Source organism: Arachis stenosperma, chromosome 8 (genome assembly GCF_014773155.1).
Source record: "Arachis stenosperma cultivar V10309 chromosome 8, arast.V10309.gnm1.PFL2, whole genome shotgun sequence".
Classification (NCBI taxonomy): Eukaryota; Viridiplantae; Streptophyta; class Magnoliopsida; order Fabales; family Fabaceae; genus Arachis; species Arachis stenosperma.
In genome coordinates, this window is record NC_080384.1 from 34316296 (window position 1) to 34422691 (window position 106396).

The 106396-nt window shown below is 36.2% G+C and overlaps 8 protein-coding genes, 1 long non-coding RNA gene, 1 other non-coding gene and 1 pseudogene across 15 annotated transcripts; 5 read left to right on the plus strand and 6 right to left on the minus strand.

The window, feature by feature from the left end:
- Nucleotides 1-8069: 8069 nt before the first annotated feature.
- LOC130944849 (uncharacterized) lies at nt 8070-11747 on the plus strand. The gene is made up of 3 exons (XM_057873411.1): nt 8070-8321; nt 9525-9812; nt 10216-11747. Exons 1-3 carry the CDS (start codon nt 8196-8198, stop codon nt 11386-11388), a joined length of 1587 nt encoding a protein of 528 aa, XP_057729394.1. The 5' UTR covers nt 8070-8195; the 3' UTR covers nt 11389-11747.
- An 857-nt stretch (nt 11748-12604) lies between these two features.
- On the plus strand, nt 12605-19019 carry LOC130945856 (callose synthase 12-like). The gene is made up of 3 exons (XM_057874552.1): nt 12605-13152; nt 13229-17948; nt 18694-19019. The coding sequence occupies exons 1-2, from the start codon at nt 12605-12607 to the stop codon at nt 17934-17936; spliced, it is 5256 nt and encodes a 1751-aa protein (XP_057730535.1). The 3' UTR covers nt 17937-17948; nt 18694-19019.
- On the plus strand, nt 15586-15660 carry LOC130947148 (small nucleolar RNA J33). Its single transcript, XR_009072557.1, has one exon. It is a non-coding gene; the product is annotated as a small nucleolar RNA J33 (small nucleolar RNA).
- A 1985-nt stretch (nt 19020-21004) lies between the features above and the next one.
- Nucleotides 21005-32629, plus strand: LOC130944269 (two pore calcium channel protein 1). Of its 2 annotated transcripts, none has more exons than XM_057872523.1 (24): nt 21005-21358; nt 22237-22380; nt 22496-22603; nt 22879-22974; nt 23629-23759; nt 24082-24142; nt 24336-24502; nt 24599-24704; nt 24868-24945; nt 25062-25123; nt 25947-26019; nt 26152-26217; nt 26327-26467; nt 27052-27109; nt 27870-27977; nt 28217-28280; nt 28894-29062; nt 29227-29291; nt 29567-29657; nt 30623-30709; nt 31033-31110; nt 31415-31452; nt 31819-31935; nt 32242-32629. In XM_057872523.1, the coding sequence occupies exons 1-23, from the start codon at nt 21233-21235 to the stop codon at nt 31910-31912; spliced, it is 2211 nt and encodes a 736-aa protein (XP_057728506.1). In that variant the 5' UTR covers nt 21005-21232; the 3' UTR covers nt 31913-31935; nt 32242-32629. The 2 variants fall into 2 exon arrangements, with proteins under 2 accessions (XP_057728506.1, XP_057728507.1); XM_057872524.1 differs by lacking the exon at nt 21005-21358 and adding an exon at nt 21426-21916.
- LOC130945857 (uncharacterized) lies at nt 32379-36643 on the plus strand. Its single transcript, XM_057874553.1, has 4 exons — nt 32379-32429; nt 33303-33668; nt 34639-34716; nt 36468-36643. The coding sequence occupies exons 1-4, from the start codon at nt 32379-32381 to the stop codon at nt 36600-36602; spliced, it is 630 nt and encodes a 209-aa protein (XP_057730536.1). The 3' UTR covers nt 36603-36643.
- An 8376-nt stretch (nt 36644-45019) lies between these two features.
- LOC130943896 (uncharacterized) lies at nt 45020-49989 on the minus strand (annotated as a pseudogene).
- A 2584-nt stretch (nt 49990-52573) lies between these two features.
- Nucleotides 52574-54522, minus strand: LOC130946650 (2-methylene-furan-3-one reductase-like). Its single transcript, XM_057875477.1, has 4 exons — nt 54385-54522; nt 53701-54024; nt 53021-53180; nt 52574-52937 (listed from the first exon to the last, which is right to left on the minus strand). Exons 1-4 carry the CDS (start codon nt 54487-54489, stop codon nt 52672-52674), a joined length of 855 nt encoding a protein of 284 aa, XP_057731460.1. The 5' UTR covers nt 54490-54522; the 3' UTR covers nt 52574-52671.
- Nucleotides 54523-56012: 1490 nt separating this feature from the next.
- Nucleotides 56013-56853, minus strand: LOC130945858 (histidine kinase 4-like). The gene is made up of 3 exons (XM_057874554.1): nt 56801-56853; nt 56395-56619; nt 56013-56305 (listed from the first exon to the last, which is right to left on the minus strand). Exons 1-3 carry the CDS (start codon nt 56851-56853, stop codon nt 56053-56055), a joined length of 531 nt encoding a protein of 176 aa, XP_057730537.1. The 3' UTR covers nt 56013-56052.
- A 67-nt stretch (nt 56854-56920) lies between these two features.
- Nucleotides 56921-64035, minus strand: LOC130944653 (uncharacterized). Of its 4 annotated transcripts, none has more exons than XR_009072105.1 (3): nt 63365-64035; nt 63068-63246; nt 56921-59858 (listed from the first exon to the last, which is right to left on the minus strand). It is a non-coding gene; the product is annotated as an uncharacterized LOC130944653 (long non-coding RNA). The 4 variants fall into 4 exon arrangements; XR_009072106.1 differs by having other exon boundaries at nt 56921-59869; XR_009072104.1 differs by having other exon boundaries at nt 56921-59908.
- Nucleotides 64036-67032: 2997 nt separating this feature from the next.
- Nucleotides 67033-71517, minus strand: LOC130946936 (CASP-like protein N24). Its single transcript, XM_057875840.1, has 3 exons — nt 71018-71517; nt 69148-69283; nt 67033-67502 (listed from the first exon to the last, which is right to left on the minus strand). The coding sequence occupies exons 1-3, from the start codon at nt 71485-71487 to the stop codon at nt 67284-67286; spliced, it is 825 nt and encodes a 274-aa protein (XP_057731823.1). The 5' UTR covers nt 71488-71517; the 3' UTR covers nt 67033-67283.
- A 23248-nt stretch (nt 71518-94765) lies between these two features.
- Nucleotides 94766-99662, minus strand: LOC130946522 (protein farnesyltransferase subunit beta-like). Of its 2 annotated transcripts, XM_057875287.1 has the most exons (14): nt 99404-99662; nt 99221-99307; nt 99051-99156; nt 98369-98404; nt 97762-97844; nt 97609-97662; nt 97390-97441; nt 97124-97188; nt 96679-96735; nt 96523-96595; nt 96328-96414; nt 96112-96256; nt 95897-96021; nt 94766-95183 (listed from the first exon to the last, which is right to left on the minus strand). In XM_057875287.1, exons 1-14 carry the CDS (start codon nt 99523-99525, stop codon nt 94944-94946), a joined length of 1332 nt encoding a protein of 443 aa, XP_057731270.1. In that variant the 5' UTR covers nt 99526-99662; the 3' UTR covers nt 94766-94943. The 2 variants fall into 2 exon arrangements, with proteins under 2 accessions (XP_057731270.1, XP_057731271.1); XM_057875288.1 differs by lacking the exon at nt 97762-97844 and having other exon boundaries at nt 99249-99307.
- Between the last annotated feature and the right edge of the window lie 6734 nt (nt 99663-106396).

Consider the following 106396-nt stretch of genomic DNA (forward strand, 5'->3'; position numbering starts at 1 on the left):
AATTCTAATACCATTGAATTCTAATTTTGATAGTACTTATGCTGCCATGGTTTACTTTATTTGTTATTATGCAAAAATATTATCTAGTAGCAAATGGCCTCCACACCTCGCCAATGGACTGAACAAGAAACTGAACAATTCGTGGTGTTCATGGAGGAATTGGTTGTTGAGGGCAAGAGGGCAGATGCCGGTCAATTTAAGCCAGGGGCATTTCAAAAACTGGCGGACAAGATGAATGAGAAGTTTCCTGGATGTGGTCTCACTGTGAAGCACATCAGAAACAAACACAAGCTCCTGAAAAAAAAATATATGTTTGTGGCTGAGATGTTAGGTTGTAGTGGTTTTGGGTGGAATTCTGAAAAGATGTGTGTTGAAGTGGATAGTAAACAAGTATTGGAAGCGTGGGGAAAGATGTGATACTAATTTTACGCATTTAATCATGCTTCTTACAAGTACTTTTTAATTCTCATGTAATTGTACACTTTGTTTTATGTTGTACAGGGTCGCAATGTTACACTCTACACTCCAGGCAAGCCATTTCCTTTGTTTGAACATCTTGGGAGTATTTTTGGCAAGGATAGAGCTACTGGTCTTGATGCATGTAGTGGAAAAGATGCTGAAGAAGATGTCACACCGGGCTCTACATTTGCTGCGGCCACAGCTGGTGGGTTGGGTTTAGGCGGAGACAATGTTGACATGGAGGACTTAGCAGCTGGCGAGAGCGAACTACCCAATACTTTTTCAACCTCATTTGCTTCGTCAAGTGAGAAGATTCAGCGACGTCACACTGCAACTAGAAAAAGCAATGATGCTGCAGTCCTATCAAACTTAGCTGAAACTTTCAAAGCTGCGGTTGAGGATCAAGGAAAGCATGTGCAGGTACTAGTCAATGCAATGTCTGGTGTTAATGAGCAAGTGAATCTTGGCCGAACGCTGAAGAGTCTTGGTTTTAACACAATGGAGATCGTACAAATTGCAAAGAAATTTGTGCAGAATCCAGAATTGAAGGCAACCTTTTGGAGTTTAGACGAAGAAAAGGCAGCATTCGCACGAGATATCATGGAAAATTTTTAGCTATTGTTGGGTGTAAATGGTGGTCTTAGTAGTTAACTTATTATGGTCTCTTTTGCTAAAACTTATCAGACTTTTCTGCATTATGTTTTTTCTTATGCTAATCAAGTGAAGTACACTAACTAGTTTGCAACTCCTTTCGTGAATAGAATTTTATTCATATTGTCCAATATTCTGTGTTGATTTTTTGCTATTATGCAACTATGTTATCCATCAGGCAAATGTTAATCGTATTGTGCAATTTGCACTTAAAATTGTGCAGTCCTACTAAAGGATATTAAATTCTGCATTATGTATATTAGGTGGCTACACTTAACTTATTTATTAGGTGAGTTTGTGCAAATGTGCACTTAAATTTCTGCAAAACTACAAAGTTCTATTGAATTTTGCAGATTTGGAATCAAGTATTGTTTAGAACTTGTGTTTTCTTAATCCTGTGTTGATGTTTATAACCTGAATTCTTAACTTCTGCACTTATATATTTGTGCAAATCATACAAGATATAACTTCAATTACTATTAGCAAAATAAAGAAACAGAACAAACCAAGGTAAACATCAAAGAAACAACTTTTCATTGAATTTTCAATTCATATAATTTCATTACAAAAGAAGGACCCAGCAATCAATTATGTATTTGCTAAAGCTAAACCAAGTTTACTCTTATGTTGTTGTTTGTCATGATTTATTGTACAGATACAAAGCCAAATATCACAAAGAAAAAATACAACTTTCAAAGTCTATTAACATTCCCAACAGCCATCATTCTAGACTAGCACTTTGTCTTCTCCTCTTGTAGCTTTATTCCTTGAGATTTTCCTTCTTTGTTTGCTCCTTATGCACTCTTGATGTCATGCTTATCTGAAATGGGATAGATGTAATACAATAAATTGAACAGTTCACAACTAAAGAATCCAATAACAAAAGAAAAAGATAAAATTCACTCCTCTTTAGTACTTTATAAAGATAAAGCAATTTCTTTACTAATAGTATGATGAATTCATTTAAGCCTTTACTCAATATTTTCAACTTGGATTACGAAATGAATTAAAATACGATTCAACAATGTCCAAACTGTGATGATGATCTCTTCTTTAACATGAGGCAGAAATTGAGATCACAGCATTAAAATCAGCAAGGCACTCAATTGGAAGGGCAAAGAAGGAATTCATGAGAAAATCATCAATTGAATCAACTTTTGCCACACCAACGGACCGACAATTTCCCTCTTCATCCAATCTCTTTCCTCTTCTACTTTTCATGTCATCCTTTGATTTTTCATATCTCAAGGATGTCATCACCATTAGTGGTGGAGCCTTGTAGATACTCCCAACAGAAAACAAGAACTTGGCCTTAAATTCAAAATCAACCTAGCTTGTTACAAACATGATTGTAAGAATTTAAACTCAATTCCCTCTATTGATGTAAGAATCACTATGCCATACATATAAAAATCTAGAGTTCAAAGATTGTAATCTCCTATGAAATTAAATTGGTTTCCTTACCAGATTCTCGGTTAATGGTTCCTTCAAATGCTTCTGGGACTATATCAATCTTCAAGAATGGGGTAATGGCAACAATCACACTCACGTATATATAAAATAAGAGTTATATGCTTAAACAAGTCCTATGCGTAGTGAGGTTAATTAATTTTAAACATTTTTTGTAATGAACTTCAGCTAATTGTAGAAATTTTTTTTTTATGTTTTGTGGTCTCCACTCTAAATGAGTCATACAAGATGCAATAGCATTTCAAATTTTCAACCCTTATCAGGATAATTTTATATCCATTACAGTTTTAGAAGCAATGAGATATTATTAATTTTGTCACTAATTCACTTTCACGACACCAAAAACGCATCAGATACTCTGTAGAAAATAAGAAAGAAACATTGATAGGAATACAGAGAAAGAGAGTGGAACCTCTGGAGTATTTCAACGGTAATGAATAAAATCCGATATCAGCACACGCGCTCTCCATCGATGAGCAATACCCTGTGAACAACACTGGCTAAATGGACCTGCAAATAATGACCCAACAATTAGGAAGAAGAAGAAGAAGAATCACACAGAGATTCGCCTCGAGGAAGAAGAACCATACAAAGATGCGCCCAGAAAATATCCACCAAACAGCAAAGACGAGGAGGCTAAAAGAGAGATATTTGGGGGCAGGGGTGAGGGGGAAGAAACCCTCGAAGCAATTTGCAAGTTTCTGTAAGTAGGTTTTTTTTAATTATTGAATTCTTATTTTAAATTATAGGGAGAAAATGGTCTTTTACTAATTATGTAGTGTCTTGTTCTTTAAAACAAACACAATATTAGACACTCTTTTAATGTCATGTCTATTATATCCAAACACCATACACAAATACAAATATTTTATGTCTATGTCTCAAGTGTCTATGTCTTAATACATACACAAACCAAACGCAGCCTAAAGTACCTATAGTTGTTATTCACTATTTATAGTTATTAGAAAATTAACCTTACTAAAATGTAACTCAATATGGTAAATAAATTAACTATGGTTATGAGGTAATTAGTATTGGGAGCTTTGACCTCTAACCAAAATAAACTTTCCTATCATTCTAGCTAAAGTTACAAAAATGAATACTATCAAAAAATTATTCAACCATAATTAGTTACAGCTTGTTTTTGTGAGCCATTAGATGCCAGCTTAATATCATCTCCAATATCCTCCATCAAGTTGAAATTGATTAAATTAGTTGCAAGTTCAGCAATATTACTATCATTCTCCCTTAAATCAAGACTTGTTAAAACCTCTAACCTCTTACCATCCACATAATATCCTCTCTCAAGTGAAGTGTGTAAGTCAAGCATGCCCAACTTGATAAATAAAGATTCAAACACACCTGGTGATAATGCTTTAGTAAGTAAATCAGTCATTTGATGAGCTGATTTAATAGGTGACAATTTCAGCACCCCTGTTTGAGATTTTCTTTTGAATAATCTGACAATCTACTTTAATGTGCTTGGTTATTTTTTGAAAATTTAAATTAGCTGCAACGTACACCGTGGATAGATTGTCACAGTAGAGATTGATCGACTGAGGATGAGATACATGACAGTCATTAAGTAGATAAAGAAGCAATTGACCTTCTCGAGTTGCTTGTACCATGACATGATATTTAGCTTCTAAGTAAGAAAATGCCACAGTTATTAATCGACGAGTATCGGAACAAGTTGCCCAATCCAAGTCAACATAACCGGTCAATTTGAAATCATTATTTGAAGAGAAGATAAAACCCTTAGAAGGAAATTTCTTGATGTATCGAAAAACATGTAGTACTGCCTTGTAATGGTTATTAGTTGCACAATCCAAAAATTGGTTGAGCTTTCCAACTGTAAAAGCAATATCCGGATGAGTATTGGTGAGATATAAGAGTCGTCTGGGTAGTCTTCTTTTATTGTAATGGATCCGGTAATCTTATTCCACTCTCTTTAGAAAATTTTTCATCATACAACATAGGAACCAAAGCAAGTTTAGCTTCCAACATACCATATTCCTCAAACAAATCAAGAGTGCACTTACGTTGATACAAAGCAATCCCTTCGGAACTACAAGCAACTTCTATTCCAAGATAAAAGTTTAATCAGCCTAAGTCCTTAATACTAAATTCAGCATCAAGAGCCCTTTTAATAGCTTCAATTTCAAATAGATTATCTCCAGATAAAACAAGATCATGAACATAAACAATAATAATAGCCAAACCAAGATTAGTGTGCTTGGTGAACAAAGAGTGATCATGAGGAGACTTGATAAAACCATGTTGCTGAAAAAAATCACTTAATCTTAAATTTCATTGATGGCTTGCCTGTTTCAAGTCATATAAAGAATGATTCAACTTACAAACAGTACCATTTAAAACATCGAGACCTTGGAAGTTTCATATAAACCGATTCTTGCAACTCACCATGCAAGAATGCTGTACTAATGTCTAGTTAGTGAAGTTTTCAGCCACGGATAGCAGCAAGAGTAAAAATAAGTCGTAAAGTGGTGATTTTCACAATCGAATTGAATGTATCGAAATAATCATAGCCAATTTATTGACGAAAATCTTGAGCCACAAGATGTGCTTTGTGGCATTCAATACTAACCTTTGAATGAAATTTCACCTTAAAAACTCACTTGCATCCAATGAGGCGCTTTCAAAGAGACAAAGAAGTGATAGACCAAGTCTTATTCTTCTCAAGAGCGAGCAATTTTGCACTAGTTGTATTTATCCAGCATTCGTGCCGCACAACTTGTTCATAAGTCTTCGGTTCAATTGTTGTGATTATTACTAGGAAAAAAGTTCTATGGATAGGGGACAATTTCCTATAATCCACCATATGAGATAGACCGTACCGCTTAGGACATGATTGGTTTAATAGAGCTTCCTGTTCTAAGTAACATACAATGATAATTTTAAAGATAAGAATGTGATTTATGTGTATGAGTTGATCTTCTAAGATCTTAATGATGCATGTCATCATTTGAATGAAAATTTGATGATGTACTATTTGGTGGGCTAGTAAAAACTACATGTGAATTAGTAGTGAGATAGGATCTTTAGGCTCATGGAAAGAATCAGTATTTACATAAGACGGATGAAATGAATTTAAATAATCATAAGTAAAAGGATCAAACCCATTAAAATTAGAACAAGCAATAAATGGTATACATCACACTTGAACTCTTTTTTCTTTTTTTTTTCCCCTTTTTTCGGTATACATCACACTTGAACTCTAGTTTACTGCAATTCATTGGTATGCTTTTTGGGCCATACTACAGATTACTACTGTAAATAGAAGGGCAGGTACTGACAATAAAGTGGGCCAAGGAGTTCTTATGTGACGATACCATGTTATGCTTTGCTCTATTTGGGCCTAGATGTAGGCCTACTTCGTTTATTTCGAAATCCTTTTCTCTAAAAAGAAAGATTGAATAAAAAAACCTAGGAGGATCTAAGACACTCTCCGAAGGTTCTGGGCCTTTGCTTCAATTGGCTTTCATGAGTCCTTTTCAATACCAAAAACAAATGAGTCATTTTCATTTCTTATTTTTCGGTATCTCATTTTCATTTCTTATGGATAATAAATATTCTAGAGATATTTTTTAAAAGTTGAAAAAAGACATTTGTGAATATTACTTATGATAATTTTTTTGTCTTTTTTATTTTATTTTTTATGACTTATATGTTTTGAAAACTTAGAATTTTAAATCTTTTAACATTCTTTTTACATTTAACATTTTAACAAATAACCTATTAGATAACCCCAAAAAAAAAAAATCCTTAGAACAACAAAGTATGTGGTGTACACAATGGTTGCACTTTTTTCTCAATTCATTTGATCATTCACACTTACATAATAACATAAGGCCAATTTCTAAATTTTTAAGCATTGAATGCGTGTAGCCGGTAATTAAGTGCTAATAATTGCACATCACATTCACACTCAACAAAATGAATTTGTTAGTAGGGTACTGTATGGACAGAAACAAACACATGAAACAGGTGGTGATCAATAGTATCAGAGGATGCAAACGCAATCAATTTCTCTTGACTATTAGTGCCTCTTGGTTTTTGCCTGTTTTGTAAAGAAGAAATGAAGCAAGAACCATCACACACGTAGCACATGTATGTGGGATCACATTACATATAAAAGTATAGAACTAAAAAACTAACCATATCTTCTCGTGGCTAATTTTTTTTTATATTAATTAAATATGAGTGTAATACGTTGTTGTTGAAAGTTTGGATATTTTTATTTGATATAAAGTTATTTTTTTTAATTGATAATAAAATCAGACGGTCCAGGTGGTCCGATTTGTTTTGAAAAAAAAAATAAGGGTACAAATTGAATTGAAATTTTTTTATTTTTAAAAATAAAAATCAAAGAGTCTAATTTTAATATTAATTTTTAAAAACATAAATCGTATAATTTGATTTGTGATTCTTTAAAAAAAAAAAAGAAGTTAAACAACATAAATTAATAAATCTGATTTTTAGATATCACTGTACAACTAAACAAAAAATTAGAGACATCAATTTTTTTAATCCCATATACAATTAAAAAATACATTTTTAGCTCATCTTTTTGTTCACGCTACCATACCACTCGTGTCTTATAGAAATAGTGAAATACCAATTACATAAACAATGTTTTCTATTCTCCTCTCACATTCTCTTTCATATCATTGAACTATATTTTATACAAGTTAGACTTGTAGTTGTAGCTCAAATACAATTATTATTATTGTTATATCACAATTTTTTATTGACGCATTAATAGTTGAAATGAAGTGTATGGCAGCAGCTCTTTCGTTAATTCAAGCTTTTTGTAGAAATTATTAATTAATTAAGGAGTATATTTTTTTAATTAATTAAAACATGGTCGGTTGATCTCATTCTTATCTTCCACTCCAAATCTAACACAAAACAAAATTTTTGGGGAACAATGGTTTATTTTCCTCTTTTAAGTGTACCTATTTTTAGAGTATATACTATTTTTTTAATTTAATGATTATATTTGGATTCTATTATAAAATATTAGATTAATTTAATTTATTTTGACTGAAATTTTATAAAGAGATTAATTATATAGATGCAATTATTTTAAAGTGAATATTTACATAAAAATTATTGAATATTTTAAAATATGTAATTATACTATTTAATATAATATGTTAATGTATCTTAATTATTATCATTAAATAAACAAATATCTATCATCATCGACAAAGACATTTGATGTGAGTAGAGAAAGCCACTTTGTTTTAATTTGGTAAAAATTAATGCGTATTCAATTGTATGAAAAGTTGATAATTTATAGTTATTAAATATAAAATTAGTTAAATTATTTAAATTATTTAATAATTTTTAATTATTAATTTTATGTAAAATTAATTATACTTATTTAATTTTTGGTAAAAATTTAAGTGTCGTCAATTTTATTCTCGTAACCTTAATTTTTACTTTGGCAAAATAAAAACGAAACTTCGTTTTTGCACAGAAGCCAAGTAACATCGCTTATTTCCATTTCACTCCACAGCTTCTTGTATCTTCCACTCAAACTCTTTTTTTCTCTCTGCAAATTCTTCCTCCACCTCAAGCTTCCAATCATGGCGTCTGCATCATCCGGTCGCGGCTCCAAGGGCTTCGATTTCGCTTCCGACGACATCCTCTGCTCCTACGAAGACTTTCCTAACCAGGACTCTTCTAACGGCACTCACGATGACCCCGCCAAGGTACCCATTACTTCTTCGCAGTTGACTTCTTGTTTTTCACACTCTTTGGGAAATTTCCTCAAATGGGTCTCGTCTTCCGAATTAAAATTTTCTTAGGGTTTTAGAAAAATATCATTTTTAGCCACGTGGATTATTCTGATCACGGGTGAACAAACTGTATGTTTCCTAAAATTCATGTGGTAGGCTTGAACGATTATTAGACTTAAGCACTTATATTCTTATTTGGGTGTTTAAGTGTTACAGCATTACATGAAAGCTTTCTTTTTTTCCCCAATAATAAATAATTTTCTTAATTTTGGGTTTTTACTTTTTAGAATGGATTAACTCTGACAGGTGCAAGGAAATTATGGTTAAGTTCTATTTTGTAGTGTGTTAATGATCGAAAGGTGTTATTTTTGTTAAATAGCTTTCATAGTCAATTAGCTTGCTGGGTGGGTTGCATGAGCTGGTTACACTGCAAATAAAAGAAATATATCTATTTGTTGGGATGAGAATAAAGATAAGAATTTGTACTATTGCATTTGGAGTGCGAGTTTGGAGGTGCTGGAATTTCCTTGATGAAGTTTAGGGTTTAGGAAGATCTACGCATAATCAGTCTCGCTGTAGATATGATATACGATAGGGCTCAATAACGTAACGTTGTTTGATCCATGTAGCCGATCTCATTTAGTGGGATGAGGCTTTGTTGTTTTTGTATACATATGATGAAGTTTCTCTCTAACTTTATATGTGCATTGATGCAAGAGTAATGAGGCAAGTTTGGTGATAGTTAGAAGGATGGAAGAGGAAATGTGTCCAAATGTGAATAGGGAAGCTTGGTTCTGTAGAGTTGGTTAGTTACCAATTGATATATGGGCCTAGGGAAGGGTTGCATTTGTGGGACGAAAACATGGTGGATCAATAGTGAATGTGTTTTCACATTATTTATGTTGCTTTTGTGTTATATCAGTAATCAACATTCTTTTGTGGTTGAACCTATGGGCTATTGCTCAGCCGGAAACCAACCTTACACACCATGTTTAAGTGGTTATTAAGGTTTCTAACTTTCCAGATATGTCAAACTGTTGTATTTGCTTTATTCTCTCTGCTCAAGCTTAATCTTTTTGGGGCATGGTTATATTCTACCAATTTGTTGATCAGGTGTACTTTATAATCCTATCAAGTTGTTCTGACCCTCGCATTGATGAAATATACTTTCTGCAGGATTTTCACAAATCAAGGATGGCAAGGACATCAATATTTCCTGATACTGCTTATAATTCGCCTGAAGATTCTATAAGCCAAGATGTGATTGCAGCTGTTGAGAAGAGCATGAAAAAAAATGCTGACAACCTTATGCGGTTTCTTGAAGGAATTAGTTCAAGGCTATCACAGTTGGAATTATATTGTTATAATATTGACAAATCAATTGGAGAAATGCGATCTGATTTAAACACTGACCACGGGGAGGCAGAGTTAAAGCTCAATTCTCTTGAGAAACACATTCAGGAAGTAAGTTTCACCTTTGATGGATAGGACCTGTTGGTTAAAATTCAAGCTACTTTTCATTTTCCTGCTTTGGCTTTAAACACAAATTCTTTCTGATTGACAAATGGCTGGTAGATATCCACTTTAATCTGTTGACCTAATCATCATCTTGATTTGCAAATTTTTCCAAGATGCATACTTCAGTTGCAAACAAAAATTGGATTCATTTTTGTTGCCAAATTAATTATGATTATTGCAAGAATAATATTATTCCTTGCTACTCTTCCAACCAATGTAATTTAGCAGTGTGTCCTTTATTTACTTGCTGCATGCAGTTTTTTCTATTTGCCTTTAGGGTGGTCAAATATAGTTTGACGAGGAGACATCAATTTGGCTTGTGCTAATTTATCTTATGTTGCTTGTGCAGGTACACAGATCTGTACAGATTTTGAGAGACAAGCAAGAGCTAGCTGATACTCAGAAGGAGTTAGCCAAGCTTCAGTTAGTTCAGAAAGAATCATCCTCCACAAGCCATTCACATTCCAACGAGGAGAGGTCTTCGCCTTCTGCCCCTGATCCAAAAAGAACTGATAAGGCATCTGACGCACATAACCAGCAGTTAGCTCTTGCCCTGCCTCATCAAGTTGCCCCACAGCAACAGCCTGTGGCACCTCCCCCAGCCCCTGCCCCAGCTCCAGCTCCAGCTCCGGCCCCAAATGTAGCACCAGCCACTCAACAACCATCTTATTACATGCCACCGACTCCTTTGCCCAATCCGCCATCTGTGGCCCAAGTTCCCCAGAATCAATATTTGCCCTCTGATCAGCAGTATAGAACTCCACAACCAACATCATCACAAGCAACGCAATCTCTGTCTATGCAACAATATTCTCAGTATCAGCAACCACAACTGCCACAGCCGCAGCAGCAGTGGCCTCAGCAGGTGCAACCTCCGCAACCACCTCCAATGCAGTCACAGATGAGACCCCCTTCAACCAATGTTTACGCTCCTTACCTGCCAAACCATGCTACAAATCCCTCTCCCTCGGAAACACTACCAAACAGCATGCCAATGCAAATGCCATATTCCAGAATTCCACCTGCAGCTTCCGGCGGTAGCGATGCCATGCCGTATGGATACAGCGGAGCTGGTAGAACAGGTCCGCAGCAACCACTTCCGCCGCAAATCAAGAGCTCTTTTCCTGGACAACCAGGTGATCCATATGGAACAAGTGCTACTCATGCCGTGCCCCCTCCTACTAGTGCATACATGATCTATGATAGTGAGGGAGGAAGAACACATCCTCCCCCACAACCACCTCATTTTGCTCAAGCTGGATACCCTCCATCGAGTGCTTCGCTTCAGAACCCTGCACCACATAACCTCATGGTCCGGAATCCTAGCCAGACACAATATATTCGTGGCCATCCCTACAGCGACTTGATCGAGAAGTTGGTGAACATGGGATTTAGAGGTGATCATGTGGCAGGGGTGATCCAGAGGATGGAGGAAAGTGGGCAGCCTGTAGATTTTAACTCGGTACTTGACCGGTTGAATGTGCATAGTTCTGTTGGTCCCCAGAGGGCATGGTCAGGGTAAAGAACTTTCTATACCATGTCTTGTTTCACCAATGCAACGATGATGTCAAAGTTGACCCTTACCTCCTTCAAACTTGGCATGCCCTATACAATCATGTCGTGTTTTATTATGCATGAATAAACCTTAATGTACTACTATGCACGGTGTTATTGCATATATTTTGTTCAGATATGAGAAATTTGTTGTGTTAAGATAAAATTTCAATTTAGTGAAGGGAAGTACATGTTGACATCTATGCAAAATAGTTTTAGACACGAGAAAATAGAGCGATGGATAGACAAATCCTAAATTCTAATGTACTTGTGTATATCATTGTTTAACTTCTTCCACTTTTATAATACTAGACAGTGTAACGCTAATCGTGTCAACTGTTGACTGTCTTGGATAATCATAAGAACTTGGTTATAATTTGGTAAATAGAAATGTTTTTTTATGTTGTCATGTTGTTTATACCTTTTTCTCATCAGTAGTAAATTGTTGAATTAATTTGAATTGAATTACATGAACATAAAAAATTAGCCTTTAATGAATTACATATTTAGTGGTGAAGAAAAATTTTGATTATATTATTATAAAAATGTTTGATTATTTTACTGTTACAAATTCGAATGTTATTTTATAAAAAATAAATTAATTATTCTATTTGTTAATTATTTTGTTAAAAAAATATAAGAAATAACATGTATAAATATATATAAATATGAAGCGGTTAATTTTTTATATTTATAAAACAATTTTAAATTACATTCATGTGATTATACACTATTTTTTATATGGGAAGTATGTGTGAATAATGGATGAAACAAAAATGACTATAAATACTATATATCTTAATGTTAAATTTTTTTAAAACTTATTCTACATTTCTTATTTTATTATCATATAACAGAGTGTAGATTCTACTTAAAAAACACAAAGGGTAACCAAACCAAAAGAACGGATAAGAAAACATAATCCGAAAAAAAAAAAACGAACTAACGAACTCGCGCCCTTTCTTCTTATTTCCTTGTCTTAACTAACAGTTCCTGTGTGACCGTTATACATCCGTAACAACACCACAAACAGAAAACAACGTAACAAGACCAAAGCATGCAAGATCTAAGATGCAAAAACTGTAACTAACCACAAAATCAACGTAGCTCTCTCTCTATCTATCTGAATTCAGATCCCATTCTTGATTCTCAATAATGCTTAATTAGCATGCTGTCATAGTAACATGACTCAAAGCTACGAAACCTACAACATCATCCCCATCCCCAACAGCAACAACAGCCACCCCGACCAACACCCTTCCCTCCGCTACCCGGAGGTCATCGCCGCCAGCTCAGCCCTGCGCTCCATTGGCGACCTCCGCCTCCCTCCCCGATGGCACCCCGACATGGACCTCCTCGACTGGCTCTCCCTCTTCTTCGGCTTCCAAAACGACAACGTCCGCAACCAGCGCGAGCACCTCCTCCTCCAACTCGCCAACGCTCAGATGCGCTTCTCCCCTGCCCCCGACACAGTCCACCACCTCCACCCCTCCGTCCTCCGCTCCTTCCGCAAAAAGCTCCTCAAAAACTACAAAACCTGGTGCTCCTTCCACGGCAAAAAACACCATCTCAAGCTCATCAACAACCACAAAAAGAAAACCGATAACGACCTCCGCCTCGAGCTCCTCTATGTCTCCCTCTACCTCCTCATTTGGGGCGAAGCCGCCAATCTCCGCTTCATCCCTGAATGCATCTGCTTCATTTTCCACCACATGGTCAAGGACCTCAACAGGTTCATTCCAATCAAATCAATCTTTGTTTGTTTGTTACTAAAGTTAGTTAGTTACTTATATCTCTCTTCATGACAGGATTCTGGAGGATCACGATGGTAAATTGCCTGAAGTTTCAGGGGAGAATGCGTTCTTGAGGCTTGTAGTGAAGCCGATTTACGATATAGTGAAGCTGGAAGCGGAGTCTAGCAGGAATGGAACTGCGCCTCATTGTGATTGGATGAACTATGATGATGTGAACGAGATCTTCTGGAACAAGAGCTGTTTCCAGAAGCTCAAGTGGCCTATTGATGTTGGAACAAGCCGGTTCTTCTTGTACCGCACTGGCAAGACAGGTTTCGTGGAGAGAAGATCGTTTTGGAACCTTTTCAGAAGCTTTGATAGGCTTTGGGTGATGCTGATTCTGTTCCTGCAAGCTTCTATCATCGTTTCTTGGCCAGGGTACAAATATCCTTGGAAAGCTTTGAAGCGTCGCAGGGTGCAGGTTCGGATCTTGACCGTGTTCATCACCTGGAGTGGTTTGAGGCTTCTGCAGGCCCTGCTTGATTTTATGATGCAGGGGAAGGTTATTTCCAAGGACACCAAGAGACTTGGACTGAGGATGTTCCTGAAATTCTTCGTGGCCGCGGCATGGATCCTCGTGTTTTTCAGGTTTTACAATTTGATTTGGGATGAGTGGGACAAAGAAGAAAGGAAGTGGTCTAAAAAGACAAATAAGGTGGTGATGGATTTCTACATGGTTGCTTTTGTTTTCTTGCTCCCTGAGATTTTGGGTTTCTTATTCCTCCTTTTTCCTTGGGTTTCAAACTTCTTTGAGAAGCGTGATTGGAGCATTCTTCGCTTACTCTCGTGGTGGTTTCACCGCACTATTTATGTCGGCCGCGGTTTGAGAGAAGGACTAATTGATAACATTAGGTATACATTGTTCTGGATCTTGGTTCTGACCACCAAATTTACATTCAGTTACTTCCTGCAGATTAAGCCCATGATTCCTCTCACAAAGAAGATATTGAAACTTCATGTGGACATTGAGTGGCATGATTTTTTTGATCATGGGAAAACGGACGACAAATTTGCTCTTGGTCTTCTATGGCTTCCTGTTATTTTGATTTATCTAATGGATATTCAGATATGGTATTCGATATATTCGTCTTTTGTTGGTGCTGCTGTGGGTTTGTTTGCGCATTTGGGTGAGATTAGAAGCATGCAGCAGGTGAAGTTAAGGTTTCAATTCTTTGCTAGCGCTGCTCTTTTTAATCTCATGCCAGAAGAGCAGTCCCTGAATGAAAGGGGAACTTTTATGAGCAAAATTAAGGATGCTATGAGAAGGATGAAGCTCAGGTATGGGTTTGGGCAACCATATAGGAAGCTTGAGTCTAACCATACTGAGGCCAACAAGTTTGCTTTGATATGGAACGAGATAATCTTATCCTTTAGGGAGGAGGATATCATCTCAGACCGAGAGGTCGAGCTTCTGGAGCTGCCAAAGAACTTATGGAATGTCAGAGTGATTCGCTGGCCGTGTGTTCTACTCAGCAACGAGTTACTATTGGCATTAAGTCAGGCCAAAGAACTGGCTAATTCTTCTGATAAGAGGCTTTGGAGGAAGATATGCAAGGATGAGTTTAGAAGATGTGCTGTCGTTGAGTCTTATGATTGCATAAAGCACTTGCTTCTTGAGATTGTTATCAAGCCTGGTACTGAGGAGCATTCCATTTTAGAGTCTTTGTTTCAGCACATAGAAAAGTCCATTGAAATTGGGAAATTCACCAAATCATTCAAGACTACAGCACTTCCCCAGCTTCACAGCAAGTTGATCAAACTTATTGAGGTATTGAGCAAGAGGACAGTGAAAGATTCTACTCAAATCGTGAATATCCTCCAGGCCCTCTATGAGATCACGATTCGAGAGTTTTTAAAGGAGAAAAGGACTGCTGAGAAGCTAATCAGTGATGGTTTGGCTCCAAAGCATCAATCTTCTGCTAATCTTCTTTTTGAGAATGCTGTTCGGCTGCCTGAAACTACTAATGAGAACTTTTATCGGCAGCTTCGACGCTTGCACACCATTCTTACCTCCAGGGATTCAATGCAAAAAGTCCCAGTTAACATAATGGCTAAAACAAGGTTGGCTTTCTTTACTAACTCACTTTTTATGAACATGCCCCATGCTCCCCAAGTTGAGAAAATGAAGGCTTTCAGTGTTCTAACACCTTACTATAGTGAAGAAGTATTGTACAGCAAAGAGCAACTCAGAATTGAGAATGAAGATGGGATTTCAATCTTGTACTATTTGCAGACCATTTTTGATGATGAGTGGAAGAATTTCATAGAAAGGATGCGACGCGAGGGTATGGAGAATGATGATGATATATGGACAGAGAAGCTTATGGAATTGAGGTTATGGGCTTCATACAGAGGCCAGACACTGTCCCGAACAGTTAGAGGAATGATGTACTACTATAAGGCCCTCAAGCTTTTGGCTTTTCTTGATTCTGCACCAGATATAAATGTTTGGGATGGATCACTCAACCTTTCTTCAATGGTGAAAGAAAATAAAGATGGTTCAGACCGAGTAAGGTCACCTTTTTCTCATTGTTTAAGTAATGCATACACTTCAGAAGATTTGCCATTCAAAGGCCATGACTATGGAACTGCTTCGATGAAATTCACATATGTGGTTGCTTGCCAGATATATGGAGCACAGAAGGCAAAAAAGGACCCTCGTGCTGATGAAATATTAGCCTTAATGAAGAACAATGAAGCGCTTCGAGTCGCTTATGTTGATGAGGTTTCGACTAGCAGAGATGAGAAGGATTATTATTCTGTTCTTGTCAAGTATGATCAGGAATGGGAGAGGGAGGTGGAAATTTACCGTGTGAAGTTGCCAGGTCCATTGAAACTAGGAGAAGGAAAGCCTGAGAATCAAAACCATGCAGTGATCTTCACCCGAGGTGATGCTGTTCAGACTATTGATATGAACCAGGACAACTACTTTGAGGAGGCACTTAAAATGAGGAATCTCTTGGAAGAGTTCAATAGTTACTATGGTATTCGGAAACCGAACATTTTGGGAGTGAGGGAACACATTTTCACTGGTTCTGTTTCCTCTCTTGCTTGGTTCATGTCGGCTCAGGAAACGAGTTTCGTCACCTTGGGACAGAGAGTCTTGGCAAATCCTTTGAAAATCAGAATGCATTATGGCCATCCTGATGTGTTTGACAGGTTTTGGTTCTTGACTCGAGGCGGCTTGAGCAAAGCTTCTAGAGTGATCAACATAAGCGAGGACATTTTCGCAGGCTTCAATTGCACTCTTCGTGGAGGTAATGTCACACACCATGAGTACATTCAAGTGGGGAAGGGAAGGGATGTTGGATTGAATCAAATATCATTGTTTGAAGCAAAGGTTGCAAGTGGAAATGGTGAGCAAGTTCTGAGCAGAGATGTGTATAGATTGGGACATAGGCTTGATTTTTTCAGGATGCTTTCTTTCTACTACACTACAGTTGGATTCTTTTTCAACACAATGATGGTTGTTCTTACTGTTTATGCATTTTTATGGGGTAGGCTATTTCTTGCTCTTAGTGGCTTTGAAGCTGCTATGCAGAAAAAATCTACCAACAACAAAGCATTTGGTGCCATATTAAATCAGCAGTTCATTATTCAACTTGGACTCTTCACTGCACTTCCAATGATTGTGGAGAATTCCCTTGAGCATGGTTTCCTTCAATCTATGTGGGATTTCCTCACAATGCAGCTCCAGCTTTCATCAGTTTTCTTCACATTCTCCATGGGAACGCGCTGCCATTTCTTTGGCCGGACTATACTGCATGGCGGGGCAAAATACCGAGCTACCGGCCGTGGTTTCGTTGTGGAGCACAAGAGCTTTGCAGAAAACTATAGACTCTATGCTCGCAGCCATTTTGTGAAAGCAATTGAGTTGGGTTTAATACTCATAATTTACGCGCAACATAGTCCTGTCGCGCGTAACACAGTAGTTTATGTTATTATGACCATATCAAGTTGGTTCTTAGTTTCATCATGGATTATTGCACCATTCTTGTTCAATCCTTCTGGATTTGATTGGTTAAAAACTGTCAATGATTTTGATGACTTCATGGATTGGATTTGGTACAGGGGAAGGGTGTTTGCCAAAGCAGAAGAGAGCTGGGAAATATGGTGGTATGAAGAACAGGATCATCTAAAGGTAACAGGCTTTTGGGGCAAGGTTTTTGAGATAGTCTTAGACCTTAGGTTCTTCACCTTCCAATATGGAACTGTCTATAAGCTACGTATAACAGATGGAAGCACCAGCATTTCAGTTTACTTGCTTTCTTGGATTTGTGTTGCTGTCATATTTGGAATTTATGTGGTGTTATCATTTGCCAGGAACAAATATGAAGCAAAAAACCATATATACTTTCGGTTTGTCCAATCTGTTATTATAACTCTTACCATAATTGTCATAGTGGGTTTGCTAAACTTCACTAAGTTTAGATTTGGAGACATTTTTACAAGCCTACTGGCCTTCATTCCTACAGGCTGGGGCATTATCTTGATCGCCCAAGTATTCCGGCCGCAATTGCGCCGGACTAGAATTTGGAAGGGTATTGTTTCCTTGGCTCGCTTATATGATATCTTATTTGGAGTCATTGTAATGGCTCCTGTGGCATTATTCTCATGGTTGCCTGGCTGTCAGTCTATGCAAACCAGAATTCTCTTCAATGAAGCATTCAGTCGCGGCCTCCAGATATTCCAGATTGTTACAGGGAAAAGAACTCAGACTTGATTGTCATTCAAGGTAATTTTCATGCAGTTCTAGAGGGCTTTTTTGTGTGTACTTGTTCTTGATTGTAAATGTTAATCTTTTACTTATAAACAAGTTTACCAAGAGAGGCATAAATAGTTTTTTTTCTGGTGTGGCTGGACAATTACTTCTACAATTCACATTTTCACAAGCTCAATGTTCTTGTTTATTTATTTTTTGTTACTTTAATGGATTCATAGGTAATAAATATTATCATGCTGAAAATACTTATGTAAAACAAAGACATGGTCAACTTTTTTTTATAACTCTATTGATTATTAAAGATGAAATAAATAAGAAAAAAAGAGATAAAAATCTGATGTTGTCTAACGAAAAAACAAAGAGAAAAGAAAGATAAAAATTTATAAAATGAGAACCAATAAAGATGCATGAATGGTGCTGCAACCAAAAGACAACTTGAATGGAACAACTTAAACTATGCACAGTTCAGCTATTAAGTATAAGATTTTTTTAATTATTGTTTTCTGCAAGGTTCTGGCATAAACTTATTTTGCTCCTAGTTTGATTGATGAAACTGCCTTGGACTGAGGAATATTAGGACAACATAATTACTTTAATAATGAAATGTGTTGACATAAAAGATACCCTGTAATTGTTAGGCCATTCTCTTTCTTTGAAAAGATATTAACCTCATGTTAGAATGTATGGTCCTGCATTGTGACGTTGACCATATGAACTTGTTCTTAAAAATGTGACATGGTTGGATCTGAAATTTCAGGTGTGGAGATGCTTGAATTGTTGTCATCATCATGAGCAGCTCAGGGAATCAAGAAATGAAACTTGGCAATCTATGTTGTCTACCCATGTTCATTATTCCTGATTATAGTTCAATTTTAAGGACGTCTAACATGAACAACTGTTCAGTTGACTAATCTAGAAAAAACAGTTAAACAAGCAGAAAATATTGTGCTGGATGAAGGGTTTGACTCATGCATGTCCGAATTTGATTGCTGCCACTACTACACTGTTATCAATACTCTGGTCCTCAAAAGGTTGCTTCTTGATTATTGTCAAAACCAAAGAGTTCAACATTCTAGTGTATTGAGCGTGAATTTGTTGATGTAGTGATGGTATAGTTTAATCTGATATAAATATGGACCATTGCAGTTTCCTTTAATTTGAAAAAGTATAAGTTACCATTTGGTGCTAAAATTAGGTACATAATAAAAAGATAAACCTAAGATGATACGAAGGTGAACTAATGTGAGAACCAGAAACAATTAGATGTTTTGCCTAAAATTTATCTAAATTGAAATATCATCGTGTTAATAATATCAATATAAATATAAAATACAATAAATTTAAAAGATCCCATTAATACTTTCCGCGTTGGATAGCCAACCACTTCGAAGATGCCACTCCCCATAATATAATAGATTAGGTTAGATCAATAACAAACATTAGAGACACATAAAACACATGTCATTCTCCTTTTTTATATTTTTTAAATAAATTTTATTTAAATATCATAAACAGCAACTAAAGCCGAAAAAATTAACGTGAGAGAGATGCATTGGTTTGTTGGGCTTAGTAACAGTGCATGCTTATCCTAAAGAAAATGAGAATGAACAATGAAGGATAAGATTTAAGAAACAGTGGTAGTTGACAGATGCTACTTCTTGACTTTTCTCTGTACTGCTTCAATGTTCATGCGGGCACGTGGTACGCGAGGGTCCCTATTGTAATGATCATGACGGTACGAAAATTGAATCCACGAAATGACGCATTGAAAAAAAAAATTAAAAGATAGAAACAAGAGAAAAGTTAGAAATTCGGATACATTTCATTTTATACGAAATTGATATTAAAATTTGTTAAATAATTTAATAAATTTAGTTACATTATTATTTAATAATTTTTAATTATCAACCTTATATTAAATTAAGTTAACCGTACTTGAATTTTTAGTACGAAAAAAAAAGGTACAATTCGAATCATGAGGTCCAAGCTGAAGTGCTGAACAATAATGAACACTTGAACAAAGCCACGGGGCAGGGATCAGATTAGGGATGTCAATGGGGCGGAGGCGGGGGCGGGGGATGCTTCCCTACTCTCTGTCCCCGCCCCCAGAATTAATTCTCGTCTCTGCCCCATTTTCCGTTATGGGAAGATAATTGTCCCCATTTCCGTTTTCTGTATTTCCTGTGTTTTCTGCGGGCCCCATTCTCTATCTCCCTATGTTTAACATTTATATGAAAATTATAGTAAAAAATATCAAAAAAACAAAAAAACAAACTAAAAAATATTATTACAAACACACAAACATATCTTATCTAAGATTATAAGTCTAGAAATACAACATAGCAAATCATAGTCCATAAAATAAAATCTTAAAATGCAACTTCCATTATAAAGAAAGCAATAAAATAAAGTCTTTAACATCAAATATTCTTTCATTGTCGGCATAAAACTTCCAACAAACATCTCCATGTTCTCTGTTAAAACAATAGAGACAAATATGTTAACATACAGTGATGAGAATGGAAGCAAACACGCAGACGCAGAAGTGGAGAGGAGAAGGACGCCGTCTTTGAGGAGAGAGAACGACGCGGTGAAGCTGTTAGGATGACGGCGCAAGAGTGGCCGGTGGCTAGCTATGAGGGTTTTGAAGTTTGAACAAAGTGGAGAGTGAGTGAGTGACTGGAGTCTGGAGAGTTGGAGTTTGGATGGGAACAGAGAGTTAGAGAGGGCGCAACATCAAAGGTGAGAAGGGAATATAGGGTTAAGGTTTTTTAATGGGTGAAATTACTAAAATACCCCCTATGTTAGAAATAAAGTAAGAGTATTTAAGTAAGTTTAACAATTCGGGAAATTATCGGGGATGGGACGGGAATCTCCGCTTGGGTCCCGCGCCTGTCTCGGAGGAATTTTGCTCCCCATCTCCATCCCCACGGAAAAAATTCTCCACCATCGGGACCCCATTTGGGGCGGTCCCCACGAGGATCCCCGCCTGCTGGAGATTTTTGACACCCTTAGATCAGATCCAAATATCCAATCCATAATCGAAGGAGAAAGACTATAATATCCCTCGGTTACGAATCACGGGAGTGTACACGTCATCACCCTGACGGAACACCTCGAAAAACGAAGAACTAACGCAACCGTCTTCTTCAAGTGTCGTTAATTCGTTGGGCCATCGTTGCCACTTAAGTTACGCGCCATTGTGATTCAGTACCACTATAACACTAGAGCTCTGACACTTATTACTACTCTCTCTCTCTCTCTCTCTCTTGACGGTTGGTTACTCGATCTGTGAGATGGAGCCGCTGCTGAGAGGCGAAGGGAGTGGTGGCCGGAGGGAGCACGCGCGGGGGATATTCCGCCGCTCCGACGCCATCACCTACGGCTCCAACTATGAGAAAGCTGCTGCACTCGTCGATCTGGTTCGTTCCTTCATTTTCTTTTGGTTCTGCTTCACTGTTTTATGCTTTAATTCGCATTAGACATTGTAAGTTTGGATTATTGTTTGAGTTTAATGATAGGTAGATCTTAGCATCGATGGTTTTTGGTACTGTGCTTTACTATTCAAATAAACACATTATCAGATGTGTATTGAGCTACGGATTATTAATCAACGATGAAATCCACTGTGCTTTATTTATTGTTCTTCGTTGATGTTCGACTGCCACCGAATAAAAAGGCCAAAGTTATCTTAAGTGGTCCTGTACTTCTGTACGACGAAGTCAGCATCGTTGTTGTTATATTGTTCGCTTGTAAAGCAAGAGATGCAAAATGTGGATGCTTTCTTTAGGTTTATAAAAGAATAATCTTGTTAAGATGAATAGAAGAATAAAGAGGACAAGAGTTCCTCCATACAAGAACAAAAAACAACCTAAAGAGTTACACTGTGAAGCATAGCATTAATTTTCTTTTTGTAAATAAAGGAAGAAAAAAACTATTTTCTTGTTTATATGAGCTGATCTTCTTGCTCCTTCATTTAGGCAAGTACTGACGACGTTCAAAAAGGAACCTCTCTTACCATTAAACTTGCTATTATATGTAATTTTAATTCCATTATTATTCTTATTGGATAATTCTGCACATTTTGGTAGCCCTAATGAGGTAGATAAAGCATTTTTGTTTTTCATAAAGGAAAACCAATTATTCTCGGGGTAAGAATGTTTTCTGTTGGAAATGGTTTATTAGATTATTTCACATATCATTTTATATTCCTCCCCCTTATATGCTTATGTATGTATGCATGTATTTCTTTCTTTCTGATCTGTTAATCTGTCTTTTTGGTTGGAAATCCATAATGCAGGCTGAAGATGGTGTTGGACTCCCTGAGCAAATTCTTGATTCTTCAAGCTTTCAAAGTTCTTCAAGATATTATTTCATTTTCATTAAATGCAATATCATGTGGTCTCTTGCTTATTTTGCTTTGATAGTCCTAAATTTCTTGGAGGTAAGTAGAAGCTTGTTGAACTTTAGGTCCTTTGAATTGTGTGTGAGGCTTTTAGCCCAAAGACAAAGGCAAATGAAACTAAAAGAAGTTCGTGTCTTGGTTTACTTGTTTACAGAGACCTCTGTGGTGTGAAAATTATACCAAACCATCTTGCAGCGATAGAGAGTATTTCTTTCTGGGACAGTTGCCATATCTAACTAATGCAGAATGTCTTATTTATGAGGTAAGTGCCGGTAATTCAGAGTCAGACACTATATTTATTGGGAAATTACTGAAGATCCCTTTTAGTTGTTTTAATGTTGAAAACAAACGGTAACTATTTGATTATATAATTGTCATGTTCACTTTGTAGTTTGTACGCTAGTTTTATCTTCACATGTATTGGAACTTACATGAAATAGCTTACATTTCCAGTCTATGTTAAATCTCATTTACTACTACCTAGCATTCATCTCTCAACTGTCTCTGGTATTTTCTTAACCTTTTTGTATAATACAGGGATTAACTGTTGTGGTGCTAATCATACATACTTTCTTCCCAATATCATATGAAGGGTCCCGTATATATTGGAGAAACGCAATTAATCTGTTGAAGGTATGCTTGTCAAGATTAGTGAGTATAATTTATGACTTCACTTGTTTCTGGAAAGGCTATAAATGCAGCAGATTATAGTCAAGTGTTTATGTCATTGAGTGACGGGGTAATGTTAGAAATTGAAAAAAGAAGAAAGCACATCTCTCTGACTCATTTTTAGAGGTGGAAGTAGAAAGAAGAGATGAAGAAAACTGAAAATAGAGAGAAAAATGACAGTTGGGAATTTGAAGTGAGCTGGACTGTGGACAGGTGCTCAGTAATAGTGGTCTTCGGAGAAGACACTGGTTTCTAATGCTAATTCTGCTATGATTAGAAGTATAAAGTATAAACCCTTCAAAACTCGTGAAGACCTTGTTGAGCTAGATCCTTACTTTTAATAGAGTTTAAATTTGATGCATTGTCAATGTGAAACTCATTTACATCAAAATCTGATGTTATATTGAAATTTCATTTAATGAATTAACATCTGCATGGGGTGCATGTGCTGGATAGATGGGATTGCTTGACATATAGGAGGACAGAATCATATCAATTTCGTTTTTCCTTGCTTTCTAAAGTCCATTATTACATGTTTTTTGTTCTTTTTTATTTTTTCGGGATATAATTACATATGTACTTTTGTCTGCTAATAAGTTGATTTACTGGTATTTCCAGGTCTTCTGTCTGTTAGTTCTCATTGCTGATATGCTGGTTTATGCTATTTACTTGTCTCCAGCAGCTTTTGATTTTCTACCTTTCAGAGTTGCTCCTTATATCAGGGTTATTCTTTTCATTCTGAATATTAGGTATTTATTGATCAATTTCTATTTTCAATTTTACCAGAGTACTGTACCTTTTTGTAGCTCTTAAACCAATGGTTGAATATTTTATGAACATTTTTTACTGAAATTATTAAAAGAGATTTAAGCATAAATGGGCCGAGCACATGTAGCTGGTCCCACTACCATCCAGTGGGATAAGATTTTGTTGTTTTAGTTTTCTTACTTAACACTATCTAACTAATAATTTATTTGTTGATGTTATTTTTCATAGTTCAGGGAATGACTTTCAACAGCTACTTTATCCTGATTTTCTGATAGCCTAACACTGCATATTTATATATTCCAGGGAGTTACGTGAAACCATCACTATCTTGAGTGGCATGGTTGGCACATACTTGAATGTCTTGGTTGGTTCACTTACATACTGTTGCTCCCTGCAACTTGTTGCTTCTGTTTTCAACTTTTAAAGTGTAGATATTTTTATATTCAACACTATTGGGTCCGATTTGAATGACAGATTTGGATTATTTCAATTCACTCCACATTTATCGACAACGTTTTACCTGATATTGTGTCTTGTCTAATTCTCGTGAATTTCAGGCTCTGGGGCTTCTGTTTCTTCTTTTTGCAAGTTGGGTGGCTTATGTGATGTTTGAGGATACGATACAAGGAAAAACAGTATTCACTTCTTATGGTGCTACATTGTATCAGATATTTGTTTTATTTACTACATCGAATAATCCAGATGTTTGGGTGCCTGCATACAAGTACGAGCTTTATAGTTGGAATCTCCCTGGGTAGATGATTTTATTCTTTCAATTTATATGATCATCAATCATCAGCAATATTTGTTGGTTTTGAAGGGCTTCGCGTTGGTATTGCCTGTATTTCATTATATTTGTTCTTTTGGGGGTTTACTTCGTTACAAACTTGGTCCTTGCCGTTGTTTATGATAGTTTCAAGAGTGAGGTAAATTTTTCCATGCCATTTCCCCTCAATTTTTTTCACTCTTTAACCTATATAATCGTGAATAAATAAAATTTTTTTAACTCTAGAATAGATATTAAAACAAATAATAATTTGATAACAGTGCCTGAACATATGTATTTTTTGTTTTTGTTTTTATTTATAGCTTGTGAAACAAGTTTTCGAGATGGATCGTATGAGAAGAGCAATGTTGGAGAAAGCTTTTAATCTCTTAGATACTCATGTAAGTGTGATTTTCTACGTTTTAGTTTATTGATCCACTGTCAAACATGTAAAAATACTTCTAAAGTAAATACAAAAAGCATTAATTCTAAATCTGTTTGAGTTTCCATTTCCCAGAGTACTGGATATCTTAACAAAGATCAATGCATTAGGCTCTTTGAGGAGTTGAACAAATACAGGTAGAACCTTATTCTCTTTTGTTCATTGTAGTTTCAAAATTATCGTATAGTTATTTGTTGCGTCATAATGATTTTAGAAAGGTGAAATGCTTTGGCATTTGTGAAATTTCATATAATTTTACACAAGAACAATGAATTATTTTATGCAAATCTTTTCCAGTTTTTCATGGTTTGCCTTTTTATAGTATCTGATCATTTCCTTCATAAACTTTGAAGGGTGAGTTTTCTATAATGACATGCTTTTACTTGAAATATGTTTGTTTAGAAATTAAAACATATAAGTTGCTTATCCAAGCTATCCATGATGGGGAGACAAATCTTCAACGCTTCAATAAAGTGGAGTTAGGAACGTGGAATAGTTATGCTGGGTTCTATTCAGGTTAATCGAATAACAATTAGTACTAGTGGGCTATCTTTCCATTACATGCAAAAGGCTCCTAACTATCATGGGTTAATTCTTTTATGAAAGTCTTCCCCCATTTGAGGCTAGATGAGTTCTTTAGTTTAGGGAAAGAGGTTCCTATGCCTAAACGATGACATACTGTAACTAGCTGGAGCTTCAAATTATGGTGTCCCTGTAAACCAGATGTTTGTCTTGCACTTTTGCTATCAGTGCTGCTGATAGTTCACCATTGCAACTTCTGTTTTAGTGAAATGGGATATCTTTCTTTATTTGTGACTGGTAAATTGCTATTGCATATCTTATGAAACTAGCAATATGAGTTGATCTTTCACTTTAGTCTCCTGACATCCTATCTTTGTATAATATTCTTTCCTACCACATTATGTGAATGATTGAGCTCCAATTTTGTGTATTATTCAGGACTTTACCCAAGATCACCAAGGAAGAATTTGAGTTAATATTTGATGAGCTTGATGATAGTCGTGACGTAAAGGTAATATTTGTTTATATGTATTGTGATTATCTTACATGTGCATGCTGATGTTGCTCGTAATGTGTGTATATACAGATTTTTTGTGCCTTTAATTATTAATCCTTCATGTAACCTTTTTTTTTTCTTGTTCAGCTCAATAAGGATGAATTTGCTGATATTTGCCATGCCATTGCTTTAAAATTCCAGAAGGAGGATTCTGTAAGTTCAATTACTCCAAATTTGAAACGTTGGGAAGTTTGTTTGAATTGAACTGAAATAAATCAGGTAAAGATTTGCAGCATCTCTAATTCTGTTTAATCTGTTGCAGATCTCTTACTTTGAGTATTTTCCATTCTACAATTCACCCACCTCAAAGCAATTGAAAGAATTTGTGAAGAGACCCATCTTTGGATACATAGTCTCTTTTCTTCTCGTACTCAATCTAGTTGCAGTTATTATTGAGACAACGGTATGGCGTTTCGAATATATAGTTTCAAATATTCTTTTCATACTAAAATATATATATATTTTAATTCTTTTTAACTTCATCACTATTTGATGGGACCATAAGTGGGATATCCTTGCATTTTTCAATATTTTGTGGTCTAAAGTGCCATTTATTATAAAAATAATTAGGATATTGCTTAATAAATTCATTATGTATTGCTTCGTTAAATCTACACCCAGTTCAAAGAGGTTAATTATTTTACACGTCCATGTACATCCTGATTTCAGTCCTACTTTTTCCAGCTTTGCTGTTTGACATATTTACTGGCAGCTATTGTAGACTTGGGCAAAAGGCAAATAAAGAATCTCATTATTTTTGCTCCATATTATGTACTTAGCGGGTTAAACAACGTTAGAAAATATTGTCTGTGTATTTATCAAAATAGTGACACTCTTAATTGATATTAAAAATGGACAGTTACTAGATTCTTTTTATCAAGGCCTCGTATGATTAGATTTGGCATTTATGGTGTTGCTGTTTTTTTGTGTGGGTTAAAAGTTGTAACCATGTGTTGATATTTTCTTGTAATTAATTCACAATTGCAGCTTGATATACAAAATAATTCTGGTCAAAAGGTGTGGCAAGTGGTTGAGTTCATTTTTGGTATGGACATCGAAACTGTATATAGTCTGTGAAGTTTCTTTGTTTTAGTACTATAAAATTTGTTGTTTTATTTGGAGTCTGTAAGCTACTTTGCGGATAGCAGAAATAAGCAACTAAATTCTCTGGATGGTTCCTCCGCTTTATTATTCTTATAGCTCTGTGTGTGCACTTCTTATTTATTTACATTAAGAGTTCTATTTTAGGGTTGAGATATACAGCTAATTCAAAGTTTTCAGTGTGCTTTGATTGAAATGGGAGTGATTTAAGAGAGCATATCAATGAAATCAAGAACTTAAGACAGATGGGAGGAAAAATCATGATTTTGGTGTTGGATAGTTAAGAACTCCTTTTCCTTTTAGTTTGCCATACCAAATAATTGTGCTTTTTGACAAAGAGTGATGGTTTCTTTAATGTAATACTACTATTGATTGAGAACAAAGATACGCGCTAATTAATGTAATACTATTATTGATTTAGAAAAAAAGATCTGTGCTAAGTTAGGAAAGTAACGTAATACCTAGGCTGTAGCCAGCATGCACAAAATAATTGCAGCTAAAAAATTTACTATCACTATCTCACAGCACATTAAAAAGAGTTATGAAAAATAATGTACTCAACTACTTATGCGTTCTTCAATACTGCTGAATAATTGGTGGTTCATTATTTTGCTTCTCTGCTTTTTATTTCATTGTTAAGCACACAGTTATAATTTTAATAATAACTGGATGCTCTCTTCTGATGGTTCCTTGATGTTTCACAGGGTGGATATATGTAATAGAAATGGCTCTGAAGGTTTATGCATATGGATTTGAGAACTATTGGCGGGATGGTCAAAATCGCTTTGATTTTGTTATCACTTGGATAATTGGTAACTACTTTTTACCTCCTGTATTTTCTATATTTTATTTTAAACAATATCTGGTTTAACAAATGCTTTAACATTCTATCACTAAATATTAATGATTGTAGGTCTATGTAATAATCTGTTTTGTGCTCATAATTCATTTGTATTACTCAATGCCCTATTGCCTGGAATTTTAATATTAAGCAGGACCACCTTTCAAGGCTGTATAATGTTGCTCTGATTATTGATTTACACTTTTTCAGTCATTGGAGAAACTATAACTTTTGCTTCGCCTGATGATCAGACTTTCTTCTCAAATGGAGAATGGTAAGAAATATGAATTCTCTTTTTCTGAATGTTAATGTATTCTATATTTCTGATTATTGGTTCATAAGACCAAATCACTGCAACAAGAAATTTCGTTTATTGTTTCCTATAGCAGTTGTGCAGTTTAAAATGGAAGTATGAACTATTTTTATTATATTGTGTTGCATAATACCCGTCTAAGTTCTTGCATAGAAAATTTGTGCAAAACTGCAAATACATTTTGTTATCGATGGTTGGAGTCATGTAGACTTGAAGACTCAAACAATGCGAGTTCAAGGAAAAGAGTTTTGTGTAACACGTGTATCTTTTCTAATACATGGCATAGCAGTGGTGAATCGCTTAAAGCAACTATTTTAAAGGCCCTCGTCGATAGGAGCTAAGTTGTGCTTTGATTTCTTCTGTTTGTTGCATGCTGGATCTAGTTTCCTTATTTCCAAAACAAGATGCAACAATATGAGAACTACAGTTTGTCAACATTAAAAAATATATATTGTGGTACCGGATTATATTATGTTCATTTATAGAATGAAGTTTGTGTAGTGAATTTAGTCCATTGGCACTGTAACATCATTGAAGATGCAACCAAATATTTCCTCTGATGTCACTTATACAGGATCCGTTACCTTCTTCTGGCAAGAATGTTGAGGTTGATAAGGCTCCTAATGCATGTCAAGCAATTCCGAGGCTTTGTTGCAACTTTCTTAACGCTGTTGCCAAGTTTGACGCCATACTTTGGGATCATATTTTGTGTCTTATGTATTTATTGCTCGGTTGGTGTACAGGTGAATAAAATGGTTGTTTTTCCTTGATTAGTTTCTGATTTCTATCCAGATTGATAAGTTGAACTATGTATTCATACCCCCTTTCCTATAGCAACAATGCTATTCTCTTAATATTTTTTGCTAATTTCAATGCGGTAACATTCCATTCCTCTTTGACTTTGCAGATTTTTGGTGGACTTGTTAATGCTGGAAACCCTAAATTGCTAGCATCAGATCTTGCTGATAATGAGTATCCTTTTTATCCCTAATAAATGTGTCCCTTAAGCCTGTAGTAGTTGCTTTGATCATGTGATAGCCAGACCTTTACCTTCAAAGGATCGCCACAAATTCCATCTCTATTATTTTCATCATGTTTTACTGGAAAAAAAAATTCTAGAGAGCGGGGATGGTGTTTGGTTTAACAACCAAACAGAAATTTTAATACTGCCTTATTTGTTGCTTCGGAAATGGAATTATTTCTGTGGTAAAGGTTGTTCTTGGAGTATTTTTCTTGACAGAAAATAGCTATTTGCTATTTAATTTCAATGATTATCCTAATGGAATGGTGACACTTTTCAATTTGGTAGTCATGGGGAACTGGCAAGTATGGATGCAGGTATGAGTCCTGTCACCATTCCAGTTTCAGTGTCATCTTTTGCTTCATAATAGTTTAACCAGTCACATATTTGTTTCAGGCTTGTCCTATTTCTATGTGAGATATATTTGTATGATCTTATTTTTCTGACAAATAGATTCCTTTTTTTTTATCATGTCCTAATGGTAAATGTGGAAAAGTTTGGCTATATGCTGTTAATTGAAAATAAAAACAGAACAAGTGAATGTATCTGTCAAACATGCTTCTTAAATCACCAAAAATTCTTCAAAGATTGTATTCTAAGGGATTATATTTACCCAACAAGATAACTTGTTTTGCTCTATGGCAAATGTTTACTTATGCTTTTAACAGATAGAAATCATTCACAAGCTATCCCTAAGTCAGTAACATTGTGTGATCAATAATTTATATCCGCTAACAAAAGTTCCTAATGGGTTATTTGTAAAACAGCTGACAATTGGAAACTTCATGTTAGAGAGATAAGATTATACTTTGGTGTGCCATGGGCTTGCCCTGGTGTGCCAGTGGCTTGCCTTGGTCTAGCTTTGGTTTGCTAAGGGCATGCCTTGACCTAGACTTGGCGTGCAATGCTCTAGGATAACAAAAGAAGTTTCTTGGTTAGAAAGATAAGATTTTCCCAGGTTCGTTCGATGCACAGGCTCCAACTTGTTGCATCACACATAAAGTTATGAATAAAGCCTTTTATTTTGCTAGGTTGGTAGTGATTAGTGAAGTAATGTTATAAAAACGAACAAATAATGTATCTAAAATGTGCATAAATTTCTTGCTCAATGCAATTAATGTGATTTTTAACATGCTTATTGGCATCAGTTAGTAAAAGCAATTAGCTGTTGTCTTAACTTTCTTTATGTTTGTGGTTAAGTTATGACTCAAAAATTTCTATAAAAAATAACTTATGATTCAATTTGTACCTACTGCACAGAATTTTTGGTTTTCTATTTCAGAGCTACAAGGAGTTAACGGGTACTTCTTGGACCTACGTATACTTCATAAGTTTCTACTTAGTCACGGTTTTGCTACTTTTGAACTTGGTACGATTTACTTTGTGCTTATTTGATACCTAAGAATTCCATGGGCATTAATATGGAATGCATAATGTCTCTCAAGAATAGGACTTATGTTTTTCCTAAACTGACTTGCACGTAATTCTTTTTACAACTTACCTTGTAGTTACAATTACAAATTTCACTCAAAAAAAACATAGCTAAATGAAATTGTCTTAAATTAATACTTTCTTATGACTTGTAGAATGGAATGAAATAAACTTAATTTCAATGCTATCCACAAAATATTCTTAACAAATTGCTTGTTTGTATTTAACAAGTAAGAAATGATTATCTTTTCTGTATTTCAGGTTGTTGCTTTTGTCTTGGAGGCATTCTTTGCTGAAATGGAGCTTGAGTCACCGGACACCTGTGATGAACAGGACAAGGTTTGTATTTAATATTGAATCTTATCAATAAGGAGTTGCCATGTTTATCATTAATTAACTGATATGTAGTTGTTATCTTATAAATTCACATATAGACCTGGAATATATTTCTCCTAACTTGGAAACCATTTATTGCTTGGTTCTACAATAAACTATCCAGATGGAAAAGTTCCAGTGCTTCAAAGATAGTCTTGCAACACTTGATTTTTCTGAATGCTATTACTGCAAGTTTTTTTTTTTAACCTACATATAGAGCTTTAACATAATGTTCAAATCTAACTCAGTATTTGGCTTCTCAATATAGGAAGTTGAAGGAGATAAATATCGAAGACGGTCAGTTGGGTATGTATAGTGGCCACTGTTTCTGTGAATGCCCTCATTTACTTTTTCTTTTTTTCTTTGGCCAGATGATGAGGTACTTCTTGTAGGCAAGTAATCCAAAAAGCTTTACTTTTTAGGCGAATGCAAATGAATTGTTTTGTATGATTATATCTTTCCATGGTGCTCCATGCAGAGCTTTTTGGGCTTAAGTTTGGATAACCTTTTTCTTTAAATTAATCAAGAGAAATGAAACGAGATTAAACTCATGACTGATCATGCTTTGTTATCATGGCAAAGACGTACTTCAGCTGAAAGCTTGAGCTGTTAGTTCAAACTTCAAAGTATATGAATGTTTTTTACACCTCTTAACAATATGGTTTCCTGCAGCACAAAATCACGAAGCCAGAGAGTTGATGCTCTTCTTCATCATATGTTGAGCTCTGAGTTGTGTCAAAGTCAAACACAGCCTTCCAATTCATAGGACTGATAAAAATCCTTTTCCAGGTAGAACAATTAAACTTTTCATATCTTCACAAATTTCAATTTTTCCATTGCACATATTGTATTCCTAGCTTTTGTATCCTCTGATCCAATGCAACATTAGTTCTTCAATATAATTCTATGCTCGTCACAAATGTGATGATGTCAACACGCACTATGCTTTAATATCAAGTTTACTAGACATCCTTGTTTTTAATTTTTTGCCATGAATCATGTGATTTTGTTGAACCTTCCATGTATTAGTCAGGTTTTGGATCAATCCCTATGTACATGTAGTATAAATGTGAATCTGTACTATATTTGTTGCAGGATGCAGGAAAATCCCACTTTCTTTCTTGTGAAGCTTATACAGATCTTGTTTGATAGACTCTAGTCACGTATCCAGATGAGTGGAAATTCAAAGTTTATGTCCCCAGTAATTTGCAAGCGAGGCCAAACTGATACGCATGGATATGCTTGTGCTGAATGTGATGAAAACTCATAATAGCAGTAGGAATGTAGGATCATCAGGCTTCAGAAATCTTACTTGTTTTTATTAGTATTGCAGATCTTTAGTGGCAACCTTTTATTTATTTTATTTTAATCCCAGTTGACTTTTGTTTTGATTTGTTTTGCATTTTGTTCTACTAACACAAGGTAGTGGTTGTGTCGATAGTTCTTTTTTATTCTATTTGATATATTAGTCTGGTCTTCTAAAGTGAATGTTTATTCAACCAAAAAAAGTTGCAGAAGATTTGAATGTAGCTCTTAGTTGTGTGTTTGTTTTGTTTGGTAATGGAGAAAGAAGGAAAAGCAAGATAAAGCAAACTAGACCAATAAGGTATGCACAGTAATTTGCAGCAAGAATAGCCTCACGTTCTTCACATCGGTGGATCAACACCATGTGAGAAACCCCTAAGCTGGCACCCCTCTTGGTAATAAGGTATTCACAGTAATTTGCTGATCTTAGAACAAGCCGGAGCCTAATGCACCAGTTCCGCTACACCAAATCCTTAATCTTGAATAAAAACTCAACCACCAAGTGGTTGTGAATATGTGAGGAATATGGTGAGTTGATATCCCCAGGAAAACGTGCCCAACAGCTCATTATACAATTAAAAGGTTCAGCACATCCCAATTTGTTTTAGGTGATAAATTCATACTTACCGATACGATTAAAATATGGACAAATAATAATAAGTTATGTAAAATTTATTTTTCATATCAGCATTTCATTTTTTTAAATATATATTATATCATCATTTTTACAAATATATCTCTTTAATTAAATAAAAATAAAAATATTTTTTATTTAATTTTATAAAAAATTGTAAACATTCTTATTTTATTTGATTAGACAAAATTATCCTTTTAAATCACTCAAATTTTAGAATTTAACTAATCTCAAAAATCAAAGTTGTTCGTTCAACTCAAAAGCTCTGTTGGATCTGTTCTTCTCTCCTCATCCTATTCTCTCTCTCTCTCTTCCGCTGGATCTCTCTCATCTTTCTCGACGTCGCACTCAAGCTCTCTCTCGTCTTCGGTCTCGTAATCAAGATCGTCGTCCCTCTTCTCGTTTCCCACACCGGTCGTCGCGGTTGCTCTCTGTCTCGTCATCGTCTTGCACACAGTCGCGCGCCTTCGTTGTACTCTTCGTCGCCGGCGGCAGAAGCAGCAGGTCCTGGGGCTCGTCGCCTTCTTGCTTCGAGTCTCACCGTCAGCTTCCTTCGCACAATCAGAAGCTGCTTCATGATTTGGTGAGTTCTAACAAATTCCGCTGTTCCTTTCATCTGTAATCGAGAACTTCGTTTTTCATATGACCGGGCTTATAGGCAGAGAATATATTTATGTCACTGTCTCAATTCCCCTGGTCCCCAACTTTTGGATGGATACCAAATTGGGCATATTTTGTCTTAAGACAGTGACATTATGCCTGTTCTATTGTGAATGTTATCGGAAGCTTGGGTGATGCAAATGCGGTTCAAGAAGGGTTTAAGGTTCATGCCATTTTGGTTAAAAATGGTTGTTTTGATGCTAGTTTATATATTAAAGTCTGTTTGGTTAGAATGTATTTTAGGTGTGGGAAAATTGAGCTTGCGCGGAGGGTGTTTGATGAAAGTTCTGAGAGAGATGTTGCTTTGTGGGGTGCCATGGTTGCTGGTTTTGCACACCATGGGATTCGGATTGAAGCATTGCAGTATGCGAGGTTGATGGTAGATGAAGGAATAATGCCGAATTCGGCTTTGATGATGGGTGTTCTTCCCTTAGTTGGGGAGCTTGGCACATTGCGGATAGGTCAAGAGGCTCATGCTTTGATGATGGGTGTTCTTCCCTTAGTTGGGGAGCTTGGGTGCCATGATTTATAAGCATGCTTTGGCCTGGATTGAGTTTGCTGGTACCCTACAACTTTTCCTGAGCAAATTTGAATCATAAGCACACACTTCTCTGTGGAGTTTGTAATGTATACTATGCTGTATATGGAGTTTCGACACTAGCATTAGTTGTAGAATGGGATAGTTCATGTTTTCTACAAATTCAAGTCCCAGTTTGGAAGCCTGGAAGTCCTACATGACATTTGAGTTCTTTGCTATGGACTGAAAACTCTTAATACGTTTTGAATTATCAGAGATATATTCAGTATTGGAATCTTTTATTTGTAACTTGTAAGGTTAATTTCTCTTCGTTTCTATCATGGATTGGTTCCAAATGTTAGTTATTACATTTTAGGTTGTCGGAGATCGAAGAGGAGCAGTGTTTGGAAGCTTAGTTGAAGCGCCTCTTAGACCATCCAACAAGAAATACCAGGTCAAACCAAAATTCATTTATCCAAAGATTATCCGATAGATTGTATCTGTTATTGTATTATTGATAACAAATATTTGGTACAGGGAACAAATAGTACATTTGTTTTAACAAATATTTCTGGTTTTTGGATAATTCATGATATGGTTTATAATCAATTAATTAATCTCTTTCGGCATAGCAATACATGGGCTGGACTTTTGAATGATGTCATCAACAACAAAAAGCCATAGTTATATATTATATTTTTAATTTATGCATGTTAAAATTGCTGATTATATCTCCCTTTCAAGTGCTTGTGCTATCAATTTATAAAAATTAGGGGTGCATCATAAGGTTGTATCATTACAAATGTTGTCGACGTTGTTTTTATTGTGTTATTGACGTTGATTTTGAATAAAATATTGTTCTGTTAATGTATTTATTTCTTCATTTTACTACCTAGTCGGTCCCTTTTTTTAATAGTATGTTGTGGCTGTTCTTGGATTGATCATGTCAATGAATAGTGGGTGATCATTCTTCAATGAGTTTTTTAATATGGAGCACTTGGGAATGTTGTTTGGCAAGGACATCAGATTCACCTTAAAATAGTTTCTTAATTCAACTTCAGCTGCTGTGGTGCTAAATTTGGAAGAGTATATTTGCAGGTTAATAAAAAAACCAGAAACAAGGCTTATGATATACTCGTCCAAATTGGCCATGTACTTAGAGATGAGGAGAGAGGCGAGAACAGAGAAAAATTGTGTGTTTATACTTGTCCAAATTGGCCATGTACTGAAGATGGTCTAGCTTAAGTGTTAAGAGCACTTTTTAAATCCTGGTATATATAATTGATGTCATTGTAGAATTAATAGTTTTAAGTAAGTAAATTTCTCTGCATCTCTTCCTGTGGCATTGTCTCACGGCACCTTGCTTATTGGTGTTAAGTGTTCTTTATAAAATTTGAGAGCTTTGTGGAATTCCATTGTTTAAAAATGAGTTTGGGCTTTAGAATTAATTTTTCATCCGTAGTTTTTTAGACATAAGCGATAAAAAATGATGGAATGCATTGGGTTCTTGTGCAATTTGGAGATATTGATTCATTAACTATGTTTCTTTCAGTACTTCTTTATTGGAACCACTAAGCTTAGAAGCAACTTCATCGAAACTATTTTTAATCTTTCATTCTCAACTTCGAAATCATGCAGTCTTATGAGGAGCTATCATGAAGGCAGACATGCTCAGATATAACACAACTTTCAAATTACAACTAATGAGTACCCAAATTTATGCTAATATTTTTTACTAAAAATTTTACCATCCATAATGACTTGCAAATAATAAAGTTGAATTTTGAATTAAATTACTCCAAATATGTTTATATGTATTAACAAAGGAAGCCTACTACTACTACTACTACTATACTACAGTATAATTCATGTAGAGATGATATACACAAGCATTCTTTTTTCTTTTCTTTTCTTTTTATCCTTACAGAAATACATACTTAAATACAACACCATCTCAAATCCTAGGGATAGGGAACTGGAGATTTCAGCTCCAAAACACAGTTTTCATTGATTGCACCATGCACTTTGAAACTGTTTGGTCTTTTTTATATTTTCTTCTCGAGGCATCCATCACAGTGCTCAACTTAACGGTTTCAGCTTGCTAACTAATATAACTGAATTTGGTTGAATTAAATGTTAGCTTATTGATCCAGTTTGCGAATGTGTATGGTTTTGTTGGTAACCTAAAATATTTATATTTTTTAGGTTAATGATGGTACAAGGATGCCACTTGCGTTGGATTTGATTCTAAAGCCCTACAACTTGATGCTGCATAATGTCATTGATTCTGCTACCAAGAATTACAATAAGTATAAACAAAAGGATTCAAACAAAAATTAAAAAATCGTAATTGTCATGTAGTCATGTTTAGTTTATATTAACTATTAACAATTGTTAGTTTCATCTTTTTTACTTAAAAAATTATTATGCACTATATTTTTTATGGACTCTTTTTGAAAATTAATGTTTCTGTCTTTAGCTCAATTATATTTGAATTTAAGTAAAGCATGATTTTCACTCTAGCATTTCGATTCCTTGAACCACTTCTGTGTTAAAAGCTGGACAAGTAATCTTTTTGGTTAACCAGAATGAGCAATCACTTAATTAAGAGTGTTGATTTTTCGTTACAATTATTGTACTTGATCAACTAAATGTGCTTTGGAAAAAATTGTCAATTTTTTTTGGGTTATAATCCTAATATATTTCCAACACTTATTTTCTGAATCTTTAAACTGAGCATAAAAAAAACTGAAGGAAATGCAAAGAAAAACTTGATACTAAGGAGGAGATATTATAAGGAGGAAATAAAAAGGAAAAGTATGTGCGCCTTAATTAAAAATTTGATACTAAAATATACTATTAGGAAAAAGAATTTATAAATCAAACATTGCAGTTTTTATTGAGTTCAATTTTACTGTTCAATTCATGTGAAGAAAGAAACAAATGCAGAAATAATGTGAAAACAAGATGATAAAAAAACAGAAAGTATAATTTATATTAAGCAATTTAAAATAAAAATAACATAAGAGAATGGTTTTAATCAATATTCTAAAAATTGGTTCGGACCGGCAGGTCGAACCGATTGAACCGTGAACAACTGCAAAAAACGACTTTAATAAATGTTAAAACTGCCAATTTCAAAAATCGCAATTGAACGTCAAATCGGCTGAGAACCGATTGGTTGAACCGAACCATGACCCGGCCGGTTTTTTGAATAAGGGAAAAACGAAGAACGCGTTGCTCTGTGTTGTGCCCCTCCTCCTTTCGTTCCTAACTTTCCTCCCTTCATTCATTTTTTTTCCATTTTCACTTTTGTGACATTTTTTTTAAGGTTTCAAATATCGTCCTTTATTTAATTTTTTTCCTATATGAATAGGCAAAATATCTGGAAGATATGCTCAAATACGACTCGTTCCATAAATACAACACTCTGTTCAGGCCAAGGATACTTGATTGAATAAATGACCATATGTACCCATAAAAGATAAAAACGCTGACAATTGTACCCATAGCAGACGAAAACTAACTTTGTACCCATTGAAGATGCGGTCCGTGTGACAAAAATACCCTGCCTTGGTTTGACACCAGCTTCGTCCTTATACGAACCTACGTGGCACTCCAAACCCCCCCAAAACCCTATCTACGTGGATTAAACCCTTTTTTTGTTGCTAACTGTTTGGTTTTTGAGGAACATTGCGCGGGAGAGAAAAGGTGTGCCCTAGCAGAGATTGTAGGTCGTGATCGCTTGCTTTTCCAGTCGGAGAAGTCTTGTGAAGCACTCCCAAGCGCACAAGGTGAATCCAGGGATTTCGTTATCGTCATCCCCAAATCGGAGAAGACAGCACGAAGGCAATTCGTAACCCAAGGGTCTCGTGGCGGACGGCACAGAGGTCACTACCTTTGCTGCGCAGCGAACAGAGGTATCTCATAGCCATTCTTGATTAATTTCATGTCATTCCCATTAGTTAGACCTATTGCTGTACCTAATGAAATCATGTAATTGCTGAGGATTGCTAGAAAATTGGGTTAGGGTTTGTGTTACCTGTGGTTAGATAGAATATTGTCTTAGCTTGTGTTGGTTATTTTCACTTTCAGGAATGGCCACCATCCATATAACATTGTATATTAATCATAGAGGACGGTTTGAGAAAGGGCCTGGTGGGAGAATTAGTTATACTGGTGGTGAAGTCACAGAAATCAATAGGGTGAATGTTGATACACTGAACGGTTTTTTCATATCTGATTTGTTGAAGGACATTGGATATACGTCCGTTTCTAATTTTTACTGGCAAGAACCGGGGAAGGAGCTTGATGATGGGTTGAGGGACCTAAGGGTTGATATGGACGTAGTTAGAATGTATGAGGCAGCCGTGAAGAATGGTAACAAAATAAATGTTTATACAGAGCATCCGGTGGACCAGCCTGTGTTAGTTGAGGATAACAATATGACTCCGTCAAAGAGGAGAATAAAGACATGTGCCAAAAGGGTTCCAACACCAAAGAAGAGTCCAAAGAGAAGATTGGTAGTAGTGGAAGATGATGATGATGCTGACATTGTAGGTAATGTGAAAGTTGTGAAAGAGGACCAAAGAAGGGGTGAGGCCCATAACAGGGAAGAGGCCCATGAAGAAAATAAACAGGCCGAAGTTGAGGCCCAAAAAGAGGACAGTCTCAGTATGTCCCAAGAGACATCAGATCCACCACTAGCATCATCCCATGAAGCAGGACAGCTTTCTCAGCCTCCTCCAACACCTGTCCTACCAGATCAGCCACCATCTACTCAATCCCAACCTTCCCAGCCACCATTTGAAGAAGATCCAGGCCCGCAGTCTGAAGCCAATGTTTCTGAACCTATTGTACCTGAACAACTTACCCAATACACCCCACAGCCGTGTAGAAATCCACTTTCACAATCGATCCCTGATTCAGGCCGATCTTCTGATTCCAATAGGGTCCCCCAAACTAATCAAAGCAATCCTTCAGATGAGGTTGATGGACAGCCAAAGGTGAACAAGAGGAGATCAACAAGGAGGCCTCCCCGTACAGGGCAATCCTTCATCCCGAACCCTGACCCGGACAAGCCGCCAACCTTTTATGTGCCAGTTGAGGAGGGTGATTTTTCTGATGAAAATCCCGGACATCATTGCTATTCGTCAGAGGACTTGCATAGCATAGCGAGTGACGATGATACTGAGACTCCAGTTTTTCCTCAGAGCAATGCTGATGCCCCGGTTAGCCAGGTGCGGTTGGAATTGGGGATGGAGTTTGAGACTCTCAACCAGTTCAGGAAGGCTGTCCGAAAGTTTAATATCCACATTGGCAGGAGCATATTCTTTGCTCGTTGTGATTCAACAAGATCCAAGGCTATATGCTACGATGAGGACTGTCCATGGCAAATCTACTGTGCCAAGAGATCATTTCCCGCAAGTTATCAGGTAAAGACATTTGTAAATGAACACACTTGTAGCAGAGATAATCACTGTAAGTCAGCAGATGGAAAATGGGTAATAGATGAGCTAGAGGAGAGGATTAGAGTTCAACCAACCTTGACAGTGAGGGAGGCTGACCAATACTTCAGATCTGAGTATGATGTACTCATTAATGAGAGGAAAATTTACCGATCAATGAAGAAGGCGAAGGAGAGGATTGAGGGCTCCGAGATTGCTCAGTATGCAAGACTTCGTGATTATGGCAATGAAATACTAAAGACTAACCCTGGCTCGACGGTAAGGATACACACAAATCCTATGCCTGATTCGAATCCTCTGTTTCTGAGGATCTATGTATGCTTTGATGCGTGCAAGAAGGGATTTGTGGGAGGTTGTAGACCTTTAATAGGTTTGGATGGGACCTTTCTTAGAGGGTACTACGGGGGGCAGTTGTTGACAGCAATAGGACAGGATGCTAATAATCATATCTATCATATTGCTTATGCAATTGTGGAGTCAGAAAATAAAGAAAGTTGGAAGTGGTTTCTAGAGATACTTCAAGAGGACGTGGGAGATTTTCAGGCGAATGGGTTTAATTTTATGTCTGATATGCAGAAGGTATCTTTTTTAATTAATGTAGTGCAATCAATTGTAGTGTATTATGTAGAGAGTCTGCTTATGTATCATTATGCTTGTTTAGTTTAGTTGATATATACAGTTGAGGTATATTCTTGCTGATATGTTCCTAATGATAGGAGACCTTAGAAAATGTTCATGTTTGCTTATATGTTGATTGCTGATAGGAGGGTTTAGAAAATGTTCATGTTTGCTGATATGAGATTTTAGAAAATGTTCCTATATGCTGATATCTTGATGGCTGATATGAGATTTTAGAAAATGTTCCTATATGCTGATATGTTGATGGCTAGTAGGAGGGTTTAGATGGCTGATATGAGATTTTAGAAGATGTTCCTATATGCTGATATGTTGATGGCTGGTAGGAGGGTTTAGAAAATGTTTCTGGTTGCTGAAAGTAGCAATTATTTTACCCCTAGATAGATTCACCCTCTATGCCATCAGGCATGTGTTTCTTGTATATTTTAATTGCCAAAAACGCTGACAATCTTAATGTGATGTATGCCTACAGGGGTTAATACCTGCGGTGCAGGAAATGTATCCAAATGCAAACCACAGGTTCTGTGCCATGCATATATGGCAAAACTTTCGCAAGAGATGGAGTGACTTAGAGTTGAAAATGTGTTTGTGGTCCTGTGCTAAGTCTACCACAACACAGGACTTCAATGCTGCAATGGATAGGCTAAAGAAGATCAATGTTGGGGCATGGGAATACTTGGATAAGATCAGTCTAAAACAATGGAGCAGGGCCCATTTTAGTGAATATCCGAAAGCAGACAACTACACAAACAACAACTGCGAAGTGTTTAATGCCAAGGTGAAGAAAATGAGAGGCAAACCAATAATTACAATGTTAGAGGAAGTGAGATGCTATGTAATGAGGATTATGGCTAGGAATAAGAAGGCCTTGGTTGGGTATAATGGAAGGTTAGCCCCAACCCAGCAGAGCAGGTTAGAAAGGGAGAAAAGAGAGAGCAACAAGTGGAGACCTCTACCAACTAAATGTTTACGAAGTTCAATGTCTACCCGTGAAGGTAAGTGTGGATTTGGGCAAGGCAACCTGTAGTTGTAGGCTTTGGCAACTAACTGGACTCCCATGTAGACATGCATGTGCGGCGTTAGCTTACCAAAACAGGCGACCCGAAGAGTATGCCCATAACTGGCTGACCATGGGTGCATATAACGCTGCATATCAGTGTTCTATGCGTCCAGTTCCAAGCCAGGAGTTCTGGGAGCAGCAAGACACCCTACCCATTCTGCCACCACGGTACAGAAAACCAATAGGGAGACCTTCATATAAGAGAGACAAGAGAAACGATGCCCCTCCTGATAAGAGTGACCCTCATAGAACAAAGAGGAGGATTGGAACTATCGTCTGCAAATACTGCCTCGAGGTATGCATCTCCATATCTGTTATTCATTGATATCAGTTCCGAATCTAATAAGTATCTAATTATGATTTATGCGCAACTTACATTAAGTATTATTTGCTTTAGGCTGGTCATAATAAAAGGAGTTGTAAAAAGAGAAAAGCGGCAATGGGTGAAGGGACTTCTGCTCCACAAGTGCCTGAAGGGGATTCTGATGATGACATGATGGCTGAAATGTTCTGGGAGGAGACCTTAGAGGCTGCAGATGCTGAAGCAGCAGCCACTGAGGACGGAAACGATTCTGCAACACCACATCATGGTCAAGTAAGTGCATTATGTTTAGTTAGAATTACTTAGTTTGCTGCAACAAAAACATTATTATCCTAAGATCGGTTTGTTTTCTGAAACATGGCACACCACAGGGAATGCCGCCGCCAACAACCACACAACAACAACCACAAACCAACAATGCAACAACCAAGAAACAAGTTAAAAGGAGAAGTGTTAAGCGACCCCCTCCCACTGCAAAAACGCAGCAAACACCTCCCCCATCTGCCAACAAACCATCTACCACCCCATCCACACACAACTCCGAAACTACACCGCATCCACTGCAAGGTGCTAGTGCAGGGACATCGACACGGTTCGTGCAATTCATGCCAACACCGGGAGTGACTACAGGTGCTACAGGCCGAGGCAGAGCTGCTAGGGGTGGACTTCATAGCAGGGGACGAGGAAGGAAATGCGCATTCAGTGGATCAAAAACAGGTGTCTCGAGTGGGAGCAGTAACTCAACTCCGATTTGATAGAAACTTTTGCTGGCTTTTGATTGTTTTGTTTTGTTTATTAAAGAGCAACTCAAGACTCTTGTATTGTGTAATTATCATGGTCTGGGTTAGGATAAGGTAGCTAAACTTGATTTCAGGGTGTTATATGACCAACCGAACTTGTCTTCATTGGCTTATGTCATGACTACTATTTTTTATACATCAAAATTCGCTTTTTACAATGGTTATTTTATCACTCTTTTAACAGCACCTTCTTTTGAATTTGGATGAAAGCTTTGAATGGACACCAAAAGCATATTCTTGCCATGTTTTTTGTTCTAGTTATACTTACTTCCTTATGAAGAATAGATAGATTCAGGTGATAATACATTGGCATTGGTTCAATATAAACTTTACCTCATTTTACATGGCTGCATCAACTATAAAATAAACAAAATGCTACCAGAGATCCAATATTTCGTGCCTATGTTAATGAGATCAGAATTAATAAGATTAAAGTTACAATCACTTAAGCAGCATGTCATACCAAAGTTTCCAACTCATACACATCTTACAATTTCATAACCAAATACAACTCACTAAATAAACAGAAAGCAACCCCTATGGCAATGGTTGAAAGCAACAGCCTCATTCCCTTAAGTTCCCCCCTAACTTCACCCCTAAATTTTTCCAACTTCCTGGCCATCATTGAGGATGATTGCGGATTTTCCACACCACTTGTGACAGTCACACCATCTTCATGCCTTGAATAAGACTGATCGGAATTTCTTTTTGCTAAAGCTCTTGCTAGGCCCTCCCATCCTTCTTCAATATCATCCACCCACACAAAGTATTTGCAATCTATTGTCTGGAAAAAAAAAACGAACCAAAGTGTCAACTACAATGTCAAAAATAGATTTCTAACCTGAACAGCAACACCGCGTGTACATTACCGCCCACCCAGGACATCTGATGAACCATCTATTAGGGTTTGTCACTGTGCCAGACTCCATCAGCACAACATCCCTCCTACACAAGCATTTGCCGTCGAGCATCTTTTCCTTCATCCTCTTCAAACTCGAAGAACTGCTGCGAGTTCCATCACTTGCACGAGAGTTAAATCTTCGCAAAGACATCCTAGGGCTCACGAGAAAATTCCTTCTTTCTCTCCTTACGTGCACTTGACACTGGATGAGGTTGAAGGCGATTGCATTTATCGGGGGGTGGTTCGAATTGGGGAAGATGACTCCCTAGGGTTTCCACTTCATAGGTTAATCCTTATAGTAACGTTCAAATCCACGTAGATAGGGTTTTGGGGGGGGTTTGGAGTGCCACGTAGGTTCGTATAAGGACGAAGCTGGTGTCAAACCAAGACAGGGTATTTTTGTCACACGGACCGCATCTTCAATGGGTACAAAGTTAGTTTTCGTCTGCTATGGGTACAATTGTCAGCGTTTTTATCTTTCATAGGTACATATGGTCATTTATTCATACTTGATTTTGCATTTGTGGATACGTTAGAAACAGGAGAATAAGCTCCTGGCTCGTAAGGAGTATCTGTATTTGTGTTTTTCTCTTTGAAATGTTTCCTGGATGACAAACTACGAGAAGACGTATAGTTATATAATAAATATATATTTTTTTTGCTAAAAAAAAGTACTTCATTTGCTAATGTGTATAGTTTTGTTGGTAACCTAAAATATTTATATTTTTTAGGTTAATAATGGTACAAGGATGCGACTTGCGTTGGATTTAATTCTAAAGCCCCACTACTTGATGCTACATGATGTCATTGACTCTACTAATAGAAATTACAATAAGTATAAACAAAATTATTGAAATAAATAAATAAATAAAGATTGTGGTTTGCTCAACTCTCCATAGTCTTTCAACTTGGGACATCATGCAAAATAAATAAATAAACATTCTCAGGACACCTTGCCTTTGAGAAGCACACTATTGAATCTTTTCTATTTTGGTTATTTTAAACGTGTTCCTCTTCCAAAAATTAGAAAACAAGACTAATTTCTTTGGAATATCAACTTACTCCTATATGCTATTCTCTTTGTGCAATACTATTTGTTAGATCAATAGATTTTGAGTGGTTTTTTTATTAAATCTGAATTGATGTTGTATAGTGTAATTTCAATCCCACACAAGATTTAAGTGAAAAAAAAATGTAAGAAAATTTTGTTCGGTGTGAAATCTCCCTTTACAAAATCATTTCAAAAAAAAATGAAAAGATCCATTTTTACTTTAAAATTGCTCAAAAATATAAATTTGCTCCAATTTGTATCCCGAACAAAATTGACTTTTTCATGTGTACGGACTCCATATATACCGGCTTTGATGTTTACATGCGTTCCTTAGTTATAACATTTTCTTTTGACATGGTTAGTTATACATAATTGGATACATAAGGCTTCAACATTTTATCTTTGTACACAAATTTCACATTGCTCAAGAGGGAAAGTGAATATTATTCCACCATGAAATGCAGCTCCAAAATCCAAACCTCATTGATTTATTCATATCAGGTAAATATTCCGCGAAATTTACCATCGACAGATGCCAGGTGCCTCTGTTATGCTAAATGCAAGTACTTCATCATATTTTGAAGCATACACAAAGCCCCATAACTGTGTATATGAGAGAAAGACCAGTAAGTTTTCTTCAGCTATAAATGTCTCTTGAAACTAGCAACCAGAAAAAGATGAAAAAGAAAGGATGAAGGAGTGTGTAACATTGTGTGCATGTGAGAAGAATCGAAGAAGTTGCATGAGCACCTCTACTTCCTTCACTTTGAAATCTTGAGAATTCGCAAGGCAAGGATTTTCGTAGGTTTCTGAGACCAACCTTGAGCCATTCAATCTTCAAGAATATTGCAAGAGTTTGAAAGGGATTAAATAAAAACACAAGGTGATGATATATGATTGAAGACATGTTCACATTTCTTCCTTTTTATATTTTTCAATTTTTTTCTTTTGGCAGTATAAGAGTAACAATTTAAGCAAAGAGATAGCGATGGAAGTAGAAAGTTCTTACGGATCACCATCCAAATAAACCGCAAAATGACTTCCCCCTCCAATTGCTAAGAACTCACTGTTGCATAGTGTGAAATAGCGGTTTAACCCTGCAATGTTGTGGTTAGTTTAGGCTTTTGCACTTAGAATTCTAAACCAAGTAAAAGAAAAGAAAGGGGAGAAAAAAAGAGAAAGGGAAAACCAAACAAACAAATGTATTCCAAAATTTGAGAAAAGCCTCGTGCTCAGGCCGAAGATTTAGCAATAGAATTCAAGGTTCCAAGATTCTACTAGAGGCAACTATTGAACATGATAGTATTTTTATTATCTTTAACAATTCATAGATATTTGGATGAATGTGAAATTATGATGGAGCAAATTCAACTCTCATTGACAAACTAATAATTGAATGTAGCAGACGACATTCTCACATTTCTGAATAAAAGTAAACTCAAGCATTCCTCATTGGCACATAGGAAATGGTTCTTATATATAGTTGAAAGATGACATTATGTTCACCATATGTCACACAATTCCTGAAATTTAACCTTTTAATGATCTTCATGGGCATAATTTCTAAGGTTTGCACCATAGATTCAAATGTCAATGCACCACATAGCAAGAAAAACTAACACCGATTCATTACAACAACAAACAACAACAAAGCCTTGTCCCACTAAGTGGGGTCGGCTACATGAATCAACCGACGCCATCGTGCTCTGTCATGTATCATGTCTACAGAGAGACCGTTTACATGTAGATCTCGTTTGACCACCTCATGGATGGTCTTCTTAGGTCTTCCTCTACCTTTCGCCCTTTGTCCATCTTCCATCTCATCTACCCTCCTGACTGGATGTTCTATCGGTCTTCTTCTCACATGTCCAAACCACCTGAGACGCGATTCAACCATCTTTTCCACAATGGGTGCTACTCCAACTCTCTCCCTTATATCTTCATTCGTTATTTTATCCAATCGCGTATGACCACTCATCCATTTCAACATCTTCATCTCTGCCACACTCAGCTTATGTTCGTGCTCCCCTTTAGCCGCCCAACACTCCGTACCATACAACATAGCCGGTCTTATGGCGGTGCGATAGAATTTACCTTTAAGTTTTAAAGGCACTTTTTTGTCGCATATAAAACCAGATGCACTCCGCCATTTTGACCAACCTGCTTGGATCCTATGATATACATCCTGTTCAATCTCTCCATTATCCTGTATGATACACCCAAGATACTTAAAACTTTTAACTTTTCTTAGGATGTTTTCTCCAAGCTTCACCTCTATATTGGAGTTTTCCCTTCTCAGACAGAACTTACATTCCATATATTCCGTCTTACTACGACTTATGCGCAGACCATACACTTCTAGAGCTTCTCTCCATAACTCCAACTTCTTATTTAGGTCTTCCCTTGACTCTCCCATAAGGACGATATCATCGGCAAACAGCATGCACCATGGCACAGGCTCTTGGATGTGCTCTGTGAGTACTTCCAAGACTAATGTGAAAAGGTATGGACTTAAGGATGATCCCTGGTGTAATCCTATACCAATAGGGAATTCCTCCGTCACACCACCTTGAGTCTTCACACTAGTTGTGGCCCCATCATACATGTCTTTAATTGCCCGAATATATGCGATCCTTACTCTCTTCTTTTCTAAAACCTTCCATAAGACCTCCCTTGGTACCCTATCATACGCTTTTTCCAAATCAATAAACACCATATGTAGATCCCTTTTATTACTACGATACCTCTCCATCATCCTTCTTAATAGGTATATCGCTTCAGTGGTAGATCTTTCTGGCATAAATTCAAATTGGTTCTCTGTTACTTGTGTCTCTTTTCTCAACCTCCGTTCTATCACCCTTTCCCGTAACTTCATAGTATGACTCATAAGCTTAATCCCTCTATAGTTTCCGCAACTTTGTATATCCCCCTTATTCTTGTAGATAGGTACCAAGGTACTCTTTCTCTACTCATCAGGCATCTTCTTTGACCTTAAAATCTCATTAAAAAGCTTGGTTAACCAGTTGATGCCTTTTTCTCCAAGACCCTTCCAAACCTCAATCGGGATATTATCAAGTCCTACTGCCCTGCCATTTTTCATCTGCTTTAGAGCCTCTTTTACCTCGAAGTCTCGAATCCTTCGATAGTAGTCAAAGTTTTGGTCTTCTTCCCTTGTACATAATCGACCAAGACTCGGAAGAGTCTTCTGTCCCTCATTAAATAACTCGTAGAAGTAGCTCTTCCACCTCTTTCATTAATCTTCTCCTCTTGAGCCAACACATCTCCATCCTTATCCTTTATGCACTTAACCTGATCAAAATCTCTCGTTCTTCTTTCCCGACTCTTTGCGATTCTATATATACCTTTTTCTCCTTCTTTCGTGCCCAAAGACTGGTATAGACCCTCATATGCTCTTGTTTTTGCTTCACTTACAGCCACTTTTGTCTCTTTCTTAGCCGTCTTATAATTTTCCCAGTTATCTGCATTGCGGCATAAAGACCACTCTTTAAAGCATTCCCTTTTTATCTTTATCTTTTCTTGTATACTCGCATTCCACCACCAGGACTCCTTGTCTCTTGGTCCTATTCCTTTAGATTCACCAAAACTTTCTTTTGCTGTTCTTCTAATAACTTCTGCCATCTCCCTCCACATCTCTTCCGCGCTTCCATTCCTATCCCACTTTGCCTCTTCTCCTACCCGTCTTAGGAAGCTTCTTTGTTCCTCACCTTTCATCCGCCACCACCTCGTCCTTGGATTCTTCGTATGATGTATTTTCCTCAACTTTTGCTCAACGCGAAAATCCATGACGAGCACCCTATGTTGGGTTGTCAAACTCTCTCCCGGGATAATTTTACAGTTAATGCAAAATTTCCGGTCGACTCTCCTCAGCAAGAAGAAATCAATTTGAGAGCTTGTCATGCCACTCTTATAGGTTATAAGATGTTTGTCTCTCTTTTTAAAACATGTATTTGCGATGAGAAGATCAAAGGTTGAGGAAAAGTCCAAAATAGTTTTACCATCGGCATTGATCACCCCGAAACCATGGCCTCTGTGAATACTCCCATATCCAGTCACTTCTCTCCCAACATGGCCATTTAAATCTCCTCCTAAGAAGATCTTATCTCCCAAAGGTATGCCTTGAACCAAACTCTCTAGATCATCCCAAAACCTTATCTTGTGTTGTTCGTCCGAACACACTTGCGGTGCATAAGCACTAATCACATGGAAAGCACCTCCCTCCACCACAAGTTTGATAGAGATGATCCGATCTCCCACCCTCTTGACATCCACTACGTCCTTTTTCCACTACTTATCCACAATTATTCCAACCCCATTCCTATTCTTCACCTTTCCTGTATACCAAAGTTTGAAACCAGAAGTATCCAACTCCCTAGCCTTTGCACCAACCCATTTCGTTTCTTGTAGGCACATAATGTTAATCTTCCTCCTTGTCATGGTGTCCACCACCTCCATAGACTTTCCTGTTAGAGTGCCTATATTCCATGTCCCAAATCTCAACCTTCTGTCGCTTCGACCTTTACCTTTTATTTTGTGAACTAGCTTATTTACCCTCGTCCGTTCACGAAAACGCGAGAACCCTTGCTCATTTAACACTACATCCGGGCACCGATGCAGCGGCTCTTGCTTTGACACCGTACTCGAGCCATACGGCGCGTTGCTAGCTAAGCATCGTATAATTATGATTGCAAAAAGGATAAAGAGTAACATGTTCAAACTTGGACGGAAGAAGATACATGTTGGACGATATATAACAGGATGGCCAGAAATATTTGTGAAAACAAATGTACTATTTGTTCCCTGTACCAAATATTTGTTATCAATAATACAATAACAGATACAATCTATCAGATAATCTTTGGATAAATGAATTTTAGTTTAACCTGGTATTTCTTGTTGGATGGTGGTTTAACCTGGTATTTCTAGTTGGATGGTCTAAGAGGCGCTTCAACTAAGCTTCCAAACACTGCTCCTCTTCGATCTCCGACAACCTGAAATGTAATAACTAACATTTGGAACCAATCCATGATAGAAGCGAAGAGAAATTAATCTTACAAGTTACAAATAAAAGATTCCAATACTGAATATATCTCTGATAATTCAAAATGTATTAAGAGTTTTCAATCCATAGCAAAGAACTCAAATGTCATGTAGGACTTCCAGGCTTCCAAACTGGGACTTGAATTTGTAGAAAACATGAACTATCCCATTCTATAACTAATGCTAGTGTCGAAACTCCATATACAGTATAGTATACATTACAAACTTCACAGAGAAGTGTGTGCTTATGATTCAAATTTGCTCAGGGAAAGTTGTAGGGTACCAGCAAACTCAATCCAGGCCAAAGCATGCTTATAAATCATGGCACCCAAGCTCCCCAACTAAGGGAAGAACACCCATCATCAAAGCATGAGCCTCTTGACCTATCCGCAATGTGCCAAGCTCCCCAACTAAGGGAAGAACACCCATCATCAAAGCCGAATTTGGCATTATTCCTTCATCTACCATCAACCTCACATACTGCAATGCTTCAATCCGAATCCCATGGTGTGCAAAACCAGCAACCATGGCACCCCACAAAGCAACATCTCTCTCAGAACTTCCATCAAACACCCTCCGCGCAAGCTCAATTTTCCCACACCTAAAATACATTCTAACCAAACAGACCTTAATATATAAACTACCATCAAAACAACCATTCTTAACCAAAATGGCATGAACCTTAAACCCTTCTTGAACCACATTTGCATCACCCAAGCTTTCGATAACATTCACAATAGATCAGGCATAATGTCACTGTCTTAAGACAAAATATGCCCAATTTGGTATCCATCCAAAAGTTGGGGACCAGGGGAATTGAGACAGTGACATAAATATATTCTCTGCCTATAAGCCCGGTCATATGAAAAACGAAGTTCTCGATTACAGATGAAAGGAACAGGGGAATTTGTTAGAAGTCACCAAATCATGAAGCAGCTTCTGATTATGCGAGGGAAGCTGATGGTGAGACTCGAAGCAAGAAGACGACGAGTCCCAGGACCTGCTGCTTCTGCCGCCGGCGATGAAGAGCCCAACGAAGACGCGCGACTATGTGCAAGACGATGACAGAGAGCAACAGCGACGACCGGTCTGGGAAACGAGAAGAGGGACGGCGGCCTTGATTACGAGACCGGAGACGAGAGAGAGCTTGAGTGCGACGCCGAGAAAGATGAGAGAGATCCAGCGGAAGAGAGAGAGAGAGAATAGGATGAGGAGAGAATAACAGATCTAAGAGAGTTTGAGTTGAATGAACAATTTTGATTTTGTTTTATTTTTTAGATATGTTTTTGTTTTGTTGTTTAAATTATTTAAAAATATAAAATTGAGATTAGTTAAATTTTAAAATTTGATTGATTTAAAAAGATATTTTTTTAATCAAATAAAGTAAGAATGTTTAAGATTTTTTATAAAATTAAATAAAAAATATATTTTTATTTTTATTTAATTAAAGAGATTTATTAGTAAAAGTAGTGATATAATATATATTTAAAAAAAATGAAATACTGATGTGAAAAATAAATTTTAGGTGACTTATTATTTATCATCGTATTGTAGCAATTACCTTTTATTATTGAGTTTTATATTCTCTATTTTATATGTAGTTAAAGTTGTGATGTACACATAAATAAATTATAACTCAAATGACATAATTTTTTCATATTCACCAAATTATAATATTTTAACTAATGTTTTAAATTTTAATTGCAATTAAATTTTTTAACAAATAATTAAATTTTTAATTATATAATGGGATCCCAATTATCATTTTAGTTTTGATAATTACGTAAAAACTGAAGAATTTGTCTTCAGTTTATGTTTTCATTTTATTTTTGTTTGTAATATTTTTCTTTTTTTAGAATTTTGTAAATATATAATAAAAATATAAAAGAAAAAATTCTTTTTATTATTTTATTTTATTTATTTATTATATTTTGAAAATAAAAAAAGAAAAGAAAAAGTATTTTAAGGATATAAAACTCTAATAATAATATTTTTAATATATCATATATCTTCAAAGAATATTAAAAAGTCAGAATTTTGTTCCTCTAAATTTTGAATTTTTATTTTAGAAAATAAAGTGCGATCTCTCATCTTAAAATGGTTTTTCTTTTATATTTTTTTTATTTCACTTATAAAATAAATAGTGAGAAATTATACTTTACATTTTAAAGTGAAATTCAAAATTTAAATGATGCAAATCCAAAACGTTAATATTGTTAGTAAAATATAAAAAAAAAAAATAGTATCGATTAAAATATATAAAATAAAAAATATTTAGTTTGACCAAAGAAATGTCACATTACCCAACAAGATTAAAATTAAAGTATTTAGTTTGAGCAAAGAAATGCGACATTATCAACCACGAACGTTTTCCTTTTATTTAGGCCAGAAAGTCCAAAACAGATGTAAGGAATGACATTATCACAAGTGTGCTGAATTGGGTGTTTCTTCTACTTTTTCTTTTTGGATTGTTGTGCTCTGAATTACAGGACAATTTTCCATGAATAAAATGACCAGAAAAGAAACCAAAGGTCTAGTAGTTACCGATTAGGATCGAGGCGTTGATACAGTGATAAAGAAAATGGTTAACCATTTTTGAAATAAAAATAGTGGGATTTTGATATAATCAGAGATATAAATTTAATGATAATTAATCTTTTATTTTATTATTTTATTAATTTTTTTAGAGAATCTAAATTTTAAAAAGTGTTCTAAAAGAAGTATAAAAAAAAAAAATTTAAGATGAAAGATCAATCTAAATTAAATACTCAAGTAGACGATAAGATGTTGAGAGTTGTCATCCAAAAATCTAATGAAGCCTTACTCCAAGCTAGTTTAAGAGTCATTCATCAATTGCAACTTGTCAATAAAAAATTAGATGTTTGTATATAATAAATATTTTTTAACCCCATAATCAATATACAATGCACTTGTCATTGCTTATTAGGTATCCAAATCACAAACCAAATGAATAGTTAAAACAACCTTAGTAAAAGGAGCTTCAGGAACCCACACTCTTTTCTTTTTATTACATAGCCACAACAAAACAACGGAAACTAACTAATTAAGAACACAGAGACATGGATATCTTAATATTTATAATCAATTTATGTTCATGGGATGGGGTGTATGACTATTTTGCCGGTGGCTCTATGAGTCTTCAAGTAGGCAAATGCTTCAACGACATTAGAAAATGGAAAAGGACTTTTAGGATCCACTATTGGCTTGATCTTCCCACTCTCCAAGTAAGGTTTTAATTTCTCCAACACAACACCTTCTGAATTGAGTAAGTACCAAATAGCAGGAGGAATTTCAGGTTCTACTATTGTCACAACTTTGCCCCCTTCTTTGATAGCTTTCAATGCCCTCTCATTTTGACCTGTTTTTAGAAACATTCATGATTTTAGTTAGTTTTCTATAGTGTAATTGATATAAATAGTTCGGATTTTTCAAACAACTTACCAACTGCATCGAACACTACATCAAACTTTTCTGGAAGATCTTCAAAATTGACCTTGGTATAGTCAATAAGCAAGTCTGCTCCCAAATTTCTCAACAGTTCCAATTTGCCACTGCTGGCTGTGGCTGCTACCTTTGATGCTCCAAACACATGCTTGCTAAGCTGCCTCATAAAACAAGTAGATTAACTCATATTTTTATTTATTAAATATATATAATATTATTAGTAAGAGTTTAATTTTAATGCACTGATAATGTAAAAAATTTTACACATTTGTACGTGTAAAATTATTTTACACTGATAGTGTATCAAAATTAAATTCTATTAGTAAATATAAAATTAAACAAAATAATTAATATTTTATATTTAAAGATATATACAGTAAAATATATCTAATATTGATTTGTCCTTTATATATTATAGATATAGATATATAATACATGATAGAGATTTGTATGTAGTTATTTTTATGTAAAAAATTTATAGTTAAAATTTTTTAGATAATTTAACATTTATAACTAAATTGATGTGATTTGACAATTTTTAACTATTATCTTCCTATGAAAATGAAAGTAAGTAAGTACACGTTAGTTTTGAGTTTATTAGATATGAAAAAGTTATATGATCAAAACATAAACATTATGAAATAGAACGAGTACTATAATAATAGAATGCACCAAACCTGAACAACATGAGTTCCAACTCCACCAGCACCTCCAAGAACAAGGATAGATTTTTGGGAAGAAAGAGAAGCTCTTTCAAGTCCTTGGTAGGCAGTGATGATTGCCAAAGGGAGGCTAGAGGCTTCAACAAAGCTCAAATTGAAGGGTTTGTGAGCCAACACTTTCTCTTCGGCTGCAGTATACTCTGCTAGTGACCCTATGGCCTTTGGGTTCTTCAATGCATTCTCATTGATGTCGCCATACACTTCATCTCCAACTTTGAACTTCTTCACTTTGCTTCCCACTTTCACTACCACACCCGCAACGTCATAGCCAGGGGAAGTCTGAATTTTGAATATTTTTTGTTGAGGTTGAGATATTCTTATTTTTTTAGATTCAAATTGATTGCAAAAATGTTGATAGTACAACGTTGTTTCCCAAACTTTTTAATTTACAGGTTTAATTTTCACATAATATATTATCTGTATTCAAATATATATTATTAGGTAAGTAAAAATAATTACTTTTTGTTTGATGTAATAGAATCACTATATAAAATATTGTATATTAAAATAAAAGTAAATCTTTAAAACTATCTTGGTGTCGAGTTAAGATAATTCTATTATCGGCAAAGGAGAGTCGGAGTTCTTAAAATTTCCAAGGGCCCTCTTATAATCAACAGGGTTAAGAGCTGCAGCCACAACCTTAATGAGAACCTGATCATCCTTGAGTTCTGGTACAGGTTCATTAGGATCAAACTTGAGAATGTCTTCAATGTTACCATATTCAGAGTAGGTCCAAGCTTTCATGTGAGATGGAATGCTAGGTGTGCTTGCATGATAATAGATTTAATCAACTAACTATTTGGTATAAGGGAAAATAAATGAAACAAAGGACAAGATTCAAGGGACAGAAATGAAATTTGGAAGTTGGATTGAACTTGGTAATATCTGTATGTTTGTGATATGAAGATGGTATGGCAGTATGGCTATTTATATAGCATGGCCACAATAATAGTGTCACACCTTACAAAATGGGAAATAATTCAATTCAATGCACTTATCAGTTATCATGATGTCACTCCTTACATTTGTTTTGAACAAGTTAAAAGGGCAATGTTGGTTGATGTTAGAACTTAGAATAATGTCGCATTTCTTTGACCAAGCTAGCTACTTTAACTTTTGCTTTGAAACAACTTGAGACGGAAATTAAAGCTGTTATGACTGGAGCACACTAGCCGCAATATGTAGGCTCAATTCATAAAATTTGGTTCATAAATTAAATTCTTTTAACGTTCGATATTTTACAAAATAAAGGGTAAATTAAACTACTAAATGTTACCTGAAAATTTTTCAAACGTAGTAATAATAATCAAATATTAAATCTTTTTAAAAAAATTTTAAAGATCAAATTTTAGTACTTCTTTATACAAGTATTATTAGAAAGTATAGGTATTTTCATCCCTAATATTTGGTAATTTTATGTCAAATACCAACAATTTTTTTTAAAAATAAAAAAAGTCTAGAGATAAATTTTTGTTTCGATTTTTTTTTGTATGCACCTTATAAATAATTATCCAAATATTCTTACAAAAATTTAAATAAATACACAAATTATTTGTTAAATATAAAATTTATTTGAAACTTAAAAAAATATAATATTTTTATCTTTGTCATTTTTAAAACTCATTTAGAGGTTTATTTTTCATTTATATCTTTTAAGGTTATTAGTATTAATAGTATAAACTTTTAAATATTATTTTAATAATTCACCCATAAATAAATAAAATAACTATAGAATTATAAGCCCTTTAAATTATTCAACTATATATATTGACCCCACTACAAAAAATACCGTTATAATCGATGGTTAGACTGTCGATAATATTAAAAATCGACGGTAAAATTGACAGCGGATGAGGTTGCTATTAAAATTGTCGATTTTTTTCAAAATTCTAATAAAATCGACGGCTTATCAGGCCATCAATAATAATTCATTAAAATCGACAATCTTTCCATCTATAATATGAGTTTGAGAATTTTACTTGCTTAATAAAATCGACAGTTTTATCGTTGATATTATTATACAAAATCGACAATGTAAATATTTGATTCATTAAAATCGACAAAAGAGCCGTCGATTTAATTATTAAAATACCGACAAGTTCGTTATCTATATTTTGTTTTCTTTTGTCAATTTTAAAATTAAAAAGCGACAACTTTATCGTCGATTTTAATAGCCACATTTTTTTAATTATTTTTTCTATTTGAAAAATAGTAGACAATTAATGCAAATAAACTTTTAAATATAGAAATAAAATTTATACAAAATATTAGATAATAAAACAAATAAACTTTTAAATATAATTTATATTAAATATCAGATAATAAATTTACAAACTTATCAAAATAATAAATAATCCTCAAACATAAAAACTCAAGACAAGATAAATAACTAAACTTATTAAATTCGGCATTACTAATGTTGGTTGCAAGAAGGATCATTTGGGGTATCTTCAACATATAACCATTCTGTTTCCAATCTAGTTGCCAGATATTGAAAATTCCATGCTCTCTCGAAAACCATGAATCCTTCTCAACGAAAACAATATCAGGCTGAAATAATCTGCTACATCCAATTGTTTAAACTTCAATAAATATACTCAATTACACAACATAGAAGATAGTAAACAACCAAAAAAAATTGAAGCTTACCCTGAAGTTAAAGAACCATTCTTCTCACATAACGAAACAGCCTTTTTAATGTGGTTTGCAACTTTAACTTGAATACCAAGTCTCGTCAAATAGTATCCTGTGACAGCAGCTCTAACAGGTTTTCCATCAACTACTATAGCTTTAAGCCCTCTAAAACTAGAAGGAAGATCTTCCATGTTTAGCTTCTTCACATATATTTTTGAATTTAATCCCAATTCCAGTGTCCTTCACACACACCATTAAAATAATTTGCTCATAGTATTCACTTAAGGCCACCTTCTTCACCAAAGCATCAAACAAAAATTCCTCATTAGCAATTAGATGCTTGAAATTATTCCCAATTTTCCATTCATCAGCAACTTCACACCCACTCAGAGTTTTCGAATTACAACCCCCGGACATATACCCAACAACTTCATCTGTTTCTCTATTTTTATAAGTCTCGCATGTTCTATTCATTGTGGGCTTTCTATTTTTTGCTAGATAAACTTTCACAAATATATGTTCTCGCCCAGTGAACTACAAGAAATTTATACTTGTCAACCACTAGCTTGTAAAGAAATTAATACAACATGCATATTAATAATACAAAGAAATGTGTTTGCGCTTTTTAAAACAATCCACATTATCTCAATCATTAATCATATATCAACAATACTTCATCATTTTCAATTAATCATTATTATTATAGTTCTCTTTTATAAAGGAGTGTTAGGAAATCAGCAATTTTTGAGATTTGTAGCCATCAAATAGCCATCAATGAAGATTTTAATGGTGTAAGATTAATGTGAGATTTCATCCAATGACTCACTTTTCTTTGCTGGTTACATGCTGGCCAAAATTTAAAAAAGTTGCTGGTCCCCTAAACTTTTCCCTCTTTCATATCATAACCAACACATTCACATTTTCTCAATTAGAACTCCATCCTCCATAACCCCATCCACTACCACTTAACGTCTCCTATAGGTTCACTCTTTTCTCGCGTACGCATGTCCCCTATTTTCATCAAAATGGCTAAGTTGCAGAAAAATTAAATCATATTTTTGTACCAAACTCCAAACGGGCATAACTTTTTTGTTTTAAATGATTTTCATCCGTTCTTCAAACAACATAAAATTTACGGACCCAATATTCGTTAGAAACAAATTTGACAAAATTTAAAGGTTCGAATGCCGAATTATGACTCATCGAAATTGGTTAAAAATCAAGTTTTTACCAAAAACACCACAATTTCTATGCTTTCCAAACTCTAAATCCTATAGTATAAGTTTATAACTAAAACAACCACGCAATCATAATTTATCTGTTTTCCAACTATTTCTCATCATCCATACCTATAATCTCATCAATATACAATACAATTTTCAATCCAAATTACAAACATTATTCATCAATTTCATCATCATAAGTTACTATCATTATTAACCACCACCATCATCAACAATTCTCATCAATATCAATACTCAACACACCTTTATCACAAATTCAATAATTCACACAAAATTTACTAAACCTTAGCAATTCCATTTATTAGTTCAACTTAATTTATAGTCAACTAGCCTAAGTTTTCACGCAACATTATATATTACTTACAAGAAACCAAAACCATACCTTCGCCTATTCCTCCCTAATGCTCAGACACCACAATTTCACCGTTCCTCAAACTCCAACGCTTCAACTCCTCACCAAACACGAACTCCCAACCACCACATTCAAACTCAAGTTTTTCAACACCACCAATTTAATCCAAAGACTCACAATTTAATATCTAATACCAACAATATTACTCAAAATCAACTTAGGATTTATAGTTATTAATAATTCACAAGAGTTAGAGGTTTCTCACCTTACTAATGAAAATTTGGGACAAGACCCAGCAAGTCTACAAAACTAGTTTGATCCTAAACACTAAAATTCAACAAAATCTCAACACATTTGCTTAAGATTTTCGAAAATGAGGGAATGAGCAGCTGGGTAAAAAATTGAGATTTACCTACCAAATTGTTCGGTGAATTTTGTAGAGCTCGACACGGTGATAGCGTGACTACAAGCGATGTCTCGATCGAAACTTCGAATGAAAGTTATGGCGAATTGAAATTTGACAAGAGTTTGAGTTAGGTTTTTCCTCTGAAACTCTCATCCTCAACGTGTTTCACTTAGTATTTGGGAAAAAAGATGAAAATCTTAGTTTTTATTAAGGTTTTGAAAATCGGACCGGACCGGTCGGTTCGACCGGTTTAACCGCGAACCGGCGACGCAAACGGTCTGGTCCTCCTGTAGAAACCGTCCTGGGAAGAACTGCCAAAGAATCGGCGAACCGGTGACCGGCCGGTTCTACATAAACGACGTTGTTTTATTATTTTTTTTTTAAAAAAAAACCCTAAACCCGACCCGACCAGTGGAGCACCCTGCACCCCACCCCCCTTTCTTCCCCCGAACCCATTCACTCATGATTCAGCTGATTCTGAATCATATTCATCTCACAGTGAGAGAACAGAGAAGAGTGAACCCTAGCCGCCCAAATCCTAACCTGCCACCGCGCCCTCCTTCGTCGCCGCGGTAACCGGTCATCAGCGCGACTGCCGTCGCCTGGTTGTCAGCCCAAGTAACCCAATTTGAACTTAAAAAATATATTTGAAAAAAATGTTCGTAAAAACATTAACCAAATTTGCCCGATGTAGAGGCAATCAAGAACGCTGCATAAGTAAATATATAACCTACAGAAAAGTGGGCTAATGCGTCCATAATGACTAGGATGGATATCTCGTATCCGAAAACTAGCAGTTCGCCCCGTCACCCCTCCGGGGCCCAAATAATTAGCTAAACATTTTATCCGAACAAATATAAATCCGGAATGGATGGTTTTATGTCTCTTACCAGTTCTTCCCCCCGAATTTGGAATAGAGAAATGTATATTAAATGCACCTATAATGGTGTTCAATTATCCGAAACAGAATTTCCAAAAAAGTGGCTACATTCTCATTATGAGAAAGGGGTCATTCGAGCGTATCTAAATAGATACTATGTTTACATATAATAGATCCCTGGATGTAGATGATGATATCTATACAGATGGATCTTATATATATCAAAGTAAAGAAATGGTTAATATATTCAAGATAATTATGTATTTATAAAATACTGTCTCAATTCATCCTATTTCATCAGATCCGGGATGGGATTTATTTCACTCAGGATTGGGTTTCTCTACCAGGTGTTCTTCCCGTTGCTTCAGGGGGTATTCACGTTTGGCAACCCTCTTTCTTCGCCTGGTTCCCTGCCCAGTAGCCCTCCATCTGCGTCGTCTTCATCTTCTCAACACCAGCAGGCAGTAGCCCGTCTCATCGTCGCGCGGTCCTCAACAGTCAACACCAGTAGCCCTCCGTCGACCCCAGGTGAGTGACTCGTCCTCTGCTCATCTTCTTTGTTCTTCGCCTCTGTGAACTTCCTCTGTGAAATTGATACTGTAACATCCCTTCCAGCAAAATACCTTGCTTAAGTCAGGGTATTTCCACTAGAAAGAACATTACGTAACCTTCTCTAGTATTAACTACTTAATTATCAAGCCTTTGTATCGAGTTCGCGTTTTAGTTTTTAGAAAATTCCAGAAAATTTTGTTTTTGTTCTTTAAAGACATATATCAAAGGTCTCCAACAAACAATAATCACATAAATATTATTGATAATAATTCTTGTACAAAAGAAACCAAATAAAACTCAAAAACAATATACCAAACCTACCCCTCTATATGAAATAAAATCTCAAGGGACAATCAGCGAGGGGACTCTACCAGACCAATTAAAACAATAAAGAAAACCTACTAATCGCTCGCAGCTTCAAATTGCGTCTTCAAACATGTGTCACTGAAAGGGTGGAAAATTTGGGGGTGAGAACCAAACCACATGTTCTCAGTAGAGGTCGAGAATGCCGTGAAAGTAAAGAATAAAACGCAAATAGTTAATTTCATTCAGAGACATCCAAAAGAAAATTAACCTTCTTTAAAAGTGTTAGTTAATTATTCAAAATGCCAGACCCATATTTTCTTTATAAAACTCTTAAAAGTTTCCTAGACTGTATGAATGATTAATTTGCTCCAAGCATAGGTTCATTAAGTCTATGCTGAACCAGCTTAATCTTTCATACTTTACTAAACTTCAAACACAAACCAATCACGGCCTCAGGCCTAAGCAATTCAATCAACATCCAATTCACCACAACCAGTCAATCAGTTACAACCACAAGTAATGAGGTTCAAACACAATCAAGAGCAATTACATCAAGTATAGCAATTAGCAGTTAAACAGAATTATTCACTTAGGCAAACCAATTACAATATACACACCCAAACAATGTCACATAGATGCATATGATGAATGTCTAGTCCTAGTGCAGGCCATGAGCTCATGTGTCGGTTAGCACCTGCATTTCCGACATTTATCCGGTCACGAGTTCACGATTTCCCGGATACGATTTTCCGTTCAAATAAATGCGCATATAATTATTAGCAGCTCTATTGAGACAGCTTCTACTTTCTACTCGCAGGAAATATACTCTTGGGAACGGAAAATTACTCTTGGGTTGCCTCAGGGCAACAATATCTCTTGGGTTGCATTAAGCAACAAATAAATAAATAATATCTCTTGGGTTGCATTGAGCAACAAATATATATATAATATCTCTTAGGTTGCATTAAGCAACAAATAAGCAAACAATATCTCTTGGGTTGCCTCAAGCAACAAACAGACATCTCTTGGGTTGCTTCAAGCAACAAACAAATAAATAAATATCTCTTGGGTTGCTTCAAGCAACAGATAATCATACAATAAGTACGTTACTCTTTCCTTTTTCTTTCATAATTGCAAATACGCAAGCGGGACAAGACCCACGCCCTTGCCAACAATCTCATATACCAAATAATCTTTTCTTAAAAGAATCATTGAAGTTATTATCATTAAATAAACCTTAAATATTGATTTTGATTAAGTCCTTATACTTTTATAAAAATTCGGACATAATCTCTTTTAAAAATAGGACTTAGCCACCCTTACGGGTCCCAACCAAACAATTTACCAAACTCTTTTCAACCCTTCCAATATTAATTCAATTCAGAAACAAGCAAATTCCGACATTGAATCAGCCATATAATGCTAAGGTTCATCTTTAATTTTATGAACTCATAACTCTCACTCAAGCATTCTCAACACCTTATCCTCTTTTCTGGTTTTAATATAGCAAACGAACTCGGAATTGCGCAAACTTTATGTCCAGGTGTTCGTCTTGAAATAAGCTTTCTAACAAACTAAAGATCATAATTTTCTGGTTTCTCTAGCCTTAGGAATAAAGGAAAAACCGAGACTGCTCTGCAGTGCGTAAAACCAGAAAAACAGCAGTAGCATGTGACATTCAAAATTCAATATAAAATCCAAGTTAAATCCAATGACTTTGAAAATTAACACAGTTCAACTACATCCATCCAAGTTTCTTTTCCAATTGGTTTCAGGTCAATATCATTTTTGATGAAGAAGTTATATAACCTAGAAGTTGACTAATTTTCTGCAGAATTCTGCTTTAAAAGTTAATGAAATTATCTTCTTCCAAGTCCCATAACTTATTCATTAAAACATGGATAGCCCTGAAATTTAAGTCACATATGCTAAACATACTTAATTTTCACCTCCAATTGGTTGCATCTCAATATCTATCCAGGATCAAAAGTTATAAATTCTCAAAGTTACTGATTTAAGAAAACAGAATCTGGTTTTTTCTGCATAATGCGTCATCTTTCAAAAATTCATATCTTTAAAACTACAAGTCCAATTGTTCTGAAATTTTACGGCATTAAAATAATAGGAATAAAGTTTTATTTAAAATTAGTTTCGCTTCAAAATTCAATTTAGAACATTCATAGCAGAGCTAACAAGTTACCACTGTTCCAAAAATTCTGCAGTAAAAATCAGATCCCACAACCATTATTCAAAAATTCACCATAAATCTTATATTTAATGAAAAGATCTCAAACTCTCCAATTCAGTCCCAGTTATTCCCAAGTTTAACCAGGACTTGGTTCAACGCAATTCCGATCATCACAGACTTAGTTACAGTCTTTCAAAGTTACTGTTTTCACTTAAAGGTAATGCAGAAATTCAGTTTTTAAGGCTTAACTTTGAAAAATCATAACTAAATCTTCAGTTAATACGAAACCTTCAAATTTAAATCCTAACAACTGCTCTTGTTAAAGTTTACTCAGATTTTAATCTCATACCATTTCGATCACTAGCAAATTACTAGGCCGTCATCAAAGTAACCATTCTATTTTGAAAACCAGTTTCTTAATAATAGTTCAGTCTTTTAGGCCCTAATTCTTCAAAAATTCTCAATCCAGTGTCAAATATATCGAATGACTATCTTAGTCTCAACCATTTATACATAATCAGTCAAAACCACAATCCCCTACTAATCTCAAGTCACTTTCACAGCCATAGCAATATACCAAACAACCATTTCAACAACCAACAATCAATAATTCAATCATCTATCACAGCACCAAGCACAATTGCAATCACAATCCAACATTCATATAATCAATTAATTACTCACAGCTATTAATACTATTTGCAGTTATTCAGTAAACCTTGTTGGCATTCCTAAATTAAAATCATTTTAAACCCCCTACCTCGATGTCGCGATTAAAAGAACCCGGAGGCTGGATTATAGCGAGGCAGCTGGCTGGACCAATACTAGCTATGCAACAGTCTCAATCAAGATAGCAGCGGCGTTAGCTCCCACAACAGTGATCATGGTTGCAACGAAGCGGAGATTTCAAATTCAATAGAATCGAAAACAGAAGCGGCTCTGGAAATTTAAAACAGAGCACAAGCCAAATTTGAATTAAAACAAGAACAAGCAGTTTAATAAGAAATCGGCAGAATAGAGCGTGCAATTGGAGCAGAAATAAGGGGAAAAGGCTAACCCAGGCCAATGGATGTTGAACCTAAGTATAGCGGAAGCAGGGCAGCAGCGATTCCTAGCAGCACCCCGCGGTGGTTCCAGCAGCAGCAACATCCCGCCAGTGGCTCCATGGAGACAAGCTCCAACAAACATAACATAGTCAAGAACATCAGAGGTAGATACTGGGTATTTACAGAGCAGTAAAGGTTCAGAGATGGTGGTTCTCATGGCTAGGGTTTAACTGACTCACCACTATTGATGGCGGCGACCAAAGATTCCGGCAGCGGCAGCGGCAGAGGAATGGTCCCTCCACGGTGCGTCACTCTCTCACACACGTCTCATCCTCTTCCTCTGTGACAGCATCAACGAAACCTCTTCTCCCATGTTCGTTTCCCCCGCTGCGGTGGTAGCGGCTTCCCCTAAAAGCAGCGCTGGCGATGGAACTTCCCTCCTTCACGCGGTGCTTCTCTACTTCGATCACCCTCTCCTCTATAACGGCTAGGGTTTGGTGGTGTGGCGGTCAGAAAGCGGCGACGGTGGCTGTGTTCATCACCGGCAACGCCTCTTCCTTCACTTCCCCTGTCCTCTCCTTCTCATCCTCTGGCTCCCTTTGGTTCGGACTCTCCCTCTCCGTCACTCCCACTCTAATTTTGGCTTCCCCTTTTATTTTGCTGTCAACGTATATATGATATACATTCTTTTGAAGATAAATGGTAAGAATGGGTAAACGTGGGGTTATAAGGAGGAGATGAGTATACCGGTGCGTGTGTGTGTTTAATTGGTTAGGGAGGACACGTATTAGATACTAACAGTACGTATAAAATAAGAAACATAAGACTAAGAAAAATATATACGAGTAATTTAATAATTTTACAAAACATTTATGAGAGGATAATAATTTAGAATTTAAATATAATGCTATAAAAATTACTTTCAAAGCGCATAAGATTTTATTTATCAATATATCAATGAGCTCAAACAATTATTTTTAATTTAAACTATAGAATAAACATACTAATTACATTTTATAAAATATAATTTAAACTCAGTACTAATTATTCAAATTAAATGATATAACCTTTTATATTTTTCTATCACAGAAACTTTAATTTCAATTTACAAAATATCTAATTATAATAAAATTACTTAAACTTTAAGTATTTATAAAAATCTATTTAATCATTCCTAATAAATAAATCTCCTAGAGCTCAAAGTAATAAAATAAACCATAATTTATTCATAATAGAAATTAGAAATTACTTAAATTAAATTATATAATACTTCCATCACTAAATTTTATTTCCAAAGCATATGAAATAACTAATTATAAAAATTACATAAGAATATTAATTAACATAAACTCCAAATATTAATAGAATAAATCGTAACTTTTTCAGGATAAAAGTTACTTAAATTAATTGTACAATTCTTTCTTATTTTTCAATTACTAAAATTATACAAAATATTTTATTATAATAAGATTACTTTAAAATATTAATTGATTCAAAATAAAACTATCTCCGAATCTATTTAATTAGTTCTAATAAAATAATTTCTAAAATTATAAAGTTTAAACTCAATAAGGTAAAATCACAATTTATTTATATTTAGATTTTTTCAAAAATGCGGGATGTTACAGATACTATGTGAACTTCAACTTCCTCTGTAAACTCAGATTTCAGTTTAATTGTGAACTTCCTCTGTTTGTTGGTTAGCATGACTATCAAAAAATCTGTTTGTTGGTTAGCATGAGAAATAAATAATCTGTTTATTGGTTAGCAGATTTCTGTTTGTTGGTTAGCATGAGAAATAAATAATCTGAAAATTAACTGGCTGGTTTGCAGATTTCTGTTTGTTGGTTTGCAGCTCAATTTCTGTTTGTTGCTCAATTTCTGTTTGTAGCTCAATTTCTGTTTGTTTGTAATTGATGGGTGAAAGTTTAGTGTTTTGTGATTATTGGTTAATCTTTTGGTTTGGTGTTCTCTCTTTTCCAGATTTTCCTCCTCTTGTATTTCTGCATGTTGCTGAATTGGTAATCAATAAATTTGCCTTTTTGCTATAAATCGGGACTTTACTAGGATTTGTTAAATTTGTTGCTTGTTGCTGAATTTGTTGCTTCCCAGTCACAGCATCAAAAGAGAAGCCGGTAAATAAGGTTTTAAACTGTGAAATCATGTGTTGTTGCTTGAATTTTAGGAGAAAGAGCAATGTAATGTATTCCTATTTATGATTCCATAAGACCAAGGTTAAATTAACAATTCAGGTGGAGTTGAGTTTTGTTTATGAGTAATTAAATGCACGAAACAAGAATAGGATTGCTAATTAAATTTGGAATTTCTGATTAGTGACTTTTTAAGGTGCTGTTGTTGTTATGCTGCTGTTTTGTTATGGCACTGTTGTTGTTATGCTGCTGTTTTGTAATGTTTGTTGCTGAATGCTACTCTGTTTTCATTGTGTTGTAATTGTTGGTTTTGCTTTGATTTGTAGTTGCTGGTTGTGTTGGTTTTGCTAGCTTTGTTTGTAATTGTTGGGTGAAGATTTAGTGTTTTGTAATTGCTGGCTTTGTTTTCTAATTGCTGGCTTTAGCGGAAGAAATTAGAGGGGCTGGATGAGAAGACATTGATGCCTCAGAAGACACCACCACCATCAACATATTAATAAGATTATATGAATTTGATCGATGACATTTAATGTAGTCTTTTAAATTTGAAAACTATTTTAATATTTATGTTATACTATAATTATATTTTAGCATGTTTATTTATAATTTATTTATTATTTTATTTTAAAATAGTTTTTCCGGTTGAATTACCGGTTAGACCGGTTGAACTAGTGAACCAGTAAACTAGTAGGTAGAACAGTTTGATGACCGGTCCGATTTTCCGAACCTTGATTTTTATATAATGGGCCGGTCCGATCTAATTTGTTCGGTCCAATGGTCTGATTTTAAATTAAATTCTTTAAAATTAATATTAAAATTTATAAAATTTAATTTTGTGAATTTTACACAAGTTACCTGTTTTTTGCGCTTTCATCATTTCTTTTTCTTCGTATCATATTACACAAAGAACATGGCAAGCATAGATAATATTACATCTCACATAAAAGCTTGGACCTACTCGAAATATGGCAATATTAGTTTGATCAAACTGTAGCAATACCGCAACTCAAATAAGACCAAGTGCTCATTAACCTTGTTGCCGCTGCCCTCGTCAAGATTGATGAAAATGAAAATATTAAAACCTTACTTGATCAAAATGGAAAAATTAAAGCTTGTTTATTTGTAAATTATTAGTGCATTTCTAAATAGTTCTATCAATTCAATTAGATCAATCGAAAATCGATCACTAAATCAATTCGATTTAAGTAAAAAATTAGTTGGTAATGAATTGATCAAAAGACTAAAAAAGAAAAGTCAAAGAACATAATAATTGGTTAAACCATTATAATTTTTGAATAATTAAATAATTTAAAATAATAAAATATATACAAAAATTATTTTTTTTAAAAAAAAATATTTTGCACATAAATATATTATTTTACTATATCTAATTTAACTTTAATTAAATTTTGATTGGACTTTCAAATTTTAAAATTTTTAATTCTACTAATTTAATGACCAATTAGGTTTTCAAAACCAACAACATATAAAATTAAAACAAACAAATATCATTGATTTCATTCCCACATTATCTTGAGAGTTCAGGAAACGAAAAAACCACCTCTTCAGAAACCAATCTAGCTAGCTTCTGAAAATCTAGGACAGGTGCTAATAATTTTATTATTAATCAACATGAAAACCATCAAACTTCATGTTCCTGAACAACTACACAGAGATATAGAGTTTGTGTAATAATTCCTCATATCCATACATTTTGTATTTGTGGAGCAATCTAATAATAAGTAGTAGTGTTGCATGAACTGAACTAGCTAGCAAGTTATTAGTAGTTGAACTTGCAAAGGATGTAACCAGAGAGAAGAGTGGCCATGGCAAATGACTTAAAAGCAAGGAAGGACAAAACCACAGATGCAGTAGCCATGTCAACGAATTCAGATGGAATTACTACAGAAAACAGATATTGCAGCTCTCGAGATGTATTGATTGCTGAGATTACACCGGCAGCTGAGGTTGCTGCTGCCAGTAACAAATATGTCAAGACCTGCAACAACCAACCAATACTTCATCATTTACTTGATCATGCATGTATTCATACTTACATCAATCTCGCTACGTAACTAATTCTACCAACTCCCACTACTTACATTGAATACACCGCATAATTCGGTTTCCTCGTTAGACAGATCAGCCATTATATAATTTAAAAATATTTGATAATAAAAATCAACTAAAATTTATTTTATTTAATATTCATTAATTATTATAATAATTAATAAAGATTAAATAAAATAAACCATTTTTGTTTTGTCCCTTATATAATTTTACTCAGCCAGCATCTAATAATGATATTTTAAAATAGGGTGAGCACCTATTCATATAATAAAAATATTTTTACTTAAAGATAACAGTTAAAACATAGACACGTTATTTAAGTAAAAATATAAATTATTTAATGATTTTATTTTAATTAATATTTTTATATTAAAATATTTATATATGAATAATTATTTAAAAAATTTAATTCATTAAAAAAATAATAATATTACTCTACACATTTTTTTTAATATTATACACATAAATTTCTAAAAAAAATAATATTATTAAAAATAAGAATTATAATATTTATTTATTCTCTATTTGAGAAGTCTAATGCGCGTCATATTACGTCCATGATAATAATTAGGGATATGAAAAATGTCATATGACATGTCATTTGTTGTATTATTGTGTTAAGACAAAAAATGCTATTTATCATGGCATGCATGTTATCATAATTAAGATTGGAAGTGAACACTCAATCGAGCAAAGTCAAATTTAAATTTGGTTTCCGACGATTCCATCTATTAATAATCGAGCTAATTTATAAAATTTTAACTCGATTTATCTAGTCATAAGCTAGCTCGAACACATGATGAGCTAACTCAAATAACATAAACATAATATATAATCTTATACAAATAAAAATTTATGTCTCTATTAATTATAATTATAATGTATATCATCTATTATATATAATTGAGCTAATTTACGAATAACGAATTAAGTCTATTTAAGTTTAAATTCGACTCATTTAATAAATGAGTTCAAATTCAGATTAAAGTTTAATTCACAAACTCATAAACTCAATTTATCGAACTATTAAGGAGTTAAACTTAAACGAACTTATGAATTTGTTTAACTCACTTTCAACCTTAACGATAATTAATTTATGTAACCTATTGTTCTTAATAAATAAAAAATATAATTTAACTATATGTTGATCGTGTTTTTTTTCTCTTTAGTTAACAATAATTAAAGAATCTAATAAGAGTATTAGGGAATAGTGTGCATTAGACTTATTTGAATGCACTATTACGATCAGATTTTTTTCAAGTAATATTTTTTTATAAAATTTAAAAAAATAAAAATAATTTTATATTTAAATATTTTTTATATAAAAATATTTTTTTATAATTATATATAAATATAATAATATAAAAATATTTTTTTGTTTATTTATTATATTAAAAATATTTTTTAAATAAAAAATCTTTTAAAAAATATATAAATTATAGTTTTTAAAAAATATATATTTTTTTAATATTTTAATTTTGTTTTAAAATTTTACTAAATAAAATAAAAATAAAAATAAAATTATTAAAAAAAATTAACTACTTAATAACACCCAAATAAATACACTACCTTACCTGATCAATAGCAAAAGTGATGCTACGAATCAGTTTGGTGTTTCCAGTGTGTTTTTTAGTGATCAAATACTTCACGAGTTCACATATTTGCACCAGAGTATACGCACACCCTATCACATTTGCTGCCAGGCAACAGCTGCATAATAATCACACTAGAACCAAATTTTACCACATAATACAACAATTAGCTATTATATGTATAAATAGTTTTTATATATGAAAAAATTTAACTTTTAATTCTAAATTTTATATATAATTCAAAAATTAGGAGTGACAATAGACAATATTTGCTAACTGAAGGATAAAATTGAAGTTTTCATAATAGAGTTAACAAAAAACTATTTATAAATATAAAAAATTAATTATTAAATTAATCACGGTACATTTGTATATATTTACATATTAAAATAATCAAAATTCATAAAAAATTATTCCTCAAAATTTCAATGGTAAAATAATTAAATTTTTATAACCATATAATTAAATTAAAATGTTTATAAACACAAAATAAATTACTATTTTTACATTCTTATTTTTATTTTAATTATATTATTTATAAAATTTAGTTTTAAGTATATATTTAAAATTTGATTATCATATTTAAAAGTTAATTATAAATATAAATACGTGGTCATTTAGAAAAATATATTGAGAAGAATAAAAAGGAGGAGAGAGACGGCCTTGTCCCAAAATTTTTGCAAACAAATATGTATGTAATTATTAAAGATAAGAATAATGTAACGATTTCCGCTACGTTACTAACAGCATTTCTGCCAACTTCTGCCAATTCTTATTTATAACTGTGTTTAATGGAAGTGTCTTCCTAGATGTGTCTAATAAAAATATCTTTTTGTGGTTGTGTTTAATAGAAATATCTTTATAGATATATTTTTAGGATGTGTCTCTTTATATATGTGTTTAAAATATAATAATTAATTATTGTTGGCAATAAATTAACAGATAATATGTTGGTATCCTATACTTTTCCATAATGTAATGTTATATCCAAGTCTTTTTGTATAAATTTATTTATTTTATTTTTTTAATATTTTTTATCATAATTATTGAAATGATGATAATTTTTTTTTTGTATTCATACAACTTATGTTCAATATTTTGTTAATTATCTCTCTACCTTCCATAAATTTTATATTTTTAATAAATATATATTTTTCCTCTCCCATTATTTTCTCAATAAATATCTCTTTTTTCATATCTTTCTATCACAAAAACTAACATGCATGTTTATATTTTTTTATTAAATACCTCTTTTTAATTTAAACTAAAGTGGTATATGTGTTTATTTAGTTTTTAATAATAATAATAATAATAATAATAATTAATTGCTCATATGAGTTTAGCTAAATAAAAAAGTATATGTTACAAGAATTAAGAAAAAATAAAAACAAAATTAAATTCAAGTCAAAATTCATATGATCACATTATTTAAGTTAGATATAAACAAAAATTATCGAATACAAATGACTAAATTGTTCAATTAAAATAATTGGTATACCAATAACTCATGAAGTTTAGGACTAAATTTTTTTGAAAGAGCTGGGAAGTAATATTTAAAAAAAAAAAAGTTTGGGAGTTCGTCAATTTTTTTAACCACGAATTTGACTAAAATTATTGACGGCCCCGCCCCTCTCCTTATAGTATTTCTATAAGAGTGACTAAATTTTTGTGTTCATTTAGCATAATAATTAAAAAGTAATTAAACAATGCACGCATAATAGTAACAAAAGAATGTAACAACATCTCCGTACAAAATTTTAGATCAAATTGAGTAAAATAAAATTAAAAAAATAGAATGTTGAAACTTGTTCATGACACAATAGGAAGGAAGAAGGAGGGAAGAGCAACATACTTGAGTTCCTTATATGTGTAGAATGAGTAAGAAAATGGCCCTTTATTGGTATCAGTAGCTAACACTGAAAATGAAACCAAACAGAACACAAATGTAGCAATTCTGAGCCCTAGCAATACCATGCTCAACTTGGCCTCTTTCTTGGACATCAAGTAACCACTATTTCGTCCCCCATCCACTATGCCTTCTTCAACCTTATCCGGCTCGTCCAGCGCCATTTTGACCGCCGTTGCGCCTACTGGAGGGGCCTCACTGCTGGAGAATGAGCCGCCGGAAGAATGGTATGTGATGGACCGTGGCGACTCAGAAACCGGTAGTTGCGGTTCTTCCTTCCTCTTGTTCTTGATCTTCTTCTCTTTTGAAGTTTCTATTTTGTCTTGTGTATCCTTTTTCACTTGTTGAGGCTTTGCTTTCTCTTCTTGTAGTTTTGATACATCTTTCATTTCTTTTGTTGAGGTTTCCTTGCTCATTATGATACTTGTGCAAAATTGAACACTTCTAAATTTTCTCTTCCACTTATAAATATTGATAAGTATATAGCTACTTATATATTCTCAAAGAAGCCAAAATGTTATTAATATAAAAATAAAATTGATTAAAAAAAAAAAGCAATGCGCTTGGCTTGATATGTTGCTTAATGTAATGATCATTTCCTATTATATTTAGAATAAAAGAATAGTATTTAACTAAACTTATATCTACCTCTCGACTTTTGGTGTGTAAACCACTATTAGGTGGTGTGAAAAAATATTATTTTTTTTCTAGCTAAAGCAACAATCACCACTTGGCCATCTTGAGGCGTAGCATGACCCCAACTCATGTACAAAAGAAGTGTTCAATTATATTTTATTCATTATTTTATAATTTTTAATATAATAATATAATGTGATTATGAAATAATATATATATATATATATATATATATATATAATTTGATTACTTTTCCGTTTCGGTCCTATAGAATATGAAAAAGCAAGTGTCCTATAAAGTATGCATAATGGCTCTTCTGCTTCATTTTTTTGGTAATAACAATAAGGAGAATTCTACGGTGCTTATAGTAAAAATAAGCATGATATACTGACGTTACGTGTCAATCACTGAAAATTGAAGGTAATTTTGTTTTTAAAATGAAAAAAATTAAATTAAAAGAAAACGTTCTAATATAAGTACGTTAATGAGATATACAATCATACATCACGTCAATTTGTAACATTTTCAATCTCATTGGAATTGATGCATTTATGGTCCCATTATTAAATAAAAAATGGGATAAATTATTAGTTATATTTGAGTAAAAGCTGAAACTGAAATTAAAATAAGAGGAGTATTAGAGAGTGGATAATTTTTGTAATTTGTAGTTATCAAATAATTATTAATGATGTTTTTAATATTTTGAGATTTTATCTAATAGTGTGAAATTATTTACTTTTTTTTGTTAGTTACATGCTGGCGAAAATTTAATAAAATTGCTGAATTCTAAACTTTTCTTTTAAAATAATTTTACTTATAAAAATATACATTAATTTAATATTTATAAAAATATTTAATTATTTTTTTAATTTTTATAATTTTTTTAAATTTATAATTAAATTATTATAATTTTTTTAAATTTATAATTAAATTATTATAATTTTTTTAATTAAATTTTTGTATTATTTTTAATTTATAATTAAGTTTTTGCTAATTTAAAAATATTAAAATTAACAGAATAACTTTTTACAATACTAAATTAAAAATACTGACAATTAAAAATCTATTAAGTCTTTAAACTCATATTTTAAAAAAAATATTCTATTAATTTTTATATTTTTGACACGAAAAAAAAAACTTAAAGGAAATAACTAATATTACATAAATTAATAAATTTCTTTTAAATAATATATTTTAATAAATAAAATATTTAATTTATTTATTTAAAAAAATATTCCCAGAATTTGTATTATTATGATACATTATTATTTTAATTAAAATAAAATAAAATTTATTAAAAGTTATATTAATATGATAAAATAATTAAAATAATGTAATAAACTATTTTTTTACTGAAAAAATTCTGCATATGGACGTAATAGTTAATTTCTTATCGAGATATATTTTAGAATTTGAGATTTTTTTTGTTATAATTTAATATTTTTTCTTTTTCGTTTAAAAAAATTAGTCTCAGATTATAAATTTTACAGATTGACGTGATGTATGTGTGACTGACTTTCTTAAAATATTTTTCTTTAATTTAATTTTTTTTATTTTTATTTAAAAAAAAATTAGCTTCAATCTCCAGTGACTTGACACCTAAGATTAGTATAGTATGCTTATTTGTGTGATAAGCACCGTAAAACTTCCCAATTTAGAAAGGATAATGAATGCATAACTTTTCTTGTCTGCTGAAAACAGTGACGATTCCAAACAACAGTTGTAATGCACAACTGAAAGATTATCGTATCTTCATAATATGCAATAAAAAAATAATTTTAAAAATTTATTTTGTACTTAAATTTATTTTAAAAATAATATATAGATCAAATTTAAATATTTAAATATATTAATAAAAATCACATTTTTTTTATAGTATAAAGATGTTATGAGTATTTATTTGCGCCGTTTAGGTTTTTTCATGTGAGGAGAACATACTCCTTTAATTTATTCTGTTAGAATTTTTTTTTAAAACAAAATTTTTGTGCCGTTTAAGTCAATATTTAATTTGTCAATTTCTTTCTTTAATCCTTTCTTTATTCCCTTCTTTATTCCTTCCCTTTAATTCGTCATGAGAGTTCTTTTATGAAAATTAGCGATTTGGGAAGATTTTTAACAATTCATAACCTTAAAGGGATGTGTAATTTCACTCCCCCGAAATTGTGTTTCTATGTGAAACAAAAAATCAATCTCGTCTGGTAGAAAATAAGTTGAGATCTTATCATTTTACGTATTGGAGGATTGTTAGTCCAACGGATACAGCTGGTGAATTGGCTTTAGCATGGAAGGAGGGCACAACGGTTGAGATTCTTACTGAAAAAGAGTTTTTCATAGCTGCCAAGGTAACTGATCATGTTTTGAATTGTTCTTGGGGGCTGATTGGGGTACATTTAAATAGCTTGGATGGGATTTGGTCTACCCAATACACAGAACTTTCATCTTTTGTACAAGGTTTCTTTGGAAAAATTATAATTATGGGTGATTTTAATGCTATAGTGAGCCTCGAGGAGAAGTAAGTAGGGGGATTAAAATCAGCTTCATCTATTTCTGAATTTGTGAATTTTATTGATGGTGGTGGGCTGAAGGACTTGGGTATGATTGGGAGAATGTTCACCTGAACTAATAGGCGATGAAGGCAGTGTAAGTCCCAGAATTTTTGAAAATTTTATTATAAATTAATTTCAAGTTTAATTATTTATTTATAGCTTTAATTTTAGAAATCTCTTTATTAAAGATAACTAAAGTTTTGATTAATTGAGTTTGAAATAAATTAAGATTTTTATTCAATTTTATAATTATTGAAGTATTTTCTATATTTAAATTATAAAGTTTAGTAATTGTAAAATAATAAGAATTTTATTTGATTTGGTTTAAATAATGAAAATTTCGGAATTTAATACTTTCAATTTTTACAAACAAAGAAAATTAATTATATTATCTCTAATTTTAAATTAAAATATTTGATTAGAAGTAAACTGTTAATTGATAATTAAATAATATTTTAAAAATAAATTTAAATGATTAAATTAGATTTTTAATTAATACTCTATACCCCTAATTTTATTAAAATTACCTAAATTATCCTAATTCTAAACCTTCATATCTCTTAGCTATATAGACATTAAGCATAGCTTTTGAAACAGGCTTCATTAATAGCCTTTTTGCATCGTTAACTTAATTATTATTATTATTATTATTATTATTATTATTATTATTATTAGTAGTAGTAGTAGTAGTAGTAGCAGGAGTACTCCATCACACGCACTAAATTGGGGGTCGCACTAAATTGGGGATTGCTGTTGGTGCTTGCGATGACGACGATGAAAGCTTCTATTGTGGAAGGGTTGTGATGAATTTTACAAGGCTTAGTAGTTGTCTTTGATTATTTATATATATTATAAGATCTGTGGGAGAGAGAGAGAGCGGAAGAGGGAAGAGAGGGCTTGAGGAAGAGAAAGGGAGAAGAGGAAGGAACAGTAGCGCCGGAGGAAAGGGAGACCGCCGCTACAGCTGCGCCACCGCCATCGCGTCCTGCTGCCTGCGCCGCCACCGTCTAGCTCGAGCCACCACCGCGTCATACGTCACCATCGCGAGGAAACTCAGAACCGGGGGAGAGAGCCGTCGCCGTCGCCGTTCGTGCTCCGTCGCCGCTGCCGTTCGTGAACCAGACACCATCGCCATCAGAAGCTCTTGTCGCCGCCGAGAACCCCATCACCGCCAGGTCCGCCGCTGCCGAAGCCCCACGCCGCCTTTGTTTCTGGAAACCCTACTGCCAACGCTGATCTACGGGCGCCGTCGCCGTTGAGATCCTCCACCACCGTTCGGGTAACTGGGAACGTGGCGGTGGTCACCGGAACCACCATCGGAGTTATCGTTATTTCAGTTCAGCCGTTCATACTTGTTTGGGTAAGCGATGCGTTCCAAAACCTTTAAATTAGTATTCCTGTTTTAAGTTATCTGAGAATCTGAGGTCTTGGTGTCATAGGATTGAGTTACGGGCCTTGATTGCTGAGTTCTATGGATGTTGTATATGGCATCAAGGTGCTGCGTTGTCACCGGAGCTGCTGTTGCTCCGTTTGCTCGATTATTCGTAAGCCCAGTAAATTGTTCTCTTTTAGTTACTGTTCTGTTATAGATTATTGAGTTTACGCGACATTAATGTTTTAGGATTGAGTTAAGGCTGTGTTTAGAGGCTGTGGCTGCTGCGGGGACGGTCGATATTGATGCTGTTGCTGTGGAATAAGAATAGAAATGCAGTTTTTCGCGTAGTTGAATCACGAACGAGGTAGGGGTTTTCCTTAAAATATATTTTACATTACAGAGTTGTGATAAATAGATATTGATGCAAAAAATATACTTCTGTGATTATATTTGTCTTGCGGATATGATGGTTTGTTGGATTGGATTATTGGGTGTTTGATTGCTTGAGTAATGTACGGTTGTTGATAAGAAAATGGGTTTGAAAAGTTAATTACTTGATTATTATGAGAAGTGGTTTTCCTTGGTTTGGAGTTAAAGCGGTTTGATTTTGAGTCGGTCTGATTTTATAAATGATTTAATACTTGAGCTGGTTTGATTTTAAAAAGAGTTTTATTATTGGAATTGGTCTGATTTGAAAATAATTTGATATTGGAATTGGTTGAATTTTTAAAAGTGATTGAGATTTGGAAATTGTTGAGAAAGAGTTTGAGGAATGTTTGGATGGGACCCGAAAAGGGTGGCAGAGTCCAAGTTTTAGAGGAAATGCTGCCGAAATTTTATAAAACTGGAGGTTTTGTTTGAAGTAATTAATTAAAAAGATTTGTTCTTAAACATTATATGTTTTAGGATTGATTTATTTATCAGAAAAAGAATTATGTTTTGAATTGGGATTGTTAATGGATGGAATGGAAAGAATGATGATGAGGATTTTTTTTTGAAATATGGTTTTTGAATATTGATGAATGATTATGATGTTGAGAATGTTGAGATATGAACTTTGAATTGTTCACATGGCTTATGAATTTGAATTATCTGAGATACGAGGTTCCCTGGATAAAGTACCATGGCTTGCCACCATGTGTACCAGGTTGAAAACTCGATACTCTGTTGACCCTACGACGTAAGTGTGACCGGGCACTATATAAATTCCCGGGAATGTTACCCCCATTGAGCAATATTGATTATTTGAGAAAAAAACTATGCATAAACTCTTGGGGATGCACGTTGGGGGACAGTCTAAGGACAATTCAGACTTGTCGGGTTGGCTGGATAACCGACAGATGAGCCTCATCAGCCATAGGACAGGCATGCATCATATGCATTTGTATGCTTTGCTTGAGTTTGAACTTGTTTTGGTTTGCCTAATTGCTAAACTGTTCGTAACTGCTACTTGAACTATTTGCTGTAACTGCTGCCTACTTGTGCTTTCCTTACCTGCCTTGCCTGTGTTTGTCCTGGCGTGCTACATTTGAGATTGAACTTTGGTGCTGAATTAATGATTATGTTGTTTGATTGCGTGGTTGGTTTCTAATTGAGATTTTCTTGTAAGAAAGGAAAGGTTTTGGATTTCTGAAAGATTAAATATTGTTTCTTTGAAAAGGTTTTGAACGACTACCTATTAGTTTTCTTAAAAGATTCATAAGGCAATGATAATCACTGAGCTTGAAAACAGGAAATTGAAAACAGTTTTTCTGTTAAATATCTTCTTATGACAACTTTGAAACTCCGTGGTGAGACCGTGTGGTTAGGTTCTCACCCCCCTACAGCTTTACTTTTCAGGAACCGAATGAAGAAGCACTAAGAAGAGTTATACTGCGTTTGGTTTATATGTTGTTGTATTAATTAGATTATTTTCTTCCCTCGTCTTTGTTATTACAATTTTGTAAGAGGGATAGGAGTTGTATGTTTGATACATATACATTATATTATAAGATATTATGTAAGAAGTCTTGTATATGAAACTATGCTTGCTTGTTTATTTTAGATGAAGTATGTATTTCCGGTTTATAAAGTGATTAGCAATACGGTGTTGAGTCACAGGCTCCTATTTTAATATTTAGTATGTAAAGGAGTCGTAATACTTCTTGCTATCAGTGTTGCGCAGCCGGAAGCGTGACTTCTGATAGTGAGGGTGTTACAGGCAGGACCAAATCAGGGAGCGGCTTGACCGTGCATTTGCAAACAGTGAGTGAATGGATTGTTTTTCATCAGCCTCGCTATCTCGACTCGCAAAAAACAGTTCAGATCATGCGCCTATCCTCTTTGATACAAATCCAGTTATAGAAAAATCTAATCGGAGGTTTAAGTTTCAGGAGATATGGTGTGGTTTAGAAGAAATTCGGATAATTATCACTGAAACTTGGAAGAAATGGGTGGATGGCTCAGCAATGTTTGTTTTGGCTAAAAAATTGAAGCATTGTAGGCATCATATTGTTCAATGGCAGCAGCAGAACAAATCTAATTCGAAGAAGGACAATAATGAACTCACATATCAGCTTGAAATTCTCAGAGAGAAGGGTATTACAGGGGAAGAATAGGTTGAAGCCTTGAAAAATAAACTTGAGGATACTTACTTTAGGGAGGAAAACTATTGGAGGGAGAAATCTCGTGTAAAGTGGCTAAAAGAAGGGGACAGAAATACAAGTTTCTTTCACCAATCATTCTAATCCAGAATCTAGAGAAATAAAATTTAGAAACTGAAAAAGAATGATGGTACGTATGCTACCACCCGTGAGAAAATTGCACAAGTATCTGAAACATACTTCAAGGATATCTTCACATCAGTTAACCAAGCTAATCCGGCACATGCATTCAAAGATTTTGAAACCAAAGTTTCAACAACGGTGAACAGAAAATTAACTAGACCGGTCAGTTTTGCTTAGGTAAAACGTACGGTCTTTAGTGTTCACCCCCAGAGCGCCCCTGGTGATGATGGATTTACAGCTAAATTCTCTCAATTCTACTGATGTTTAGTAGGGGAGGATGTTTTTAAGGCTGTCTGTGATTTTTTTGTTAATGGTAGACTAACAAAGAGCTTCAACCATACACAAATCTGTCTCATTCCTAAGATTTTTGATGCAAAGGATATGACACAGGTTAGACCCATCAGCCTTTCCTCAGTTGTGTATAAGATTATTTCTAAAGTACTAGTCCATCAGCTACAGAAATTTATGACTTCGCTGATCAACCCTAATCAAAGTGTCTTCATTAAGGATAGATTGATTTCAGACAATGTCCTAGCCGCTCATGAATATATGCACTATCTAAAGACAAAGAAGAGGAGCCTATCGAGTGAAATGGCTGTTAAATTGGATATGAGCAAATCCTATGATCGTGTTGAGTGGCATTTTCTTTGGTTCATTTTGGAGAAGTTGAGATTTGAATTTAGGTGGATTGGTTGGATATAGGAGGTGGTGACTACAGTTTCTTACTTTGTCGTTGTCGAAGGTCAACCTTTTGGTTTTTTTAAATCAAATAGAGGTATCCGTCAAGAAAACCCTCTATCTCCATACCTTTTTCTTTTTTGTGCAGAAGGATTATCCTTTTTACTAAACAAGACAGAGCAAAACGGTCTCATTGAAGGTATTCAGATCAATCGAATATGTCTTACTGTTAATCATTTATTGTTTGCGGATGACTCAATCTTTTTTTGCAAAGCATAAACAATTGTGAAAATATTCTCAATCTTCTTCGGTCATACGAGGGGTTCAGTGGCCAAAAAATTAATTTGCATAAATCAGCTCTATTCTTTAGTAATAATACTCCTCTCGCTGCTCAATTACTACTGGCTCGGAAATTGGAAATTAATCATATTGGTGCACAGGATGAATATTTGATTCTTCCATCTACAGTCCAAAAATAAAAAAAGGCCACCTTCGGAGAAATCAAGGACAAGGTGAGGAAGCGAGTTCAAGGGTGAAAAAAAAAACTTCTCTCCTCTGCAGGCAGGCATGTTCTAATCAAAGTTATTGGGGAGGCTATCTCAATTTATTTATTATCATGTTTTCGTCTTCCTGACACTTTAATTAGGGAGATTCACAACATACTCTCCCAATTTTGGTGGGATAAAAAAAGTACAGAGCAAAAAATGGCATGACTTAGTTGGGATACTATAACAAGACCAAAATTAGAAGGTGGACTAGGTTTTAAGGACCTAGGGGCTCAGAATTTGGCGCTATTAGCAAAATAATGTTGGAAAGTTGTCTCTCAGCCACAATCACTCCTAGCTAGACTCCTCAAAGGTAAATATTTTCGATAAAGTTCTATAATGAATGCAGAGATTGGAACAGTACCTTCGTGGGGGGTGGCGTAGCATATTGGAAGGGCGTAAGATTGTTGAAAAGGAGCTGGTTTGGCAAGTTGGTGATAGATCTAGTATCCAAATCTTCAGTGATCCTTGACTTTCTCCTCCACATCCTTATGTTGTTTCTTCATCTGAAACTTCCAATCTACAAAATCAACCACTATTGATGGTCAAAGACTTAATACTTTTTAATGGTCAGTGGAATCAAACTCTAATTAGAAGTATTTTTTCTGAAGACACTAGTGAGCGTGTGCTAGCAACAACAATTGGGGGTGGAAAAGATAAAATTTATTGGGCCTTTAATAAAGTGGTTTGCATGAAGTGAGTACTGGGTACTGTGTGGCTTATGGGTTCTTGCATCCTCCCATTGAATTTTGCCCAGAGATTATGAGACAACGAAATTTGTGGCGAGCATTGTGGAAGCTGAAAATCCCAGGGAAGATTAAGATTTTTCTCTGGAGGGGCTTCTATGAAAAGCTTCCAGTGCTGCAAAAGCTTCATCATCGCATCCCATCGATTCAACCTATTTGCCAAAGATGCCTACAATTTCCAGAAACAATCAATTATTGCATCTTCCGTTGTGTAAAATCAAAGAAAATTTGGTCAAAATGAACTTACCAGCTATTAGAAGGAGCACCGAAGACTCTGACTTCTATGTTGAGTGAAACTTGAGAATGGGAGCCTTGTGTACCCAATCCAATAGCTCCTCTCAGAGAATGATGATGGTGATTTTGAGCTGGTCCTTATAGAAGGCTAGGAACAGGTTCATCTTTGATAATGTATCAACTAGTGTGGAAGAGATAATGGTGTGTCGGCTTTGAAGCTGGAGAAAGAGCTTCACCAAATTTCCACTTTCTAATTAATGAGCACTTTAATTTTTTATCTCTCTTATTAGATTATTATATGATGTTACCTCTATAGTAGAACGTTGGGAGTCCCCATTACTTTTATTTGTCCCTTATATGAACTCCTATATGTTTTTTTCATTCCATAAATGGAATTATCTGACTTTAGAAAAAAAAAAGGTGTTATGAGTATTCACACCGAAATCAATTCTTATTGTTAACTCTTTGACTAATAGACATATGATCTAAATTAAAAATCTCTTGCAACTCTTTTCACACCATTAAATTCTTTTCCAAAAATTAAGCTCATATAAATTTATGTGTAGAGGTAAAAGAATAAAATACTTGTGTTATTTATGTTTTTTCTCTACTCTTGGCATACATATATATAGTATGAGATTCGTTATTGATTTCGAATTTGAATTTCAATTCAAATTTAAATTGTATATTGTAAATTGAAATCTAAATCATTCAAATTTTATGAATCATATCATAACAATTTAAAACATGATCAGTTAAGATCTCATCCAAACTTAGAATTCAAATTTAAAAATAGAATAACTAAGAGTTAAGTGCTTTTTTCGTCCCTAAAATTTGAGGCCAAACTCAAAATTGTCCCCAATTTTTTTTTTATTAAAATCATCCTCAACGTCATAAAACGTTAAAAAATCATCATTTTCACTCTAAAAAGATAAATTTAGCCTTACAAAAAATAAATTATAAAATTAAAAATTATAAAATAAAAAAGTAAACAAAAAGTAAAATTTAAAATTAAAAAATAATAATTACTATATTTTTCTTAAAAAAAAGGAAATAGTTTCCAATTCCAAATATCATTGTCCTTTCTCTCCAACCACTTCATCTTCATTCCTTCATCTGCATCATCATCCACCACCATTCAACCTCATTCACTCACCAATGACCCACTCAACCTCATTCACCCACCACCATATGCACTCAGTCACCCACAGCTCTACCTTCATCCTACTGTCATTCTCTCACCACCAAACGTAATCCAGACTCTTTATAATCTACCAACACTACCAACAGTAACAATAGAAGAAAATGCAGAAAAGAATAACAATAATTTTTTTATCCATTACTGTATCTCTTCTGCTAACAACAACACAAACAATAATTAATTTATTTATGTTCGTTCCTTTCAATTAATGGTTAAAAAAAAGAGAAATAACAAACAGAACACAAACAGAAAGTTTAGGGCTGATGGAGGGTATGGTTGGGCACGACGAAAAGACGGACTATCTTCGCGTAGTTATTGACGTCGTCTTCTGCGACGAAAAACACCGTCAATCGCTTCATCAGCAGAAAAGGACGGTAAGGAATCGGAATCAAAAGCTTTAAATATTAATAAAAGATTATAAATTTTATTAATCATATCACATTTTTTTATTAACGAATGTCATTAAATAAAATAAAATTTTCTTTATCATAAATCTTAATACGGTAATTTTTATTTAAGCATGAGACAAATATAATATAACGGGAACAATATATATTTCAAAGGCTAATATAAGGGTTATGTTAGGTAACCAATAACTTTTTTGAACAACATGAACAACCACCAATCAAATCAAAACATACTACACCTCCAAATTACCTACCTAAATCTTAATATTAGAATAACCATCCGCATACTTAATAAAATGAACATGCGATATATCCATTATTTATATTATTTAGTATTTTCATTGTCTACCTATACTTTTTCCTAATATAAACATCAATTCCGTTAAATAGTCAATAGAGATGCCAACAACATCAACCAACGTCCTATTGGGCTGCATTCTAAGGCCCACAAAACATGAAAAAAATATCTCAATCCATTCGCCTCTTCTTATCCTCATTTTATTTTTATCTTTCATCATTTATCCACGTTTTAATTCCTCTTTCTACATCCAAGTTACAAATCTTAATTCCTCTCCCCACATCCACCGGGCTCCCCACTCGCAACGCAAAAAAAAAAAACATCCAAAATAAAAGAAACATCTAAAACCGTTTTAAAAAATCTAAAATTTATTTTTAAAATTCAAAATTATTTTAAAAAATTGAAAATTATTTTAAAATTTTCAAAACATTCGAAATGTGACAAAAACAAACATCCAAAACTTAATAAAAAAGAGATATCTGATAATTTTAAAAATTTAAAAACCTAACAAAACGAAATATTTAAAAAATATTGAAAAAGAACATTCAAAAACTAAGAAAAAAAAACATCGAAAATAATTAAAAAATCATTCAAACCCACCCAAAAAGAAGAAACATCCAAAACATAGAAAAAAGAATCATCCAAAACTAGTATAAAGAATCATTCGAAATTTAGAAAAAAAAATCCAAAACTAATTAAAAGAATCATCCAAAACAAAAGAGTTCGACGGTGGCGTATCGCGGGACGAAGTTGCAGTCTTGCAGAGGTCAAAATATGCACAAGACTGCAACAGCAGCGCAACAGGCAAGGAACTCAAGACAGTAACAGCGATGACGCAGGAGAATTGCGCGAGACAACAGCACTATCACTAACATTCCAAGCTGAGTGTTTAGTAGCGCAGCTTCATCTGCAATGGCGACGCAAACGACCGGGAGGAAAGGGCGCGCACCTCGCGAGAGCTCCCACTAGCGACAACGGCGCACTGTCGTGGCGGAGGAATGGTCAATTGAACGGCAGAATGAGGACGCGATAAGAGGGAAAGATGACATGTGAGTATGTTTATACTTTATATAGTGTCTAATCCTAATTATTCAAATTCAAACCTAATTCAAATTAATTTAAAATCTCATTTTTAAAATATTATTTAGAATGATGTTTATGTCGGCCGAAACGTGTGTTATTTACGTTGCATATCTTTGTCCCTGCATAAGATACTAACTTGTTTAGAACATAAAAAGATAAATTTTTTTTAGTAAAACAATAAAAAATTATGTTTATTATCCATATTAAATATATTAATTTTGGTATCTTAGTTACCAAAATTTTTTAATTTAGGGATTTACACTAATAATATATGATTTTAACTTTAAATCTAATACACAAATTAATAAAATCTCGTTATTTAATGATTCTATAGTTTTTCATATTTAAAAATGACAAAAATATCTGCACCCGCAGAGATTATCTATGACAAAAGAGTTAATGGAGATCTACAAAATTTTTATTAGAACAGAAATTAGCCCCTACGAATAAATGGAGACACGGGCAGAAATTGAGATACATGTCGTGAAAATATATAAATTTTTTGCAAAAAAAATTTACCTAAATGCCATATATATATATTATTTTAATTTGTATATTAAAAATTTTGTACGTATATTAATTATGTTAAAATTATATTTGAATTATGTTTAATTTAATATATTTAGTTGAATTATATTAAATTTTATTATAATTATATTATTTTTTTCTAAATTTAATATTCATAAATATACTATACGCGGAAATTCACTCCTCCTGCAAGGAAAACAAAGGAAGACTCTTGACGAAAATAAAATAGGAATAGAAGATGTTCAGTTGTCGGGTTCCGGACAGGTCGGGTGTGCAAGTGAAGGGGTGGATAGGTGAGGACGCCCTAGCCTTGGTCGCGCTGATTGCGGGTTTGCCGAGCTGGCGAGCACTTGTACTGATGAATGGACGAGGGGGGGTGCCACCTGCAAAGACACTCCGACGCTCAAGTCAGTAATGTGCAGGCGAGCAGAATAACGAGGTGAAAGGATCTGACGTACCTTGTGGGAAGAGCCAATCTTCCCTTTATATACATGTCAGTAGTGGGCCCCTCATGGGACAGGCCCATATTCCGAAGGACGCTGTCCTACAGCCGCGTATGTGCCGTACAGGACGCGTGTCCGGGTCGGTCGGAGGGTGCGTGTCCGGGTCGGGTATTGCTGGGATCGGGTCGACCCGCGCTGATTTTGGGCCGGGCCGTAACAGTGTCCCCACGCGCCAATGGTAGTCGTGGGAGCTACCAAGGGCGTGTCGTCTCGCACTTCGTTTGGCCGGCCGCTCGTGGGAAGGATGTGCCCCCAACGCGCGTGTCCCTTGGTTGCCCAAACAATCGTTTCATCGCTTTGTTTCCTGCGCCGAGCATTGAATGCTCATAATGGGGTGAGAAAACCCCGTTTGAAAAGACCATTTTGCCCCTAGGTGTTTCGCGCTTTGGAAGCAGTTTTTAAAACGATCGGCTTCGACGCTTCCATACTTTTTCACACTCCCTATTTTTCCTTTCTTCTTCCTTGCTACAAGATTTCAAGGTGTTGCAGTGGTGCCACCGTTCGTCTTTCTTACATCTTCACAGACTCGCAACTTCATCCCCTTTTTATCAATTCAGGTAACTTTCGAATCCTTCCCCTTTTATGCATTATTTTTGCATGCTTGTTGCTTGTTGCTTGGTTCTTTGATGTTACTGTGTAGCCTTTTAGTTGCGAGTAGACGTGTTAGGGGGGAAAGTACCATTCCAGGGTAGGCTTTTTCTCGTTCTTTTCGCCACTTAGTCTTGATTGGCCTTAGTCGGGAAGTCGTGGGGGGTTGTGTTTGTGTTCGGTCTGAGCAACCGATCTCTTAGACTAACTGGATGGTCCCCCCATGTAGGTATGGCTCGCACGGTCTCCCGGGCATCCGTTAACCCAGCGGCGTACGATCAATATGCTTGGGTCGTCTCCGACGTACGGGATTCACCCAATCAAATGGGCGAGGAGGAGCTCACCGAGTTCCGACAAGCCGGGTACTTGTGCGGTGGGACTGACGAGGAAGCCAATTACGACGTTTTCGTCCCGGCTCCTCACGAGCGATTGTATGAAATCAACTTCCAGCCCCGTCAGGTCGCCGACTGGATTTGGTTCTACAAAGCCATGTTCACTCAAGTCGGAGTTCGTATTCCGTTTTCAGCCTTTCAAATGGGGCTTTTAAATCGGATTTCCGTGTCACCGTCGCAGTTGCATCCGAACAGTTGGGCCTCAATCCGCTGTTTCGAGATGGTCTGTGAATATCTCGAACTGCCGGTGTCCGTGGATATCTTCCTCTTCTTCTTTACCTTCACAAACCCTTCCAAGGAGGGGAAGCACAAAAAAGGGTTCATGTCCTTCCGGTCTGCCCAGGGTCGGAAGATCTTTGGTTTGTTTGAAGATTCTTATCATGGGTTTAAGGACAAATATTTTAAGGTCCGCCCGGCCAAAGATCGTCACCCCTTCTGGTTGTCTTTGGAGGGGGTACGGCTCATCCCGACTTATTGGAGTTTCGGGGCAGGGGCCAATAGTTTTATTAAGGTAACTTATAGAGGCATGTCGGCGGTAGATAGGCAGATTGCCGAGGTGCTAATGGCAGTTTTTGGGAAGAATCCAGTAAATCCCCACCTCCTCATGGGTGACCGGGAGTCCGGCCGTAATTATATTTGTGAGGAGCTCTTTACTTTTCCCTTTACCTTTTTCCCTTTTATTGATATTGTGTCACGATTAACCGACTTTCTTTGTTTTCCTGCAGTGGATATGTCTGCGTCGGTGACGGGTCTTCCCGACTTGTTTCAAACCTTCCTTGGTGGCGGTGATGACGAGGAGGGCGACGAGCAACCTGCCCCCGAGGGGCCTGACGCTCCTCCGGAGGGCCAGGATGTTCCCGAGAAGAGGGCCGCAACCGGCGAGATCGGTACCTCGGCTCAGGGCGCCATGGTTGAAGGTGGTAAGGCGGCCCATGTCTCCCCTCTCCGCGAGGTGATCGGAACTGGGGGTTCCAAGCCCAACCCGGATGTTGAGGTGGAAGAGGTTTCTAAACCGAAAAAGAGAAAGAAGGCCTCCACGGCGTCGTCTAGCCCTGAGGGAGCCCTTACTGTCATGGAGAGGAATTTCGATGCGAGCAACTTCATAGATACCCAACTGGTCCCTGGTACTGAGGAGTACTTCCACGAGTCTTCTCTTGCCGGGCAAGCGAGGTGGATGTACCGAACACTTCTGCGAGGTGCCGTGATAGCCCGGAAGGCCGAGTTTGAGCTGTCCGGGATGGAGTCCCTCCGCAGGAGGTTGGAAGCTAGTGGGAAGGCCAATAATGAGTTGAAAAGTGAAGTGGAAACTCTCCGGGAACAGTTGACCCAATCTTCAGAAAAGTTGGATGCTGCCGAGAAGAAAGCCACCACTGCCGAGCAGAGAGCTACCGCCGCCGAACAAAAGGCAACAGCTGCCGAGAAGAAACAGAAAGAGTCGGACGCGACGATTGAACGCTTGGTCGAGCGTGAAATGGCTCTGGAAGGTCAGGTCGGCGTGGCGCAAAAGCGTATGGCCGAAGTTGAGGAAGAGAAGCGGGCCGTGGAGGCCGAGCTGTCGACATGGAAGGCGAAGTATAAGGACGTCATCAAACAGGGCAAGGGTGCCATCCTGGCTACCGAGGATGCCCTCAAAGCTCAAATTAAAATTGTTGCCCCTGAATTCGACACGTCGGCGATTGGTGTCCGCAAGGTTATTCAGGATGGCAAGGTTGTCGATGTCCCTCAGAAATGAGTCCTCTTCTTACAGTTTTAGCCGTTTTGTTTTGACTTGTAAACTATTTTAGTTTTAGCCGTTTTTGGCTCGCGAACAATTTGACGTTTTTGACGTTTTGCCGTTTTATCTTGGCTCGTTATCAACAACCGTTTTATCGTTTGCTCGTGTTGTCGTGATGAATTTCTCCTCATTTGTTTGGTTGTATTTCCGTTTCTTTTAACCGTTTTTGGTTTATCGTCGTCGCTTATATCAATGGCCTACGGCCTTTTGCGTAGTCGTTACGATTGTGGTTGACGGGTTCCCGGGGTGATCAGTCCCGGGAACGCGCGCCGTTGTTGGACGTGGTGCTTTATCTGGAAAATTAAGTGACAAGATAGGAGAGGAAATATGCACAAGTCTATCTTATTCGGTAGTTGTATAAAGGACTCGTAAGTCGCTATGAGTAGTTCAAAAGTTAAATTTGCAAATTAACTACTTAGCTAGCCTGGTCGGTTTGTCGGGCCTTCTTCTAGGAGTAGAATCTTCTTAGGTTGTCCGCATTCCATGTTCTCGGGACCTCTCTGCCGTCAAGTCTTTCTAGCTTGAACGCTCCTTTTCCCATCACTTTCCTGATTCTATAGGGGCCCTCCCAGTTAGCCGCTAGCTTGCCTTCTCCGGGGGTCGGCGGGCCGATATCATTCCGCCTTAGGACGAGGTCATTTGGCTCGAATTCCCTCTTGAGCACTTTGGTGTTGTAGCGCAGAGCCACCCTTTGTTTTAGCGCCGTTTCTGTCAAATGGGCCATTTCCCTGACTTCATCAATCAGGTCCTTTTCTACGGTTTCTTCCACTCCTTTCAGGAGCAACCGCGGACTTGGTTCCCCGATCTCCACAGGTATTACCGCGTCCACACCGTACGTTAGTCGGAAAGGAGTTTCCTTAGTGGATGACTGTTCCGTTGTTCGGTAGGACCAGAGAACCGCCGCTAGTTCATCGGCCCACGCACCCTTTTTATTGTCCAACCTCTTTTTCAGCCCTGAAAGGATAACCTTGTTGGTGGACTCCACTTGTCCGTTCGTCTGAGGGTGTTCTACCGAAGAGAACCATTGTCTTACACCCAGGCCGCTGAGAAATTCCGTGAACTTTTTGTCGGTAAACTGTGTGCCATTGTCCGAGATGACGACTTCCGGTATCCCGAACCGCGTTATCACCTGCCTCCACATGAATTTCCTGCAGTTGGCCGAGGATATGCTAGCTAGGGGCTCAGCTTCTATCCATTTGGTATAGTAATCAATTGCGACTATGAGATACTTGACTTGCCCAGGGCCGACCGGGAAAGGCCCCAAGAGGTCGACTCCCCACTGAGCGAATGGCCGGGAGGTCGTTAGCAGACTTAACTCGGAGGCCGGCGCTCTGGCAAAGTTGGCGTTCTGTTGGCACTTTACGCACTTTTTGACAAACTCTTTGGAATCTGCCACCATCGACGGCCAGTAGTACCCGGCTCGGATTAGTTTCCTTGCTAGGGCTTTGCCTCCGATGTGATGCCCACAGCAGCCCTCGTGGACTTCTCTGAGGACGTAGTCCGTCTGGTCGGGGTGCAGGCACTTTAGTAGGGGTTGACTGAGCCCTTTCCTGAACAGCTGTCCTTGGATGACGGCGTATTTGGCCGCTTCTCTTCTTAATTTCGCCGCATCCTTTTCATCACCAGGGACTTGGCCGTGTTCTAGGAAGTTGGTGATGGGGTCTAGCCACGAAGAACTTAGGGTTGTCATGTGTAGTGCAATTGCTGGTTCTCTCGTCATGCCTTGGATGAGAGACCGGTTCCCCTCTCCTGGCTTTGTGCTGGCCAACTTTGATAGAAGGTCTGCCCGTGTGTTCCTTTCTCTGGGTACGTGTTGGACCGTGACTTCTTCGAACTTTTGGCTCAATCTTTTAACCTTTTCCAAGTACTTCTGTAGCAGGGGGTCCTTGGCTTGGTAGCTGCCGTTTACTTGGGAAGTGACGACTTGGGAATCGCTGCATACTTCCAGTCTTCTTGCGCCGACCTCTGCCGCTAGGGCCAAGCCTCCTATGAGGGCTTCGTATTCTGCTTGGTTGTTCGAGATGGGAAACTCGAATCTAACCGACTGTTCGTATACAACCCCAATCGGGCTTTCCAGGATGATCCCGGCACCTCCGAAGGTCTGGTTGGAGGCTCCGTCCACATGGAGCTTCCACCGTGTACCCATGTCTCCGCCTGGGTCTCCTGTTACTTCAACCAAAAAATCCGCCATGGCCTGCGCCTTGATGGCTTGCCGGGGCTCGTACCGTATGTCATATTGAGAGAGCTCGATGGACCAAGTCATCATTCTTCCCGCCAGGTCGGGTTTCTGGAGAACTTGCCGGATCCCTTGGTCCGTTCTGACGACAACTTGGTGACTTTGGAAGTACTGTTTTAACCTTCTCGAGGAAGTTAGGAGTGCTAAGGCTAGCTTTTCCAACTTGCTATATCTTAATTCTGCTCCTTGCAGGGCCCTGCTTATGAAGTAGACTGGCTGTTGGGCTTTCCCTTCCTCCCGTACCAGTACTGCGGCCAGGGCTTCGCTTGTTATAGCGAGGTATAGGTATAGTGGTTCCCCGTCCCTTGGCTTCCCGAGAACGGGAGGTGCCGCCAGGATTTCTTTGAAGTGTTGAAAGGCTTCTTCGCAAGCGGGTGTCCACTCAAACGCCATCCCTTTCTTCATGAGGTTAAAAAATGGTAAGGCCTTCGTCGCCGAGGCTCCGAGGAACCGGGAAAGTGAGGTCAACCGTCCTGCCAACCTCTGGACGTCCTTGATACAGCCCGGGCTCTTCATCTGGAGTATTGCCTGGCATTTTTCCGGGTTAGCTTCTACCCCTCTCTGAGTTATCATAAATCCCAGGAACTTGCCGGCTTCCATGGCGAAGGCGCACTTGAGGGGGTTCAGCCTCATGCCGTGTTGACGGAGGGACGCAAACACACTTTCCAGGTCGTTTAAGAGGTCGTCGGGTCGTGTTGTTTTTGCCAGGATGTCGTCCACGTAAACTTCAACTGTTTTCCCTATGAGGTCGCGGAATATCCTGTTCATCAGCCTTTGATATGTTGCTCCCGCATTTTTCAAGCCGAATGGCATTACCTTATAGCAAAAAGTTCCTCCTGGCGTTATGAACGCCGTCTTGTCTTCGTCGGGACGGTGCATCGGTATCTGATTGTAACCGGAGTAGGCGTCCATGAAACTTAGATACCGGTATCCCGCCGCGGCGTCGACGAGTGCATCTATGTTGGGTAGGGGGAAGCAATCTTTGGGGCATGCTTTGTTAAGGTCAGAGTAGTCCACGCACATTCTCCACCTGCCATTGTGTTTTTTCACCAATACCACATTTGAGAGCCACGTCGAGTAGTCCACTTCCCGTATGAAGCCTGCTTCTAGGAGGCCGGCCGTTTGCTTGGCTACCTCCTCTGCTCTTTCCGCTGACATCTTTCTCCTCCGTTGAGCCACTGGGCGTGCTTCCGGCTTGACGGCTAGATGATGTGAGATGATTTTTGGATCTATGCCCGGCATGTCGGCTGGTGTCCAGGCGAACAAGTCCCTGTTGGCCCTTATCATTTCAATCAAAGGCTCCTTTAGCTCATGTGGTAGGTTCTTGTTAATGAATGTGAACTTTTCCTCTTCGTCACCGATTCTAAACTTCTCCAGGTCCCCTTCTGGGTCTGGCCTCGGCTTGTCCTCTATTCTGGCATCGAGGTCGGCTAGGAACACGCCGGATGCTTCCTTGGACTTCTTTCTCAGGGAAAGGCTGGCGTTGTCACAAGCGACCGCCGTCTCGAGGTCTCCTCTTATGGTCCCTATGGATCCATCATCGGTAACGAACTTCATAACTAGCAGCTTGGTGTTGATTATGGCTTCAAAATCATTGATTGTTTTTCTTCCCAAGATGATGTTGTAGGCTGTGGAATCTCGGAGGATTACGAACTCGGCCATCGCCGACCTTCGGCCTTGTATCTGCCCCACCGAGACTGGCAGGGAAATGACTCCGTCTGGTTTGATGAAGTGGTCGCCTAACCCGATAACCCCGTGCTGGTGAGACGTCAGGTCGGCATCCTTTAGCCCTAGTGCGTCGAACACGTTGCGGAACATGATGTTTGAATCAGCTCCTGTGTCGACAAGGATCCGTTTGACGAGGCCGGTTCCCACTCTGGCCGTTATGACCATGGGAGGGTTTTCCGGGGCGTCGCTGAACCATTGGTCTTCCGGGCCGAAGGAAATGGACGGAGGTTTTTTGGAGCTCTGCACCGGTGGGGATGAGATCGCCAGAACCTTGGCGTCTTTCTTGTGTGCCGACCGTGATTTTGGTGCAGCGTTTTTTGCCGTTACCACGTTTATCACAGTGAGGCCGTGGTCTCTGTCCTCGGGTTCTTGTCGCCTTTTGGCCGAACGGGCTTTGCCTTCCTCGTCTTGATCGCGATAACGTCTCCTCGGTTCCCTGATGAGGTGGGAGAACGCTGCTAGCTTTCCTTCCCTTATCGCTTGTTCCAGCGCATCCTTTAGGTCAAAGCAGTCCTGCGTTTGGTGGCCATAGCCCTTGTGGTAATCACAATAAAGGTTCTTATTTCCTCCCGTTCGGTCCTTAAGTGGTCGGGGCTTCGGAAGAATTCCCTTCTCTGCTATCTGCTGGTAGACCTCCACAATGGGGAGAGTGAGTGGGGTGTAGTTATTGAATTTCCCGACCCGGGGGAACGGTCGAGGTGCCCTGTTTGACGCTTCCTCCCTAGCTTTTTCCTTTGCTCTCTCTCCGTCGACTGGTTGCCGGGCTAGGCTGTAACCGGACTGCCGCTTATTGGCAGCCACGACTCGGCTGACTTCCTCATCATTTATATACTCCTTGGCCACTGTTTGGATTTCATGCATCGTCCAAACCGGTTTCGTGGTGAGGTGTTTTCGGAAGTTCTCGTTGAGGAAGCCGTTTGTCAGGCAAAGACTGGCCACCGAGTCGGTTAAGCCGTCGATTTCCAAGCATTCGTCGTTGAACCGATCTAAGTACTTCCTTGTCGGTTCTCCTTGTCTTTGGGTTACCCCTAGAAGGTTGATAGGGTGCTTAGCCTTCGCGATCCGCGTTGTAAATTGGACCAGGAATGCACGACTGATGTCTGAGAAACTGTATATGGAACCTTGTGGGAGCCCGTTAAACCATCTGATCGCGGGCCCTACTAGGGTTACCGGGAAGGCGCGGCATCTCACTTCGTCCCCCACACCCTCCAGATTCATCCTGGCCTCAAAGGCCGTGAGGTGTTCTAGAGGGTCTTGAGTTCCGTCGTACCTCATGTCCGTTGGTTTGTCGAAGTGTTTCGGCAACCGGACCTCGAGGATAGATTGGTGGAACGGGGTGACGCCCATTATCACGGGTTGTCGTGTTCTCTCGGATCTTCTTCCTTCCCCGTCTTCATGACCTCTTGCCGCTCGGCGGGTTGGTCTGCCGCGAGAGTAGATGATCGTGTCATTTCGTCTTCTCATTATGGGTGACTCCTCCCGCGTGCTATCTGCTCCCGTCCGGGAGGCGGATGCACGTCGCGAGCGGCTTCGGCGAGAGTCTTCCTCCTCAGGAGACGGGGTATAGCTGGGATCGGTAAACCGTCCGTCCCGTTCCTGGTCGGCCAGTTGTCGTTCTAAGTTCTGGACTCTGTGGCGTAGCTCCTGCATTATTATGGCGCTATCGCCGCCCGTTCCCCCGAAGGGTCGTGTTCTCGCGTGTTGTTGGGGGGATCTCCGCCCTCCCCTTTGCGAGGCGACGGAGGCTGCCCTCTCCGCCTCAGCCGCTCGAGCTCGGTCGCCGAGACCTAGCGCGACTTCCATTTACGCAATCGTCCCCACAGACGGCGCCAATGTTCAGTTGTCGGGTTCCGGACAGGTCGGGTGTGCAAGTGAAGGGGTGGATAGGTGAGGACGCCCTAGCCTTGGTCGCGCTGATTGCGGGTTTGCCGAGCTGGCGAGCACTTGTACTGGTGAATGGACGAGGGGAGTGCCACCTGCAAAGACACTCCGACGCTCAAGTCAGTAATGTGCAGGCGAGCAGAATAACGAGGTGAAAGGATCTGACGTACCTCGTGGGAAGAGCCAATCTTCCCTTTATATACATGTCAGTAGTGGGCCCCTCATGGGACAGGCCCATATTCCGAAGGACGCTGTCCTACAGCCGCGTATGTGCCGTACAGGACGCGTGTCCGGGTCGGTCGGAGGGTGCGTGTCCGGGTCGGGTATTGCTGGGATCGGGTCGACCCGCGCTGATTTTGGGCCGGGCCGTAACAGAAGACATTTTACTAAATGGGTTGAGAGGACACCAGAAAAATCTCCGCCCCGTATAATCTCATCCCTACTTATATTGTAATGCTGATCAGGGAGACATGCATTGGAGTTCGTGCGGCGAATATCTTGTCCTAGCTCCATCTCCACATTTCTATCACGAGTTCTGTTTGATTTAAAAAAATATTTGTAATCCATTTCTTGAAAAACACAATAAATTATTCGGGCTTTAAAATAAAAAAAAAAACATTTTTTATAATAAAATTAAAAAATTTATTTTCCCAAATAAATTATCTAGACTTTAAATTTTAAAATACATTTTTTTTAATTTCAACAAGTCTGTCGCACCCACCAGCGAATCTTATTATTTATTTTTTGTAAGATTCTCTGCGCTCCCAGCGAACTTTTATATTTTTATAGAGTTCGCTGTATCACCCGACAAACTTCACTAGGCATCTTCATATATATCAAATTGAGTCAAAAAAAAAGTTGAAAAATTAATAGTGGCAACCATTATTTGTGTATTTTTAGAGAAGATGATAATAGTTACAATACTGTTGAAGACGATGATAATGGTTTAAGAATTTGAGTTTCGTTCCCAGCCAATTTTTTTTATGGAGGATTTGGATGAAATTCGTCAGGATGCGACGAACTCTATAAAATTATAGCCCATTCCGAAAAATTAAAGTCCCTTTAATTTTGTTTGGGAAATAATAATTTTTTTTTTAATTTATAATAGAAAAAAAACAAAATTAAGAAAACAACATAAAAGTCCATTTAGCTATTCATTCCAAAGTCAAACCATTTCAAATATACAAGATTCTTCATGTGTTATCAATCACTTCTATGATAATGTAACCTAAATTTCATACTAACTAGTAATAATAATTAGAATTCCACTTTTAAGTTGTATAAGAGAAATATTGGACAAACTAGTGTTTTTGTAACAGTCTCGATAGTCTCAAAAGAAACTTTTTTGAAAAAATGACAATGATTTCTTTGAACCAACATAAGAAGAAACAAAAAAAAAATAATAGAAGAAAAAAATGCAAGAAAATAGCACAAGTCAGCATCGAAAACAGCCAGAGGAGGAGGAGGAGAAAAGAAAGAATGAAGGAAGGAAAAGAGCACGCAGAACATGGGAGAAGAAGCTAAGGAAATCAAACTTGGTTGAAAAGAACTTATTTACCTAGTACTATTGTTTATATTATTAAAACAATAATATGTAACCCACCAATCCTATAGTTAAGTACATTAATGTTGTAACGAAATTGGTGTACCACATTCTATGAATAAATACAGCTTTAGATAGTAGCATTTTACATCAAAGTGAAACAAAACATGGGCATAATATATTAATCATGATGCACCAACGAAGAATTCATGAGCTTCACGATATCGCTCTAAAACAACATTATAGAGAGGGTGTATAGGTTCTAAAAGATTGGAGTAAGAGCCCAACACTGCCTTAGGTAGAGGTGGAGAATCTGGGTGCTTTGACCAGCTATACTGGCACAATGAAAGTCCACTCAAACAGTAACATGTGTGATAGTGGTCTCTGCGTTTACCTGGTTTGTCTCGAAGTCCACCATCTTGCTCCTTCGTTAAGGAAAGAATAGAATATTCAAGGGTCAAAAGCATGTAATAGAATGGAATATTATGATTCTGATATCCTAAATTAGGCAAAAGAAACCAGTGCAATTTTTTCTACGGATTTGAGCTAGTTGATTTTATGCAACTGATTCAACTGACATTTTTATTTGAGTGTCAAAGTTTGTAGCTAAAGAAATTTAAGTATCTATCCCTCGCTCATTTGTATACCGCAGATTAGGCATGCCAAGAAGTACATGAAATACCATGTTTAAAAGGGAAACGGTACCTTACTGTTATATAACTTGAATCTTAGGGTGTCATGTATCATACAGCATAACCTTAAGGGTGTGTGTGGTTCAAGTATTACTTTATTATAAAGATTCCATTCCCATGGGAATCAAAGATACCCAAGGAGAAGGTGGGAATTGAAATAATGGTATTCTGATTCCCTGGAATCAAACTTGCTTAGGAATAACTTTTCAAACTTTGAACCAAATATGGGAATATGATATTCCCATCTTAAAATACCTAGGAATTATAATTCCTCCAACCACACACCCTAGGGTGATCAAATTTACCCAACGATTTCAAAGTCTTGAATGCAGATATGATATAAAGCTAAATATCTAACTTTTCAAGGTATCACCGAGGCATATTCACTCTTAGGAGAATGATACAAAATACCAAGTGAAAACAGAAACAGCAAATAAGACGCGGACCTGTGCGCATAGAAGAATATATTGCTGCAAGGCAATGCTGTGAAACAGTGGATCCTTTGCTCTCCAGTCATTAATGAAGTTATAACCTATATTCTTAAAATCAGCTGAACAGGATTCACTCATGCCTGCGAGAATATCGGAAGATACAGGTACTAAGAAGAAAATGAAATTTCATTATAGTAAGACTAAAACCATATACTTTGAAGTGAGCCAACCTTCATGCCAGAGATGGGATGCTGCATCACTGGAGGTTCCATGCAGACAGACTTTCTCCTCAGGTATGCCAGAAATATTTGAGACTTCGGCCATTTGTTTGTTAATAATAGAATATAATCTTTGTAATAGTGCAACAGCACCTCCCTGATTACTTTCAAATTTTAGTCCAACTATGTCACAGAAGACTCATGAAGTAAACAGAAAATTGTAATCACCTGCCAAAAGGAATAGCATCCGTCCACCAATTTGTTTGTTCTCCCCTGGAATCCACACTCCTTACCTTGCCGGAATACTGTCCATTCCTAATACAAAGCCGTGGAATATTATACCATTTAAAGTATGGGCAAGTTCAGAAGCAACTCTTACATGCTAATAATTGAAAGTCAGAAAGAAAGCAACAAATCTCTTACAACTAATCGAGGCAGATCCAAGCGATTAACCTCCCCAATCAAAATCATTGCAGCCAATCCACAAAAGGTGTACCTGATAAAGAAATAATCAATGTCTATAATGGCACATTACATTATTTGGAAAGTATATCACAAACAGAGTATGCCGAAACATACCCACCATGAGCCTCAGAACCTGGCTCAGCAGCAATGCCACCCTCATAAGTTTGACAGCTGCAGAGAAACATCATAGACCATAGAAAATATATCAAGGAAATACACAATGAAATTATACAACTTTGTAGTTGACCATTGAACCAAACAAGAAGAAAACAATGCTTACAAATAATCACATTGTGGCTATTGGCGCTTTCAATAATTATAAGTGGCCAACCGGCTAACCTAAAGGCCCCAACTTAAGGCCACATAGTAAACTAATTACGGATCATAGAACAGACTGCATTAATTCCACTATGATTTCAACACTCACAAGTTGATCTCAAGGATAATCTATCAACAATCTAACCAATAAAAATGGAAAATAATAAATTTTATTCTACAAGCAAAAAACATATAGCCAGAATTGGCAACAGATTTCAAGTTACAGCTTCTTGAAACTAACCTTAGAATGTAGTCCCCAACATTCTGGGTCAGCTCTTCATCCAAAATGTTCAAAACACTTGCGACCTGAAACCAACAAGATTCTGTGTGTTATGAAATAGATGCGTATCGATAAAAGAAGTACCATAAAAAGTCTCCCTCCAACAATGAGGATAATAGAGTACAACAGTAATAAGATTAGTCTCCAAAAAAGTGCAATGTACGATTATATATACATACATCTATAGTTAAGCATATGTGGAACAGATAAAGAGATAACCAACTTACAGAAATGGCCGTGTAGCAAGCTCGAACATCAATTTCTCCTTCAACATGCATCCTGGATAAAGATTTGGGGATTAAACGACAATGGTGGACCAAATCATCTCTAAATGCGTAGTGTGTATTGCATAAGTTCTTATATATAAAACTCAAGCAATGATCACCAAATATAAGTAGAACCACAACCATCTATCATTAATCTGAAAGATAAGCAAGGCAACATACCTGAATCCGCCATTTGGTTGTTTCATCCGCCGTAGAAACCCATACAGTTTATCTCTGAGATAATATATTCAAAGAATTGTACCAATGAATTCCAGAAGTATGAAAACTATCATTACAATGTAACATCATGTATTGATTGACATAAACTGACACCTATTAATGGATGCTAAAGATTTATCACCACCCAAAGTAATAAGGGTATTGACAGCAGCATATGTTGTGGCAAGATGAGGCATCTGAGAAAGATTCAAGCATATGAATCATTATGTTATTTTAAAGTTTAAACAGTAAAAGAATACAAGGGAGAGATATAACAATAACTACAACAACCAACACCAGGGCTAGTTCTACTAGTCAGTAGACTACATGGACCCAATGCCATAGTATCCTATTATAAACTATATCTAAATTCAAAGCATTAAATCTAAATCTACTTGATTGTTTTCATTTTTAGTTTTCCTTGTTCTCCCTCTAGCCAATAAGCTATATCCATATTCAACTTAACAGGTTGCAAGTTGCAACTCAAGCACTACAACTAAGAGAATTTTTCTTTTAACAACCTGGTCAGTTATTTATCTACTTATCTATTCATTTACATAGGAGTTGGCAGGAAGACACAATAAATTGCAGTTTAAGAGCAAGAGAAAGTGGAAAAGCTTAAAATTTGAACTCCATAAGACCATAGCTCAATGCTCAAGTAGAAAGGGAAAAAACAGAAAAAAGAAAAGAGAGAACAGATTATTTTTTATTAGCAGCTTGCCTGGCCTGGTCCCCCAGCAAAACCACCATTTGGATCCTGTTGATACACAAAGAACAAGAAACTAAAGTAATGAGCAGGGCAGCCAAGAGACCGAGTCTAAATATAAAGAACACAAAAGACAGCCAGAACATATCTCCGCTGTAAAAAAGGGCACGATAAGACTTAGCAACACACTAGGGCTCATTATCTCAACTTGACAGACATAAGCACAACATCTCTCTTTCTTGTCTCTCTGTTTAGGGTTGTTTTCTTTAGGCATGAACGCTTCTAAATAGTCACCATCTCCATGTTGGACAAGTGCCAGACACATTAGAGACAATTTAGTATACAATCTTCTACTTCTACTTTTTAATTCTTAGAACGAATTTGGACGGGTAAACTACAATATTTGTCTATAAACCTACTATTACTAATACTAACGTAACATCTAGAACCTTTTTTTGTTATTAATTTTCGAAAGAAAATAAAAACGAATACTAGCTCCTATAAAACATTGTTTATTTGTTTTACTTAAAAATGTAAATATTGTATTATGACTGCGATGTGTAATATGCAAATAATTTCAATGCACTACCAATGAAGAGCCAGGAAATTCCATATCCAAATGCTTCATAATCTCATTAGTTGCACAATTTTTTTATTTATTTAGCCAAAACAACTGATTGAATGAAAAATTCAAAACCTTGCAGCGGTTGAGAAACTCGACAGTGTTGTCTTGGAGTTCATCGTCGATGGATTCTCCCAACAAAGCAATCGAGTGAATGATCCAGTAACAAAGCCATGGCCGACTACACAAAACAAGTTTTCAAACTTAACAAAAATTAATAGAGAGAGAGAGAGAGAGAGAGAGACTTGGCATCAAGAACGGAAAAGTTGGGACCGAGATGGCGAAGGCCTTTGGTGAGAAACTCGATGTGCTTATCGCGCTGCAGCTCCAACCTATCATATCATATAACCGGTTAAACAGAATTGGGAGAATGATTAGAGAAAACAGAGAATAATTAAGAGGATTAAGTGAGTGAGTGAGTTAGTTACATGAGTGATTGGGCGTTGGGAGGGATCGTCGCGAAGAGCTGGTAAATCTGGAACACTTGCGACTCAACCATCCACTGGTCACGCTGGCTCACTGTTGGACTCGATGATGTCATTTCATCCATCTTCACATGCACGGTAACGGTTCGTCACAGGCTCGCAGCTCCTGTTTTCACGTTATTTATTCAGAAAGATTGAGACATAGGGTGTAGTACGGTTAAATGAAAGGGAGGATGAATCTCGAACATTGCACTTTAGGACTAGGTAGCATAGTTATCAGAACCGGTAATTGACCTGGTTGTAACGGGTCACCGGAATACTAATTCAACCGGTGGATCATTTATTCAACCCGGTTGACCCAGTCATAATTAAATAAATATATAGAACTATAAAAATAAAATTAAAATTAAAAATTAAAATGCATATCTTCACAAATATATTAACAAAAATCAAGTATCAATTTTTAGACATAATTAATGATGCAAAAAAAAAATAATAAATTAGTCACTAATATAAAATACTTTCTCAATTTAAATACAACAACAACAAAGCCTTGTCCCACTAAGTGGGGTCGGCTACATGAATCAAACGACGCCATTGTGCTCTGTCATGTATCATGTCTACAGAGAGACCGTTTACATGTAGATCTCGTTTGACCACCTCACGGATGGTCTTCTTAGGTCTTCCTCTGCCTTTCGCTCTTTGTCCATCTTCCATCTCATCCACCCTCCTGACTGGATGTTCTATCGGTCTTCTTCCCACATGTCCAAACCACCTGAGACGCGATTCAACCATCTTTTCCACAATGGGTGCTACTCCAACTCTCTCCCTTATATCTTCATTCCTTATTTTATCCAATCGCGTATGACCACTCATCCATCTCAACATCTTCATCTCTGCCACACTCAGCTTATGTTCGTGCTCCCCTTTAGCCGCCCAACACTCCGTACCATACAGCATAGCCGGTCTTATAGCGGTGCGATAGAATTTACCTTTAAGTTTTAAAGGCACTTTTTTGTCGCATATAAAACCAGATGCACTCCGCCATTTTGACCAACCTGTTTGGATCCTATGATTTATATCATGTTCAATCTCTCCATTATCCTGTATGATGCACCCAAGATACTTAAAACTTTTAACTTTTCGTAGGATGTTTTCTCCAATCTTCACCTCTATATTGGAGTTTTCCCTTCTCAGACTGAACTTACATTCCATATATTCCGTCTTGTTACGGCTTATGCGCAGACCATACACTTCTAGAGCTTCTCTCCATAACTCCAACTTCTTATTTAGGTCTTCTCTTGACTCTCCCATAAGGTCGATATCATCGGCAAAAAGCATGCACCATGGCACAGGCTCTTGGATGTGCTCTGTGAGTACTTCCAAGACAAATGTGAAAAGGTATGGACTTAAGGATGATCCCTGGTGTAATCCTATACCAATAGGGAATTCCTCTGTCACACCACCTTGAGTCTTCACACTAGTTGTGGCCCCATCATACATGTCTTTAATTGCCCGAATATATGCGATCCTTACTCTCCTCTTTTCTAAAACCTTCCATAAGACCTCCCTTGGTACCCTATCATACGCTTTTTCCAAATCAATAAACACCATGTGCAGATCCCTTTTATTACTACGATACCTCTCCATCATCCTTCTTAATAGGTATATCGCTTCAGTGGTAGATCTGTCTGGCATAAATTCAAATTGGTTCTCTGTTACTTGTGTCTCTTTTTTCAACCTCCGTTCTATTACCCTTTCCCATAACTTCATAGTATGACTCATAAGCTTAATCCCTCTATAGTTTTCGCAACTTTGTATATCCCCCTTATTCTTGTAGATAGGTACCAAAGTGCTCTTTCTCCACTCATCAGGCATCTTCTTTGACCTTAAAATCTCATTAAAAAGCTTGGTTAACCAGTTGATGCCTTTTCCTCCAAGACCCTTCCAAACCTCAATCAGGATATTATCAGGTCCTATTGCCCTGCCATTTTTCATCTGCTTTAGAGCTTCTTTTACCTCGAAGTCTCGAATCCTTCGATAGTAGTCAAAGTTTTGATCTTCTTCCCTTGTGCATAATTGACCAAGGCTCGGAAGAGTCTTCTGTCCCTCATTAAATAACTCGTAGAAGTAGCTCTTCCACCTTTCATTAATCCTCTCCTCTTGAGCCAACACCTCTCCATCCTTATCCTTTATGCACTTAACCTGATCCAAATCTCTCGTTCTTCTTTCCCGACTCTTTGCGATTCTATATATACCTTTTTCTCCTTCTTTCGTGCCCAAAGACTGGTAGAGACCCTCATATGCTCTTGTTCTTGCTTCACTTACAGCCACTTTTGTCTCTTTTTTAGCCGCCTTATATTTTTCCCAGTTATCTGCATTGCGGCATAAAGACCACTCTTTAAAGCATTCCCTTTTTATCTTTATCTTTTCTTGTATACTCGCATTCCACCACCAGGACTCCTTGTCTCTTGGTCCTATTCCTTTAGATTCACCAAAACTTTCTTTTGCTGTTCTTCTAATAACTTCTGCCATCTCTCTCCACATCTCTTCCGCGCTTCCATTCCCATCCCACTTTGCCTCTTCTCCTACCCGTCTTAGGAAGCTTCTTTGTTCCTCACCTTTCATCCGCCACCACCTCGTCCTTGGGTTCTTCGTATGATGTCTTTTCCTCAACTTTTGCTCAACGCGAAAATCCATGACGAGCACCCTATGTTGTGTTGTCAAACTCTCTCCCGGGATAATTTTACAGTTAATGCAAAATTTCCGGTCGACTCTCCTCAACAAGAAGAAGTCGATTTGAGAGTTTGTCATGCCACTCTTATAGGTTATAAGATGTTCGTCTCTCTTTTTAAAACATGTATTTGCGATGAGAAGATCAAAAGTTGAGGAAAAGTCCAAAATAGTTTTACCCTCGGCATTGATCACCCCAAAACCATGGCCTCCGTGAATACTCCCATATCCAGTCACTTCTCTCCCAACATGGCCATTTAAATCTCCTCCTAAGAAAATCTTATCTCCCAAAGGTATGCCTTGAACCAAACTCTCTAGATCCTCACAAAACCTTATCTTGTGTTGTTCGTCCGAACCCACTTGCGGTGCATAGGCGCTAATCACATGGAAAGCACCTCCCTCCACTACAAGTTTGATAGAGATGATCCGATCTCCCACCCTCTTGACATCCACTACGTCCTTCTTCCACTGCTTATCCATAATTATTCCAACCCCATTCCTATTATTCACCTTTCCTGTATACCAAAGTTTGAAACCAGAAGTATCCAACTCCCTAGCCTTTGCACCAACCCATTTCGTTTCTTGTAGGCACATAATGTTAATCTTCCTCCTTGTCATGGTATCCACCACCTCCATGGACTTTCCTGTTAGAGTGCCTATGTTCCATGTCCCAAATCTCAACCTTCTGTCGCTTCGACCTTTACCTTTTCCTTTGTGAACTAGCTTATTTACCCTCGTCCGTTCACGAAAATGCGAGAACCCTTGCTCATTTAACACTACATCCGGTCACCGATGTAGCGGCTCTTGCTTCGACACCGTACTCGAGCCATACGGCGCGTTGCTTCCGGGCAACGACCTAGCTTTAGCGCAATAATGTCTTTGATTCATGTCATGGGGTTCGGCTATATTTTTATGTTGGTTGCCGAAGACCTAACACAACCCTCCTCCTTTATCCGGGCTTGGGACCGGCTATGTACCGCAACTGTAACATAGGCGGAGTTACTTTCTCAATTTAAATGAACAAGAGAAAACAAAAGATAACACAATCGGTTAATCAAATCCAATGAGGGATCATAAAGTTGACATCTATATCTTCATAGGACAAATTTGGAGATTGACCAACATTTTTCTCATTTTGATTTGCATCTATATCTTCCATAGCATTGTTTCTGATGGTGTTTGTGATGAAGACATTTTTAAAATTCTAACAAAAAAAACCAAAAGATTTACCACAACAAAAGATTTAATTAAGTGATTATTTAATTAAGACAGCAAGTCAGCAATAAATTTAAAGTTCAGTGATGATAATCAGCAACAATTCAACTGAGCAATGTTTTTCAACAGCAAAAAAAATTAACTCAGTGATATATTCAGCAACAAATTCAAGTCACATCAACAAATTCAGCTCATTGATAATTATCAATAACAAATTCAACTATGATCATTTTCAGCAACAAAAACTTTACCTCCAAATATGATTTACAACAATAAAAAATTTAGCTAAATCATTATTTCAATAACACGGCAACAAATTCAACAACCAATGATTTAGCTAAGTGATTATTTAAACAAAACAACAACAAATTCAACTCGGTGATGTCCAGCAAGGTTGCGAGAACCGCACCGGTCAATAAACCGGTGAGGTCACTGGTTCAATGGTTCACTGGTTCGACCGGAGTTCAACCGGTTTAATTAAATATTAAATAAAATTATTAAAAAACCTAAAAATAATTTTAAATATATAAATTCAATAATTTCTAACTTAATAAAATTTAAAATTTCACATAATAAATTATCCATAACTTAATATTAGAGGTTCACAAACAACTTCAAACATCAAAGTTTATAACTAAACAACTTCATAGATCATTAAGAAAAAGAAATATAGTGATACTAAGAAACCCAAAACAATTTAAATTGGCATGGCTTGTGTACATATCATCTAGCAACACTTAAATTGTGGCTGTAAAGTATAAATAGATTGAATGATACTATTCAAAACAAAGGTATATTAGTACAGACAAGCATAGTTTGTTGATACATAACAACCAGTTTACCATATGCATGACTTTGAAATACACTGATTCAGATAGAAGAAGCACATTGACACTGTTTTTGACTCATGCTTCACAAGAAGACTGTTAGTCTACCATAAGGCTTTTCACCTTCAACCCTAGAAGGTTGAATGTGTCATGAAAACTGAACAGAAGCATACAATAAAGAGAGACAGGGTTCCAACAATTTCGTGCTTCACTCTGAAGCAAGCATTTAAGGACTAGCCGAGCCAAATACTTCTACTTATCATGATCTGAATCGACCTGTTATCCCAGCTCAACAATGATTTATCGACAAATAGTAAAATACTATGTTGCTAGATCAAACCCAGGTTATAAGGCTCTTCACGATCACTTGTTCGCCATCACCCTCGTCACATTTGTGTTTGAATTATTGTGCTTGTGTTCCATTCATTTACTCTAGTTTTCATGCTATTGTGCTAGGGAGGGAAAAATGGAAAATACACTACACAGAAAAAAGGGAAGGGAACATAGTTTCAAACTTTCAACAGCAAATCAATTAATCAACAGTATAGTTATAACTTATGAATCTAAACTAATCTGAAAACATATCAGCAGCAAAAACTAAATTGAATCGAATTCCAAAGTCAGAATCCAAATTAAATTGAACTCAGAATTACATCACCATTCAACAAATTGAATAAATAATGTCTTCTGGCTGTTGTTCCTGTTCCATCTTCAACACCCAGCAAAAATAAATTAACCTTCAACAAAAGTAACTCAAACAAATTAACCCAGCAAAGAAAATATTTAATCAAATCATTCAATCAATCATTATTTCAGAAAAACAATAACTTGGATTAAGCAAAATTATCAAACTCAGAATCCTAAACCCTAAACCCAAAACCCAGAATCGGTATTATTAACAAATGTACAAACCAATCCATATTAATTAAAGCAGCAGCGCTTACCGGCGGCGAAGGAGGAAGGAAAGTGACGGCGAGGGAGGAATGGGAAGTGACGGGCTGATGACAACGGAACAAGGGAAGTGAACTCGAATAGAGAGCGACAGAGAGCTCGAAGCTCAGACACAGAGAGAGTGAGTGAGAGAGAAAGGGCGCGCTTGAAGAGATGACGATCAACTGGGAAACCTTCGCGACGGTTATGCCACGGGGTCAACGCTTCCTTTGTGCGACGGTGACGAGAAGAGGAAAGATGAGAAGGGATTGGCGATGAGAAGAGTGCGACGGCAACCACGATTCCCGCCGGCGGCGAAAGCACCATCTACCGGAGAAGAAGAGTTCGGCCATGGGGGATTGTGATGGCGGGCTGGTGGCTGGGGTTAGGTTAAGGTAAGGTTTCTCATTCTCAGAGATGAGATGAAGAGGTGGCGGTGGCGTGGGAATGACGCATAGAACTTATATACCCGAACCGAAAATCCTGAAAAAAATCGAACGGTTTTACCGGTTCTCCGGTTAACTGCCGGTTTGACCGATTTTTCACCGGTTTTTTGCCAAACAATTTCTGACTTTATTCGAACCGATTAGGTGACCGATTTCCGGTTAATCCGGTTGAACCGACCGGTCCGGTTCGATTTTCAGAACCATGATTTTTTGAGATCACGGGTGTTAAGTGTAAATAAAAATCGCTAGTGTTTTTCCTTTTATTCAGTTGAAACTTAGCATCGTGATTCATGAGTATGTCGAGGCATCTTTTTGTGGCACATTAAGTCCTAAAGTAGGATTTCACGGGCAAGCATGATCATACCAACCTAGAAATAATAATCCTTGCCTCTATTTTATCTTAATTTATTTGCACTATTAATGTCGAAATCTTATGATTTACCCACAAACCTTTTTTGGTCGACCTTTAAACAAGAGATCGATAAAGACATGAGGCGTGCATGATAGATGAACAAATGCAGAACCTGTTTTTCTAAAATATCTTGTTAAAATTTAAAACTCAGTTTTCTGTTTAACAGGATTGTTGACTTCATATGCAAGTTATTAATTTAAGATTGCTTAAATCTTAACCAACTTGTGCATAACTGCATACCACTTATTTTTGATAATGTTATTCTGCATATGTATTTTTTTATACTGTATGTTTGCATAAATTTATATATATAAAAAAAGAAGTGACAATATCCATTTCCCAAATTTATTATCGATAATTCATTTGGTGATGTATGAAGTGAATATTATATTTGAGATTTCTTTGCTAAAGAATGCTAAATTTGTTAGAAAAA

Bases quoted from the DNA above. Each gene is read 5' to 3' on its own strand.
- LOC130944849 (XM_057873411.1), top strand. From the start codon at position 8,196: ATGGCGTCTGCATCATCCGGTCGCGGCTCCAAGGGCTTCGATTTCGCT. The intron at 8,322-9,524 runs GTACCCATTACT...TACTTTCTGCAG, and splicing joins CTCACGATGACCCCGCCAAG to GATTTTCACAAATCAAGGAT. The intron at 9,813-10,215 runs GTAAGTTTCACC...TTGCTTGTGCAG, and splicing joins TTGAGAAACACATTCAGGAA to GTACACAGATCTGTACAGAT.
- LOC130945856 (XM_057874552.1), top strand. From the start codon at position 12,605: ATGACTCAAAGCTACGAAACCTACAACATCATCCCCATCCCCAACAGC. The intron at 13,153-13,228 runs GTTCATTCCAAT...TCTTCATGACAG, and splicing joins ATGGTCAAGGACCTCAACAG to GATTCTGGAGGATCACGATG.
- LOC130944269 (XM_057872523.1), top strand. From the start codon at position 21,233: ATGGAGCCGCTGCTGAGAGGCGAAGGGAGTGGTGGCCGGAGGGAGCAC. The intron at 26,020-26,151 runs GTAATATTTGTT...TTTCTTGTTCAG, and splicing joins ATGATAGTCGTGACGTAAAG to CTCAATAAGGATGAATTTGC. The intron at 27,978-28,216 runs GTAACTACTTTT...ACACTTTTTCAG, and splicing joins TGTTATCACTTGGATAATTG to TCATTGGAGAAACTATAACT.
- LOC130945857 (XM_057874553.1), top strand. From the start codon at position 32,379: ATGGATATGCTTGTGCTGAATGTGATGAAAACTCATAATAGCAGTAGG. The intron at 33,669-34,638 runs GTGAGTTCTAAC...ATTACATTTTAG, and splicing joins AGAAGCTGCTTCATGATTTG to GTTGTCGGAGATCGAAGAGG. The intron at 34,717-36,467 runs GTCAAACCAAAA...TATATTTTTTAG, and splicing joins CATCCAACAAGAAATACCAG to GTTAATGATGGTACAAGGAT.
- LOC130946650 (XM_057875477.1), bottom strand. From the start codon at position 54,489: ATGAAAGCTTGGACCTACTCTGAATATGGTAACATTGAAGACATTCTC. The intron at 54,025-54,384 runs GTTGTGGCTGCA...TTCAAAATTCAG, and splicing joins ATGATCAGGTTCTCATTAAG to ACTTCCCCTGGCTATGACGT. The intron at 52,938-53,020 runs GTAAGTTGTTTG...TTCTAAAAACAG, and splicing joins TGTAGTGTTCGATGCAGTTG to GTCAAAATGAGAGGGCATTG.
- LOC130945858 (XM_057874554.1), bottom strand. From the start codon at position 56,853: ATGAATAGAACATGCGAGACTTATAAAAATAGAGAAACAGATGAAGTT. The intron at 56,620-56,800 runs GTATATGTCCGG...GTGTGTGTGAAG, and splicing joins GAAACAGATGAAGTTGTTGG to GACACTGGAATTGGGATTAA. The intron at 56,306-56,394 runs GTAAGCTTCAAT...TGGATGTAGCAG, and splicing joins AATGGTTCTTTAACTTCAGG to ATTATTTCAGCCTGATATTG.
- LOC130946936 (XM_057875840.1), bottom strand. From the start codon at position 71,487: ATGAGCAAGGAAACCTCAACAAAAGAAATGAAAGATGTATCAAAACTA. The intron at 69,284-71,017 runs GTATGTTGCTCT...ATTATTATGCAG, and splicing joins TACACATATAAGGAACTCAA to CTGTTGCCTGGCAGCAAATG. The intron at 67,503-69,147 runs GTAAGGTAGTGT...TGGTTGTTGCAG, and splicing joins TCACTTTTGCTATTGATCAG to GTCTTGACATATTTGTTACT.
- LOC130946522 (XM_057875287.1), bottom strand. From the start codon at position 99,525: ATGGATGAAATGACATCATCGAGTCCAACAGTGAGCCAGCGTGACCAG. The intron at 96,415-96,522 runs GTAAGAGATTTG...GCTTTGTATTAG, and splicing joins TGGATCTGCCTCGATTAGTT to GAATGGACAGTATTCCGGCA. The intron at 96,022-96,111 runs GTTGGCTCACTT...ATATTCTCGCAG, and splicing joins ATCCCATCTCTGGCATGAAG to GCATGAGTGAATCCTGTTCA.